This window comes from Trachemys scripta, chromosome 6 (assembly GCF_013100865.1).
Source record: "Trachemys scripta elegans isolate TJP31775 chromosome 6, CAS_Tse_1.0, whole genome shotgun sequence".
Lineage (NCBI taxonomy): Eukaryota > Metazoa > Chordata > Testudines > Emydidae > Trachemys > Trachemys scripta.
This window is the reverse complement of record NC_048303.1, coordinates 19,148,654-19,292,832: the sequence shown is the minus strand read 5'-3', so window position 1 is coordinate 19,292,832 and position 144,179 is coordinate 19,148,654. Positions and strand designations below refer to the sequence as shown.

Sequence of the window (144,179 nt, the reverse complement as noted above, 5' to 3'; positions counted from 1 at the left end):
TTTGCAAAAAAAAAAAAAAAAAATGCATAATTAGTGCCAAAACCAGATAAAACAGATACACTGAGTTTTGTTCAATTCAAGTACCTACAGTTTTAAAATAGTTTATATCCTGGTGGGGAAAAATGAAATGAAAGGTGTTCCCATGTAACCATATGAATTTTAGCTGACACTTGGAAAAGAGCATGCATCATCATCAGCAATAAATACTATTCCTATTATGCAACATGGATTTGTGTTTGCAAGCAGAATTCTGCTACAGATGTTTATCGTCAAATATAGAACCTCTGCATTCAGAAATTATGTAAACTATTAAAAGAAATCATAGCACAGTGATTTGTGAGGCATTTTACTCCACCATGCAAGCTATTCATTACCCTATCAAATTTGAGAAACACAATATACCTATATATAAAACTATATAAAATATATTCTGGCTAAACATTTAACATGCCACTTTCATTATATCACAATTCACTTCCAAATACTTTATGTAATCTACTGCAGTCAGAAATAAAAAGGTTCCTTTATATTTGTCACTCTTTGATATAGACACCCTGCCTATCAACAGCCACCATACAACTTACCCAATCCAAAAATTCTCAAGGCTTTTAAGACTGTCTACTTTATTCTGCTGAACACAAAGAAAAAAAACTCATTTCACACTAGAATAAAATACATTTTCAATATTTTTCCTCCATATTTTTCTTGACTGTAGATTTATAAAACCAGCTTACAGCCAGGACTGGTTAGCTTTGTGAAAATCATACTGGATAAGATTCGAGAGTTGCTGATTTCCTGTTTTAGGAAGTAACAGTTCTAGCAAAAGAATCCCCAAGGCAAAATATTTAGTGTTCCAGTGTGTAAGCTCTAACAGCCTTTGTTCTTCCCTTTGCTATAATCATTACTGCTTTCTTCTTTCCCTCTCCCTCTCTCTGAAGCCTCCAGCTTTCAGTATAAGATGCAAATGCCAGCTCAAATCTAAGTACACATTTATTTTTTAGATGACAAAAAAAACCTGTCCATTATCCATTGCTGGGAAGCTTTGGTTAAAAGTAGTCATCCCTTAGCAGCTGATGTACTGCCCATTCCTATTCTTATTTCATAACTGCTCAATATTATAATTATGTCACTAATAATCCACTGGAACGCCATCAAAGCTCTAAAATATATCCTTCCACTTGGCTGCAAAATCCTCTTGGTGTAATACAGTTTAAGAAACACAATCAACTTGGTATGTTTTATATATATTATACACCTATACATAAAACATATATAAAATACCAGTATTACATTAAAGTCGTTAGTTCAGAAATAATAAGTAGGCTACCTAGATTTGGCCATGCAATCAATATTTATCAATAATTAGATGGAAAATTCTAAATGTGTAATGCTGTACTGCAATGCAGAATAGTTCACTGCCATGTGGTCCACAATTTACGATTGTCACTCAGAGGCCTATTCTGTATGACTGAATAGTGAAAAAATCCTCCTCTATGAGATATATAAATGAAGATACTGTATTTAGCCTGGGTATCAGTAAGTCTTTACAAACAACAGCTTTAATCCCATTAAATTTGGATGAGGTTAATGGTATTTCTTCTCCTACATTTAAACCATTGTTTCTTCACCAATGTGTCAAGTGTGCAATCAGGAGTCAGATTTAGTTTTTGTATACATGTAGCTTCATACTGTTGTTATAGTCATACTCAAAATGCCATATCTCACCTTGTGAACCTTGACCTTTGAAAGATTTTTTAGCCAATGCTCAGTTATTGTCAGAGATGCTTTACCTCTGCAAATATGAAAGGGTTAAAGGCAGCCCCAATCAATAGGCCTACAAGAAAGAAAAAAAAAAAAAAAAAGAGTATGCCTTACAGCATCTTTGCAATGCTTTTATGCACAATTCTACAACAATACTGTTTCCTTTGGCCTTTAAGAAAGACACAGCACCCCCCTTCACATCTTATAACGAAGAAAACCGTAAGACAACACCCTGTAAATAAAACAGCATGCAAAGCAGCATTCTTCAGTCACAAGCATAACTACAATTACAAATCATTCAATCCATTTTTATTTAGTTTAACCAGTGTCCCACCCTTGCAAAGCAAAAATATTTTAATAAGGGTCATAAATCTCAGCTCTTGCCCATTCTTTAAACATAAAAAGGAATGAAAAGCTAAAGTAATCTCAGTTACTGCAAATATGTAAATTTATATACAGAATCCTTTATGACTACATTAGCCACATACCAGTGCTGTGTGTCTAAAGTGTGCATTCACATACTGTTTTGGGATGGTATCTTTCTGCAAGCTCCTCTGCTTTTGGCTGCCATGAAGGGAGGAAGCTATCCCACTGTAGTAGCTCAGTGACTGCATTGTGTTCAGGAGCTGATCTGCCTCAAACCAGTTTCAGCCGGTTCTGGTCACCCTACATAAAAAGCTATGGCAACCCTCGCTGAGTTGCCAACAAGTCCCTGAAAATCGCAGGGGCTCTTTTCTTCTTTGGGTGTGGGGGTGATTTCAATTATGTCCCCCTATTTCAATTATATCCCCACTGCATACAAACATCCTTACACCCCAACTCCACCCCACAAACATTCCCTTCCTCTCCTCCCCCACTTACCTCCCACAACCTGGCTGAAAGCTGTGAGCTGTGTGTCTGTAGCTAACAAAGAGACTGCAATAAAAATCCTCATAGGATCTCTCTTGCTGCACAAGGCAGACTCGGCCACAGCAGTGGGGTGACTGCTAACCAAGGTCTTCTCTGTCTCCACTCCCTACAGTCAGGGTGGCTGCCGATTAACGTCATAACTGCCCCCTCATGCCAGCAGCTCTGGGGTGGCAGCTAACCAAGGTCTTCTCCTTCCCATCCTCCTACCTCTTCACAGTATTTGGGGCAACACGAACAAGTGTTTTCTCCCTCTACACATCATTTTTCTCCCCACCCCACAATCCACTTCCAGAAGAAATCACTTCTTTGTCCCCTCCCCACGCCCAACAGCATTGTGGTGGCTTCTTTTGTCTCTCAACCCTCTTTAGGGCAGGGCCGGCTTTAGGCCAATTCCACCAATTCCCCCGAATCGGGCCCCGCGCCTAAGAGGGCCCCGTACCCAGTGGCAGGGCCACCCAGAGTGGGGGACAAGTGGCAGAGAATCCCTTCCTTGGCTAGAGGCGCCTTTTTAATTTTTATTCACCCGGCGGCGCTCCGGGTCTTTGGCGGCAGGTCCTTCAGTGCCGCCGAAGACCCGGAGCGAGTGAAGGACTCGCTGCCAAAGACTAGGAGTGCGGCCTGGTGAGTACAAGCCCCATGTGTGTGTGGGTTGTTTTTTTTTGTCATCCATCCCGGGGCCCCGTCGAAACTGTTCGAATTGGGCCCCGCACTTCCTAAAGCTGGCTCTGCTTTAGGGCACAGGTGGAAAAGAATGGTTAACCAAGGTCTGATCTTCCCCCACACCTTCACAAAGCACAGGGGGCAGGGAGCGGGTGCTGCTAACCGAAGTCTTCTCATCTCCCACAACCCCCATCCCCAAATGTGACTCCGTCCTGATCAAGGTCCACTCAACTCCCCAAAGGTCTGGAATGGCTCCTCATCAAGGCCTTTTCTGCACCTACCCCTCTCAGCACTGGGATAGTTCCTAACCAAGTGCCCCTCTTTCTCCTCCATCCTCCAATCCAGGGCCTGGCTTCCTCAATACACACTTGAGGGTGGCTCCAAATCAAGATCTTCTATGCCCCCATTGCTGTCCTGTCCACCATCAATCTTTTCTGTGCCCTTTCCCATGCCCTCAGTGAGGTGGCACCTCAACATGATTTTCTCTGCACCACCCCAACCAATCCCCCCATTGGTATAACTTATCATCGGTTTCTTCCCTCCAACACTTCCTCTTAAAGAAGCAGCTCCTGACAAAAGTCTTGTCTCTCTCTGATCCTCACCCCATTTTCTCCCCACACAGAAGTGGTTCATAGCCACAGTCTTCTCTACATCCCTCACACTCATCTCCTCCCCACTCTGGAGTGGCTCCTAATCACAGTCTTTTCTGGTTCACTCACTCCCCATGCCTTCCCCTCTCTGGGGCAGATCAAAACCACAATCTTCTCTGCATCCCTCGCCCCCATCTCCTCAATACACTGGGGCAGCTCCTAACCTCGGTCTTCTCCACACCTGTCATCCTCATCCCTTGCCTGCACTGGGGGGCTCCTAACCACAGTCAGTCTCCTCCACACCCTTCATTCCCATCCCCACCCCTCACTGGGGGGCTCCTAACCACAGTCAGTCTCCTCCACACCCTTCACCCCCATCCCCACCCCTCACTCGGGGGCTCCTAACCACGGTCTCCTCCACACCCTTCACCCCCATCCCCACCCCTCACTGGGGGGGCTCCTAATCACGGTCTCCTCCACACCCTTCACTCCCCCTCACTGGGGGGGCTCCTAATCATGATCCCTTCTGCATCCCTGACACCCATCTTCTCCCCACAATGGCAGACTCCCAACCAGTCTCCTCCGCACTCCTGGCCCCCATCCCCCTCCTAACTAGAATCCCTACATGCTCTCCAGCACCAAACTAAAGCCCCTTCCTGTTCAGAGGGGAGGGGAGGCCTGGGTGGGGGCTGGAGGCCGCAGGGGCCTTGCCCGGAGGAGAGGGTGCTCCCCTGGGAGGCCGAGGTGCCTACGCCCTAACCCCTCCCGCGGCTGGAGGCAGGGGAGCCGCTAACCACCCCCCGCCGTGCTGGACTTTGCAGCCGTCAAGGCTTGGCAGCTGTACCGCTCCGGTGACCTCGGCCCTGCGCGCTGGCGCTGGCTGCCGCCCCATTCCGGAGGATCCCCCCAGTGGAAGACAGGGACACCCTTTCCCCTTCCACCCGGCGGCCCCGCGCGGCTTGGGAGCCCCCTGGGCGGCGGCGGCTGCTGCAGGAGCGGCGGCGGCGAGAGCCGGGCCCGGGGAGAGAGCCGCGGCTGCCGCACTCCAGGCCGCTCTGCCACAGCCCAGCGGGGCCTAGCGCGCGTGGGAGCAGCAGCCAGGCCCTGGGGAGAAAGCGAACCCGCTGCATGCACACGCCGCACCCCCATGCAAACAGACCTGCTGCTGCCCTGCAGGGCCAGCGACCCGCACCCGGGGGGCTGCTCCTGCAAGGGGGGCCTCGGGCAGACAGGGCTCAGGGCTCTCTCACTGCCACTGCAGCCTGCAGAGAGGCCTGGTTAAAAGATGGTTGAACATAATGGCAGAGAGAGAGAGACACTCTGGCTGGGACTGGAGGAAAAGGGGGGGGGGGGGGGGGTGCCTCTGTGGCTTGTCGAGAGAGGGGAGAGATCGCCCGTGTGATCCGATTTTAAGCTTGTCCCTTGCTGGGAAAGAGGTTAGGGGCTTTTAGAGGTGTGTTTGGAGTATTTCCTTTGACAATCAGGGACTCCTTAGGGGACAGAGGAGCGACAGGGAGAGGGCGAAGGAGTTAAAAGCCAACCCTACATGTCTAAACCGCAGACAAGGGGAGCTCAAGTGCACTGCTGGCTTAACGGGGGATCTGCCATTTAGGGTTTAAAAAACAAAAAACTTGTTCTTTAGGAACCAGATTGAGCAGGCCCTGGGAAAGAGTTTATATATATAGGTTGCCAGCTGGGATTCATGGTTTTAGTTTTTCCAAAGTGAAGACTGAAAATGGTGTTGGCTAAAATGTCAGTTACACAAACATTAATTTTAAAAATAAATTAGCAGTGAGACAAGCTAATTTTTTTCTTAATGATCACAGAGGTTGTTACAGCTAGAAACTGAGAACTTGACATTTGAAATTCAGAGCAGAAAAATCCCACTGACTTCAATAGGAAATGGAGGGGGAGCAATGTTTCCTCCTTTCACAATCTTTTCTGTTTTATTCCTTCTTTACCTATGAGACTGGAGGCTTTTTAACAGAGTGTTCCGGTAGTTGTTACAGCACAGGAATCAGATCTGGGTTTTGTTTTCACCTCTGCCACTGACTTGCTATGACCACAAACAAAGCAAAAACTTCTTTGTACCAGTTTCATCACCACCTGTAAAATGGGGACAATATTTCCTTTCCTCACAGGGCCACTGTACAGCTTTGTGAAGCTATTTGACGTCCTTGGACGGAAGATGCTATAGAAGAATATAAATTATTATTTATTGTAAAGTGGAAGAAAGGAGTTATTTTTTTCTGACTCCTGCAGTAATCAATTTACAACCTAAACATGAGATTTGATTAGACTTATTTTGGCATGCATGGGGAGGTTGAAATTCCATATTTTAAAATAAAATGTTATCTTTTTTATCAGTATCACTGTAGATTAATACACCAGGAGGAATTTAAAATATCTGCACATGCTTTTTAATATTATTGCCGATCATTTGCATTTCACCTACTGTGGACACTGGACAATGAAAACAGTTTCACTTTTGATTCTTGGCAGTTTCACTTTCTGCCTCACAGGAGAATGTTTAAATCCAACCTTAAGGGTTGGCTCATAGAAGCTGGTGCTTACAATCTTCAATAGAGTTTTGAATCTTAGCTGTTATAAACCCCTTGGCTTTTTGACTTTTTTTTTTTTTTTTAACAAAACATAATTTTGTCCTATATTGACTTCAGTGTCCCCTAACTACAAATATTATTGATCATAAAATTATCCAGCCTCTTTAAAAACATTACTCTATAGTATGACTGATCTCTTGTGGCATGAGTTCTATGAGCTGACTACAGGCTGCGTGTAGAAATAGCCTTTTGTTCATTGTAAAGCTGCCTGCCATTAATTTCATTGTTTGACCCTTTTTCTCTGATAATGGGACAGCATATTGTACAAGTGTACAGTATTAGTCTTTGAAACTTTATATATGAATGACCAATTATAGCATCATAATAATAGCATTGACAAGTTTCAGAGTAACAGCCGTGTTAGTCTGTATCCGCAAAAAGAAGAACAGGAGTACTTGTGGCACCTTAGAGACTAACAAATTTATTAGAGCATAAGCTTTCGTGGACTACAGCATCCGAAGAAGTGGGCTGTAGTCCACGAAAGCTTATGCTCTAATAAATTTGTTAGTCTCTAAGGTGCCACAAATAATAGCATTGTTACATTTAAAATAGGTGTTACTATTTTACTCTATATACTTTGGCATGAACTTCTGGTATTTTTTGCAAGTATATAGAAATTTGTCATAGGCACACTTGATAATCATGAATGCTACACAAAAAGAACAGGAGTACTTGTGGCACCTTAGAGACTAACTGTTCTTTTTGCCGATACAGACTAACACAGCTGCTACTTTGAAACCTGTCATTATGCAAGGCACTGCAGTTAGCCGTATAGAGTGGAAATCCATCAACGCCATGAATGCTACAGTAACATTCCACATAAGACTGCTGAAAACAGCATAGATGCAATAAGCACTACCAAATTATCATTAAGGTACCATCTTAGGGAAGGATGCTTTTATTAGAAGATTTGTTTTAAAAGTTCTTCAGATTCATTCACTTGGGACAGATTATCCACTCACATGTATGGGTTTGCAGGATCAAGACCTTAACTTGCTTATAATCTTAATCAAAATAATAAATGATTAGCGCAATAAATTAATTACAGGCACAATATTGATCCAGTGTAAGTTTGGCACATTTTAGAGTAAGTATTTGAATGAATTTGGCAAACAGTAATATGAATAAACTAAGGCTGTCGATTAATCGCAGTTAATTCACGCGATTAACTCAAAAAAATTAATCACAATTTAAAAAATTAATCGTGATCAATTGCACTGTTAAATAATAGAATACCAACTGAAATTTATTAAATATTTTGGATGTTTTTCTACATTTTCAAATGTATTGATTTCTATTACAACACAAAATACAAAGTGTACAGTGCTCACTTTACATTATTATTTTTATTACAAATATTTGCACTGTAAAAATGATAAAATAGTATTTTTCAATTCACCTCATACAAGTACTGTCCTGAAATCTCTTTATCGTGAAAATGTAACGTACAAATATAGATTTTTTTTGTTACATAACTGCACGCAAAAACAAAACAATGCAAAACTTTAGAGCAGGGGTAGGCAACCTTTGGCACGCGTGCCAAAGGCGGCACGCGAGCTGATTTTCAGTGGCACTCATGCTACCCAGGTCCTGGCCACCAGTCTGGGGGGCTCTGCATTTTAATTTAGTTTTAAATGAAGCTTCTTAAACATTTTAAAAACCTTATTTACTTTACATACAACAATAGTTTAGTTATATATTATAGACTTATAGAAAGAGACCTTCTAAAAATGTTAAAATGTATTACTGGCACGCGAAACCTTAAATTAGAGTGAATAAATGAAGACTCGGCACACCACTTCTGAAAGGTTGCCGACCCCTGCTTTAGAGCCTACAAGTCCACTTAGTCCTACTTCTTGTTCAGCCAATCACTAAAACAAACAGGTTTGTTTACATTTACGGGAGATACTGCTGCCTACTTCTTATTTACAATGTCACCTGAAAGTGAGAACAGGCGTTCACTTTGCACTTTTGTAGCCAGCGTTGCAAGCTATTTACGTGGCAGATGTGCCAACATTCGTATGCCCCTTCATGCTTCAGCCATCATTCCAGAGGACATCCTTCCATGCTGATGATGCTCGATAAAAAAATAATGCATTAATTAAATTTGTGACTGAATTGTATATTTCCTGTTCTATTTTACCCGCTTTCTGCCATATATTTCATGTTATAGCAGTCTCGGATGATGATCCAACACATGTTCGTTTTAAGAACACTTTCACTGCAGGTTTGACAAAACACAAAGAAGGTACCAATGTGCGATTTCTAAAAATAGCTACAGCACTCGATCCAAGGTTGAAGAATCTGAAGTGCTGTCCAAAATCTGAGACGGACGAGGTGTGGAACATGCTCTCAAAAGTCTTAAAAGAGCAGTACTCAGATCTGGAAACTGCAGAATCCGAACCACCAAAAAACAAAATCAACCTTTTGCTGGTGGCATCTGACTCAGATAATGAAAATGAACATGTGTCTGCTTTGGATCGTTATCGAGCAGAACCCATCATCAGCATGGATGCATGTTCTCTGGAATAGTGGATGAAGCATGAAGGGACATATGAATTTTTAGCACATCTGGCACGTAAATATCTTGCAACACCAGCTATAACAGTACCATGAGAATCAGGGCCGGCTCCAGGGTTTTGTCCGCCCCAAGTAGCCAAAAAAAAAAAAAAAAAAAGCTGCGATCGCGATCTGTGGCGGCAATTTGGCGGGAGGTCCTTCGCTCCGAGTGGGAGTGAGGGACCGTCCGCCGAATTGCCGCCAAATACCTGGATGTGCCGCCCCTCTCCGGAGCGGCCGCCCCAAGCACCTGCTTCCCAGGCTGGTGCCTGGAGTCGGCCCTGATGAGAATGCCTGTTCTCACTTTCATGTGACATTGTAAACAAGAAGCAGGTGACATTATCTCCTGCAAATTGTGACCAGACGTGTTTGTCTGTGCGATTGGCTGAAGTAGGACTGAGTGGACTTGTAGGCTCTAAAGTTTTACATTGTTTTGTTTTTGAATGCAGTTATTTTTTTGGACATAATTCTACATTTGTAAGTTCAACTTTCATAATAAAGAGATTGCACTACAGTACTTGTTTTAGGTGAATTGAAAAATACTATTACTTTCGTTTTTTTTACAGTGCAAATATTTGTAATAATAAATATAAAGTGAGCACTGTACACTTTGTATTCTGTGTTGTAATTGAAATCAATATATTTGAAAATGTAGAAAACATCAACAAATATTTAAATAAATGGTATTCTATTATTGTTTAGCAGCACAATTAATTGCACGATTAATCACGATTAATTTTTTAAATCCCACGATTAATTTTGTTAATCACTTGACAGCCCTAGAATAAATTAGTTCATGTTCTAAGGGACTTGTTTTAATATTTAATCTAAGGACCCCATCTTTCATTTAGCTCTGCACAGGAGTCTGCCTGTACTGAACCAGTTTCAGAATCAGGCCCTAACGTTTATGACATTTTATTATCTTCCTGATAAGTAAAATGTTTTTTCCCTGATGGTTTTAACATTAAATCAAAATGAAAACTAGTTTCTCTTTTCTTTTACTGGATCCCATATGCTGCTTGTATCCTAAGATAAGCAAGGTGACAGCTGCTAACAGTAGTCCTAGAAATATTAATATTTAAAATGTTCTGTTCAAATATGTTCCACAGTTTATACACAGGTAAAGCATTCCTGAGCATCCTGTCTTTCAGGCTGCTTTACTTTTCTCCTTCCACTCTGATGTCCTTGACATCTTTGGGAAAGGAAAACTCTGGATACGTCTACACTGCAAAAAAAAAAAACCTACAGCCAGGCTCAGAGCCTGGGTCAACTGACTGGGTTAATGCTACAGGGCTAAAAATAGCAGTGTAGACATTCCCGCTTGGGCTTGAGCCTGGGCTTTGAAACCTGGTAACGGGTGAGTCTCAGAGCCCAGGGTCCATCCCTAGTGGGAATGTCTACACTGCTGTTTTTAGCCCTGTGGTGCAAGCTCAAATCAGTTGACCAAGGCTCAGACTTGTTGCCATGGGGGGTTGTAGTGTAGACGTGCCCAATATTATTTTAAAGCATACATATTTAACAATAAGAGAATTTACAGTAGCATTTATGAACTGAGCCAGGCTGACAGTACCCAGAACAAGAATGTAACTGGCAACAGCAATGCAAACTTCTCCACAGCCAGTATACTGTTGTTCTAATTTGAAAGGCCCTAGTAGGATTTCTAGTGGTTTTGACCCTGTCTCCACTGAAGAAGTTACACCGATAGTAACCCCTCAATCGATTTAAAGAGCACCTTGTGTCCATACATAGAGGTGCTTCAACTGATTGTTGGGGAGGCAGCAATTGATGTCACCCCCAGATTATTATAGAGGCAAGAACTGGCGTAGATTGTACTGGTGCAGATTCTGTTGAACCATAAAATATCCAGCTGAACAGTAATAAAATCTGTCTCTTAGTGACCGAGGAGCCTAAATCCCACTTTCAAAAATGACTTGGGCACTTGAGGTCAGATTTTCAAAAGTATTTAGGTGCCTAAATATGCAGATAAGCACCTAGCAGGAATTTCAAAAGCTCTGGAGCAGGGTAGATCCCTAACTCTCATGGGCACTTTTGAAAATATCACTAGGTAAATAATACAGTTACAGAACTGCATGAATAGCAGCTCATTTCAGCAAGTGGCACAACATTATTCCTCACCTGTAATTTGGCCTTCTTGTATGTACCCAATTCATGGAGAGTTGCAGGCTACATGTGAGACCATGTCTACATGACAGACATCATCGTGCTGTAGTTATGCCACTGTAACACCATAGTGTGGAAGTTTCCTACAGCAATGGAAGGGTTTTTTCTGTCACTGGCGGAACTCCACCCTCCCTGAGCGACAGTAACTAGATCAACAGACGCATTCTTCCATTGACCTAGCTGCATTTACACCAGGGGTTAGGTATTTTAGCTACGACCTTCAGGGATGTGGATTTTTCACACCCCCGAACGCCATAGTTATGTCAACCTATCTTTTAGTGTAAACCAGGCCTGAGTCAGAACCACGTCTCTCTTTGTTGGTGACATCAAGTCACCAAGCGGTTAGAGTCGCTGGAGCCATTGTTGGTCTCTTCAGAACCAGTGATTTTGGTTTTAGGACTGGTCATAGCATGGAAACTACACTGACTGTGTTGGTTGACAACCGCTTCCTGGTAATTAACTATCTGTCAGCTTCCTTCATTACCGTTGAGGTACAGTTAACTCACCTGTGGACAGTAGCAAAGATAGGCAGAGTTGCTTGAGTTTCTTTATTCCTTTTTTTCTGAAAGATCTCTGAACTTAGTACTGGGCAATTGCTTGTCTGCCCTGATGCTTCCCTCATTCAAGGTTCCATTCTGTCACCTCTCCTGGTTCAGTGTGTATATTGAGCCATTAGAAAGCATAGGCTTTGGCTTCTCTGCTAAAGAAGGTGAGCTTTTTACCTCACATTCATGAGCTATCCCAAAGTAAAAACACAGTGAAGACAAGGTACTTTAGTTTGACTACAAAGTAAACGAGGTGAGGTAAACCCCAGCCTGAGGTATAGGGCTGACTTAAGCGAGTGTACCTCGTAATAAACCTAAAGTGCCTTGTCTTGCTATAGTCTTATCTTGGCATAGCTCACATGTGTGAGTTACCCTGAGGTTAAATACACACCATTTTAGCAGTATAAACATGACCTTAGTGGGAAAGTGTGGTCTCATTGTAGTGTCTTCAGTTTGCAGATGACACCCAGCCTTACATGTTCATCATTTCTGATGGGCCAGTTACTGACAAAAGGTATCAGCAACAGGCTCAGCACCATTTAAGGGCTGCATACAGTTTAAATGTAAGTGTAGATGAGGACAAACTACAGTTAAAACCAACACCGAGAATATCTGAACCACAGTTTTCTGAAATGATGATAAATGGGTTTGCAGTTAACCTGTGCATTGCTGAACCTGTTGTTGAAACCTATGGTCAGCAACAGGTACTTCTGCTAGTAGAAGATTTGGCTTTTGACAAGGCCTTCCCTGGTAATAGCTGCTTCCCAATAAATAAATAAATAAAAATTACAACACACACTCCTGAATATAGCCATTAGGGCACACTCATTGCTTCATTAATTTGTTGTCTGGTACTTAAATACCATGGTGATCAAACTATATATCAAACTATATGTAGATTAGATAGATAGTTGAGAAATACTTTCTATCCCTCAGAGGATCCTTCTTCAAGTTACCTTGATATAGCAATGGTGAGTAGCTGGAAGTGCGGCACTGCCTAAGGATCACTGCCTGTAGCTATAGGACTTAAACGCCCAAGACTGTTACAAGCAAACTCCAGAAACATTTGGGGTTTTTTTTTGTTCCCTTAAAGGCTGGTGGCTAAAAAGACATCAGTACTCCTTTGTTATACCCATCCGCAGAAGAATCGCTAGCTCCACAATATCAAAAGTAACCTGAAAACTGTCCTATTGAGAAATGAGAAACCCAAACAATTTTCAAGTATTATAGTCTGGAAAGAGCAAAACAAGGAAAAGCCCTGAGCAAGAGGGCTCTGGAGAAGTTTTTTGAATCACTTGTGGAAGATATTCTGAGTTCAAGTACAGTACAAACAGGTAAGATATGACCGTGCTTAATAATGTTTCTGTTCTAGTTGCTAAAAAGAATGAGCAAACTAACCATTACACTGAGCAACTATGCTTTGTTAATGAAGAATGGAGAACTAAAAAAGCTTTACAAGGAATCCTAAGCAATAACAACTCTGCTTTTCATAGTATACTTGTGACAAATATGGCAAATTTCTACAGTATCCTTGAAAAACCTGATTGAATTAAGTTTAAGTATCTTTGGAGTCCATTGTATTAAATGCATAATTTATGTATTATTGTGAGCCAGGCCTCTCCGGGGTGGGAGGGGAGGAGGGAAGGTGTGAAGTGAACCCTGGAAAGTGTTATGAACTTCAGAAGACAATGTTAAACAATGTGCCAGACAACTTGACAAATGGACTTTTGAGACAAACAGGGTTAAGTGATTTTCCTGGGAATCTCTAGGGAATGGGGAAGACAAATTCCCCATCTCCAGTTATGCAAAACCCCAGCCTTTTGAAGCTACATCCTGAGGAGAGGACCACTGCCTGCTGATTACCTGTTCCTGGAATCTGAACATCAAAGGCTCAAGCTGTATAAAAGAAAGACTAACCTATGGGGGTGCCAGTTCTGATCTAAGGCTGTTATGAACTTGTAACCACAAGAAATATCCTTTGTAGGGTTTGAAGGACTGACTACTTCAGATCCCTTGTTGGAGTCAGGGAGTGATCTCTGGGTAGCTTATTAGTATGCATGTAGGTTCTTTTATTGTTTTTATGATGCTCTCTGTAATTCTTTCACCTTAAATATAAATGTTCTTGCTTGCAAAGGACTGTGTGGTAATGTAACTGTTGGCAATTACAGCAAAGCATAGACCCTGGCCTGTTAAGGCAATCTGGCTTGACGGGGACATCATGTGTAGGCAGGGAACTGTGCAGCCTGGAAAAAAAACCCAGTCGGGAAAAAGAGAGAGATGTGGATTTCCATCCAAGAGAGGTGACAGCTGAGGAGCCAGGAGCCTCAAGTGGTGATGCCCTCCAGGGACCACATAGGGGGAATACAGGTGCAGTTGCCCTGATCTGTGATAATACTTACCAGAGATATTAGCATACTATTATGCTGGAAGATGTTAATGACTGGCATCAAGCAAGTCTTTTGTTCATAGACAATCACAGTATGGTTAAAGCCAACAAATGTGGTAAGCACCCTTCTTTCAGGCTAAGTGGAAGGAAAAATTAAGCTACTTTATGTAATGAGTTATCTGCAAATAAGAGAAGCCACTGCCCAAGACAAAGGACTGCATGACAATGCCTGATCAGAGGCTATAAGGTGGGCTGAGAGGTTTTCTGGTTGAAACACAGGAGTTGGGAGATTGTTTGGCAAGCTGTGTAAGAGAGGCAGAAAGCCAGCAGATGACAAGAGAATCAGTCATGATTGTGGCCCTGACAGGGAGCAGAGAGACTAAGCTATTTGGGCACAGAATGTGCTAGAAAGGCAGGCATGGGAAATTCTGAGCAATTTGCCTGCTGTTTGTTTCTACCGCACTTAGGGAAACAGGTCTTTGTGTACATTCTTTGTAAATAAACAAGGTTGCACAAAAGAATTATACCTGACTCATCTCATCAGTTTCTCCTCCTAGCAGAAACAAAGCTGTAAGGCCCCAGATACTGGCTAACCACTTGGGCCAAAGGGACAACAATACTATGATTGGATGAATGACATCATACAATCAATACATAACTGGATTAATGGCATCATCTCTCCTGGAGGAGTCACTAACATAAAGATGAAAGCAGCTTCTATTTCAGGGTACCCACCCAGACAGACTCAAAAGGCCATGAGGGTGAATGCAAAACAAAATCCAGTGGGTATGTTTTTCTAATTCAGTTTAATATGGCCCCAATTTGCCAACCATGCCACAGTATTTAGAGATACTAGGCTACACTGACCACAGAGCCCACACTGGCAGATAGTCTAACTTGGCTAATTTAGCAGATCACCTCTGTCATCTCTCTGACTGAAATTAAGGCTGCCATATCTTGGCAGAGCTGTCATGGGGAGGCTGCAGTTGAAAGGCCCCCAGCAGAGGGTTTTGTGTGGGAGGCCATGCTCCCTGCCACTCCAGCAGAAGGCTACATATTGGGAAACACCCTGTCACCCCAGAAGAGGATAATGTGCATGAGACCTCCTGCCACTTCTCAGCATCCCAAACCCAACAGGAGATTTTGTGGAGGGGGCTTCAGCTAGCACTCCATCAGAGAGTATTGCTAGAGAGGTGTCTCCCTCTCTCAGACACTTGCATGCCAGGAGGAGGGCTCTGGCAGTAGGCCTGAAGCCTGTTAATTCCTGGACTGGCCCCTAGCCTACATGAAGGCTGGAGCAGTAGGCAGGGAGAAGGGAAAGTCACAGCTCTCCTGAAGACCAGTGGCAGTGGGTCAGACCTATCACTACCCTATAGTGGGCTCCTGTATGAATGGGCCTTGCTACCACCACCCCAAGAAGGGAGCAAGGCCACAGTGTGTAGGGAGGGCATTTTAAACCCTAGTGATGGTCTTTCAAAATCCAGACAAAGAGAAACACCTTTGCTCTGACAAGGGAAGAGCACTGAAGATCTTTAAAGACTCTAAAGTCTCACCAAAGGAGAGAGTAAAAGAAAGGACAGGCATTTCTCACTGGGGAAGATGTATAATTTGAAACAAATGCTATTTTTCAATCTCAGGAGTTTGGAAGTGCCAGATTTACACTGAGTCACTCCAGCAGCACCAACTGGATTGCCAGAGTATTACACTTGGTAGAATCATAGAATCATAGAATATCAGGGTTGGAAGGGACCTCAGGAGGTCATCTAGTCCAACCCCCTGCTCAAAGCAAGATCAATCCCCAACTAAATCATCCCAGCCAGGGCTTTGTCAAGCCTGACCTTAAAAACCTCTATGGAAGGAGATTCCACCACCTCCCTAGGTAACCCATTCCAGTGCTTCACCACCCTCCTAGTGAAAAAGTTTTTCCTAATATCCAACCTAAACCTCCCCAACTGCAACTTGAGTGCGTTACTCCTTGTTCTGTCATCTGCAACCACTGAGAACAGTCTAGATCCATCTTCTTTGGAACCCCCTTTCAGGTAGTTGAAAGCAGCTATCAAATCCCCCTCATTCTTCTCTTCTGCAGACTAAACAATCCCAGTTCCCTCAGCCTCTCCTCATAAGTCATGTGCTCCAGCTGCCTAATCATTTTTGTTGCCCTCCGCTGGACTCTTTCCAATTTTTCCACATCCTTCTTGTGGTGTGGGGCCCAAAACTGGACACAGTACTCCAGATGAGGCCTCACCAATGTCGAATAGAGGGGAATGATCACGTCCCTCGATTGGCTGACAATGCCCCTACTCATACAGCCCAAAATGCCGTTAGCCTTCTTGGCAACAAGGGCACACTGTCGACTCATATACAGCTTCTCATCCACTGTAACCCCTAGGTCTTTTTCTGCAGAACTGCTTCCTAGCCATTCGGTCAATAGTGTGTAGCAGTGCACGGGATTCTTCCGTCCTAAGTGAAGGACTCTGCACTTGTTTTTGTTGAACCTCATCAGATTTCTTTTGTCCCAATCCTCTAATTTGTCTAGGTCCTTCTGTATGCTATCCCTATCCTCCAGCGTATCTACCACTCCTCCCACTTTAGTGTCATCTGCAAACTTGCTGAGAGTGCAGTCCACGCCATCCTCCAGATCATTAATGAAGACATTGAACTAAACTGGCCCCAGGACCGACCCTTGGGGCACTCTGCTTGATACTGGCTGCCAACTAGACATGGAGCCATTGATCACTACCCGTTGAGCCCGACGATCTAGCCAGCTTTCTATCCACCTTATAGTCCATTCATCCAGCCCATACTTCTTTAACTTGCTGGCAAGAATACTGTGGGAGACCATATCAAAAGCTTTGCTAAAGTCAAGGAATAACACATCCACTGCTTTCCCCTCATCCACAGAGCCAGTTATCTCATCATAGAAGGCAATTAGGTTAATCAGGCATGACTTGCCCTTGGTGAATCCATGCTGACTGTTCCTGATCACTTTCCTTTCCTCTAAGTGCCTCAGAATTGATTCCTTGAGGACCTGCTCCATGATTTTTCCAGGGACTGAGGTGAGGCTGACTGGCCTGTAGTTCCCCGGATCCTCCTCCTTCCCTTTTTTAAAGATGGGCACATTAGCCTTTTTTCTAGTCATCCGGAACCTCCCCCGATCACCATGAGTTTTCAAAGATAATGGCTAATGGCTCTGAAATCACATCCGCCAACTCCTTTAGCACCCTCCGATGCAGCGCATCCGGCCCCATGGACTTATGCTCATCCAGCTTTTCTGAATAGTCCTGAACCACTTCTTTCTCCACAGAGGGCTGGTCACCTCCTCCCCATGCTGTGCTGCCCAGTGCAGCAGTCTGGGAGCTGACCTTATTCGTGAAGACAGAGGCAAAAAAAGCATCGAGTACATTAGCTTTTTCCACATTCTCTGTCACTAGGTTGCCTCCCTCATTCAGTAAGGGGCCCACACTTTCCTTGACCTTCTTCTTGTTGCTAACATACCTGAAGAAACCCTTCTTGTTACTCTTAACATCTCTTGCTAGCTGCAACTCCAAGTGTGATTTGGCCTTCCTGATTTCACTCCTGCATGCCTGAGCAATATTTTTATACTCCTCCCTGGTCATTTGCCCATTCTTCCACTTCTTGTAAGGTTCTTTTTTGTGTTTAAGATCAGCAAGGATTTCACTGTTAAGCCAAGCTGGTTGCCTGCCATATTTACTATTCTTTCCATATATCGGGATGGTTTGTTCCTGCAGCCTCAATAAGGATTCTTTAAAATACAGCCAGCTATCCTGGACTCCTTTCCCGCTCATGTTATTCTCCCAGGGCATCCTGATCATCAGTTCCCTAATGTCTTCAGAGAGATCTTTTAAATAAAAGTGTTTGATTTAATGTTGTCTCTATGGCTGGCTGGCTTCAGTGTACGGACCTATGCTCTGGTGATAGATCTGATGGCAATCAGATCTCCAGCACAGAATAGCCTTTTACATTTTCTGGGCTCCTGCTGTGGGTCAGAGGCAAGGATTTTACTGGGAGCAGGTAGTAGCACTGTTTTCTGCCTATTAGAGGCAGTGAGCCCACCGAGGTAAATCACTCAAACAACTGCACATATCCTTCTGCTATTTTGTGGCCTTTGGCATATTTCTGAGCTCAGTGGGAGGCCATACCCTGGAGTGTGCATAACTACAAGTCCCCACAAGGCCATTTATGGAGTCCCTCTGACTAGAGCTAAGCAAGAATTTTGCAACAAATTGTTTTTTGTCAAAAAAATAAAAAAATAAAAAAATAAAGCCAAATCATTGAAATTGAAAGTGTTCACAAAACAGAGTCAGGTTCAATGAATTTCCCGAGCTGAAAAAATGTCAGGGAAAAAAAAAGTTTCAAAACATTTCATTTAGACATTTTCAAAATAAAAACTACTAGTTTTCTATTTCAAAACAACTTTTTGTTTAGAAATTTACAGTGATTATGCTGAAAAAAAGTTAAAGAAAAAAGGTCAAAATCTAAACTAAATAAATTGAAATTATCAAAATGAAATGTTTTGATTGCCTGAAATGAAAAAAAAAATGTTTTTTCTGTGTGTAAATATTTCGAAGATTTCAACTTTTTGTTCTGAACAAGGCTCTTGAACTCCTGAAATTATTCTCTATTTCCCACCCAGCCCTACTTCTGACCATAAACACATTTAGATAGTTTAGGTGATAATAATGGTATATAGATCAGCACTGTGTGTCTGATATTAAAGTCATGCTGATGATGCTGTTCTACTGGAAATGTACCATAGCTTTACCTATGTCAGCAGGAAGATGCCATTTGCTTAATCCCAGACATTTCTGGACATGGAAAGAAGAGGGATGAAGTTTGTGATTTATCTACACTTAAATAGGAATTTAATCTGACTTGGAATATAACATTCAGATTTTATTACAACATTACAGGTATTATAAAGGATTGTAGGATGGCTGGACCAGCCACCTGATAGGAGCATCACAGAGATGTCTGTGTTTTATCTATCTTCTTTCCTGCAATTATATGGCCCCTTTTACCCTTTAGGCCCATAGTACCTGCACACAACACAATCTTTAATGTATTTACCCTCAACACCCCTGTGAAGCAGGAAATTACTATTTTCCCTATTTTACAGATTCGGAACTGAGGCTGAGGAGAGACTAAAAGCTTGTCTTCACTCAGTGCAGTGCTGACGTGAATTATCTACACTCAGGTTAACCTAGCTTGAGTGAGAAATGACAAACCACAAAACAACACTGGAGTGGCACAGAGTGATTGGATTAGCAGCACATAGTAGCAGTCCCCACTACATTAGCTCAAGCATCTGCAGTACTCCAGCTTCAACCCCCATTCCCTACCAGGCCAGTAGATTTTTCTGTGTGCACGGGAGTCAGGTTAGGGGCAACACCCGAGTTATACCTTGAGCTAACAATTGGTGACGACAAACTCTAAGTTATTTGCCCAGCATCAAACAGGGAGTCTATGGCAGAGCAGGAAATCAAACCCTGATCTCCCAAATCCCAGGCTACTGCCCTATGCACTAGTTCATCCTTCCTCTAGTAGTATCATATGCAGATTACATGGCTCTAACCACAAAGTGCAGAGCTAATGGATCTTCTCATGGGCTCTGTAGTTCCTTCTGCTTACTAAGGCCTGCAAATGCTGTGTCACAAGCACCTCATTCAAACCTCTCCATGGGTATTAGGCATGCACATGATTAATGTCTAATATAACCTTGTCAGCCTGGGAAATTGAAAAATGCCTTTTTTGTTCCCGTAATGTGCCATATGTATGTTTTTGCTTCACTTAATATTTATTCAAAGGCACTTGGATTATTGCTAAATTATTCATCTTACAATATCTGATTAGACTGTGGCTCACACTGCTTAATGACTGAGCCATTAGCCTTTTGCAGATGGTGCCATCATCAGCTATTTGAATGCTACATGTTCACCTGCATTTACACAGCCGTGTAGAAAGAAGGCTGGAGTTGAACTTTGTATACAGGATTAACTGATTATTTACTTCAATGTCAACTGAGACATCATGTCATCTATCTACTGGTGGCTGACTCACTGTCAAGCCTCCACTGCATTGTATGTGTGGTGATTCTCCTGGCCACAAACACTAGGAGAAAAATTTCTCTGAATCCCTCTTCTCTACTAGTCTGAACTTCTTTTCCTTTCAAAGGCAGAATTCCACAATTTGGACTATATTGATGGCACTTGTCTTCAGTTTTATACAGTACCCAATACCTCTTCACTGAAATATTCAATCATTTTGTGTGGTAGAACATTTGCAATACTGTTCTTCAAAGCATCTGTTATTTCACTTCAAGCAAAAAAATAGGTCAAAAGTGCTAATTATTATGGTTCCTTGCAAGTATCATACAAAACCTTTCATCCCAAAGGACCTAAAGTGGCTCACTAAAATTTGGGCTCTTTTGTGGCTTTCAAAGCCATAGTTTCAAAGCTGCATGATGGGGACAGAAGAGGCCCCACATCAGGCGCAGATTCCATCTGCATTTTAGCTGCTGCTGCAGTGCTAAGGCAGGCAAAATGCCTCCAGGATCATTCTTGGAATGGCTCCTAGAGTGCTTCTTTGGAAGTGCAGTGTGTGCTTCGCCACAGATACATGGTTTATTCTGAAAGCCAATGGCTCCCTCGCCCCTTCCTGCAGCTTTTGGAGAAGCTAATATCACTGGCAGAGCTATGACTCCCCTTCCTGTCAGCTCAAGTTCAAGGCCTGCAATTGGACCTGGCACTTGTCCAAGTACCCACATGTTGGGGCTGGAGTCATTGTACTGTCCCTGCATAAGGCCATGTTCCTTCATGTATAGCTATCACTTCACTCACAACTGAAAAAGGGCAGCCACCTTTGCAATGTAATTTGGTGTGTTTGGTAGCATTGCACACTAATGGAATAACTTTTTTAGGTGCTGAGCACCTGTGGCTTCCGTAGATTTCAGTGGGAATTATGGGGGCTGAGCATTTTTGAAAATCAGGCCTCCAGGATAGGGAGTGAAAAATGTTCATATCTGCCAACCCGCAGGGTCTGTAGGATTTGTCAGGTCTGCCTCCATAATCTGAGGATTTTCAGAGCTGTAGCTATGGGATATGGAAATGGGTCTTATTAAAACAGGCTGCAAAGAAGACACCATTTGAGCTCATATAACATGCTGTTGTCCAGAGTCACTCAGGGTACATTATGTATATTATTTTCCTGATTAGAAAAAATCCATTTCTTTTATGCCAATATTTCTGTATGTATATCTACGGGCAAAGAAAAACCTTAGGGACAGGTGTGCAGGAACAGTCAAGATGCAAACCTCAGGCTTTTCAGTTGCCCACTGTAGGCAGGTGTGGCAATGCTGCAATTAATTGAAACTGCAGGTGTAGTTTAGATTGAACAACTATTATCATCCTAATTGTATTTGGCCAGGAAACCAGAGTTAAACTCTTCCCGTTCTTGCAAAACAGTCCATGGAATCTTCAGTGCTACACCTGATCAGGACATCTCATCCGAAAAACAAATTCCAGCAGTCCCTCTACCAGTCAACATGAAAACGTGAAGTGCCAGAGTCAATTCTATAGTTGCCTTAAAGCTAATTTGGCAATAATCAGACCAGTGTGCTGTAACAAAAGCGTCAAATTAATCTATTGCATCTTGGAAGCCAGCCTGCTGTAATGCTGCTTATTGCAACAAAGTGATGAACACTTCCTCTGAGGCAGAGCAGGAAATGGAACAAGAGTACAGCATGGCCTGGTGTCAAAGTAAAATTAATCCTAGAAATGAAACCAAGCAAACCAAAATCCTCTGGCCATGTAGAGAGCTGCCCTTAATCAGAATGAATAACATTTTTGCTAGGAGACTCTTTCAAGCAAATGTGCAGCAAACTGGAGATTCATCAAATTTAGGGCTGGCCCCTGGCTTTTAAGACCTGCATAGGAAGCAGCGCAGAGCTATTAGGATGTTGCAGATTGTTCTCTCCTGCATGCCAGACCTGCTCCCTTCGCTTCTGTGAGTGAGTGGAAAAAAGAAGGCTGAAGATTGAAGCCATGACCCCATTTTCTTCCCGACATTTATTGGAGTCTAGCTTCTCCCAGCAAGCAGTGGCCAATGAGCAATGGTGCAGAGGGTCTTCACACACTCTAGTCCTCAGTGTGCACTACCAACATACAGCTCCGGATAACATGAGCCACCAACAGACACAAGGACTACACTTGTATTTCCCAAGTGCTTTTTATGGAACAAGTTTCAACAGTTAGAAAATAATCCAATTAGGAACTGGCAAACAAGCAAAATGGACCAACAATTTGGTCTAATTGCACCTGCCTTATCTTTTGAGTAAAAAATGGTGCAATTAGTTCTCAAATCCAAGTTCCCCATCATCCCCCCAACCTACTGATCAGTATGGAATGTATGATGGCCTGAATCCTGGGGACGTGGACAGAGTGGGCACTGATTTTTTATGCTGGGCTCAGTACTTTATTAGTTTCTTACCCTGGGAAAAAGGGCAGAGATGGAAGAGAAGGCCTTATAATAGGTGTAGAGCTGAGTTAATAATTGATTGGGGGCGGGGATAGGGGGCTGTGATGCTGTATACAAACCCCACACTTGGCCCGAAGTGGTTACAAGGCAATATTGAGCAACTAGGTGACCAGCTGTCCCAATTTTATAAGGACAGTCCCAATATTTGGGGCTTTGTCTTATATAGGTGCCTATTACCCTTCAACCCCATCCCGATTTTTCACACTTGCTGTTTGGTCACCCTAGCTGAATCCAGGTAGCCCTGCCTAGCAGACTCCAGCTGGAGGCATGGGTTAAAAGGACCTCAGAAGCACAAGCAAAAGGTGGTGGACAGGCTGCAGGAGAGAGGAATTCTTCTCCAGGAAGCCAGACAGAAGGTGGACCCTGAGAGGGGAACTACAGACTTGATAAGGTTCTCAGGCAGAGCCTTCTCCAACCACCACTTCAGGAACCAGCAGATCTTGCAGGGCCCTGCTCATTTAGACTTTGTGAAGCTATTGACTGTTTGGACTATAGGGTCAATGCCCCAGATTGAAGGAGCACATAGATAGGAAGTAGCCCAAGACAGCAGACTTAGACTCACTGCACAGAGGACCTTGCTAGTGTTACTTCCCACAAGGCCCTGGGTTTGCCACCCAGTGGAGAGGGAAGGCTGGGGTCCACCTACCACAGCCTACGTAAGGGCAAAGACCCAGATGGAGGGGGAGGATGTCCAAACACTCCCAACCTGAGGTCAGGAACCAGGTACTGCTACCTCCGCCCTGACAGAGAAACAAGGGTTTGGAGGTCTGGTACACTAACCACTGGGGCCTGGGCGGAGTGGGGGTCGAGCACCACTTGGGAAGTTGGCACCTCTGCTGCCTGGCACAGAAATTGTCAGGATAAGATGACAACCTTGATATACAGAGGTCATATAGGTTACAGAGAGCCTTGTCAGTATGGGAGCATTGAGTATAGCCAAGACTAACATGTGCTTACCCTGCAGAAAGAAAGCTAAATTTATAATCTTGAAGTAAAGGTTATCTAGGTTTCCCTTAAAGCCTGGGAAAGGCCCAACTCATTCATTCTCAACATCCATTTCGATAGGTTATGCAAGAGTGACATTACTTTAACCTCCTTTCTATTGTGTTTGCCTCAGGAAACACTTTCCTCACAGATGAAGTTGCCATTAGCAGTTGAGGCTGTCTGCAGTTTAAGGCTGAATTTTATGTTCTTTCTACATTGAAGTGGATTTGAAAAAACAGGGGCATTGATTTACAGCCAGAACTTCTGAGCGATCAGAAACTTTCTTTAACCAGCATTATCTAGTGTATGCTGCTAGAGGAAGGTCACCTGATTCATCGCCACCAAAGGTTATAAAGGATGAGTCATATAAGCTAAATGGGATTTATGTAGAAATACATGAGATCTGTAGTTGAGGATTTCCTTTTCTGATGCTAAAAAGACACTGCCTGTTCCTCTATTGAACCAAAACCTAATTACATAGTTTGGCTAAATACCAGCTAAAAAGCGGTAGGAATCATGTGATAACCATCTACAAGCATCTGATAAACACCAAGAAAGGGTGGAAATTGTTTAAGGTGGCATAGGAGGGGGATGCAGTTAGAAATAAAATGAATAATAGTAAGGAAAGGAAAATGTAATCTGAATGTCAGGAAATACTTCCTGGCAGTGAGATCTATTAGGATGCAGAATTGCCTTCTGAGGGAAGTAGTAGACACCCTTGCACTTGTAACAGTTTAATCTAGATGGAAAAAAGCACTGGGGAATCAAAATGCTGCAGGGTACAGTCCTTCTCTGGGAGGGGTCAGGAGAGGGAAAGGGAAGGATTAGATCAGAAGTTCTCAACTTGAAGTGTGTGGACCACAACTGGTCCACAGAAAGTTTGCTGGTCAAATGTTGCTGGCTGTCCTCGTTTTGTCAAAATCCATAAATATTACTTTTCCATGGAAGCGTAACCCATGCTAACACCATATGGCTCTCTGTCACCAACTAGACCACATATAAAGGTTTAGAAGTCTGCTACTGCTTCTGAACCAATGCGACCTGGGGTGGAGTTCTGTGCTGCACCACTTGGAGACACAGCACAGAACTAACAGCCCAAGAGGAAGGGGAGATGGGTTAAGCCACCTTTGCATTCTATAGATCCTAACATAATTTAGAAAGTCCTGGGACCATTGTGTCACCTGTCTACTGGTGGCTGACTCACTGTCAAGCCTCCATCACTTTGTATATGTGATGATTCTTCTAGCAACAAACATTAGGAGATGCATTTCTCTGAATCCTCTTCTCTGTTAGTCTGAACTTCTTTTTCTCTCAGAAGCTAGAATTCCATAGTTTGGATAAGTGAAGTGCAAAGTATATTGACGGCACTTGTGTTCTGTTCTGCATAGTACCTGAAACCTTGAAATATGTAATCTTTTTGTGTGGTAGAACATATGCAATACTGATCTTCAAAGCATCCATTATGTCACGTAAAGCAATGGAAATAAATCCAAAGTGCTAATAATTATGATCCCTTACACGTATCATACAAAGCCTTTTACCCCAGAGGATCTCAAGGGCCTTATAAAATTTGGACTCTACTGTAGCTTTCAAAGCCATAGCTTAGCTGCATTATGGGGACAGAAGAGGCTGCACATCAGACACAGATTCGATCTGCATTTTGGCTGCTGCTGCAGTGCTGAGGCAGGCAAAATGCCTCCAGGATCATGCTTGGAATGGCTCGTAGGCTGCCCCTTTGGATGTGCAGTGTGTGCTTCCCCACAAAGACACAGTTTATTCTGAAAGCCAGTGCCAAAGGAGGGAGCCTCCCTCACCCCTTCCTGCAGCTTTTGGAGAGCCTGGTGTCACTAGCAGAGCTATGACTCCCCGTCTCCCTTTCAACTCAAGCTCAAAAACTGGGCCTGTGCCACTCATTCAGGTGCCCAGGTGTTGGGGATAGAGTCATTGCCCTGCCTAGTACATGCTGCGGCACCACCTCTGAAACACACCTCTAGACAGTGGTGAGCTGGAGCTGGTTCGCACCGGTTCGCAAGAACCGCTTGTTAAATTTAGAAGCCGGTGTAGAACCGGTTGTTAAAGGGGCCAGCACGTGGGCAAACTCCGGTCCACGGGCCACATCCGGCCAGCGGGACCATCCTGTCCAGCCCGCCTGAGCTCCCAGCTGGGGAGGCTCCCCCGGCCCTTCCCCCACTTCCGCCCCCCCCTTGCAGAGCTCCAACGCGCTGCGCCGCCGGCGCCAACGCTCTGGGAAGCTCTGCACTCCTGCCACTTTGAGCAGCATGGTAAGGGGGCCGGGGCTGGGAGGAGGAGTTGGATAAGGGGCAGGGAGCAGTTGGAGGGGGCGGAGGTTCTGGGATGGTGGTCAGGGGATGGAGAATGGGGGTGGGTGGGTAGGCATGGGAGTGCCGGGGGTCTGTCGGGGTGATGGTGGATGGGGTCGGGGCAGTCGGGGGACAGGGAGCTGGGCGAGTTGGGTAGGGGGTAGGGTCCTGGGGATCAGTTAGGGTGGGGGGGTCTCGGGAGGAGGTGGTCAGGGGACAAGGAGCGTGGGGGTTGATGGGTTGCGGGTTCTGAGGAGGCAGTCGGGGGCAGGAAGTGGGTTGGGGTCAGATGGGTGGGGGGAGACAGGCACATGGGGCTTGTACTCACCGTGGGGTTCCCTACCGGGTCTTCGGCTGCACTTCGGCAGCGGGGCGGGAGTGGGGCTTCACTCGCTCCGGGTGAAGGACCCACTGCCGAAATGCTGTCGAAAACCCGGAGCGAGTGAAGCCCCACCCCCGCCCCGCTGCTGAAGTGCCGCCGAGGAGCCGGTAGGGAACCGGTCATTAGGATTTTGGGAGCTCATCACTACCGATGCCCCTAATATAGGACTTGGGGAAGGGGGGCTTGGAAGACACCTTATGGCTGTGTTTGTCTGTTCCTGTGCCAGGACTATCCTCCATAAGCTAGATCTGGGGCTTTTAGCACCCTCTTAAGCCACCCTGGCTCTTTCATCCAGAATAAAGGGGCCAGAGCAGGCGTGAGACTCTCACCCCTGCCTCTTTAGCTCAAACAATAGAGGCACAGGTCTTTAGGTTCAGAGGAGCCAGGTAGAGCTGGTTTAAACACCACACCAGGAAATTTGTTCCTGAAACTTTTAGTGCAACTTTTGTCCCTTTTTCTATGAAAAGTTTTCAAAAATTTTCAAAGAGCGCTAGTGCCTGGTTCAGTGATGACACCTTCCAGGGATGTCACTACACAAGCAGTTGCTCCAGTTGCCACAAAAGTGTTACGATGAGATAATGAGTGTGAGATGAAGTGGTCCATAGACACTCTCTAAAATGTATCTAAGATTTTTACATAGTGCCTATAACCACTGAATCTAAGCATGTGGTCCACACTACAGAAAAGTTAGAGAACTCCTGAGCTAAGAGACATAATAGATCTTTCCCAAAAAGTTCTATGATTCAGCCAAATAAAGGTAGCAATAACTGTCATAAGCTAACATGTTAAATTTATATATTACTCAATGTACATTGATTTAAAACAAGATTAATCTACAATATTTTAAATACTTATAAATTCATCTTTATGTAAATCAGCTGAAAAACTTGAAAGCTTTGATATTGCAAGCACCAAGTTTTTCCTAACGATTTTTTTTTAAAACAAATGTAATTTTTAAAATGGGTTAAAAGACATCTAAATTGTTTCAACAATGTTGTAATAACTAATGAGTGCTCCATCTAACCCATCGCATGCTTTACTGGGCGTAAAACATGATCTCCCTCTCTCCCTAGCAAAGGCTAATACTAGTATTTCAGAAAATCAATTTACATTTCTTCTTTTTAAAAAAATCCAAACACTGCCATCATCATGGGTGTTTCTTTTCTTGATCTTTTCGGAATTTAAAACTGACTTCTGAAGTGATTTCAGGATTTGCATTCACTGCCTGCTGTGGAGTTTTTATCTCGTCCTCTGAAGCCTCTGGTGTTGATCACCATTGGAGACATGACACTGGAGTAGCTTATCTATGTGTCTCACCCAGTCAGCAATTTCTATATTCCTTCCAAAACACATTCAAAGTGGGAGTTTCAAAAGTGCTTAAGGGAGTTTGATGCCCAACATCCACTGAACATAAATGGGAGCTGGGCACCTAATTTTACATGCTTTTGAAAATCTCACCGTAAATTCTTTGGATAAGAATTCCCTTCCTTCCCAACACCTGAGGCTGTCATTCAGCTACCTACACAGCGTGGCTATTTAGTAGAGGAAAGCAAAGGAAGTCTCATTGAATTTATGTATTACTGAGCCTCTATCTTAAAGACAAATTTTCAACTGGCTTCTGTAAATGGCCCATCAAATTCAACTGCATCTACTCTCCTCCTCAATAAGCCCATCTCATTACTGAGCATTGGTTTTTAACTCCCTCTGCCTGTTCCCCTCTCAGATATTTATTTCAATACCGTTATTGGTTAGCCCTACCATTGCTGCTTTTGATACAAGCCTTCCCTTGTCTGGAAAGGAGTTTAAAGTGAGCTACTGTGACTAAAAGCTCAATCGTGTTCTAAGCGATGTCAGTAACTTTGCCAATATTGGCATGTTGGGAAGGAAGGGAATCACTCTGTACCAAAAATGTGCCTAAATTTTCCAATCCCATATGAATACATATGAAGAAAATGTATACTGGTCATTTCCACCTTCTACTCTCTCTTTATGCCATCACTGTAGTCAGGTCTGTTCTACATACACAATGCAATAGATTGGATTCCCCAGTTTGCCACGTTCACTTTAGGCTGCTTATGTCACACAATGAAAGCCTAAAGCAGCTGAAGATTTGCATTTGAGAATTCCTTGTATGTAGTGGGACTTTCCATGGGTGTGAGGTGGCTACTCCACCTCTTACACCAGCTACTCCGTCTCTTGCACTGGTACCTCTTCTCTCCCAGTCAGCATGAGAGGAGGGAGAAGGTGTGTCAGGGATGGGGGGAATAAACCAGAAAGGGCAGGGAATGTGAGTAAGAGGGCATGATGGGACCCAGTGGAGAATCAAGCCTAGAACAATTTAAAATTTCCAGAGACAACATTTCTTACAGTTCTTTTAGTGCTTTATCAGCCAGTGTTAGAACTCTGTGGCTTTTTGTCTTCACTGACACAAAGGTGTTGGGGTTTTTTTTACAAGGAGATAACAAATATGGGCTAGTTACCTTGCTATAAAATCCTAGTGGAGACAAGGTACTGTTAGCATTTACCATGAGGTAGGTAGGCAAGGTCAGCACTATACACCCCACCCTTGATTGATCTCACTAGTTTACCTCACAGTAAAACTACCGTGCCTTACCTCCACTGTTTTTTTACAAAGGGATAGCTAATGTGCATTAGTTATCCTGTGGTAAAAGCACATCGTTATTGTCAGTGAAGACAAAATTTGTAGCTGAAGGTCTGCTGTGTTAGTGATTAGATTGTGTATAATGTCAGGCTGCCTTGGGGAAACTATTGGCATACTGTGGAGATTGGTTCTTTCAGCACATGTACACACTTCATGTTGGTAGCTAGTCCCCTGTTCCTCAAACAGGTCTCTTGTCACCTTGCCCCTTTCTACTCCCAAGAACCTCTGTATCAGAAGCTCTTTCCCCTTCTCAACCATTGCTTCCTGACTACCCAACCTCCTCAATAGACTTCACTGCTCAGTTACCTGGTTTTCATTGGATCCTAAAAAATCCCACTACTTTCCCTCTTGCTCCTGATTTTTCACTTGCAGGACCCCCTACAATTTTATTACCTGGCTGAGGCAACAAGGGAACAGACAGGCAAATGCCACCATCTCTCTCTGTTTCTCCACACTATTAAGCACAAATTAGCCCTCCAAGAGTTTGATTCCATTAGAAAATGTTGAAGCCATAGATGCTGGAGTTACTGCCGCACCCCCTGGCTTGAAGTGGTCTCCATCATATACAGAGTTTACAGTTTGGTTCAATGCCTCTCAGCACCCCCACTATCCAAATTGTTCCAGCACCCTTGATTGAAGCCTCAATTTTTGAGTGGATTTGAAATCCCCACCAATACTCCTCTACAGCTCATAATGTTGGACTATTGGAGAACTTCAATTTCTACCCACATAGGTGTAGGAAAAGAAAAATATCAGTTATCCAAAATTGCTTTATACAGTTTTATAGGAACACCTCGCCCCTGTATCTCTACAGAAGAACAGTGACACCTAGTGGCCAGTTACGCTCATTGTACATGTGATGATTTTCTTAAAAATAGTACTGGATGGTGATAGAAAAAATCCGAAGTTTCTAATAATCATGAAGGGTCAAATGCTGTGCTCCTGACTGATTCAGGTTGCATTTCATAGGAAGTTTTACTTGACTTAGTCTTGGGTAAGGATTTCAGGATATGGCATCTAAAGAACGTAGTCACTGGCACAAAACCTGTAAAATTAGAACGTCTAAGCATTAGCTGTGTGTGCGCACGCACATACTTTGAGGAGTGTTGGAGATACAGTTTCTCACAGACAAAACTCACACTGACATCAAAGGCGCAGGTCTGAAGTGTCCCCCCCTCCAGCTGTGATCTAATTGCCTTTGAAAATGTTACTTCAGAATTTCTTCCTGGTGAAGAGTCCCTCTTACCCTTTTTGAACTTCCTGTTTTCCTTTAATAAATTTGTACATAGTGTACCCACACTGATAGGAAAGAAGTCTGAAGAGGAAACAATACACTCCCAGGTGACAGTGTGCTACTGTATGTAAAAACAAACAAAAGAAAGTGTTGGGGTGGCTTTCCAACATCACACAGCAGGTCAGAGGCAGAGCAGAAATACAATATCTCCTAGATTCTAGTCCCGTAGCTTATCCATTAGAACACACTGTCCTTCTGAAAAGACAGATCTTTGCAGTCCACCTCATCTCTGCATATCATTTGCTACCAGAAATACAGCAGCTAAACTCAGGAGATACAGAATACAATAAAAGGTCCTACACTATAGTTTTACTTTGCTGTGTGTTTTTATTCTGTTTGTTTTTGTTAATGTCAGATTACATTTTTTGGATTAAAAATAAAGGCAAGAAAATGTGATTTACTAAAATCATGTAAAACCTGTAAAGTTCAAAAGCTTGCACTTCCCACCTACAGAAGTTGGTCCAATAAAATATATTACCTCACCCACTTGGTCTCTCTAAATTCATATTAATCAGTTTTCTTTGAATATATAAATATATAATATAAAATGAACTGTCAAATTCACCCCTAAAGGTCAAATTGCTTATTGACATGTAACATTTAAGGATTCATAGTAAAGTCGTATAAAAAAAATCTGGAAGGAGCTGTGCAGAACTGGCACGGTGTAATGGGAGAGCGATTACCTTGTTGTTTGGTACAGACAGCATTTGTTTGCCAACGTTTAAAAATGTCAATTAAATTTAAAAAGCATGAATCCAAGTTTAGAAACTTTATATTTATTTATTTAAAAAAACCCTTATTTTTAGCATTTTTGTCCATTAAACATAGGTGAATTATTGAATTAGTGAGTTATTCAGCTATAACAATATGATAAAATGCAGAGGACTGATCTAAATCCTATTTAGCTTATCATACCTGCAGAAACACATTTAAATGCCATAATATAAGCTTTTGCTGGCAGAAAAATTGGATTGACCCCTTATAAAATCAACTTCCTCTAACACCTTTCAAAACAGGCAATAAAAATTATGAGAAAGACACAGAATACAAGAAAGAGCTTGGTTTCAGATAATGCAAATTTTACAGCCCCTCTTATCTCACCTGTGTGCAAGCAATAATGTCTGTAACAAAAGAATTGTGTGTCTTTATAATTGCCCTGTGCCACATTTCTGATCACCATATTTTTATGGTGCTTCTTGCTACAACTGCTTAATATTACTTTAGCACTTTAAATGGTCTTACATAATTAACACAAAAATTGCTGTGTTGTATTGAAATTCTAATGACGCTTTTCATATATGATAAAGAAGACTCTTATCCAAAGTCTAGACATCTTCAGATGTAGTAGGCTGATGGAGTTTGATAAGAAATATATTAACATAGATTAAAATAAATTAGCCCTTTTATCTAAGTGGCTTTGTTTAGTCTGGGAATAAATTGTGAGGGTATGAAAACATATCTTCTTACTGAGCCACCATCTGCTAATGTGAGGAATAACTCATTGATGCCTCAGTATCATTTAGATAAAAATACTATTGACAAATATTCTTAATATATCTTTGTATAAGTACTGGAATCAAATGATCATCAAGAAGATAGTAAGTGTTTAAAACATTTGCATCTAACAGTTTTTAAAATAAAACACATTTTAACTATCACTAGTTGAAAAATAGCAATTATTTTTCACAGGAAATTTTGAAAAAAATTGCTTTCAAAATTTCCCATGAAGAATAATTGCTCTTTTTCAACCAGTGCCAATTTAAAAAATTGTTTCAAAAATTTTCACCAAAAATTGTTTTTTGAAAACCAAAAAAAAAAAAAAAAGTTTGGTTTTTGGTTTAGAAATTTGTGTTTTCAGTTTGAAAACAAATTTTTCTACCGAAACCCACCCCCCCTCCACAAATGTTTCATTTTCAGTTTGTTTGGTTTTTTTAATTAAAAAAGAATCTGGACCAAATAAAAAAATTGGTTTTAGTTGAAAAGCCATTTTTTGCTCCCCAATAAAACGTTTTAATGAAAAAGTTTCAACCAGATCTGTTTATCGCCTATAAGTTATATATGTTTGTTTGCATAATTTATAAAAAAAACATTTAATTATTCAATTATCAGCCGATTAAAATGATAGGTGAATAATCTCAATTTTCTAGTTTTGTAAAATCCACTAGAAGTTCCTGAAAATATGGCAGACACCATTGTTTCACACCAAAAATTGGGGCCAAGACTGGGGTGAAATCCTAGCTCCATTAAAATCAATGGCAAAACTCCCATTGACTTCAGTGGGGACAGGATTTCACACTGGGTCTTCTCCTATGTCTGTAGCATAATGGTCACAGCTCAGTAAATAATAATTTCACTGTAATTGGTCAGGCTTGTGAGGCCCCTACACTCGTCATCTTGATGGCATTTCTCTGGTTGGATGTAACATGATACATTTGGAACACTGCATCGGTCAATTCCAAAATTTCAGGGAATCTTCTAGGCCTCAATGGGCAAAACCCTGCTGATTTTTGTGAACGTTAGAAAAACCAAAAGGGGGAAAGGGACCTCTGGCATCCAGTTCGCAAAGCCAGCAGCTTCAACCATCTCTGTAATTCGCTATAGAGCAAAGAAATGGTTGACAGCAGAAATCAGCACATTCCATGTAAGAATAGTCTTCATTTTAGCTCTGTCCATGTCCCTCTTGAGCTTAAAATTTCAGCACCCTGAAAAAGAAAGAATGGCGGGAGAGCAGAATCGGAAGACTTGAAGGGAAGGGAGGAATGGAGGACATATAGAATGGAGGGAGAATGTGAGACCCTGGTAGGAAGGGGAATGGGGAAGCCCTGGCATGGGAGAGGGAATAGGGAATGCCCAGAACCTCTGGCATGAGGGATAGAGTGGGGGTATTGCAGTAAGTCCCTGAGATAAAGGGGGGGGGGGGGGGTGACACCCGGGGGGGGGGGTGGTATAGAGGAATGCACATAGAGCCCCTGATGTGTGTAGTAAGCTTGGCCTACAGAAGCAATGAAGCGAGCAACACCCAACTGACAGGTAGATTCCAGAAGGGATCACACTACCCAAATTCCATCCCAATCCCAGGACACTTGAAAGTTTCCATGGACTGCCTTGGCCTTGTACATGCTCCCAGGTGACACTCCAGGACTTCATTCCTAGTTAAAGACTACCTACATCTACCCTCCTAACAATGAGACTTGCAAGAAAAATGTCAGGTAGTTGAGGATGCGTTTGATATGGCATAATGGGTCATTCAGAAGCTGCATGTTAGTGTAAGAACTTGGTGTGTCAACAGTGCAAGGAAAACACACCTGTAAGCAGGAGAATAAAGTTCCAGGAAAAGACTAATGGCAGTAAAGGTACAACATAGGCAGTGAGACGTGACAGGAAGACCTGCAACAGAACCAGGACTAACTGAGTAGTTCAAAAGACATAACTTTGCAGATGGTAACCTGGGGCCCAATTTGTCAAACACTCACTCTCACATATAATCCTTACTCACACAAGTGGCTCCATTGAAGTCAATGGGGCTACTCACATGAGTAAGGCCTGCTCATGAGTGAGGATTTGCAGGCACAAGCCCTGCATCAGAGTTCTCACACGGATGCAGGATGACTCCAGCAGAGGAAGGATAATCACGTCAGATGGATGTGGATGCAGGAGCTACCATTTCAATTGTATCAGATGTAGCACGTGCTATAGCAAGCTCATTCGACATCCTCTGCAGGCATCTTAAATTATGCTTCAGGCATTGCTGGGGAAACTAGAGACCATGCTGGGGGACTATGGAAGTTATGGTGGAGCTCCAGAGACAAACAGCTAGGCTGCCCCTATCCTTGTTAGCATGGAGGATCTTCAAGCCTTGGCCCACTAAAAATGTTTAGGGCTAACATGGCCACAAACTACAAACTGAGGGTAAAGCAGCTCGAATTCTAACTCTTCTTTTCTAAATTTCACCCCATTACTCCTAGTTCCACTACCCCGAATAGCGTAATCTTCACTCTTGAGGGTTACACCTTCAAATATTTGTTGTGTTACGTCACTGATACTCCTCCATTTTATCTCTATGTGGGTACACTTGCAAATGGTTAAAAAGCAGGAAAGATAAATTGTTCAATGGAAAACCAGGCTAGAATGTAGATTGTGTCAGCTAATGTCAGTTTGGTTTCAGTCCCCATAATGATAAATGTGCCTTTTAATTATTGAAAGCCGTGGACAGATTCACTAACCCTGGTAGTGACAGGTTCTTGCATTCTGCTATTCGTCTGGACATGAGTAAGAGTGCTTGCTATATGTTAGATCTGTATCCACTGGAATAGTGGGTTTAAAAGTCAATGTTTTAATCTGTGAATTTAAATGGCATGTCCCTGTGCAAATGATCAAGTTCATTAAAAAGTGTTTGCACAACATTTATATTATGAGAAGAAACAAACAATACAAGAAATGATACAGGGCACATTAAAAAGCAGTGAAGATGAATCAATAGCCAGAGACTGCAACCATGGATTCCATATTCTATGGTAGTCATCGAGTGATGATACATACAGCAAATGAAGAGGGCTGTCATTGAATGGAACTAATTGCTGTTTATTTCCTGTGAGCATGGGCTGATAAATCTCCAGCCCGGTGGAAAATAACAAAGTGAGTGTCATATCCCATGCAAAAGTGAGCTGTCCCTGGGGCAATGACCCAGGGAAGTTAAACGAACACAAATCACATTTCCAGGGATTAACCGGGTGATATTTATCAAACACTGCAGGGCACACACTTGCCATTCAGATTCAAAATGCATTTTCCCCCAGTCTCAGAAGTCAGCCTTGTTGCTTTCCACACTAACTATGGTGCAAGAGAAGAGCATTTTAGTTTTTAAAGAAGAGATTGTGGCCGGAAAAATAAACGGTGCAAGTTGCGTGGAATTAGAGCTGGTCAGGAATTTTTCCAACAGAAAATGCCAAGTGGCCAAAACTGAAAGAGTGAGGGAGAGACCCACACCCAGAATAACCTGGTGGATGTGGAAAGCAACAGAGGGTCCTGTGGCACCTTTGAGACTAACAGAAGTACTGGGAGCATAAGCTTTCGTGGGTAAGAACCTCACTTCTTCAGATGCAAGAATGTGCATGTGGTGTGGGAGATGCCTGATTTGGAGTAAGAACTTGAACCTGGGTCTCCCCACAGCCCAAGTGACTGTCCTAACCAGGAGGCTCTTGGCTATTCTAGGGTGGAAATGGGGGTCTCTCTCAGGGTATGTCTATGCAGCCCTTGGAAATGAGCCTCCCAGCCCAAGTCAACAGCTGGGGCTAGTGGGGCTTGCACTAACACTCTAAAATGAGCTGCGTAGACAGTGCTCTGACATTACAGCTTGGGCTGGGACTCAAGCTTTGAAGTCCCAGACTTTAGAGCCCAAGTAGAATGTCAAGGCACTGCCTACACAGCTATGCTTAGAGCACTAGCGAGCCCTGCTAGCCTGGGTCTGTCGACACTGGCTGGAAGGCTCGCTGCCATGGGCTGTACGGACATACCCCCCGTCTCTAATGTTGTCACTGTTCCACTTGTGTGAGTATTAAATATTCAGTGGGTGAGAGAGAGCAACTGACTTCATGGCCCAGAGCTTATGGTATTCACCTAGGATGTGGGAAATACAGGTACGTGAACCTGGCTCTCTTACATCCCAGGTGAGTGCCTAACCACCAGGCTATGTTTGGCCGGGGTGAAAGAGGGGAGTCTCTCTTTCAAAATTTTCACAGGAGGGAAAACCCATTTCCTACCCAGCTCTCTCTATAATAAATAAAAAATAGGTGCGTGTCTTCCAAGGAGAACTTTCCAAGGCTGTTGTCACTGATATTCTATAAAGAGCACTAGGGGAAACTAGTCTAAATATTTAGGTGGTTGTTTTGTTTTTAACCTGAAAGCAGTAGGAAGGCTGTGCCTTGGAAGTGAATACCTTGTTATCTACCTAAGGTACTTATAATTCCCCCCATCACCCTTGTATCTGAGCATCTCACAATCTTAATATATCTGTCTTCACAACACCCCTGGACGGTAGGGCAGTGCTATGATCCCCGTTATACAGACAAGGAACTGAGGCATAGAGAGACTAAGTGATTTGCCCAAAGTCACACAGGAAGTCTGTGGTTTAGCAAGGAATAGAACCGAGGTCTCTCAAGCGATGCCACTACACAGCCCCAGAAAAAGGCAGTCAACTTTCAATGGGAGATTGGTGGAGGAAGGTCTGCTTAAAATCTGAATAAGGACTTCAAGATTTGGGTCACAAAACATAAGGTCATCAGGCCACTGACCTTGTCCCTGTAGGTTTGGAAAGTGCTATGCACAGTTATGGTGCTATATCAATAAAATGATAACGTCACATGGGAAGGGGTAAAGGTGCTCCGGCATTTCAAAGGTTACTGAGTTCCTGTTCATCACATGGCTGATCTCAAGAGTTGTTAGAAAAGAAAAAGGAAAGGAGGTTACCTTAGGGGAAGGGCTCTCCTTGCAGCTGGCTGAAGCGGAAAGGCCTCAGATGGGTCTTACTCCATAGTTCAAGTTGATTTGTAGTGATTGGGAGCTTTGTTTTTGGAAATAAAACAAGCCCTGAAGAAAGGGATGGGGAGTGACCCAGAGTGGGAACTTTTAATTTTCCTGTAAACTGGCTTACAGTCAGGATAACAGCACCACTAAAATCCAGATAGAAGAAAACTGGTGCACAGCACACTACTCTGGTGGAGTGGCGGGTAGGGAATGAATGGGGACTATGACCAAGGACACAGGACAAAAGACCTATTAGAAAAGTGCCATGAGATCGTTAAGACCACACACAGCAGAGAACCTCAGTCATTCACACAGTAAATGGCTTGGAACTTAGTTTTGTATTGGACTTGAGAGAGAAGAGGATTTGGGATGACCCTGAAGTGAGTGGTGAGATGTTAGGTATTTCAGACCTGAGGCTTAGACCATTAAGCTACCGCTCTCCAGCTGGGGGAAATCTATGGTTCAAAGGGAAAAACAAGATTCACTGCATTAAACAAACAGTCCAAGCCAAAATCTATCAAGGTTTCTTTCATTTAAAAATATAAATTGAATATATATTAGACTCTCACCCCACACCATGCTCTCGGGATCAAGCTGCACTGATCCTTTGTTTCAGAGTCTAAACACATCATTAGTTTTCTAAAAAGCTATCCCTCCACCCACCCCCCCGCCCACCTCAGGAATTGACTTTTTATGCAATACATACACTCGCACACACACACTTCACTGCTTCCCCTTCATAGCAGCTGGATTCTGTTCTGTCACATAATCCTGTGCACTGGCATAGCTGCCTCCCATGTGAGTCAACCACCCCTTCACCCTTAGATGGAAGGAACAGAGGGCCTGTTGGGAGCAAGAAGGGGCATGATAGAGCAAAGTGTCATTATGCCTGATCCTCCATGGGTGTAAATGCCACCAGTGGTGGAAGTTCGAACAGGCCCCTGCCTACTGCTGTAACTTCTCCCAAGGCCTGGTGTCTGAGGATCAATAAGCTGCCCACTGGCTCTCTGGGGTCACCACTCTCCACTCCATCCATCCGAGCACAGCACAGATATAGTAGACAATTGGGGCTTATGAGTTTAGAGCAATCTCCTTTCTCAGGAATCCTCTTAGTTAACAATAATCATCTTCTTCAACACATTTCAGATGGAAGCTGCTTAATATTTGACACTAACTACAGTTGTAACACTAAATTGCAATCAGCCAAGTGGCAGGCAAAAATATAACACTTGTATGATAGCTGTGGTTTTTAGAGGACATACAGACTTTACAGAGACACACTCAAAGAGGTTCTCAGCCCAGCTAAACAAATTATATGAATGCACTGCCCTCTTGTGAGCAACTAGGAAATACAATTCAACAATTACGTTTTGTGGAGCATCTTCCGTACACGCTGTATGCAAAAATAGTCTGCAGCATTAAATAAAGTACTGGATATTTGCTTGACTTTCCCTCTTCAAGGCCCAGCTGGCCCTGAAGATTCTGGAACACCAGTCTTCCCTCAGGTATGTGGGGTGACAAAATATATCAAATACTTTAAAGAAGTTACAAGTTTAAAATTCTAAGTTTTAGCAAAAAGTTTTGAAAGAAAAAAAGATTCTCTTTAATACTCAAAGTGGATTTTATAGCCTTGTCTACAACAGTCCTTTCATAACGAGGCATGGATCAAACACTGATTGAGGACATGCAGCAACTCAGTGGCAGAGCCAAGAAATAGAACCCAAATCTTCTGTCTCCCAGTCCTGTGCTCTAAACATTAGACCACACTGTCTACATGGGTTGTTATTTTGTTTCTTTGGTTTTGAGAAAAGGAAATTCATTCTTCTAACCACTAAAACTGGTTGCACCAGTGAATATCTAAAGCTAGGTTCCTTAGTCTATATTCAGATACCTGATCTGATTTTCAAATGTTCTTTGACTTGAATGGGAGCTTGTATACTCAGTTCTTTTGAAAAATCAGACCACTTATTTAGGAGCCTAACTTTAGGCATCCAGCTTTTAAAATCTTATCTCAAATCTTCCCTCAGCAGCCCTGCATGAGAAAAATAGCATATATGGGAATACAGACCTTATATAAACTTTTAATTTTTTTTCTTAAGTGGCTTTAATTTTAAGAGTAACTTTTCTCTATCAAGGTGAAGATTACCAAGAATAAGCTGTTTGATTTACAGCCCGGTTTCAAATTAGAAAGATTATTGTAAATTGTCTTGTTTGTGAAAATAACACTCGTCATAAATTATCCAAATGATTTTTAATGCTGCTGATTGATGAGTGTTGAGTGACTAGTTGTTGAAAAGAACCATAGCAATCAGCTATTTTTATAGGATTTGTGTGTGAAACTCTCCAGAAACTGGTGACATAATGTCATCTCACAAACTTTACACCCAGATAGGACCATGACAGCTTCCTCAGAAATGGTCTCTGGCACTGGATTTATTTAGTTAGTTAGTTATTATGAGGGGAGGGATAAGAGGTAGGGTTGCCATCCCTCCAGGATTGTCCTGGAGTCTCCAGGAATTAAAGATTAATCTTTAATTAAAGATTATGTCGTGATGAAACCTCCAGGAACACATTCAACCAAACTTGGCAATCCTAGTAGGAGGGGAGGGTCACAAATTTCGTCTCTGTGATATTCACGGCACATATTTTAAAAATTGCAGGCTTAAGGGGGACTTTTCCAAGTTAATGCGAGCTAAGGATGATCCCATTCAAACCTGACTGGACCAAGTTGCAGGGCTGCACGCTAGGCCTCACACCTCATTTGTTTGAAGACCTCACCTTGTGGGTAAACCAGTTACCTGAGGGAAGAATGATGTTCCAGAATCTCCAAGGCCAGGTGGGCCTTGAGGAGGGAAAGTCAAGACATCAAAAAACAGGCTACACCTACCTTTGACCGGTCTCTCTGTACCTGAAGGAGGCCCACTAGTGAGAAGAGCTGTGCCAGCAGATCATCATCTGTCTTCGTGACTATGATCCCTGCTCCTGCTCTACAAGTTCAGAAGACTGAGAGCTGAAGAGTTTGAAAGCCCCACCCCATCATTCTTAAGTATCTTGTTTTCCCTTTTTTTGTCTTTTGTTTTCATTAGCTGAGAGATGTCCCAGCCTTTTTATATTCTTTAACTTTAGGGTGTGAAATTGTGGCTGTGTCTATCCATGTGTGTCGGAGCACCCATAAAGTCCACACAGGGAAGGTGTCAGAAAGAAAGTTCCCCACTTTTAACTAGCCCCAAACATTGCCTCATCAAGATAGTCATTAAAGCATGTTCGGTGTCCTATGTTTAAAATTCACAAAAGTTGTCAGACTTCTGCTTATTAAATGCATTTTGTTGAAGTCTGGATTTGAACATCTCTGTTCTGGGAGGAGGGGAGAGGGTTACCTACCAGAAAAGAATTGAAAACTAAAGAGGAAGCTTATTATTGGCTCTGAGGGTATGATTCAGACATTAGACAATAATTTGGCTTCAGTATTTTAATCACTTCCATTTTATAGGCTTGATTGCCTTACTAAAATTCTTTAATAGGGATTTATAGCCCAACGGACAACCACTTCCTTAGATCCCTTCTTTTAAATTCTAAGGATTGTTTGTTTGTTTTTAAATTAATCTGAAGATGTAACTAATTTGATTATTTAATTCCAATCCAGTGCTGAAACAAACTTGCTGATTTATTGATTTGATTCTGATTTGATAGTTGTATTGCTTTATTCTTAGTTTAGTTTAATATTATTAATAGTAGCTTAGCTTTCGTGATGTGTTTTTCTTGATTTTATCTTTGCTTGTGTAATAGTTTCAATAGAATTTATAAAACGGATAGTGAAGCACATTTCTTTCAATAATTAATGGTGGGTGAGGGACCTTTGAGAACCTCTGTGGATCTCAGAGGGTCAACCTAGAAGCCTGGTCTTCTCCCACTGATTAGCCTTTGGTTGTCATGCCTTTAACTATCAAAGAAAGAAGAAAACTCATGAACTGCAGGGATTTTGAAGTAATTCTTATTCATCTGTCAAGGAAGAGTCAGGCGCAAACCAGTGTTTCATTTATATGCCACTGAATTGGTCCCAAAGTATATGTAAATTTATGTGGAAATTAGACAACCCTCAGCTCTGGCAAGTTGCCAACTCAGCCTGTGGTGTCAAAATGCATGTGCTGCTGGAGTGAATATCCACCTACTGTGCTTTTTAGACAGCTTTGAATACTGCTGTTTTCTTGCCATTGTTTTTCAGGAGGTAGAGCACCTAGCTGTGTGCTCACACCGATGTAACTATTGAGTTCTATGGGGTAGGTGAAGGCAGACTTACTATCACTTTTGTCATTTTCCCAGTTTCCATTCAGAGATTTTCTATCAGTACCTCCCCCTCCCCCTTGGAAGCTTGAAATCATCAGTGATGTCAATAGTCCAGTCTAGGTCATAGCCCAACTCTGCAAAGTATCAAGCGCCTCTTGTGAGATGCTGAATGCCCTCATCAACCAGCGCTGACATTTTCATAGGGACACCTTACAGGATCAGGCCCTTTGTTAGTAAAACTGCTTCTGTTTAGCCACTAGAGGGAGCATGAATGCACAAACCTGTTTTAGTCTCTGTCCTACACACACAAACCAAAAGTGGCTATTATTTTACGAAAAGAACAGGAGTACTTGTGGCACCTTAGAGACTAACAAATTTATTAAAGCATAAGCTTTCATGGGCTACAACCCACTTCTTCGGATGCACATAGAGTGAAAACACTCTATATGCATCCAAAGAAGTGGGTTGTAGCCCACGAAAGCTTATGCTCTAATAAATTTGTTAGTCTCTAAGGTGCCACAAGTACTCCTGTTCTTTTTGAGGATGCAGACTAACACGGCTGCTACCCTGAAACCTGTTATTATTTTACAGGGTGTTTACAGATTTTTCCAAGGTTATACAGGAAATCGGTTAGAAATAAGAGCCGAATTCAGGCCACTTGACTCCCAGCTCTATGTTTTAACTGCATGGTTATTCTTTTCCTAGTCTTGGCCTGGGTGTTTAAATTCTCAAATTTAATATTGGACTTAATAGAGCTCTTTTGCTGAAGATCTGCTTCAAACAATGAGGCTAGAAAAGCCTAGCTTTTAATGTATAATCTTGATATTGGAATAATTGGGCAAATCACAATGGGAGGCAGTGTTGTGCCAAAATTATGCTTTGGTGGCTTGCAACACACTGAGGTGGAATAGCAAAATCTAAAGTCAATATGTATCTAAATTTGCTGTGTATAATATCTACACTATTTGCATCTAATTTCCTTTTAATTTGCATATATGCATATAAAACATGCAGCTTTCATTGACATTAAAAGCAATAGCAGTAGGTGAAAATTAGGTTTTTTTTAGACGGCAAATGCCAAAGGAAAGGATGGGCTGTTAAATTATACATTAGACAATATGGAACAAAACAAATCCTTTATAGGGAGTTTTTAGTGCTCGTGAAGTGTGTCAGATTGGCAGAAGGAAAAGAAGATGCTCCGTTTAAACTCTCTGCAGATTAGAAAGCAGCATGAGTTCCCCCATGCTGATTTGCCCTGAACTCTGACCTGGATGGACCTGATCTCCACTTCCATTCAATTCTTTTCTCTTTTCTGGAGTGCCAATTGTGAATTCTGTGATGTAGAAGTATCAGAGGGGTAGCCGTGTTAGTCTGGTTCTGTAAAAAGCGACAAAGAGTCCTGTGCCACCTTATAGACTAACAGATGTATTGGAGCACAAGCTTTTGTGGTCACCCATGAACGTTTATGCTCCAATACTTATGTGATGTAGAAGCCACTCAACTGAAGAGAGATCACTGACGTTTCAAACAACCCACCATTAGAGCTGTTAGATAATAACTTCTGATGGCTAACAACATGAACTAGAGGCCAAAAGCTCTGTGTATATGCACCAGTGCCAGTCCTCAGAAAATGTAGAGGATTCAGGTATGGTAGTTCTCATGTTCTTTCTATTCCTTACAGTGCAGTATGCTCACAAGCCCCCATCAGCATCAATGCCTCATTATGCATTAGGCTGTACAGACCCTCAGGAAGACATGATCCTTGCCCTAAAGCGTTTACAGCCTAGATAGCTTAGTGCACTAGGACAGTGTATGTTTTACCCAAGTTGCTATATTACCTACGCACCTTTGTATGTCAGATTGATAGAATCATTACATGTGTTTTTCTTCAGCAATCACAGGCTGCCTCTCTGTAGCTTGGGGAGCCAGTACTTTTTTGGGAAGCTGCCAACTTGTTCTCCAGAATCTTAGCATTCGTTGGGGAGGAGGGCAAATGTTAAGTACTAGGTTCTCCACCATGCCCAAGCTGGAGCACAAGGGGACTGCAAGGAGCTAGTTGTGGCTCACCGATCCTGCATTGGCTGGACCAGCGGTAAGTCAGAGCAGTCATTGGAAGAGGCACTGTGGAGATCCCCTACGCCAGACATAGGGGAAATGCAGCTGGTGCAGGAAGCAAATGGTGAGTCCTCCACTGGTTTTACTCCAGCTGAGAGTTTCCTCCACAAGGAGAATTCTCTGCTGGCCACAATACTACTTAGCACTGTCTGTACTATGCAAGCGCCTGTAGCAGACTGGAAAATCCAGCCCTAAGCCTTTAGTCTATAGAGTTGCAAACAAACTTGCTCTGTGTGTAACTGATGTAGAAACAACTTGTAGCGTCATCTCATTAGGGTCCCAGTAAAGGCCAATAACAGTAATTTAAACTGCAACATTGTTAACTATTTCAGTGCTGACTGAAGCACAAGAAACAAGAGGAAGGATCATATTATGAAGATCTGCCTAATTTACTGAGCACTGTATCTCACTTGGTGCCACAAGTGGGTGGAGCTTGTGTTATGAATAGAGCCCTTGTGAGAGCACCACAACCTCCTGCCCTCCCACCCTCCAAACTGTCCAATGGAGGCAGCAAGTCAGAGAGGAATAGACCTCCTGGAGGCCATCTAAACTCACTATGGGATAATCAAGCTTAAAGAGCCCAGCCAAGCCAGGGAAGCAGTAAAGGCTCACCATGAGGGAGCAGAGCCCCAGTTGACTACTGGAGCCTAGGGTGCATATCTAAGTCCAACTGAGTGGAAGCCAATCCCAAAGAGCCCAACAGAATAGGTCTGATCCTATTTTTGATATCTGCATAATCTTCTGAGTGTCCAATCCAGTGCCATTCATGTGGGCAGAGCTTTGATAAGCACCACTGGGTTTTCTTAAGTCCGCTCCATGGCCATCGGCTTTATGCTTGGAATTTATCAGGGTTTTATATGCTGAGCTCTCTCTCCATCCCATCCCATCCATTTCCATTACTTCTGGAGCACTACAGAGATGTAGATTCCTCGCCCTCTCTCTCTTATACATTGGAGGATATAAATCCCTCTATTGCAATGGATTATTTTGAGTATTCTTAGTGAATTTTAATAAACATTTCAATTGCATTTAAAAAAAAATACCTATGTTGACCTCATCATTGAGCTACCTTGTAACAGGGTGTACGAGGCCCTTTGTGGCCCCCTGCTGGAGGCCCCACAGTCAAACTACATTCTGCTTCAGGAAAGGAGCAGTAAAGATGAGTCCTCCAGGCCTGCCTAGAGAGGCTGCACAGAAGAGCCCAGTAGGCTCAGATAAAAGGAGCTGCAGGGCTATAATAGGTCAGTTTCTGTCGGGGACCAGAGGAGTGAGGAATGGTGTGCCTGTCTGGCCAAAGGGACTTGAGAGACAACACAAGATTGGTTCTGGCTGCATTTGCTGAAGCTGGGAGATAGAGAGTACCTGAGAACTTTAACCCTAAGGTAAGGGATGAAGATATAAGGGCAAGGTGGGAAGAAGCCCAGAGAATTCGTAGCAATGAATTTGAGTGAGTGGTACATGGCTGCTGGGTATAGGGTTCCTGGGTTGGAACCTGGAGAAGCAGACAGGCCTGGGTCTCCTCCTCGGCAAAGTGGTGTAAAACTCAAGATGGGGACAAGGCTAGTTTGGAGGCCTAAGCCAAGGGCTGAATTTAAAGGCCCAGAGCTGGAGATGTAGATCCTGGTGGGGGCGGGCAGACAGTTTTGTAGGACTCTTTGCTATCCCAGAAGGAGTTCTTTTTGGTTGAGTAACCTGGCTGGAGGGCTGAATCACTGAAGGCCTGCCAAGCAAGGCTGACAACTTAAAGGGGGCTCCAGGAGCTGGAAGAGGCCTGCAGAACTGCATGCAGCAGCAAGAGGTGCTCAAGAGGTGACTATCACCTGTAACTTACCTGAACACGCAAGAAGCAACTGCTCATCAAATAAAGGGCAAACAGCATATATAATTATATGAATTAGTCAACAAATTTAATCGAGGAGAGGGGGAATATTAATACCTCATGTTATTAAGGATTTAAGTTCCCTTCCATTATCATCCACTGAGGAAAGAAAATGGACTGCCAACATCTCTGTTACATAGAGAACAAAGGGATTAATTTAATCTACAGCAGATCCCTTGGAGGTAAGAAACTATTGGCCTCCTGGCAGTTCAGAAATGAAGCACACTAAGAACAAACACAGAAGTGATGGATGTTAAAGGACGTATTCATTGCAAACATAGGATTGTAGCCAGGATATAAAAGGTTAAAATGTCCTGCCCGTGTAATTGAATACCATGTTGTTGACATCCTCCAGCAGTTGTGATCCTGGATCAAGACTAGTTAGCTGGCAGTTGTTCCTGTTGAGTTTGAAATATAATTTTAAACACAGTGTTAACCTCAGACCATGACACATCCTTTGAGAGAACAAGTTGCTGGGCACATACACTCTGCACATTACTGCTGCATGCTTTTCCTCTTACTAATTTTTGTCAACCTCATGAATGCATCACATCTTAATTTTTTTAAATGCTTACAGGTGGCTCATTTACATTCACTTCTAAATGAACTCACACGCTTCCAAAGATCCTAAGCAATAGCATATAATATTGTAATAAATGTGGGACTACCTAGAACTTCATCCTTGGCTTACTGCTGCACACCAGGGAACACACAGCAGCAGTGAGGCTGGAACTTACGTCCTCCTGTTCTAAGAACACAGGCCCTTACGACAAGCTAAAGGAGAATCTCCCATTAGCAGTGTGGGGACTATAAGGTTAGCAGTGCCGATTCCATCCATACACACTGCCTAGCTCATTCCAATATAGGAAGTTCAGCAACACATTTTCAGAAGAAATCTTGGGATGGTTTTTAGTTGACACTCCAACATATATATTTGATGCAACTTCAAATGCTGGAATGTCAGGGCAAGCAATAGCTCAGAGAGCAGCAAATTTGAAAGATCTTTTTAGATTTGCACTCCTGGAAGTTCTGACAACTCTCTATCCTCTACCATTCACTGGCAAAGCCAATGTCACACTCATTAGGACAGCACAGTGTCCTTGAAAATAAGAGGCCAACATTGCTATCTCTTGGGCTTTCTCTTGTAAAGCAGAGGAAGAATGTGCTTTAACAACAGCAAGTGTAGCATATACAACAATTTGCTCTTAGACCAATAGGGGCACTATAACACAACTCAACTTAAAGGTTTCCCATTCCTCAGCGTGCACTGGAGCACTCACTGTATTTTGGTTGAGACTCACTGAATACATGATGGGTGTCTTATGATAGGTTATATTCTTCCTCTTACCCCACCCTATATGCTGTAATAACTAAGATCCCATCTGCACTTAGGATTCTACGGCAGCAATCACGCAGTATGTCTGGACATAATTATGCTGAAACTAACACCATCCTGAGGGATACATTTACCTCGCTGTCACCCCACAATATTTCAGACAGTCCTATCTTGGGGCGTAGAGGGGGATCAAGTTGTGTTTTAATCATGTTCCCAAATCATGCTATAGACTTGCTAAAAGCCAATGCTAATGATTCAGAAACATGGTTACCATGTGGTTCGCACCTGTTTACACCATCAGACCAGACTGTGTTAACACGTCAGAGCACCACCATGTCGTAACCAGGACACAGTGGTGAAGGCAGTCCTTTGAGTACAGCAGAGAGGTTTCTCTCTAATGTACAATAGGAGCCCTATAATTTATTTTTGTGTTACAAAAGTCTCTTTCCCCTGCCCCCACCCCCTTAATCAACAACTACTGCTATGATTACAACTCAGTGGATCAGTCACCTGCTGTACTCTACCTGCTGGCACAGACAAATGGCTTGGCATGAAGCACTGCTATTTTCTAATCAAAATGATCCCATTATTTCCACTCAGACCAAGTCTGATAATCAAAGAGCTCTTTTGAGCAAAATGTTTTCTTTGTAGATGCAGTGTTGAAGCAGAGCATACAATGGTCCTCCATATATCTCACAGATGGGTATAAAGCAAAATCCACCAGGCTCGGAGGGTCAGCAAGGCCATATTTAATAGGCTATCGTGTACTGTTGAAGGGGCTGTAATTAACAGTCCTTATAAAACAGATTTAGCACTTGCTGATAATCTCAAAGACTCTCCAGATAGTACCGAACTAAGCCCTGTGAGGTAGATATTGTGGGTATTTCTCACATTTTACAGAGAGGAAAACAAAGCATGAAAAATGAAGATCAACATTTTCCCAAGTGGCCTCTGATTTTGGGTGCCTTGATGTCTTGGTGCCAACTTTAGAGGGCTGATTTTCAGAGGTGCGAAGAACTCACAGCTGCCACTGACTTCAGCTGGAAATAGAGGTGGTTCGGCACTTCTGAAAATCCAGCCCTGGATGTCTCAAGTTGATCATCCAAAAACTGTGGCCACTTTTGAAGATTTTGCCCTAAGTGACTTGCCCAAAGTCACTCATTAACTCAATAACAAAGTTCCTGGCTCCAACTCCCATGATGTTTCTCCTAGACATTGGTGTGCCTCTAATAAGCAGATGCTTCTATTCCCTTGGAAACATAACACATTGTATAAGAACATAAGCCAAACGACAACTAGCATTATCACCGTTACAAATGGTGCAAATACGGAATTTGAGAGTTCCTTAATTGACGAGGGAGTCTATGCTCCAGACAGATCATGTTGAATTTTTATTAAGGAACTGTTGCTAAAATAACAAGATTATCGGAATCTGCCAGACACTCTGCGTGTCATCAGGAACCCATAATTTTGTCTTCATTTCTTCTGCCATAATTGTAGTGGGCCTGGGCATTGAAGTTACTGGGTCCAGACTCGTTCCTGATGCATCACAACTGAAGTCAGGAGTTTTCCAACAGAGATTAATCTGGATCATTGAGAGGAACCTGGACAGTACCTTCCAACACTTAGCTCATGTAAAGGCACAGTCACTTGAGTGAGGCTAAAAAATTACCCATGCTGAGATGCGGCCAAATTCTGCACCCAATTTCACTTAGTGACACTCTGGGTAACTCAATGGGGCTGCATGAAGTTCAAGTCCATGCAGAATATGTTCCAGAAACAGAAACATTAATGTTTGAAAATGAAGCACTAAAAAGTACTACAGAATACTTAAACTGCTCTTGCAATCAGGGTTGGCCCTAGACCAAATGGCACCCCAGGCAAGACGTGTCTTTGGCGCCCCCCTACCCCATTTGTTAAGCTTTTGAATATTTTATTTTTAATTGCATTTGTAGCCCATTTCACGACTTTGATGCACGATTTATCCCTATCATACAGGATGATAAATTTACATACTAGGATCTGTACATCTGTATTTATTCATGCCATATATAAGCAGATAAAAATAGTTTTTTCTAAGATTATAGAAAAGTTTTAATTTTTAAGAATAACAAATGTATTAACATCAAGAAATTGAACTGTGCACCAGCATTGGGTGGACTAGAATTAAATAGCATTACAGTAGGTGACAGCCTTAGAATGTTAAGCCTAGTCCTTTAGTTCAACAGATCACTTTTCTCGCCTTTGCCTTCCCGCATTGAAGCATCAAAGAGATCCAAAGACTGGCCAATGGCATTTTCAATTGATAAAATGAATCCATATACAGAATACCTGAAACATTTTACTTCAAACATTCTATTTTTCCTCTTGTCGCTAACAACAAAAACAGCACCTTGCGCCCACCAAGCCTGGCACCTCAGGCAGTCGCCATGGGTTGCATGCCCCTAAATCTGGTCCCGCTTGCAATGTGGGTTCTGCCATGCAGCACAGCCATATATATTGTTCCATTTTAATAAAACAGTAATACATAATCTAAGAACATTATTTATTATGTCAGGGGAAAGGAAGAATGTCTGTTGAAACTCAATCAACACTATTGGATGTTCCCTGCACCCAGTTAAATACAGACAGACCACATACCTGGAATAAGTGCAGAATTCCTTGGATAACTCAATGAAACCAAGTAGAAGCGCATAGTGCTTAAGAGACTCTTCCTTCCTCTGGCAGGCTTCCCTCCCCTTTGGGCTCAGAAGCAGACACTATATCTCCGGGCAATCTTGAAAGACGCCATAACTTCAGATCAGGGCCGGCTCCAGGCACCAGCCAAGCAAGCTCGTGCTTGGGGCGGCAGATTCTAAAGGGCGGCATTCCGTCCAATCCTAGGGCGGCACAGACGCCTTTTTTTTTTTTTTTGGGTTTGCCGCTCTGGCTGCCTTGTAGGGGGCGGCGGCGCAGAAAAGGGGAGCACCCTGCTTGCTCCGTCTGCCCCAGCCGGTGCCAGGTCTGCAGCAAGCCTGGCAGCCCACGTCCTTCCCTCCCCGCCAACCTTCAATTCACCTGCAGGTGGGAGCAGCGCGGAGCCCTCCCGGCAGGTGGCGCAGTGGGAGGGGCCGAGTGGCGAGCGCCCTGGCTGAAGGAAGCCCTGGCAGCCCCCCTTCTCTCTCTTACCCCCACTCCCTCCCCTCCCCTAGCTGGGGCGCGCACTCCGCTGCCCGGGGCACGTCTGCAGCACAGGGAGTCCTGCTAGCAGGAGTGCAGCCGCCGCCCATCCAGAGGCTCGCCAGCGCGGTCAGGGGAGGCAGCCATGAGCCACCAAGGAAGTAGCACTGCAGTTTTGCACCCTGGGGTTTTTGTTTTGTTTTTTGTTTTGCTTTGCCGTTCCGGACACCCTGCAGGGTTGTTGTGGTTTTTTTTTGTTTTTTTTGTTTTTTTTTTTTTGGCTTGGGGCGGCAAAAAAGCCAGACCCGGCCCTGCTTCAGATATCACTTTCATTGGTTAACAAGGGACCTGGTCCCAGTATGCCTGGTGTTACATTTTACACACTCAAATAGCAGCCATATAGTTTCAGTCTAAACAAATTATTTTAGACTAAGGGAAAACAACAAAAGAGAAATTCAAAGTCTCATGAGGGAGTCCTTTACGCACATCTCCTCTGTATGAGACTGCATCCAAATCGCACACAAAGTGGGAACTGACTTGCAGACAGCAGCCTCGTGGAGATTAAAAGGTGCAGTGCACAGAAAAGCAACTATATCATAGTGACATGGTTACACACACCACCCCCCAAACAGGAATTAGGATTCTGGGAAATATAGCTGGGCAAGATGTGCTCAACACCATGAGATACTGGGCCTAATTCACTTCTGTTACCCCATTTTATGCTGGGGTAACTCCATTGAAGTAGTGCAGTCCTTCCACATATTGAACTATTTGTTGTTTCAAGAATAATACTCTAGTGAAACATTAGCAAACCCCAGGGGTGAATGCAGAGAATATGCAGTTCATCAAAACTCAGCTAAGGAAACAGTACAAAGAAGTTAGGTTCAAACACCAATATAATCATCAAATATAGATAAGGAAAAAAGCAGAAGAAGATTGTATCATTCAGATGCCTCATCTTGAACTCAGCTGGAGTTAAATGTCTTGAAGATAATTTTTTTTTAAATTGTTCTTTATTTTTAAAGTAATTATTTTCCTTCAGCCTATTCTGCCTGATGATCTTGCTTTGTACCTTAGGGCTTGTTTGAACTTGAAATACTGCAGTTGTGCCAGCGTAGCTCTCAGATGGAGACACTACCTATGCCAACGGGAGGGGTTTCTCTTGTCGATATAGTTAATCCACCTCCCTGAGAAACGATAGCTAGTTTGATGGAAGAATTTTTCTGTCAACCTAGTGCTGTCTACCCGGGGACTTAGGTTGCCATAACTACATTGCTCAGGAGTGTGGATTTTTCACACTCCAGAGCAACATAGCTGGTCCGATCTAATTTTACAGTGTAGACCAGCCCTTAGAAAGTCTGCTTTACAATTTGCAAATACATTCCCTATAGAAATTTCTCCATGGAGATGTTCAGTTTTGCATCTCTAAGGCACAGTCTATCTAGGTATCTTAGGTACTTATATGGTTCCTGTCACCCTAGTACTTGAGTGCCTCACAATCTTTAATAGTATCAGAGGGGTAGCCGTGTTAGTCTGAATCTGTAAAAAGCAACAGAGACTGTTAGTCTCAAAGGTGCCACAGGACCCTCTGTTAATCTTTAATAATTAAATAATTAAACTCACAGCCACCCTTTGAGATGGGTAAATGCTATTATCCCCATTTTACAGATAGGGAGCCCAGGCACAGAGAGATGAAGTGACTTGACTAAGGGCTGGTCTACACTAGAAAGTTAGATTGACTTACCTATGTCACTCAGGGGTGTGACAAATTCACACCCTTGAGAGCTGCAGTTATGCCCCAGTGCTAGGTCAATGGAAGAATGCTAGCTACTGCCTCTGAGGGGTGGATTTATTACAGTGATGGAAGAACCCCTTCCAGCTGCACTGCAGTGCTGCAGCTGTGTCACTGTAGCATTTCCAGTGTAGACATACCCCAAGATCACAAAGGAAGCCTGTGGCAGAGCAGGAATTGGGAGACCCAGGTTCAATACGTACTAGCCACTGGATCATCCTTACCACTGCCATTATCACCATGCAGCCTTCCGTGCTACTGAGCAGCAGAGATTGACACCTGGAAAATAAACTACTTAGCACGCACACAACTTGTGGCAGTGATGGTAATCTTTTTCACAGCACTTCGGCTTGCTGGTTAGGGTGTGCAGCTACAGTGGACGACTCAGAATGAAGCCCTGCAAATAGAAAATCTGATAATGAAATAATGCTAATACTTTGGACTTGTGTAGACTGCAAAGTGTTATATAACTGTGGCTTAATATTACACAGATACATTATATTACGTGTGAAAATAGTAACCTTTTGTTTACAACCGAACAGACAACGAAGACATGTCTACATGGGAACACTCTGGAAAGTTACGATGAACTAACTAAAGGTGTGAGGTTAATGCGCATCATTTGACGCGCATTAAACCTCCACGTAGGTGTTTTCGTTCAGAAGTAAAGAGGCCTTAGTTCAATCCTTCCTCAGAAGGGATTTAGTGCACTTTAACTTCAACTTTAGTTGTTATTGTTGTGTGTATTACCATAGCACCAAGGAGCCCTAGTCACAGACCAAGACCCCATTGTGCTAGGCTGTGTACAAACACATAACAAAAAGAGGGCCCCCGCCCCAAAGAGCCGACAATCTAAGTATAAGACGAGACAGACAACGGATACCGACAGACCAATGGGGAAGTACAAGCAAACAATGAGACAATACTGGTTAGCATGTCCAGCCGTGATCCTGGCACAACAGCAGCCTAGCAACCGTCAAGTGTTTTGTAGGCAGAACAGAAAAGAAAAGTCTTGAGGAGTTGTCTGGAGGAAGATAACAAGGTAGCTTTGCAGTTGTTGATGGGGAGCTCTTCCAAAGCTTGAGGGCCAGCATGGGAGAAACCACAAAAGTTCTGTGGTGCTGGCAGACCAGCTTCCAGCTCATGCCATGATCCCCATGTCTCAACTGAACACTGACAAATACATAACTGGACTCAGTATGGTTAACCGGGGTTAGTATTGTTAAAATAGGCATTAGAATTATATGAAAGTTGAATATGACTATACTGAATGCTTGTGAGTTGCTGCATGCATTAATCTCACTTATACTATCTGTATCCCATATTGAAAGATAGTATTTGATTGGTTGTATTGTGAGCCTCTGTGTCTATGTATGTCACCAGACAGGAGAAAGTGACAGATGATCTTCAACAGAAGATATTAGACCCTGCCCAAAAGAAAAGATCCATTGATACCAGGTGGATTTTTGTGGGATATTGCAACTGGAATTTCCTTATGTACAATCAACAAGAGGACAAAAGACTTTTGTTGCTGTGCTCTCCTCCCTGTGAAGATGAATCATGCAAATGGACTCCTTCCACCAACTGAGCTTGCAGGTCAGAGCACATAACAGGCGGGGAATAAAACCCCTAACAATAAGGAACTGATTATGTTGCTTGGACCCTGGGGAGCAAGGTGTTTCTAGGCATGAGCAAGAGATCCCTGGCTGCTTAGCACGGGTTAACCCTAAAGGACAAATAGAGCTTGCTGATATAGACACTTCTATTTTCATTTGAAACTTAAGATACACAAATGAGTAACAACATTTACCAGCTTTAACCTTGTAAATAACTGTTTCCTTTTCCTATTTAATAAATTACATAGTTCATTGTAGGATTGGCTACAAGGATTGGCTTTGGTGTGAGATCTAAAGTGCAATTGGCCTGGGGTAAGTGATTGGCCCTTTGGGACTGGAAGTAACTTGAATATTGCTGTGATTCTTGGTGTAAGGGACCAGCTATCACAAAGCTATGCTCACCTGTGTGGTGAGATAAATTGGAGTACCCAAAGGGACTGTCTGTGATTCCATGTTAAGGTTGTTGTAGTACCTGAGGAGTTCACACTTGATAACTGGTTGGTGAAATCTAAATATAGAACTCACAAGCAATTTGGGGTTTGTGCCCAGGTTCCTAACAGTCTGCTCTGAGGTTGGTATTCGTGCTCTTGACTCACTGCAGGCAATGTTACAGGTGTTTATTTGAAAATTTAACAGGAGAGTTACAGGCCAATCTGAGGAACTTGATATTTCAGTACTGAATAAGAGATAAGTAGAGTGGGGGATAGGCTGTGAGGGGCCTTGAAAGTGAAGACAAATAGCTTACATGTGATGTGATAGAGAAGAGGGAAGTCCTTGGAGAGATACAAAGAGGGTGACATAGTTAAAGAGACAGGCTAGCAAAATGATCTTTGCAGAAGCATTCTAAATGGATAGGAGTGGGGCACAAATGCATTTTTCAGGGCCAGAGAGAAGGATGTTGCAGTAATTGAGATGGGAGATGAGATCATGGAGGAGTGTCTTAGTTGTGTGTATGGATGAGAAAGGCCATATCTTAGAAATGATTATGTGAAACCATCTGCAAGACAGAAGAAGAAAGGTTTGGAGCAGAGAGATAGATTTGTGAAGAATCCAAATAGAACATAAAAATGGCCATACTGGGTCAGAACAATGGTCCATCTGGTCCAATATCCTGTCTTCTGACAGTGGCCGCCAGTACCAGATGCTTCAGAGGGAACGAACAGAACAGAGCAATTATCAAGTGATTCATCCCTTGTTGTCCAATCCCAGCATCTGGCAATCAGAGGCTTAGGGACGTCCAGAGCCTGGGCTTGCATCCCTGACCACCTTGGATAATATCCATAGAGAGACCGACAGATGGCTGTTAAATTTGTGTTTATGAATGAGATTATCTAGAGCTAATTTATAGAGGGAGAAGTGAAGGGAACTAAGGACAGTGCTCTATAGAACCCTCACAGAAAGCTGCTGGGCCGGGGGAGTGGAAAATGGGGAGGATCCTCTGAAGGAAACGCTGAAGGATCAGTTAGGGGGGCAGGAGGAGAACTAGAAGAGGCCAGAGACCTGGAAGCCAATGGAGGATAAGATTAAGTGCATAGCTGATGGTGTCAAAGGTGGCTGCTAGCTGAAGGAGGATGAGAATGGAACACTGGTTCTGAGATTTGTCTAGGAAAGGTTATTAGAGACTTTGCTGAGAATGGTTTCAGTGCAAAGCAAGGGGCAGAAGTTGTATTGGAGAGGGTCTAAAATTAACTGGAGGAGAGGCACACTAGACAGCTTTCAATGAGCTTAGAGATGAAAGGGACAAAACATATGGGATGGTAGTTGAAGAGGCAGGTAGGGTCGAGGGTGGGTTTTGTGAGGTGGGAGTGACTGAAGCATGCTTGTACTGTGTTGGGGGAAAAGCTAGAGAAAAGCAGAGGTGCGAGTAAGCCAGTCCAGTCCGGCATACCGGCAAGAGCCGGTACACAGCCGACCATACCAGCAGGGGACAGCTTCCCCAGGCCAGAAATTTAAAAGGGCCCTGGGCTCCGGCAGTGATTTAAAGGGCCCAGGGCTCCCGGCCGCTGCTACTGCAGCTAGAGCCCCGGGGTAGTGGCAGTGATTTAAAGGCCCCAGAAATGTAAAGGTCCCGCCCCTTCCGCCTGAGGCCCCACCCCTTCTGCCTGAGCCACACACACACACGCCCCCCCATACACACACACACACCGGACCCTGGCCCTGTGCACCAGTAAGTCCCTTAAGTTACTTTCCCCCCTGGCAATAAGGTGCTTAGGTGAGCATAGCTTATACCTGTTCCCCAAGCAAAATAAGCTGTACCAGAGAAAGACTTATGCTGCTATAACTGCATCCACATCAGGGCTTTTGGCAGTATAGAAACGTCTCCAAAAAAATCACCCCCTAACCAACATAACTAAGCTGGCAAATGTTTCTGGCCTCAAAGTTAATGTAGGTTCTGCTTGGCTAGAGTAAAGTCCACTGTAATTCAGGATCTTGAAGGAAGGGACAAGGATGAGGGCAATCTTGTATAAGGGGTGTCACTTCTCATCAGGGATCAGTTTAGAGCTTACAGGTAACTCCACCTGGCTTTGCATTTCATGCATGTCTTTCCCACCTACATTTACGTTTTGGCCCATTTCCCAGAATCAAGTACAAAATCAGTCCATTCGAGAGTGGACTGACTCAGCAAAATCCGTTTATTTGAACAACGAGCATTTTTACCAGCTGAGGATCTCCCCCTCAGTGCAGTGGGTGCAGCTCTGTTATAATTCTGCATAACAATAAGAAAATACTAATGATAATTTGCTCTATTACAGCATCTTTTGTCTGAGCATCTCAGGCACTTCACACAACCCTGTGGGGGAAAGAAAGATTTACAGATACTCGTGGGAGAGGGAGTAAGTAACTTGTCCCTGGGAATGAAATCAGTGCCATAGCTGGGGACAGAACCCAGAATCCTGACACCCACTGTACCAGAAATGATCACTGGATCATAACATGCCTCTTCTTCCACAAACCACATGCAGTTCAGATACAATGGGGACTTTCACAGTGAAGTCAAAAGGAGTTTTGACACTGGATCTCAAAACTATATCACTATTGTTGGTGCTTCATTAATACACATATTAAATAGTAATAGTATATTTAGAGTAGTTAAATACTTAGTGTCTGGAAGCACATTTTATAAGGCAGCTCAATATCATGTGGTATGTACAGTATAGTAAATTAAATACTGGATTAGTGACTTGTCATACTGGTTTCAATTGATGAGAAAAATCGCAAAGTTGCCAACACAATGATTAAAATTATTTCTAAGTAAGATTAGAGGAGGAAGTCATAGTCATTTCCTCCCGTGTTGTAACTCCTCCGAGTGACAAAAATATGTGTGGAGAATGGTTGCTGTGGTAACACAAACCTCACAGTAATTGCCGTCTCTTGTGTTGGGTGTGCATGGAAACAGAAGTGAGGGGAAAGGGTTGTGGGTTTTTTTAATGGCTTTTAAAATAAACCTGGTACGGATAAACTGCAACAGTGATACAATATAAATAAAAGCCATTTAATACATCTAATGTAGAAACATGCTCGCTGAATCCATAGTCAACTGCACTTAAACTAAAATAGCTAGTAAATTAAGTAAAAAACAGAACACCACAAATAAACAAACAAACCTATCACCATTAAAAACATAAGAACGGCCATACTGGGTCAGACCAAAGGTCCATCTAGCCCAGTATCCTGTCTTCCGACGGTGGCCAGTGCCGGGTGCCCTAGAAGGAATGAACAGAACAGGTAATCATTGGTGATCCATCCTCTGTCTCCCATTCTCAGCCTCTAGCAAACAGAGGTTAGGGACACCATCCCTACCCATCCTGGCTAATAGCCATTGATGGAGCTATCCTCCATGAATTTATCTTTTTTGAACCCTGTTATAGTCTTGGCCTTCACAAAGAATTCCACAGGTTGACTCTGCATTCTGTGAAGAAATACTTCCTTTTGTTTGTTTTAAACCTGCTGTCTGTTAATTTCATTTGGTGACCCTTCGTTCTTGTGTTATAAGGAGTAAATAACACTTCCTTATTTACTTTCTCCACACCAGTCATGATTTTATAAACCTCAATTATATCTCCCCCCGCTTAGTTGTCTCTTTTCCAAGCTGAATAGTCCAAGTCTTCTTAATCTCTCCTTATACAGAAGCTGTTCCATACCCGTAATCATTTTTGTTGCCCTTTTCTGAACCTTTTTCAAGTCCAATATATCTTTTTCGAGATGGGGCAGCCACATCTGCACGCAGTACTCAAGATGTGGGTGTACCATAGATTTATATAGATGCAATATGATATTTTCTGTCTTATTATCTTTCCCTTACTTAATGATGCCCAACATTCAGTTTGCTTGTTTGTTTGTTTTTTACTGCCCCTGCACATTGAGTGCAGAACTATCCACAATGACTCCAAGAGCTCTTTCTTGAGTGGTAACAGCTAATTCAGAACCCATCATTTTATATGTATAGTTGGGATTATGTTTTCCAATGTGCATTACTTTGCATTTATCAACATTGAATTTCATCTGCCATTTTGTTGCCCAGTCATCCAGTTTTGAGAGATCCTTTTGTAGTTCTTTGCAGTCTGCCTGGGACTTAACTATCGTGAGTAGTTTTGTAGCATCTGCAAATTTTGCCACCTCACTATTTACCCCTTTTCCCAGATCATTTATGAATATGTTGAATAGGACTGATCCCAGTACAAACCCCTGGGGGACACCATTATTTACCTCTCTCCATTCTGAAAACTGACCATTTATTCCTACCCTTTGTTTCCTATCTTTTAACCAGTTACCAGTCCATGAGAGGACCTTCCCTCTTATCCGATGACAGCTTACTTTGCTTAAGAGCCTTTGGTGAGGGACCTTGTCAAAGGCTTTCTGAAAATCTAAGTACACTATATCCACTGGATCCCCCTTGTTCACATGCTTTTTTGACAGGGGCGGCAGATTTCTATAATTTTTGGTGGTGTCCAGAATGGGTTTAAGTCCCCCACCGCCTCGTAAGCCAATAAATATTTTTAAAATACTGTAAAAATGGTTTCAAAACAGTAAGCGTTTAAGTTTCCCTATATTGCACAATAGCACTATCGTAAGACATTTATTTAATTAAGAATATTAACTTTATTAATACTTTGAATACGGACACAACAAAGCATTCTTGGATCAATAACCCTCAAAAGCAAATACTTTCTAAAATTAAAACAAATATAGCCCCTTCTTTTGTGATGTTCTTCGGGAGGCAGCAAACACTTTCCGTTGTTGTTCAGTTCTTGAAATGAAGTCATCCAGGAGACTTGCAATGTCCAATTTAGAGGTTGAGTTATTATGAGTGTGCAGAAATGCCAAGTGATTTAGACATTTTTGGCCCATTGTTGTGCAGGCAACTGAATGCTCACTTTATGGTGCAGGTTGTAGTCAGAATTGTATAGAATAATTTCAGGAGAATTGTAACTTCTGACAATGTCACTCAAGCCTTCATTTTGTTTCAGAAATTGCTTCACTTCGCTCACTGAATTAAGCTGGCAATTTCTCAATCTGCAAATATCACAACATTTTTAAATGAAGAGAGCCTCTCCATGTTAATGTCACCATGGAATACTTCACTTATTGGGACAATGTCCTGTTTTGAGCCATTTGCTGCATCAGTTATATGCTTCTCCAATTTTGCTGCGAATGTAAAGCTTTCTGTTGAAAACCTCTGTTCAATGGCAACTTTGCAAGCATCAATGATCCCGACATATATTTGACAAAAATACTCTTCGGGGGTCACTGAAGGTGTGAGGAAGGCTTCCATGGTCGAGCCATCTCGATGGCTTGCATTTTCTCGGGAGTGTAAGATAATCTAAATAAAGATTTCTTGCCTTCTCTACTGTTGTTTCCCAGAAGTGATTGTATGACGAGTCTGTGTGCATCCCGCTCAACACCTCTTGCAACAGGCCAACTTTCTCCATAACGCTTCTCAATGACATGTTTGGGTTTGAATTTTTGCATTAGCTTCTTCTACAGGCCCCCATGGCTTTCACAAGAGCCGTTAGTGTAAAGTACGTTTAAAAAGATTGAAGTTGCTTCGAGAATCCACTACATTTTGAGCCAAATTCATCAGAAGAGTACCTAAATTCATCTAGGCAGTTCATCAGGGCCTCGGAGTTGTGGCACAATGATTAAATGCTACTGATCCTTAGTGTCCATCTTGTTGGGCACAATGTTGTAAAGAAGGCTCCCCTTCATTCTGAAACTCTCTGAATGCCGCCACACGCTTTGGTGACTCCCTGAAGGCACTGATGAGATCTTTCACCATTGAAAACATATCACGACATTCTAGAATATTATGCAAGGCATCCTGTGTGGCAAGGTTAAGGGAACTTGCAGCACAGTCCACAAATTCCGCTCTGGGCTCTTGATCCTCCACTCTGGCTAGGACCCCAGTACATTTGCCGGACACATTACTGGCTCCGTTGGAACACTGCCCCCAGCAATCAGAAAAAGGCAAACCGCATCTGAGAAGCGTGTCTTCCACAATTTTGAAAAGAGAAGCAGCAGCTATTGCGTCAGTTTGGTAAAACCTAATAAACTCCTCATAAATCTCCCAGTCTTCACTAGAGAAGAACCTTAAAGAAAAACTTACTTGTTCTTTTGACAAATCAGTAGTCTCATCCATTACAATGGTGGAAAACTTTGAAGCCTTTATCTTTTGCGCAATTGGTCTTAATGCCATCATTTCAATTATTTCATTAATAACCTCATGTGACAGCCACTTGTATTTTGTGCAACTAAGACACTGCCTCAGTTCCTCTGAATGCGTACTGCATAGCAACAAGAGCTGCTTCAAATTTGAATCACTCATTATGTCCATGTAATGCTATTCCTTGTTGAGCTAGGTACTGAACACTGATAAAAGTTTTATGCAGTGCATTCCTAGCTGATTGTGATTCTTTTCTGTAACTGGCCAACATTAGTGCAGAACCATGTACCTGTGATTGCAGAGTAGCATACGTCATTACCGCTTCCTTGTGACAGGAGGATTTTTCATGTGATGTAAAAGCATGCAATGCGTGTCTCCAATCTTGAAATAAACGTTGGTTCGGCCTTCATAGAAAATATTAAGATCTTCTTTTCAGAACAGTTTTTGCAGACTGAGCAAAAAGCTCTGTCTAATTCGCTATTGTACTCCAACCACATAAATCTTGATAGCCAAGATTGCTGAAAACTCCTTTTCTTATCTTGTAGATTTGCCACATCCTTCTTTTCTATAACTTTCAGTTTGAAAGCTGGGTGTTGAACTCAGGCCATCACTTGATGAATTACCCTTTTCTTCCTTTTTCTCTGGGTAACTTGATTAAGAATTTATCCATTGTTGATTATTACTGGTCCTACAAATCAAGAATTTGTTGCTGGGATAAAATGAATCTGCAATGCGCCGGTGCTACAAGATTACAAGGGAGTAAAAGTGGAAAGTCAGAAGCAACGCTCACCTGCTTCAATGCATTTTATTTTGTTGTACCCTTATACAACCAATTATATACTTTAAAGGGTGTAAAATAATCAAGTATTGTGCTAAACACGGTCATACCCCAAACTGACCACTGAATTTAAGTTGCGTGTCTTTTCCCCTCAGGCGAGGACTCTGGGGGGCTGGGGTTGAAGGGTTCACAATGCAGGAGGGGGCTCAGGGCTGGGGCTGAGGGTTGGGGTGCAGGGGGGTGAGGGCTCTGGGGTGGGGCACGGCTGGGGAGGAGTTTGGGGTGCAGACAGGCTGCCCCAGGGCTAGGGCCAAAGAAGACGACTCCCCCAACCCTCTCCCCACTGGCAGCAGCAAGCTCCAGGGGAGGGGTCGCCCTCTTCCCCCCTGACAGCACACTCACCCTGCACCACCATCACTGCATGTGCTCCTAGAGCCCCTCTCAGATCCAGGAAGCCCCCTTGCCTCCCCTATGGTGGGTGCCGGGGTGTGGGGGGGGAGGCTGCCATCACATGTGCATCTCCTCCCCTGCTGCTGCCCCTCAATGTAGCCTCATTGGGGGTGGGGGGTGGGTCTGCCCCTTGCCAGCGTGGCGCAGGAGTGGTGACTGTGGGGGCGGCGGCACAGAGTGTCATGACACTCACCCAAGCCCCAGCTGCTCAGGTCCAGGAAGCCCCCTCGCATCCCCTGTGGTGGGTGGTGCCGCAGGGGAAGGGGCTGCCCTCACACGTGGCCCTGCTGCAGCCTGCTGCCCCTCACCATAGCCTCACGGGAGATGGGGCTGCCCCTTGCCCATCGTGGGGCAGGATGGAGGGGAGGGGCAGAAATGGACACGGATCACAGGGTTGGAAACTCACCCAAGCCCCAGCAGCTTCTCAGGCGAGGTCCAGACTCTGTCTCCTGGAAGCTCCCTCAGCATCGCCTCCCAGTGGGTACCAGGGGAGAGGAGGGGTACCAATCATGTGTGCACTTCCTCCCCTCCTCAAGTGCAGCAGTCGCCTCAGCCTGCCGCTGGCACCGCTCTTGTGTTGTAGCCTTAAGCAGCTGTGGCCGGCGGCGGCGAGGGAGCACAGCGCAGAGTGGCAGGCTGCCGTCCGCCTGCTTCCGACAGGGATGTTCCAGGGCCTAGGGGAGGTGTGCAGCGGTGGCAGTCAGGGGCCGCTCTGAGAGAGGGGTGTGGGGGCAGCAGGCAGGGCCGGGGGAGAGATCCGGCTCCGAACACTGGTGGAGCCAGGTCCCCGGGCCCTGAATATTCTTGGAGTCCGGGCACTGCAGGCCTATACAACTCGCCACCCCTGCTTGTTGACCCCCTCAAAGAATTCTAGCAGATTGGTGAGACAATTTCCCTTTATAAAACAAGTTGACTCTTCCTCAACAAATGATATTCATCCATGTGTCTGACAATTTTGTTCTTTACTATAGTTTCAACCAGTTTGCCTGGTACTGAAGTCAGGCTTACTGGGCTGTAATTGCTGGGTTCACCTCTGGAGCCCTTTTTAAAAATTGACATCACATTAGCTATCCTCCAGTCATCTGGTACAGAAGCTGATTTAAATGATAGGTTACACACTACAGTTAGTAGTTCTGCAGTTTCACATTTGAGTTCCTTCAGAACTCTTGGGTGAATACCATCTTTCCTGGTGACTTATTGCTGTTTAGTTTATCAATTTGTTCCAAAATCTCCTTTAACGATACCTCAATCTGGTACATCTTCATAATGTATTCTAGGAATTGGAAAGATTTTACTTTGTACTATTTAAAACTGGGTTTACACTGAAAGACAATATGCCCATAGTGTTCAGTAATTAACGATAATATAAAAGTAGTTCTGATGCTTAATGCAGGGAAATTGTTACAACAGTTAATTGGCTGCCACAAGATGAACAAAAACAGCATCAGCAATACAGTGGAACTTGGCTCAAGCAACCACTGAGGGATTGCTTAATGGAGACAGCCTACTGAAAGGTAAGACAAAATTGTGCTCGTGTCTGAGGCTATTTTGGGGCAGTCTCTAAAGGAAGGCAGCTGATTAATAGCAGTGTCACTTGCAGAATTACACATTGAGTAAACATGAAACGTACATGCAGCTGAACCACTTTTTGCAGAGATTCAGATGGATCTCAAGTTAAGTAGGAAGAACACTTGGATTGCGTGGTAACACCTGGGTGCTCCAGGAAATAGTATCAATGATTCAGAAGGTGGTACTCTGCCCTCTGACTCAGTGCAGTACCAATGCCCCATGCTGCTGGAAATGTCATCTTTTGAATGAGACATAAAATGGATAACTGATCACCTGAGGCCATTAAAAACTAACAAGGTCAATGAGCTACACAGGCTTAATTGAGGACAGAATTTGTCCCAATATATGTTGCTATTTTCTGTATTCCAGTAACTCCAATATTAATTCATACTCAATGGCTCTGTGGCTGTGTCCTACACTCCAGCTTTTATAGGTAAATGTAGTGCCCGAGACTGAAAATCTTATATAAGAAGCTTCCTGGTCTGAATTAGGCCAAAGGCGAGATTAAAGCAGTTCCTTAATCTGTCCCTGCAACAAGACTCAACTTGTTTTGAGTTCCAATCAAACATTCTGGACATTCAATGGATTTGCAGTGTGACAATTGTTTTGACATCTCTACTGCACATGTTAAATGCTTAAAAGCATGGTAGGAGAGATTTGTTAATGGCAGAAAGAATCCTTCCTGTTAAATCTTCCTATAGTACAGGGGTGGGCAAATTACAGCCCGTGGGCTGGATTCGGCCCCTCAGGGCTTTGGATCCGGCCCGCGGAATTGCCCCCCGTGGCACCGCGAGCTGGTGCTGCTCTCGGCCCCTGGGAGGGGGGCAGAAGGCTCCATGTGCATTGCCCTTGCCTCCAGGCACCTCCCCCCGCAGCTCCCATTGGCTGGGAATGGGGAACTGCGGCCAATGAGAGCTTCGGGGGAGGTACCTGGTGGCACAGCAAGGGCAGCACACGCAGAGCCCTCCGCCCTTCCCCAGGGGCCAGAGCACTTCCTGGAGTGGCAGGGGGCCGGGGACAGGGCAGGCTCCCTGCCTACCCTGACCCCAGTGAACACTGTTGCCACACTGGAACCACTTTAGGTAAGTGGTGCCGGAGCTTCAACCCCTCCTGCACCTCACCCACCAACCCCCTTCCCTGATCCCCCTCGTATGCCCTACACCCCTCCTCTGCCTCAATCCCGTGCCCCGAGCCCCTTCCTGCACACCACAGTCCCTCCCACACCCCAAACCCCAGCCCTGCATACAATTTCCTCACCCAGATGTGACCCTCGGCCCAAAAAGTTTGCCCACCCCTGCTATAGTACCATAACCTTTGAAACCTCCATAGAGTGGCATCTAAGAGTGGCATCTAAGGTTATGGTACTATACATCCCCTACCCCTGCCCCAGAACACATGTCTCAATTAGAGAAACAGAGAGCATTAAGCAGAGTAACAGAGAAAGCGGTGTATATAGGACTAGCTGACTGGTTAATTCATTGCTTGTGCTCTAAGTTATAGGCCCCATTGGCAATTTCTTTCCTGTATTAAGATATACAGGAGGAGAACATTTACCTATAAAAGCAGAGGCAGAACTAAGCACCAGCACTGCCATCAGACAGGAACATGGCCATCATCATGAGCAAAGGCTGAGGCTAAATTGCACCCTATCCCTACCCTCCAGCATATCTACCTCTCCCCCCAGCTTAGTGTCATTCACAAACTTGCTGAGGGTGCAATTCATCCCATCATTCAGATCGTTAATGAAGATGTTGAACAAAACCGGCCCCAGGACCGACCCCTGGGGCACTCTGCTTGATACTGACTGCCAGTCCTTTGTTCAGAGCTTCAGTTTGTAGCAAAGTTCCTCCAGAGGTAAGAAGCAGGACTGAAGACAAAATGGAGGTGTTTCCAGAGCCTTTTATAGCTTTTGCCATTTGGATGGGATTCCATTGTTCTTATTGTGGAAAGTTACAGCAACAAGATGGAGTTTGGAGTCATATGGTCAAGTCCCATGTCCGTGCATTTCACGTAGTTACAGCAGGAAATTCCATCAAGTGTAGATGGGCGTCTCCCATGGTCCATTGTCAGGTAAATGTTTTTTTGATGGGTCACTCAATTTGAATAGTCCTTCCAAAATGTGCTAGCTAGCTATCTTGTGGGCGGGACCCCATGAGCAAACACTTGAAATCCAGGTATAGAGCCAATACTTATATAACGTCCAATACAAAAATATATATGCAGAGAGCATAATCATAACCAGCAAATCATACCCTTTTCATAGACACCTCACTTGACAACCTTTGTACAAGATTTCCTGCAAATATAGAATAGGGATTATAACCATGCTCTATATAGTCATATTTTAATCAGATATCACACCCTGTTGCATGATCATTTCTCTAGGCCATGCCACTTAAAACACACAGTGAAATCTTGGCCGAATTGAAATCAATGGGAGGTTTGCCAATGGTGTCAATAGGGCCACGATTTTGCCTGTAGTCTCAGTCCACTCCAGCGTGGGAGAGCTGGAGAAGAAATTCACACACGGGAACTGCCTTTCCTCACCAGTGTGTCCAAGCAGCACCAGAGCAGTTTTCCTTCTTTACAGACTACTTTTAGTTTGTGTTTAACGTTTCCACCATCTCGTTACGTAACATTCTACAGTCACATTGCACCACTGCATTAATGTAAGAAACTCGTTTGTTCCTTAGCTGATTATCCTAAACAGAAAACATCACTTTTTTTAAAAAAAAGTTTGCCTTCATTCTGCATATAAAATACAAACTTACAGAAATCCTAGTAGGTGGGTTTCAGTCTTAAGTTTAAAAAAAAAAATTCTACTGCTGGTAATTTAGTGTCATTAAAGGACACACACAGCATGTTTCACTCAGGCAAAATGCTAAATTAAGTCATCAGGAGTTTTGCCTGAGGAACAAGTGCTGAACAGAGTCCTTGAATTATTATTATTATTACTATTATTATTATTATTACTCATGTAATAAATGGTAATATACACTAGATCTGGTCGGAGGTTTCCTAATGAAACATTTTTCCTTTAGATAATGCCCATTCGAAGTCCCAAACATTCTGTGGGAACAATTTGAATTCAATTAACCTTCTGATGAATTCCTGGCAGGTTTCCATTGAGCTCACCCACCTGTTCACTGCCCTCCCCAACCCCCATAGCGCAGCCCTTCTGGTGGGGAAGCTTGGGAGGCGTCCAGGGTGCTTGGGATAGCAGATTTCATTTCAGAAACAACAAAAATCATCCCCCCTGCAGGAGCATTTCAGTATTTTCAAAACAAAATATTGCAGAATTTCACTTCTGAAATATCACTTCCCCCCCCCCGAGGTTTTTACTCTTTGTCCTGATTTAGGACAAAATGCTTTCCAAAACATCACAGGATTTTTTTTAAAAACAGAAGTGAAATACAGTTTCCCAGCCAGCTCTAATATACAGCTTTTACTCACCACATTTCCATGATGTAGTTAAGTGTCAGAAAATGAGGCATTTCCTGTGGAGAATTTAGACTTTTTGTTGAAAACCTGAAAAACAATCTTTCAGGTTTTTTGAATGAAAAAAATCAAATTTCCATGGAAAGCTGACATTTTCCTCCAATATTTTCATTGAGTCAAAATTCCAGGTTTCTGTTCACCTCCCGTAGTTACTACCCTTCTTTTACAGATGTGAAACTGAAGCTCAGGGAAGTTAACTCACCTGTCCGAAGTCATATAATGCCCAGGCAGAGCTGGGAATAGAACCCAGAACTTTACTACTAGTTCTACCAGCGACGGGTTGGACCACCTTCTGGGGTACCACTGAGCCCGCCCATTTCACCAGTCTGAGCTCCTTCACCCGGTCCTGCTGTGCCAGGCACGCACACACACAGGTAGGGACACATCCAGCTGTAGAATCTCACAGTCTGCAATCAGCTGTGTCAAAAGACTCAGCTCAGGGATTGCTCATCACTCAAGTGCACACACCCTCTGGAGTGTAAACCCAAAATTATATTGTCTTGCACTGTATAGAGATCTATACAGCGGAAGTTCATGAAATTCGCTCCCTCCCTCAATGTGGAGGAAAATATGCACAGCCTTTTGCCCCCTCCCCCAGTTATGAATTGCACAAACTGGGTTTTAGAATAAAGAAAAAAGTTTATTAACTACAAAAGGTAGATTTAAAGTGATTATAAGGGATAGCAAACAGAACAGAGCAGATCACTGAGCAACTAAATAAAACACACAAACTAAGCTTATTACACTAAATTAACTGGTTAATATTAGCAAATTCTCACCTGAAAAGTTGTTTTATACAGGTTGCAGAATTTCTTGAAAGTAAACTGCACTGCTTGCAGCTGAAATCTCCAAAGTATTGCTTTTACAGGCTAGATCTTTCTCACTTGGGTTCAGCCCCTGCCCTCCCCCAGCTTAGTTCCTTGTTTCTCCAGGTGTTTTCAGCAGTCTTGGGCAGGGAGCCAGTGGAGAAGAACCAAGATTAACTCACTCCCCAGCCTTAAATAGGATTGGCATATGGTGGGAATCCTTTGTTTCCCAGTTTGCCCCGCACTCCCTCTTAACGGAAAAACATGAAGTCCAAGATGGGTGTAGTACCAGGTGACATGATCACCTGACCCTGCAATGTCAAAAGCAGCAACTCAGGAAACTTCTCAGGAAGGAGGAAGATTAGTATCTTCAAAGTCTTACTGTCCTTCCTAATGGCCCATCCAGACTGATTGCATACTGTCTGGTGGGTGTTTCCCCATGTGTACACACAGTTGTAATTGTTACATAGTCAATAACATCACACTACCTTTTAACCCCTAACTGGTACACCCTCTAAAGTGGAAGTAGCAAATACAAAATTCACATAAGGTATAACAAGGTTCAACATTTAAAGCTAGACAAAGTCAGACTGGAAAAAGGTGTAAATTTTTAAACAGTGAGGGTAATTAACTATTGAAATAATTTATCAAAGGTTATAGTAGATACTCCATCATGAACAAATTTAAAATCACGACCTTCCACTCCCCATCTTCCACTTGTGGCTGCTTGCCCAGGGTCAGTTCCACTTCACTCAGCTAGATCTGCCTCTGGAAACCCTTCCTGTTCAATGAACTAGCATACCCTGTAAATGTGTGTGCACGAGCGTGCGCACACGCACACACAAGAGTCTTGTCTGGCTCCCGCCAATTTCGTAAGTCTTATTAAATAATAATTTTAACTTCTTTAGCACCTTTTATTGAAATATCTCAAAAAGCTTTACATGTATCAATCAATTAAGCCTGGACACCCCTAAAAAGTGGTCAAGAACTATCTATTCTATTTGTAGCTGGGGAAACTGAGATACAAAGATGATAAACTCTAAGTGTGCAAACAGGGCCTCCAGTTTTGGGTGTCCAACTTGAGATACCTACAGGGGCCAGATTTTCAGGAAGTACTGATCACATACAACTCCAGCTGAAGCTAAGGGGAATTTCATTCAGATACTCAGGCTCAACCTGTCTCTAAAGTTGGTCAAAACCAGGCATCCAAAAACACTTGCTAATTTTGCAGAATTGGCCATGCAATGAGCTGTGCCATGCAGGAATAGAACTCTTCTTATTTCTGTGACAGTCACCAGAAGATATAGGTGCCATTCTTGACTTTAAGTTCTCTTTTTTAGTCACTATTTCTATGATTTGCACTGTCTTTAACTGAAGTTTGAAAGGAAGAGAAAAGGGACACAAGCTACTGTATAAAACTTTTTGTGAATTACATTTTATTGCAACAGTAGAAAAAATTAAAAATTGTAATATGAACAATAAAACTATGACAAACTTTTAGATAAGTATCCTATTGTACTACATTGTATCTCAAGCTATAATTTTCATGTAAAAATCAGTTTGTACAATAATAAATGCACAGGTATATTTCAAAAATCAGAAAACGTTTCACTATTTTATACTCTTCCAGAGAAGACTAAAAGCTACAGTCTATTTGCATTTATGTTAAGTTGTTTGTCATTTAGTAAATAAATAATACATTAACAGAGGTAACTGACACTAGGGAATAGCCATCTTTCAACACAGATGAATTTAGATTTTCATTAAACACCTACATACAATAATGCTATTAACCATTTCCAAGTGGGATTAGAGACATTCATTATTTCCATCACTATGTAGAATTACCATATGTAGAGTCTACTCAATATTCCAGCGAAAATATCAGATAACAGAATTTGTTTTATAATAGGACCATAGAATTACAAGACTAACTCCTCCCCTCTAAACTATATCTTTGTTCAATGACCACCTATCTGAAGAGCTTGGATGTGTTCCACCTAAACCTGTGCAGCATTTTAAATGGAATCTTTAATGTAGCTCAGGGATCAGCAACCTTTCAGAAGTGGTGTGCCGAGTCTTCATTTATTCACTCTAATTTAAGGTTTTGCGTGCCAGTAATACATTTTCAAGTTTTTAGAAGGTCTCTTTCTATAAGTCTATAATATATAACTAAACTATTGTTGTATGTAAGTAAATAAGGTTTTCAAGATGTTTAAGAAGCTTCATTTATAATTAAATTAAAATGCAGAGCCCCCTGGACCAGTGGCCAGGACCCGGGCAGTGTGAGTGCCACTGAAAATCAGCTTGTGTGCCGTCAGCTATTTAGCCTCATATCTCTACTCCAAAACAACAAATGGGGTAACGCTTATTTTAAAAATGTAAACCTAGTGGTAGTCCTGGAGAGGAAACGGTCATCTCTTCAGAAGTCAGTTAGCAACAAAGCTGTAACACTTTGGAAGAGCTTCCAAATATTTGATCCCAAAGGTGCAAGAAGGAGTTTCTCACCACTCTAACAATCTGTAGTGAGGCATCCAGCATGATTCTGTAGCTTCATTCCACCTCAGTGATTTGTGGTATAGTGTCCTTAATAATTGGCGAGATTACTTTATTTGCCCATTCTTGAAAACATTTTCCCCCTTCCTGCCACCAATGCTTTTGTCTTTCCTGCATTGAGCTTGAGCCCACTGCTCTTCAGTCATCTGTTGATTTCTTCCAAGCACTGGACATCAAGGTTCCACAGAAGGATGTTGATAAATTGGAGAGGGCTCACAAAAGAACATGAGAATGATTAAAGCATTACAAAACAAGCCTTACAGTGATAGACTCAAGGAGCTCCATCTGTTTAGTTGAACAAAAAGAAGGTTAAGGGATGACTTCATCACAGTCTATAAGTATCTACCTGGGGAACAGATATTTGATAATGGGCTCTTCAGCCTAGTAGTCATAACAAGATCTAACATTTGGAAGTTAAAGCTAGACAAATTCAGACTGGAAATAAGGTGCAAAAATTTAAACAGTGAGGGCAATTAACCACTGAAACAATTGATCAAAGGTTAAGGTAGATTCTCCATCACGGACAAATTTAAGATAAAAAATGGATTATTTTTTTAAGACATATTCCAGTTCAAAGAGGAATTATTTTGGGGACATTCTATGTCCTGTATTATAAAGAAGGTCAGACTAGATCACAATGGTACCTACTACTCTTGGAATCTATGAATGGTATGACATGCTCTGCTTGCACACAAACATTTTGGTCCTGACATAAGGGCAGGGGTCTGGACTCTATGACCTCTCGAGGTCCCTTCCAGTCCTAGAAACTATCACTTTTAAATAAATTGGAAGTTCCCATTTTTTAAATCAAAGGAAAATTAGAATGTTAAACTCAACTGATGGTGCAGGTTAGAACAGGAAAGTCTAAAAATCTATTTATCATTTAGTGATTACTATGCTATTTTAATTACATTGATAAAGTATACGTATGGCTTAGTTTCATTAATGTGGACATTCTGTTTACTGCTTTCCCTCTCCCTCTCTTCTCCTCTAACTGCTATTTTTTCCATTTTGTTTTTGCACAGGAAAACAGATCCCTTTGTAAACTAAAAATCAAGATTAGAAACAGGTCAATTATGCATGCCTTTTAAGACGGATGTGTCATTATAGAAACATGTCAGCAACAGCTGAGGAGATCAAGGATTCAGTATTCCTAGAGAGCCTGTGATACAAGAACAAGGCCTCTGCTGTGCATCTCCTCCCCACCACAAACATGCAACTTCATCTCAATGCTACATGCTTGATGCTCTGTTCTTTTGCTGGCTGGCACAGTTGCAGCCAATAACAGGGTGCCTGCTGGTTAGTTCCTGTGGGGCTCCCATGTACCCAGTTCAAGCTTCTCTCCACCCCATCTCTCCTGCCACCAGCTCCCCATGATTACCCCACACCCATTTTCACTGCTGAAAAAAATTCAGGAGTGAAGAATTAGTTTATATTCCATTCTTGTCTCTTTGGATCTGAGAAGTTTCCAAGGAGAGACTATACTAATCCATACCCAACCCACAATTCCCAGTACTGCCTTCTCTCAAAACAAGAACACACCACAGAGAATGTACAATCAGTGCTGGAGTGCCTTAGCCCAGGATTGATGCTCCTGTACATTCTGCAGAGATGATAGCTACTGCTTTTTAGATAATCTGAGGCTGTTGGAGAAGCTGAATCCCAGGTCAACAGTGTCATCAGTTGTCTCTACTGGTATATTATTCTTTCTTATGTGGGATGAGCAAGTCCATACTTCTTGTCTTGAAGTTCGCACATTCAAAGTCGCATTGCAATGGCATGCTTCTGGCTGCCTGAAATGGTCTGAATGAGCAGAGTTTGGATGGTGAACACCTGGGTAGGAATTTGGTTGACAGTGATTAGGAGAGAGGTAGTATTCAGCTGCCACAGGAGTGGATGCTTGAGTATGGAAAGGTCTGTTAGACATGCAACAATTTTCCTCAAATCCATGATGAATGCCTAATTTAGCAATAAGAGGCTTCCCAACATTAACCTCCTTCCTTTCATCCAGGGAATCATCTATTCCTGGATATTCATAATGCAGACAAACTGTGAAGATCAAGTGCTCCTGTGAATGACAGACAATAAAATTACTTCTTCCCTCAAAAACACGGTAAAACAAAATGTTTACAAAGTGATTATTTGTCTGAGGGAGCAGTGAACACATTTAAAGTACAATAACAAATAGACCTATAATAGCATAATTGCTGAAGTGCCATAAGCCTGGCAGTTAAATGTATACCACACACATAGGGCCAAATTCTGCACTGATTTATACTCAGTACACTCTCACTAGAATCAATGAGGCTGCAAAAGATGTAAACTCACTGCAAAATTTTGCACACTTACTTCATACTGTGTTTAAATATAGCTAAGCTTAACACCCAGAGACCTCTGGTCCCCAGATCTTTCCCCCTCAACCATGTGTCAGAGCACTAGCTGTTTCTTTAACAGAAAAGACTTTCCCTTGTCACTCTATGGGTGAAATTCTGTTAATGAAACAACTACAAAAGCACTGGGAGGAGTTCTGCAGGTATAGTCATGGGATGATTTCTCTCTTCCCCTCCAAATTTCATTTGAATTTTAGGTAACCAAATTCAGCAACATCTTTCCACTACAAGGTGCCACTTGCACCTTGCTTGAATGAATATGGGGTTTTGGGGTAACACTAACTCATGGGTGATCCTGATTTATAAACCTGCTGGCAGCAGGATAAGAAGGCACTCATCAGTATGGCACTCGTCATCCCACCCACCTCCACAAACACTCCAAGTTTTTGCAATTTCTAGAAGTGTTCGTGCTACCCTCTGGCATAATGTGTTGGAAAGCAAATACAGTAGATCATATACAACAGAGATGCTAAAGTCCTGAAAATCCTATAGTCCACTTCTGATCCTTTAACAGCAACATTTTAACTATGCAAAGTGAGAGTGCTTTAAAACACGATGGGTTCAAGGGCACAGGCTGGATTGTAAAGAGATTTATAACATTTCCACTTTTTACTAATGACCTCAACTTATGGCTCTGCTTTAAGGCACCATGCTTAGTGAGCAAATAGACATGGAAACATGATATGTACAAGGTGCTGTGATTCCTCCAGAGAAGTCAATCAATCTTTTCAACCTACAAGGCACATTTTCCAGAGCCGTGTTTAAAAGGGACTTGTGGAATAATATGATTTCATATCCTCTGGCTCTCTCTTTGGAACATATTTTCAGTCTGCCAGCTACAGAGCCAAGTCACTGAAGTGTGCTCTTAGCCATTCTCTCTCTAAGCAGCTAGAATAAATGTTTAAATGAATGAGTATGCTTTGGGCAATTACTGAAAATATTCAGTATTCATGATATCAATTACATGTAGAATCCAGCTCTTTTACTGGAGTTGTGAAGCAACATGATTAACCTGTACTGTATAAACAAATGGGCGAGACAAAAAATAACATTAACCACCTTTAGTTTCTGCAGTGAACTTAGTCTAGTGTAGAGACAGTGTTTGGGAAGATCCTTTGATACTAAATAGCTGCCAGTTTCCTCAGGAGTCCCTTTATTTGCCTCTTTAGGATCTATATCCAAGTCCTGTTGCAAAAAAAAAAAAAAAAGGTGAGAATTAAATTGTAGGTATAAAAAACTAGTAGAACAATGTGAAAAGGAAAATAAAAAGGAACATTTGTATTTTATGTGAAGTAGCTTAAGATTTGAGTTCAATTTACAACTTATTTCGACATAATTTATTAAAATAGTGTTTTCCTTTTCTTAACAAAAAAATTCCTAATACAAGATTCAACTAATATTAGAGAGAGTCACCTAGGTCGCCTAATTCATCATTAGTCACATGTAGGACTGGTTGTTTGTGTTTTATCACTTGCCTTCCTAAAACGCAACTCAAGGAGGATTCCTTCCCCATTTCTTACAACTTAAAAAAAAAAAAAATGTGCAAGTTTCATTCCCCCCCCCGCCTTTTCATCTGGACTGCTGCCTATTACTACAGCTAATAGTATAAAAAAAAAGAGAGCTTTCCTCTTCTAGATTTGAGTATACTAAGGTAGCATTAGAACAATTGATTAGTTTCTCTTAAATGTGTCATTTTCAGAGTACAATTGTTCTAAAGCTGCTATACAATTAGTACATTTTGATAAATTCAAATTAAAACACTATTTCTTCCAAGATACCCAGGTGCCCCTCTCAGGGAAGTAATAATATTGACATAATGAAATAAACAAGTCAAAACAAAAAAGGTGGAACCCAATAAGATACACACTAAACTTTATTACTTAGAATCTTGGCTTTCAACTGCATCCCACTCCCTCACTTTCTTCTGTACTTTGCCTGTTAAAGCCCTCATCGGTCTTTGGATCTATACAGGCAGACGCCCAATGCCCATGCAGAGCCATTGATCTCCATGGGGCTCCGATCATGCACTTCTTATTGCAGGATCAAGGCCTTAGAGTGTAAGCTATTTAGGGGCAAGAAACTTGTCTTCATACTTTTGTAATACCAGGTGGTCTGAACACTTCACAATATAGTATATGGTGGTACTATAGTAATAGCACTGTAGGAGAGAAAGACACTTATTTAATATGTTAATTCACAAATACATAATTCTCTTTACAATCAGTATTTAGACAGCACCAAAAGCATGCTAGGCACTTTAAAGGAATAAGAAAACAAGGCTCCTTCCCTAGGGAGTTTAGAATTTAAGGTTCTAATCCTGCAATTCACTGCTCTCTAGCTATGATGACTTCAGTGGGGATCCATGAGGGTAGTAGTGCACCTGTATGTGGTGACTCATAGGAGCGTGGCCTAAGTGACGGATCCTTTCAATAGGAACTGAAGGCATTTAGCACCTTGCAGGATCAGGCCTAATTTAGATCTAACAAGTAACAGAAATCAGGATGTGAAGGGAAGGGGAAGAAGAGAGTTTCAACAAAATCATAGGATTTGTTTTATATATGCATCCTCTGCTTGGTTCAGAATTCAAATTTGAATTTTTTCCCCCCAAAGCTGTAGTCTGGCACAAGCAGATAACCACTAACTTAAATACAGAGCAATCATGAAACTCAAATAGGAAACACTTACAAGTGGGAAGTCTGTAACATATGCTTTGCAAACTAGTATTTCAGGAGGCTTCTTTACTATCCTTGTGTAGATGATCAGGACGTTGGAAAACTCGGCTGCGAACCCCAGCTGAATCTGAACACCGCACTTAAAGTCAAGATACATACTTTCTGGAAGTTCTGCAAATAAATATTTTGGATAAACCGATTTAAAATATTCTAATGAAAGCCTAACATGCTTCTGCCATTGTTTCAGCGATCTAAAAGGACGTTCTCCTCCCTTCCTATTACTATCATTAAACTGGTATTAGCATCCTTAGCACACAGGAAGGGGAATAAACTTTTTTATTTATATATCAGTTAAAAAAAACTATTTCAGTTACGGTTGTTTATGTCAGTACGGGGGGTGGGGGGAGGGAGGGGGAGAGAAGAGAGAGAAAAAAAAAGCCTGTTTAGAGCAGGCCTAAGTCTTTGGTGGCCCACAAGGCTTTGTGGATATTTTCCTATGCATGGAACAAGGCCAAAAGGAAAAAATGAAGTGGATTGACTAGGAATCTGCACAGTGACTATGAAAAAACCTGAAACCCCTGGTTCTGATAGCAGAACCAGTACGTTTCTCTATCCTGTGCAGTAATTAAAAAAAAAAAGGCCCAAGGATGAAATCCCTAAACCACAGATATCTAAGGGAGAAAATTGTAAAAACACAAATAGGAGTTAGGTGCTCAAATAAAACTGGACACCTATCCAATCTATAAACTCGTAAAAGTGGCAAAGGGATTAGAGAGGAAACAAAAGCTTATCAGACTACTAATCTTCTGCTCAAATACATTATAGACAATTCAATACCACATTCAAACCTATCAGGAAAAAAATAAGACTAGTCTTGCTTTAAAAAAAAAAAAAAAAAAAAAGAAGTCAGGGATAATGTTCCTTGGGCACATTTCTACTCAGTATATTATAGCCAGTGAAAAAAGCAACAGTAAGGAGTAGACACTATGCCCACATATATTTTCAATTGAATTATTTATGCATATCAAGTGAGATAAAGAATTAATAATGAAATTAACATCTTGAAAGGGTGATCTTTTGGAAGAGAGCGTTTACTGTACCGTGAGCTTTGGCCCACTGTAAGTTCCGTGCCAGGGACTCTGCAGATGATCCTGTTTGCTGAATGGGATCAGTTAATGCTCTTTTCTCAGATAAACTGCTGCGAATCTCCAAAGCCTGCTTGCCTTTGGTAAGGTGACACTTACCCATATCTAAAGATAAGATGCAAATAGTTTTGTAGGAATCAAAGCTCCTGAAATTATAATTAAAGCAGCTACATCATTGGTGTTATGGTTGTGCCCGCATTTCTATGATGACCTCACTTTCAGGGAGGTTTAGTGATTGGCTATTCAAATTCACTCAAAGGAATGCATGCAAGATGTCTGAAGAAAACAATTTTTTCGGTGTCTATTTTCAACATGCCTCCACATTTAAAAAAAAAAAAATTCAGTATGACCCTGATTCAGCAGGGTACTGAAGAACATGACTAACATTAAGCTTGTTCAGTCACATTCTTCAGTACTTTGCTGAATGCAGGCCTATACATTTAAATGAAACAACTCTAAGGCTGCTTTTTTTCCCTCTAGCTGTTTTTGGTGTGCATAAGATTAAGACCAATAGCTAAAGAGTGATTTGAATTCAAATCAAGGTTTACAAATCGTGAATTCATATAGGTGGACTATTCAAGTTTGGGATTAAACATTATATACACTATTGAACAGTGGTCAATGTATTTTCCTTTGGAATGTAACATTTGCCATACCTGATCAGTACATCAATACATCTAGTCCAATGTGTGGTTTCTGGCAATAATTAATAGCTCTATCATGTTATCTGATCCTATCCTTCCCAGGGTCATGACCCATACATAACCTGGACTTTAACATCCTCAAGGAGAAAAGATGTGCCTCATTCTCTTCTCACTTACATGGGTGTGAACCCATTAACTTCAGTATAGTCATTTTAAAATTCCAACCAGCGTGAGAGGAGAAACAGACCCTGTATCTTCATTCTGTGCACTGTATTCTCCATTGCAGCTATATAAGTGTTAAAGTAGTAATAATAATAAAATTTCTGATGTCAGGGAAAGACACTATGATAGCGCCTAGTCAGTTGTGAAATGCTGTACATTAAGAAAAGATTCCTACGTATTCCCTCACACACACACAATCAGCTGAAATCTTGAAGTTTGTGATCATTTTTAGTTTTAATAGCTAAAACTCTTGTTTGTCTTGAATAGTAGTCAAGATTTTCTTATAATAGTCCTGTGTATGTACAAAGCTTCTCATGAAACTTAATAAAAATATTAAAACAATGACCTCTCATTCCATATTTTCATATCTAGTTAAACAGAAGATAAGCCAGGTGGGGAAAAATGCAAGAGAGGCAAGGAAGTAGCAACTAAAAAGTAACTATCATCTATAGATCCACACTCTAGTGGCATGGGCAAGTCATACCTCAATTGGTGGTGGCAAAATTGTTAATCATGCAGCACAAGTGCACTGCATGTGTTTACGCTCCAACTAGTCACACAATCATCATCATTTCCTTTTTCTCCCGATTGCGCCGGCATGTTAAAACTGAATTGTTTTAACTTTTGTTACACATTTTCTACAGTCTGTCTTGTCAACAGCAAACCAATTTGGTTGCATATTTAATATCTGGTTTGGACATTTCTGATTTAGGAATCCTTGTCAGATATGCACACTGAGCCAAATTCTGTCTTCACTTACAACCCTGTAGCCTCACTGAGTGGAATTGACAGAAGAATGTGGCCCATTATACAGATTTTAAGTCTCCAGCTGGTGGGAGACCTGGACAATATTTTTATTGAAAAGCCAGTGGACTTATGCACAGATGTCCGTTTTTTGTTTTTGTACATATAATTGATCATGTAAATGCTCTTGTCTACCTTTCTATGCTTTGAAAGAATGCTCACTCTCAACCAAGACATTCTCTTCAGCACTCTTCACTCAGGCAATACTCCCATCAACACCACAGGGAGTTTTGCCTGAGTGACAAGTGATGAATAGGGTCCTGCATTGTAGTCTAGTCAGTAAATAATGGTTATGCCAACAGATGTGGTATTAATACTGTATGACACACATAGAATTCAACCCTAACTAGTCTGTCTCCAGACAAGTCAATTGGGCTAGCAGTCACATCCAGAGACCACATGACAAAGGAGAGTGATTTTCGTGACCATATAATCGTCTGTAAACTCTGAGGAGAGTTGCATACTCACAAAAACTTCGAATAAGCAGTATGAACCATATTCTAGTGGCTCATCAATAGTAGGGCTATTATGGTAAGGGATGCTTCTGAAATGCTTCAAAGATAAACAAATATATATCCTAATTCTGTCTCACTTGAAATAGTAAGTGAAAATGAAAGCACTTTTTTAAACCCTAGCCATGTTCAGAAATATTAGATATTAAACATGCTTTTTCCTTCATGCACTTGAAGATTTTCCTGTAAGGAAAGCCTTAAACATGCTTCAATACCGAGCTTTTGAAGCAACAAATGAAATACAAATTCCATCACACAACAAAGTACATTTGAACGTATAGCACCCTGCATCCCACAGGAGCAAAAATCAGTTTACAGACAGGGGTTTTTATTAAGATGTTTCAGTTTTTACACAAGAGGTAGCTGCATTTGATAGTGGGTTTACACAGTGCAGAAATAAGAATTTAGAGAAGGAAGTGAAGAACACTTAGTGTAGAAGAGGAGTTTTAGATTAAAAAAAAAAGATTTTTTTGGTAAACTGAATGCTATGGGAAGTTAAAATGTAGGTTGCTTTCACCTTCTGCAACTTCATCAAGTAACACAGTAATCTTCTTGTCCTCCAACATGCGTTCCTTCAAGAACTTCATGAAAATCCCATTGGCTAACCCAGAGTGCTGAATTTCAAAAGCTTCTGCTCCTTGGCATCTTTAAAGTATAATAAATAATAAATACAAGAGCAAAAAAAGAGATCGACAGTGATAAATTAGTAATATTTTACAAGACATGTATGAATGTGAAAAGAATGCTGCATGAAATAAGGAACTGCTGTATGAAGACTAAATTGTATTTAGAACCTAGTTAATTTGGTCTTCACAGAAATGCAATATACATTTACAAACAATTCATTTGTGAAGAGTTCATATTTACTACCAAATCACAGGAATGAGGCAAGATCAGCCTAAAGTATTATTGCTCCTTGAACAAATTATCTTGGAGGACAGTCCCAAAGCAGAGTCTGAAAAATGTGCCGGTACAAATTCCATTAATACCTCCTAGTTTGGTAAAACTCTTGACCACTTACCAGCTGAATGCTTTTGTATTTGCCATATTAAATCCACAATAATTGGATGCTATCCTGAAACTGTTAATCTAAACTTTATACAACCACTTCAAAATACTGGAATTACAGAATTAACTTTGATCTTTGCAACCCCAGGAAAAAGAATTTGTAACCATTCTAAGTGCTGTAGCTCAGATAACGAAACCCATTTATTGTTATTGTAAAACACATACACACATATAAATAAATTTAAAATGTGTTCTGACACTCAGTAAAAAAAGTTAAACTGCACTTCTCTGTCCCCTCAGACACTGAACTTGTAGTCTTTGTGTAAGATGGCAGTGATATGGGTAAAGCCATCAATTCCTTTGGGTTTCTGTTGTTCTTTCATGTCCTGGGACCAACATGGCTACGCTAAGACATGATATGTCATAGTTCAGGGCAACTGCATCTGTATTCCCCCTCTATAGTCCAGCAAGGGCCCTCATAGAATCATAGAATATCAGGGTTGGAAGGGACCTCAGGAGGTCATCTAGTCCAACCCCCTGGTCAAAGCAGGACCAATTCCCAACTAAATCATCCCAGCCAGGGCTTTGTCAAGCCGGGCCTTAAAAACCTCCAAGGAAGGTTCCCCTGGCTGTCACCTCTCTTGGGTAGAGATATGCATCTCAATTCCTCCTGACCAGGCTATTTCCAGGTTGCATAGCTCTCGGATTATACTGAGAATTCCCCAAAAAAGTCAGATTGCCTAAGCATATCTGCTTTGTCTTTCTCCTCAGAGATGGTGAACAGTGCAATTGCCACAGTTATTAGTTACCACACAGCACTTCCTATGCAAGCCTATTTTATTCTTAGGTATAATCTTTAGAGAAAACATTCAATACAGTAAAAGAACCCACATGCATGCTAATAAGGTTACTGGATCTCACACAAGATGGGCTCTGAAAGGTGAGTCCTTGAAGCCCCCTACACCTTCCCAAAGGGTCTCTTTTGTGGTTACAAGTTCATAACAGCCTTAGCTCAAAACTAGCACCCTCATGAAAAGTTTATTCCATCCCTCATATCGTTCAGGGGGTCTTTGAGCTGGAGTTTTCAGGAACAGAAACTTTAGACAGTGGGTTTTTCTCCCTAGGGAGTGGCTCCAAAAGGTCTCCCTATACTTCCTAGAAAATCCACTTCTCATGTGTTGTCCCCAACAGTTCTCTGAAGTTCCTAGCATTTAAATTGGTCACGTCCCTAATATAATGACTCCACAAATATTAAACCTAATTCAATAAAATTCATATTCAGGATACTGTAGGAAATTGCCATCTGTCACAAATAAACATATTTCAATCATTATGGGCATATGGAATAACATTTTTTATTTCTCCATAGTTTTTAATATCAAACTAATGTTTATTAAAAATGAGCAGGAGCATCCCTGAAGTTGACTATTAAAATAATTGCAGGTGAGTCATTCAGCAAGTTAGGGAGATGAGCTGTAGCATCTACGGCTTTTGAGGGCAGTAGCTCACATTTGAATGGGGAACAGCAAATAAGCCTATTAAAATATACATTTGATATGTCTACACTCAGGCTATGTCTACACTTAAAACGCTACAGCTGCACCTGAGCTGCTATAGCACTTCAGTGTAGATCCACACTACAGCAACAGGAGGGGTTCTCCCATTTCTGTAGTTAATCCACCTCCCCAAGAGACAATAGCTAAGTTGACAGAAGCATCGGTCCTTTGATCTAGCAACATCTAACCGTGGGTTAGGTCGGCTTAACAACAGTCACTCAGGGGTGTGGATTTTTCATACCCCTGAGCGATTCACTTGGGTCAATCTAACTGTTTAGTGTAGACCTGGCTATAGCCAGTACATCTCTAAAATATCAAGACAGAATTAAGGGCAATTTTAATAATTCATATAAATAGACCAGGGATAGGAACATATATTAGAGATGAATTACTGGTGCTCTTACACTACTAAATGGACTATTTTTTAAAAAAAGTCAATTAAATGACCACAGTGGTCCCTTCTGGCCTTGAAATCAGGTGGGGCTGGAGGAAGTTTCCTTACGTTGCATATCCAAAAACGATGTTAGCGGTAACCTTCAGGGCATCCAAGATTAGAATGGTATCATCATACTCATTTCTATAATAAATGGAAACGAAAGTATAGAATGTGACTCTGACAATCCAATCATGCAAGTGTTACAGTGTACATCATAGAAAACAGATAATTTTTCTCTCTTTAATTAGGAATGAATCCACTGATGGTAAACAAAAATTAGCTGCATCAACATTTTCATGAAAACAATAGTTAAACTAAGATTATGCATTGACTAGATGAGAGCACCTCATACTAACAGCTGTTGAATTTGGCCATGGTCCTAGCAAGAAGTCTTTGAAACCACTGGAAACTGTCAGTCATTTTAGGCTAATGAAAACTGGATGGTTTTTCCTTTCAAAATGGAACATCAGCAAGGTTGAGATGTGAAAATCTGCCATATTTCTTAGACATTTTTGTTTTGGCCATTGGAATGTGACGTTTGAGTTATTAATATTACATTAGCAATGAAGTTCACAGGCTCTGGAAACACTGTAGCATTCATGAGGAATAATCTCTCTGGTAATAAGTCACCAGGACTAGATGATATTCACTCAAGAGTTCTGACAGCACTCAAATGTGAAATTGCAGATCTACTAACCGTGGTATGTAACCAGATGACTGGAGGATAGCTAAGTAACACCAATTTTTGAAAAAGGCTCCAGAGGTGATCCTGGCAGTTACAGGCCAGTAAACCTAACTTCAATACCAGGCAAATTGGTTGAAATATAGTAAAGAACAGAATTATCAAACAGACAGATGAATCCAATATGTTGGGGAAGAATCAACACAGCCTTTGTAAAGGGAAATCATGCCTCACCAATCTATTAGAATTCTTTGAGGGTGTCAAAAAATATGTGGACAAGAGTGATCCAGTGGCTGTGGTGTAGGACTTTTTCTGAAAGCCTTTGACAAGGTTCCTCATCAAAGGCTCTTAAGCTAACTATGCAGTCATGGGATAAAAGGTAACTTGTTTTCTATCTTTTAACCCACGGTGGGAATAAATAGGTCAGTTTTCACAATGGAGAAAGGTAAATGGCTGGATCCCCCAAGGATCCATACTGGGACTAGTGCTGTTCACCATATTCATAAATGATCTGGAAAAAGAGGGTAAATAGTGAGGTGGAAAAGTTTGCAGGGGATACAAAGTTACTCAAGACAGTTAAATCCAAAGCAAACTTAGCCACCTCACTGTTTCACAGAACTGGGTTACTGGGCCGCAAAGAGGCAGATGAAATTCAATGTTGATAAACAGTAATGCATATTGGAAAACATAATCCCAACTATATACATGAAATGATGTGGAGAAAGTCAACTAAGATTCTTTAAAATTAAAATAAATCTGCTAAACCTTTCAATTTTTTTAAACTTTTAAATGCGGCCCGATATAACAAGAATTCGGATATAACGCGGTAAAGCAGTGCTCCAGGAGGGGCAGGGCAGGGCTGCGCACTCTGGCGGATCAAAGCAAGTTCGATATAACGTGGTTTCACCTATAACGCAGTAAGATTTTTTGTCTCCCAAGGACAGCGTTATATCGGGGTAGAGGTGTATATTTTTCAGGAGGCAGGAGAAAGCATCATCCAGTATCACCAGCATAAAAGGAGTCAACAAAAATCTATTTGTCTTCAAAAATGTCTGAAATGAAGGACTTTGCATCAGTTCCATATTATCAAAGGTTTCTACATATTAACTGAAGTGGCTCAACACAAAATCTTCCAGCCACAGCAGTCTGCTGCATCATAAATCTCTGCTGACTTAAAACTCTTATCAGTTTTATCTAGCTAGTTTGATGCTTTAGTACATTTCTCTTTAACCTGTTGAGTGGATAGGTTGTATTTGTATGCAAAAATACATAATAAGCTGAATTACCACCTTCATGTTTTCACATGGGGCCTGATCCAAACCGCAATTAAGTCAACTGAAAGATTCCAAATGACTTCAATAGGCTTTGGAGCAGTCTCTAAGATCTCTCAGAAGCTAGAAATTCTCTCCAACCTCCATCCACCTAATTACTTACAAAAACATTTATAGCATGAAGTTCCACGTGTGGTTCTAGCTTCCTCCCTATTCCCTGGAGGCAGCTGATTATTTGGTTTTAGTTTGTTTTTTTGTTTGGCTGGGTTTTGTTTGTTTTTTGTTTTTTTAAGTATGCTCCCCACTTCTCCAATAGTAATTTGCTATTGCTGTGTGAAAGCTAAAGAAAATAGGAGTTTCACACTTTGTGTCTGAAAGTAATGAGATCTGTAGTCACTCTAGCCTTCTTCACCCTCCCACGAAAAGGAAACTGATTAATCCACAGTTACAATTTACAGTAAGCATTTCAGGACTAGAAATCCTACCTTTTTCTACACATATCCAGTAAAAACACATTGAGCCCAGTCTCTTTTTCCTGCATCAGTTTGAGTATATTCTGCACGCACAAACAGTTTGCAGACCGATAGGGATTTGGGGCATCAATCGGAACCATGAAACTGTTCCCATAGTTTTCATAGCCATGGCCAGCATAATATAATAAACCTGAAAGGAAAAAGCAGAAATGATTATATGGTATACGCACACATTGAAAAGCCATCACTGACTGCACTGGGGCCAGAATTTTACCCATTACATCTACAGTATGCGTTTGGGAGAAATTAAACATTTTTGCTAATCCAGGTAGAGTTTTCAATTAATATTATCAATGATTGGGCAGAAAGCCAAAATAAAAATAGGCAATTATCAACCTACTATGTGCAAACATAACATGAAGAGTTTGGGTAAGTAAAATTGTTTTAACACAAGACAGTAGGTACTTATGAAATAACATTGCTTTAGATTAACAATGTACTAGGGAAATATGATCTAGATGAAATTACTATAAGGTGGATGTACATCTGGTTTAAAAACAATACTCGAAGAGTATAGTAGAACCTCATTAGTACAAACTCCTAGGGAATGAAGGTTGTTCTTAACTCTGAAACGTTCGTAACTGAACAAAACATTATGGTTGTTCTTTCAAAAGTTTACAACAGAACATTGGCTTAATACAGCTTTGAAACTTCACTGCAGAAGAAAAAATGGTGTTTTTAACCATCTTAAATTTAAATGAAACAAGCACAGAAACAGTTTCTTTACCTTATCAAGTCATCTTTAAAAAAAACAAAAAAACAACAACAACAACAAAAAACAACAACCACTTTCCCACTTTTTTTTTTTTAGTAGTTTATGTTTAACACAGCACTGTACTATACAGTATTTGTGGGGTTTTTCTTGTTTTTGTTTTGGCCTCTGCTGTCTGATTGTGTACTTCCAGTTCCAAATGAGGCCTGTGGTTGATTGGTCAGTTTTTAACTGAGGTTCTACTGTACTTATCAATGTCAAACTGGGAGGATATATCTAGTGGGGTACCAGAGGGGGTCAGTCCTGTTTCAGATACTATTCAATATTTTCATTAATGATTTAGGCAATAGAGTGGAGAATATATTTAGAAAATATGCAGACACCAAACTGGGAGGGGTCATAAGAATTTTGGAGGACAGAAGTAGAATTCAAAATGATCTTGACAAATTAGAGAACTGCTCTGAAATCAACAAAATGAAATTCAATAAAGACAAGTGTAAATTACTACAAGTAGAAAGGAAAAAAAAATCAAATACACAACTACAAAATGGGGAATAACTAGCTAGGTCACAGTAATGGTGAAAAAGATCTGGGGGTTGGGGTTGTAGTGATTCACAAATTGTGAGTGGTGAACAATATATGATTCAGCTGTGAAAAAGCTTCATATTAACAGATGTGTCATACATAAGATCTGGGAGGTAATTGTCCCACTCCACTAGGCACTGGTGCCTCAGTTGGAGTACTGCATCCAATTCTGTGTGCCACACTTTAGGAAAATGTGGACAAACTGAATTGAGTCTAGAGAAGAGCAACAGAAATGGCAAAAGGTTTAGAAAACCTGATCTATGCGAAAAAGTTAAAAAACGGAGCATGTTAAGTCTTGAGAAAAAACAACTAATTGGGGACCTGATAGCCTTCAAATGTGTCAAGGGCTTATTTAAAGAAGACTGTGATCTATTATTCTCCACGTCCATGAAAGATTGGAGGAGAAGTACTCGGCTTAATATGCAGCAAGGGAGATTTAGGTTAGATATTAGGAAAAACTTTCTAACTATAAGGTTAGTTAAGGTCTGGAATAGGTTTCCAGAGGCGGCTATGGAATTACCTTTATTCGAGGTTTTTGAGAACAGGTTGGACAAATATCTGTCAGGGATAATTTAGGTTTACTTGGTCCAGCTTCAGCGCAGAGGGCTGGATTTGATGACTTCTATGATTCTGTCATTCTACTGACTAGTGTAAACAAGATGCCCTTGAAGTCTGAATATAACCATTTGTAAAAATCCATTTAGCAACTACAATTACGGACTGTTGTGAGAGTATAGTGCATAAGTTCTCAAAACTTCATTGCACCATGACCTCCTTCTGACAACAAAAATTACTACATGACCCCAGGAGAGGGACCGAAGCCTGAGCCCACCCGAGCCTCATCACCCCGAGGGCAGGGGAGTGTTGGGATGGTGGAAGAGGGTATCAAAGCTGAAGCTTAAGGGGTGCAGCCCCAAGCAGGGATCCTTTAACTGAGCCCTGCCACCCAGAGCTGAAGCCCTCAGGCTTCAGCTTAGGCCCCAGGCAGTGGGGCTCAGACTTCAGCCCCAGACCCCAGCAAGTCTAACAGCAGCCCTGGTGACCCCATTAAAACAGGGTCATGACATACTTTGGGGTCCCGACCCACAGTTTGAGAACCACTGATCTATACAAAGGGTTAAATTGTGCATAGGTGAGTGAGCAGCTGTACTAACTTGTATAATCAGCTCCTGCATATGCACACCTGCATATCTGTGAGTAAGTTCAGATTTCATATTACACTGAAAGGGATAATACCGAATTATATAGCTAAAAGTTACAAACATATTTAACGTTAAAGGGATACTGTCAACTTAAAAAGACACATTTGTCTGAAAACTTTCCCCCACTACTATCATGAGTAACCAAAATTACTCTAACTAAACGATTAGAGAAGACGTATTTCTATTTTTCCAGCTTGCTTACTCTTTGCATTTGGCATCACTTTGTGTATTGTCATTTTCATTGTTTCCACCATATAGCCAGCTTCTCCATTTGTATTTTTTAAATGCAGCAAGGAGAGAGAAATATTTTGAAGTTTTTTTCTAAACAATTGTTACATCATAAAAATTGGCAGGACACAGGATTAGGTATCTATTATTAAACTATTTTAACTCTTTTTAAAACAGATCTTGTCTCTAAGTTTGTTTACAGGTTCAGAATCCATGACTGGTGGGTGGGTGGGTGTGTGTCTCTCTCTCTCCTGGATAATTAACAAAAAAACCTTTTTTTCAAGTTAAAGTCTTACTAGACTGGTTAGGGTAACACCTTAAAATAATTTTTGAATCAAACCTGTAATAAATATGCACTTATAGTACTTTAAGTCTTCAAAATATTCTATAAACATTTAAGAGAAAATTTTACTACACAGTTAAGTATTTTCTTACTGCAAAAGGTTAACTTTAGTCCACACCTTAGATTTAGCCTATTATGAATACAAATACTTGATATCTTGCCTTGATAAGACAACCAGTTAAATCAAATTTGCAATAAAACTATCTAATCTAATATCAAAGACAAAAATTATGACAGTGAATATGATTTCTGCCTCTTGTAAATTGTTATGGTATATTAATTCTTTATATAACTCACAGGCTTATATAATGTCGGAATTTCCCCATTGCCTCTTCCTGGTATTTCCTTAACTTCTCTATTGCAGGATCTGGTTTTAAAAAGAACTTTAGTCAGCAGTACACTCTAGTTGCCAAGCCAGATCCTGAGTTGCTGAAAGTTATTATCAGTCAATTGAAGAGTTATGACAATATATGCCAGCTATGGATCTTCCTCAAAGCCCCTATGACTGGGGCTCTATACAAATAAAATAAATGAATGGAATTATGAAGCACCCAGCACCATAAGATTTTCACATTCCGAGTGCTCAAATAGCATAAGTACATTTAAAACACTGAAATCACTTATATCAAAGTCAGCTTTTATATTTAGATAGCTAGATGTACATTTTAGTTATTGTAATAAAAGAAAAGCAACTTCAACTCAACTACAGCCCTTTGTGTTTCAGAAATACCATGATATTGACCTGGCACTTCTAAGCTAAACCAACAATTTCAATTCTTTATAAGCTTCCAAATCATTAACAACTACAGAGAGACCTTGAAAGTTGCTATATGTAATGAGCACAGCTCACAACTCAATGGAAAACTGTAAACCTAGATTCAGAGAAAAGATAAGTGCACAGAAAGCAAATACAAGGCAAGTTAGAGCCTAAAAACTGTTTAAACGCCACTTGAATTGTGATGCCATTCAAACCTGGCAGAAGCTCAGAGACTCACAATAGCATCACTTGATTAAAAAGGTACAATTCTAAAGTGTTTACAGTTGATATAACATCTAGTTAAAACAATTTACAATATAAATTAAATTAAAAGTAAGACAACTATAAGATTCCTGTGGTTACAGCTGACTGGTGACTTTTGAGAAGTTAGAAAGCAACTTGTGTGCCAAGCATCTGCTTAATAGGCAATTTGGGCATGATCCTAAAGTACCTCATTCAAAGCATGCTGTATTCAAAGGGATCCTTTAAAATGCTTTGGATCTGACCCTAAATTAGTAAGACTATTTATTTATCCAGGTCTAAATATGCAATAATGATAGCGATCCACTCACCCCAAACCAGAAAACAACCACCGCTGAAGTACAAGTTAAAACAGCCCATGTGTCTAACGAACAGTCTCAGAGTCAAACCTCCTTAAAAAGAATGTTGCCCCAGACTTTTCTACCCTATTGTATCCATCTAGTACCACTGTTATAGTGGCCAAACCATTCCACAGCTTACACAACCCATGCCTGTAAGCAGAAGAAAACAGCTTTAGTAATGACCTTTGGTAGTCACCCAATAACACTAAGAGCATATCATATGTAACTGGGGATGGAAACAATACAGCATTTCATCCCTCAACTCTAAATAGCCTCCCAGGGTCAACACGTATTTTACTTCAATATTGAAAATACTACTACTGTCATACAGACACACTCCTCAGCCTAATCAACTTCCTAATCAGATACCAGTTCAGGATGCCTTCACATTTTACTTACCCCCATTCATTAGCCTATTGACTTCACTGGGACTGAAGCACATGCTTAGATGCTTTCCTGAATAGGGACGTTTTCCTGAATCATGGCCTTACATTGTTTACCCACCTGAACTCATAATTATTCTCCTTTGTCTAGCCAATGTTACCAGGGATTTAGAAGCACCTTCTCACAGTCAGCCCATTCCTACCCAAGACCAAATGGAAAGCTGAAAAAATTTCCTTGTAGAACAACTCATGGAAGTAGCTACTGTGCAATATAGGGCATGGCTACACTTGCAGATGTGGAGAGGTTTGAGTTAAACCAGCCTTCGTAGAGTGCAGTAGGGAAAGCGCTGTAGTCTGTCCACACTGACAGCTGACAGCACACTGGCATGGCCACATTAGCAGCTCTTACAACGGCCACAGAGAGCAGTGCATTGTGGTAGCTATCCCAGCATGCAAGTGGCTGCAATGTGCTTTTCAAATGGGGGTGGGGTGGGAGTGTGACAGGGAGTGTGTTGTGTATATGTGGGGGGAGAGAGAGTGGGTTTTTGGGGGGCTGAGAGCATGTCAGCATGCTGTCTTGTAAGTTCATACAGCAGCAGACCTCCCCCTTCAGAGCAGATAAGCAGCCGGCGGTCAAACGGAGATTTCAAAGGGCATATCCAAAACAATGACAAGAGTGGCCGCTTGACTTAAGGAGATTATGGGACGTTTCCGGAGGCTGATCAGAGTGCAGTAATGCAACACTTTGTTCACACTGATGCTGGGGCGCATCAACGTTATTCTACTCTCTGAGGTGGTGTACCAGGAGCGCTGTAGCCGTGGAGTCAGAGCGCTCTACATGCCTTGCCAATGTGGACGGGCAGTGAGCTAGTGCGCCTGTGGCTCCTTTAATTCGCTGTAACTCGCAAGTGTAGCCAAGCCCATAAAACACAATTCTTGGCACCTACTCATCTAGGTTCAATTCAATATAAAAGAATCTTTAATAGATTTTTCTGGACACCAGCTAGATTACAAGCATCAATCCCTACTTCACTTGCCTACTTCACATTCTCTGGTAACTGAAAAGTTATCACCTCCCCCCACCAAACCCACAAGAAATTCAGAGCCTGGCATGGAAGGTGGGAAGAGAAGATCCAGGAAGTTTTTGGAAAGTGTAGGGGACAATTTCCTGGTGCAAGTGCTGGAGGAACCAACTAGGGGCAGAGTCTTCTGGACCTGCTGCTCACAAACAGGGAAGAATTAGTAGGGGAAGCAAAAGTGGATGGGAACCTGGGAGGCAGTGACCATGAGGTGGTTGAGTTCAGGATCCTGATACAAGAAAGAAAGGAGAGCAGTAGAATACAGACCCTGGACTTCAGAAAAATGGACTCTGACTCCCTCAGGGAACTGATGGGCCGGATCCCCTGGGAGAATAACATGAGGGGCAAAGGAGTCCAGGAGAGCTGGCTGTATTTTAAAGAATCCTTATTGAGGTTGCAGGAAAAAACCATCCCGATGTGTAGAAAGAATATGACAGGCAACCACCTTGGCTTAACAGTGAAATCCTTGCTGATCTTAAACGCAAAAAAGAAGCTTACAAGTGGAAGATTGGACAAATGACCAGGGAGAAGTACAAAAATATAGCTCAGGCATGCAGGAGTGAAATCAGGAAGGCCAAATCACACTTGGAATTGCAGCTAGCAAGAGATGTTAAGAGTAACAAGAAGGGTTTCTTCAGGTATGTTAGCAACAAGAAGAAAGTCAAGGAAAGTGTGGGCCCCCTACTGAATGAAGGAGGCAACCTAGTGACAGAGGATGTGGAAAAAGCTAATGTACTCGATGCTTTTTTTGCCTCTGTCTTCACAAACAAGGTCAGCTCCCAGACTGCTGCACTGGGCAGCACAGTATGGGGAGAAGATGACCAGCCCTCTGTGGAGAAAGAAGTGGTTCAGGACTACTTAGAAAAACTGGACAAGCACAAGTTCATGGGGCATCCGAGGGTGCTAAAGGAGTTGGCGGATGTGATTGCAGAGCCATTGGCAATTATCTTTGAAAACTCATGGCGATTGGGGGAGGTCACGGATGACTGGAAAAAGGCTAATGTAGTGCCCATCTTTAAATAAGGGAAGGAGGAAGATCCGGGGAACTACAGCCCAGTCAGCCTCATCTCAGTCCCTGGAAAAATCATGGAGCAGCTCCTCAAGGAATCAATTCTGAAGCACTTAGAGGAAAGTGATCAGAAACAGTCAGCATGGATTCACCAAGGGCAAGTCATGCCTGACTAACCTAATTGCCTTCTATGATGAGATAACTGGCTCTGTGGATGAGGGGAAAGCAGTGGATGGGTTATTCCTGAGCTTTAGCAAAGCTTTTGATACGGTCTCCCACAGTATTCTTGCCAGCAAGTTAAAGAAGTATGGGCTGGATGAATGGACTATAAGGTGGATAAAAAGCTGGCTAGATCGTCGGGCTCAACAGGTAGTGATCAATGGCTCCATGTCTAGTTGGCAGCCGGTATCAAGCAGAGTGCCCCAACAGTCGGTTTTGTTCAAAATCTTCATTAATGATCTGGAGGATGGCGTGGACTGCACCCTCAGCAAGTTTGCAGATGACACTAAACTGGGAGGTGTGGTAGATATGCTGGAGGGTAGGGATAGGATACAGAGGGACCTAGACAAATTAGAGGATTGGGCCAAAAGAAACCTGATGAGGTTCAACAAGGACAAGTGCAGAGTCCTGCACTTAGGACAGAAGAATCCCATGCACTGCTACAGACTAGGGACCGAATGGCTAAGCAGCAGTTCTGCAGAAAAGGACCTAGGGGTTACAGTGGACGAGAAGCTGGATACAAGTCAACAGTGTGCCCTTGTTGCCAAGAAGGCTAATGGCATTTTGGGCTGTATAAGTAGGGGCACTGCCAGCAGATCGAGGGACATGATCGTTCCCCTCTATTCGACATTGGTGAGGCCTCATCTGGAGTACTGTGTCCAGTTTTGGGCCCCACACCACAAGAAGGATGTGGAAAAATTGGAAAGAGTCCAGCGGAGGGCAACAAAAATGATTAGGGAGCTGGAGCACATGACTTATGAGGAGAGGCTGAGGGAACTGGGATTGTTTAGTCTGCAGAAGAGAAGAATGAGGGGGGGTTTGATAGCTACTTTCAATTACCTAAAAGGGGGTTCCAAAGAGGATGGATCTAGACTGTTCTCAGTGGTACCAGATGACAGAACAAGGAGTAATGGTCTCAAGTTGCAGTGGGGGAGGTTTAGGTTGGATATTAGGGAAAACGTTTTCACTAGTAGGGTGGTGAAACACTGGAATGGGTTACCTCGGGAGGTGGTGGAATCTCCTTCCTTAGAGGTTTTTAAGATCATGCTTCACAAAGCCCTGTCCGGGATGATTTAGTTGGGAATTGGTCCTGCTTTGAGCAGGGGGTTGGACTAGATGATCTCCTGAGGTCCCTTCCAACCCTGATATTCTGTGATTCTAAGATACAGGAGGTTTCAGCCTTCATTAGCTTGAAGAGTAATGGACCACATCAGTCTTAGAGAGTATAAGACCACATCTGGCATTCAACCTTTGATCTTCCACTTGAATTAACACAGCAGAACTATGAAATGATCTCTGCTGCAACACACTAACGTAGGTATTTAAAAGATTTTTTTAAACTATGCAAATGAACATACTAGGGTGAATAATTCAGTTGTGGCTGTGCATGCATACATATCAAAACCACAACAGAATAACAGTTGCGTAGGTGTAATTTTAAGTAAAATTAATTCTCTTGTGATTGTTTTAAATATACAGAAGTATTTTACTCAAGAGTGGGATACAAATAAACTTATGTCTAAATTAATGCCTTCCTTGTTTTAGCTAGTTATATCATTCTGCAAATGCTCTCCCTGTATATGGCTGGTACCCTATTGCTAAACTATCTAGTTTAGTAACTGATCACCAATCATAGGCATTATCTACAAACTGGCTTCTAAGGCAGAACTTAAAACCACTTGATTGTGTTTGTTTGCTCAATAGACTTGGCCAGTTTATTTTGAATGGTCCTATTTTAACAAATCACTATTACTTATACGCTAGTTGAAATGCTGGAAATTGGATGCTTGACGTTGCTTTTACAATGAAGGTGAACACCTGGATACTTGTTGCAGCATCTGTGTCTCCAATTATATTCCTGCTTTAAGGATCACAGGGTCAATGTAAAAAGATTAGGGGCCAAATTCTGCTCTTATTTACATCAGAGTACATGAAGAGTATCTTCACTGATGTCAATGAAGTCAGAGAGAAAGAGATCAGAATGAGTCCCTAGGTTTATGAAGTTTCTTCACTTTGCTCCATTAGAGAGCTGGTATCAATTACCAGTCATGGTAGAAAGGTTTGAAATAACTGAAGAGTTAGCATTTAATTTGTACTACTTAGCCATAACCTGGATGCCATATGGTATTAAAACATATTTACCCAACTTTCAGCACGTAAATAATCCCAGTGAAGTCAGTGCTTACAACAGCCACTGATAAGACAGTATTAACATCTTGGTCCTTGGTATTTCTGGGCCAAATTTAGGCCCTATTCTGTTGAAAGGCAGTCAGCCATTTATTAATATTGTACAAATCATCATTAACATGGGCTTGTATTCTAACCCTGACACAGAACAAGACAGAGCTTTTTACGTAGATTAATCCTGCCAAGAACTGGAGCGATCAGTACTAAAGGAGAGGTGACAGGATCACAGATAGGTTTATTTTAAAATGGTAACTGGATTTCTTTCCTGTCATGGGATAAGTAACTGGGTTAAGGATATCTGATGAGCAGCCAGCAAAAGTATTTAAGATGCAATGGTCACAAACAGTTATTGTACTAACATCAGGATCAGAAGTGAAGTTCAGCACAGAAATCAACATTTTAAGTGATCTCCAGAGTTTTTACTAAGAAAACAACCAGATTACTTTCAATCTTTAAAATTTATGCTGTTACATCTCTCATCTCATTTATATATGATGAGCACAATAATTCTGCATTGCATTTAATATCAAATATATTGAGGAACTAAAGTACCGAGACCACCATCACCAATTTGTTTATCAGTTCTATTTTTAGGGAACAGTATTTGAAATGCCACATTCCTGGCAGCAAATACTAATTACACAATGTCATGGTAAATATCATGAATATCTGAAACAAGGTCTAAATGGGGGTAGCAGCTGTGCCTCTTATGTTTGGAGCTGTGCCCACTAACATGCAATAAATCACCAGCAATTTATACCCTGACAGCATATTTTATATTGCTTCTGAGACACTAATAGTCACTATCCAGAATGATCATTTAAATGATAAAGTAAAGTAATTTATGAAGGTTTAATGCTAAATTTTACTGGGAGAGGCCATGCTTGGCTTTCACAGATATCAGCTAGATGGAAAAACAAAGGTTAAACTATATAAATGCACTTTGCAAATGCTCTCACATGGAGCCAGTATGAACTACATCAAAGCCTCAGGTCACTTATTTTTTTAAATTCATGTTAAGGTAAACAGAGAACCTTAAACAGAAAAGGAGTCCATAGCTCCCCCAAACACACAACAAACAACGTAAGTATTTTACATGAGAGGCAAATGGAAGTCATACCATCAGAAAGTCTAGTGAACTTTACAGTCATAATAGATTTCCATATGATTGTGAGTCTTTGTTCTGATATATAAATGGTGAAAGATATTTTGAATGTCAGGTCAGCCAGTCCTACATGTATCAATCATCAGGTATCACATGAGTATAAAAGCCACACAAAGAAATAACTTCATGTGGGCCTGGCACCCATTTGAGTAAAATACCAGATTAAGCAATTTCGTGGCTGAATTTAGGTAGGGGTGGAATTCTAGAGCCATTTGTATAGGACACAAGTTTAGCATTCTAGCCTCTGTCCTAAATCCTTATTTTAAAAGTAATGTACACAAAAACAGCTTTTTAAAAAAACCAAATCTAGCTAGTCAGCAACAGACCTCTCTTCACACTCTGCATCAGATAATTCAGGGTGGCCTGCTCCCTAATAAAGCAGTAAAGTTTTGTCTGAATTGATCTATTCCACTTCCAAGATAGCAGAGACAGTGACTCAACTTCCCCCTTCAAGATGAGACTTAGGAAAGACAGATCCATTTTCCATGGCACACTCTCTTGAGAAAATTGTTGATACATTTTGCCAATATAGCTCAATCACAGTACTGTAAGGCAATGACTCAATGACTCACTTGTAAGGCAAGTTTTTAATGACAAAAAACTCCACCAGAAACTAGCATACAGTTAATTTGTGACTTAAATCATAAACCTGTCCAGGGTGAAAGGGGAAGTTTAAGCTCAATGTGACACCAGATGTGCAATATTCATCCTGTAAACTAGTTTGCACATCCATAAATCTGTCAATATCTAGGGGATATCATAATAAATTTAAACTTATTAAAGTTAGCCCTGTGTTGCAAAGTACACTTTTATCTCAATCCTGAAATAGCTTATAGTTGCCATTTTCTAACTTATTTCTCCCTGTTGTTAACCACATATTGAGCTCCTGACACAATATGTGAAGATATATGAAGGAGCAAATCCTGCAGTATTTATTCAGGGAGAGGTTCCAACAGAGGTGTTCACTAACAGTTCTGTTTGAGTTCTGCCAGAATTGGGACTGTGATGGGTTCGGTCACAGAGACCCCTTGGGACTGTCACCCGACGTGCTGAAATGACCTCTGAGCCCGTCTTCCCTGCCAGCTTGGGACTCCAGAATCCTGCCTTGTTGAGCAGACACTAGCCTGCTGAAACACAGACCCAGGTCTGCTCCACGCCCCCCAAAGCTGCAGACTTTAACCAAAAACTGTTCAACAGTTTACTTGCCTCCAGCACCCAGACGCTCAGCTCCCAATGGGATCCAAGCCCCAAATAAATCCGTTTTACTCTGAATAAGCTGATACAGGATAAACTCATAAATTGTCCGCCTCTACAACACTGATAGAGAGATATGCACAGCTGTTTGCTCCCCCAGGTATTAATCACTTACTCTGGGTTCATTAATAAACAGAAGTATAAAAAGTAGGATTTAAGTGGTTTCAAGTAACAGACAGAACAACGTAAGACACTAAAGCAAAATAAAGCAAAAAACACTCAAGTCTAAGCCTAAGAAACCGATTACAGATAAAATCTCACCCTCAGAGATGTTCCAATAAGCTTCTTTCACAGACTAGACTCCTTCCTAATCTGGGCCCAATCCTTTCCCCTCGTACAGTCTTTGTTAGTTCCAGCAGACATCTTAGGTGGAAAGCAGGGGTGTTCTCATGACTGGCAGTCCCATTTGTTCTGTCCCCCCCCCCCCCCCCTCCCTTGTATAGCTTTGGCACAAGGCAGGAATCTTTTGTCTCTCTGGATCCCCACCCCTCCTTCTAAATGGAAAACTACCAGATTTAAGATGGATTTCGTTACCTGGTGACATGGTAACATGTCACTGTAAGACCTCATTCTTCATTACCCACAGTTTGGCCCACATGTACACAGGAAGAAGACTTGCAGGTAAATAAACCATCCCCAACCAATTGTCCTAGTCAATGGAACCATCAAGATTCTAAACCTCCATTAATGGCCCACACTTTGCATAATTACAATAGGACCCCAGAGTTATACTTCATATTTCTAGCTTCAGATACAAGAATGATACATACATACAAATAGGAGGAATATATTCAGTAGGTTATAACCTTTGTTATTATACCTTACAAGAGACCTTTCATATAAAGATATGCTTATGAGTGTGAATATGATGTAACTGGAATATTTCCATAAAACATTGAGTGCAACGTCACAGGGACCTTCGGATTTAACACTATTTGATGAACCCTTGGCCACTTGACGTTGCAGACACGCAACAGCATCAGAAGTTCATAGCATTTCTTTCACTAGAGGTCCCAGCTTCTTTCTCTACTAAAGGTAGACTTATAAAGACAAACAAATTTAGTTAGAGTCTTTTTTGTTTCTTCACGATGTATACAGAAGGCCTAAAATAGTGGTGTTACCGTTTTTTAAAAGCTTTCTCAGCTTGTTTTTCAGTATTAGAAATTCAGGTTTGTCTACCCTTCTCCCCCATAGAGAATTACTGCAGAACTAGCAGGACAACATCACAAGTACCAAGGAAGTGAAAACCACCACAACTGGGGAGGGAGGGAAAATTTTTATCGTCTATTTGACCTAAAAACTTGACAAAGTTGGGAGGAAAAATCTTTGTTAAAGATTCAATACACTGCTCCATTTATAAAAATGTGGATAACATTTATTTTTTTCCCCAGTCTTAGTCTTGTTTATTTAGATTGCAAGGTCTTCAGGGCAGGGATTGTTTCTTAGTCTATGTATGTACAGCTCTGAGCTTAAACAGGGTTTCAAGTTGGGTTTAGGTTTCTAGACATTACTGTAATACAAATAAACTATTATTATTACTACCCATGTAATTTAAGGCTGAGAAAGCTTCCCCCCCCCCCCCCAGTTTCCTGGTTTTCCAGCAAGACCTCCAGCAAAAAAAGGAAAGACAGGACCTGACAGTCCCAAGGTAAACAAACAAGCAGAAAAGGAACTTATTTGTGTGTCTTGAAGAAGCAAGACAACTTTTTCCTCATTTGCACATCATCTTTAAGTTGTAGGAGTACAAAGTTAACAAAATATAGTGAGTGTAAAGTTGCAAATGCATGCAGCACAATGACTCAAAGGGCTCATTCGTGATTTTGTAACCAGTTAGTGGCAGATAACTAACTGGTTACAAGTAACATTGTTTCCTCACAGCTTCTTTTCTGCCATTGCAAGTAGGTTTGTGTATTTACATCTGCTACACTGCCTAACTGTATTGGTGCATTCTGGGAAACACTACACAGCGCTCACTCTTGCTTCGTGTTTTTTTCCCTAGATCACAAAAATTATGTATGTCCCACTCCGAAAACAAGCCACACAAATGCAGCAATCTTTAGCAAATAACAAACCTTTTTAATGTGAAAGTATGTAGCAGTATTTAGCAGAATACTATACATTTAGGTGTGGTTAAAAGAGGCTCAAAGATTTTATCTCTTCACTAATAAAAGCAACAATACCTTTTACTCAAAGCCACAGGATGTGCTGGCGGGTGTTTAACTCACTTCCTCCTTCCCCCCATATACATGCTATTTACAGTGAAGTCTGCTTTACAATCAAGTAGGACTTAGTGATCTGGCAGAGAGGTGTAAGTTAATGTCTGAGTATTCCGACTCGAAAATGTTTTACTAAATTAGTTGGGCATATCGTGACTTTCTTACCATACACTCCTTTGTCCAAAAGAAGTAAAAATTCATCCACTGCATTCCGCATCTCAGATTCAGTAAGATCCAGAAGAGAAACAACTTTGAAATCCAGCTGTCTCAGCAAGTTGGTTAATTCATAGACATCCACCATTGGAGCTTTCAGCTGAGGGTGATTCCAGTAGCTCATGTTTCCTATTAACAAAGCTACCTTGTCAATTGCTGCAAAGAAATGAAAACATTTTTATACACTGAGTCAATTTTTTTTTTTAAAAAGATGAGCTATTCTCAAATCTAAGTGCATGTACAATATTTAGTACATTAAAAAAGAAAAAAGTAAAAAAATTGGCTCTGTGCCAGCAAAGAACTCTCCTAGGTGCCTGGTTTAAAATTTCATTAATTTCCAATCACTTGCTCTGAAAAAGCCTGGGAAACCAAATAAGTCTTGCAGTGTGTCCTGAAGGTGAACAAATGCATCCAAAGCTTCTTAACTGGCTGTTCTGTCAATAAGTCAGTCACTACTGTACCTAGGATTCTCTGCCTGCCTCGAGATAGCATTTCTCTTGAAGTGCAAGAAAGTAGTTCACCCTCCATAACAGTATTGAAATGTATCTGAATCAGTATTATATTGCCTGTGCCAGTATGCAAATACTATACCCAAGTTTTCTATGCAACCTTATATTCATAGGCACGTAACTTTCCAAAACATTCCCATCATAAATCTTCCATGCTAGATCTTTCCCAAAATGTGAAATTTGGAGGTCTGAGCAAGAATTGCGATAGCGTTTTTAGAGCATTGGAGAGCCTCTAAGGCCTGGTTCTACACTAACCCCCCAATTCGAACTAAGGTACGCAACTTCAGCTATGTGAATAACGTAGCTGAAGTCGACGTACCTTAGTTTGAACTTACCGCGGTCTAGATGCGGCAGGCAGGCTCCCCCGTCGACTCCACGTACTCCTCACGCCGAGCAGGTTTACCAGAGTCGACGGGGACCACTTCTGGGTTCGATTTATCGCGTCCAGACAAGACGCGATAAATCGAACCCAGAAGTTCGATTGCCTGCTGCCGAACCAGCGCATAAGTATAGACAAGCCCTAAGTGAGAAGAGAACCCCTTCCTCCCCATTAATAAACTTGCTATATTGTTTAGACCAGAACTACATTAAAAATAGCTGAGGTTGAGAGTTTAATGTAGAAGTGGACAGTACTTATTGAAGACTGATGCCTTTATCTGATTATTCAATCAAAACTAATGTATTTTCCAAAAGTTTAAAGCATTTTTGTCCTGACCACGAACAGATTCTCTCATTAAGACCCAGATCTTGCACTGAGAATTGCATGACAAATTCCCTCTTCCGCTCCCCCAAATACACACCTGACGTCAACTGGACTCCCCCTGCATGCATGAAAAGTCACTTGCAGGATCAGACTCTAATTTCCATTACCTTAAAGGCCAATGATTCAGTGTGCATGCATGTGCAGCTTGGGAAAGTGCACACCTTCAAAACCGCTTTGGAAGCAACTATCTAGTTTTGTCTGCCTACTGCTTATTAACCTGTACCCTTTCACCTCCCCCAAAAAGATTTATAGCATCTTTATCATTAAAACTTTTTTTGCAGCTGAAAAGCCTCCAAGGCCTTGAATAAGCTTGACCTATTCTAAAGCCACAGACTTGCAGTCACTCAATCTGCCTAGCAGGATACCCTTGGAGCCTCCAAAAAAGAGAAAAGTATTCGTTTGGGTCCACATTTTACAACATTTGTTCAGCATAGCGATAAGACAAATTTAAAGTTTTCAGATGTGTGAATAAAAAACAACCAAGGCTCCGTGGATACCTGTTCAAGTGGCAGAAAAAATTTGCTTCAAAGTCTATTTACTGTTTGGGCTGTTCACAGTTTGAGTGAAAGAGATAAATGGGTCATTTATAGGAGGTGCTATAACTAGCTATGCTACAATATATGAAAGTCATTTTAGACTTAAAAAATTATACACTTTCAAGGCTTCAATAACCACCTATTTAGATGTTTTGTATAATGTTGTGTCAATGTTGTCCAAAAAAATGCAGTGTTGTCAGCATAAATAGGCTATTCTTACTTAACACTACAAATTAGGAGCTATAAATTAATAAAACAATTTGCATGCCATCAAGTGTAATTAAATTGCTTAAACATACACAAGTTCAATTTCCATTTGCTATTCTCATGGTAAGAGATTGAAAGGTACTGGTCTATTATGCCAGTAGAGTTCATGAGTATCTTGGATATGAACTCAGTGCTTTTTCTAGAAAGGGTTTAGTGCAAGGATGTTTGAATAAATCCATGTAAAGAGCTTCTAATTAAGGTCATGGAAGCACTAACTCTCAACTATGATTTTAATAGAAGAGGAGGTTGTACCTGGAATTTGTGTATTAGTTGCTAGTAAACTGGCTACCAGAATTAGATCCTATCATACACAATTTAATATCTGAAATCACACCACGTTAAACTTTGGTAGCAAGCTTACTGACGCTAGTCAGTGATCATTCAAAACTGTTGATAAAGATTTGAGAGAGACTGAAATTGCATGATTCAACACATAACTTCTGCCCAATAACTGACTGTGATACTGGGAGAGGTACTGGTAACAGGGAAAATCACAACATTTTTAATGAGGTACTGAGTTTCAACTTGTGCTGGATGTCAAGAGGTATCAGATCCATTTTATTTCTACCGTGTGGATTCTTCTGTATAAACACAACTGAATTGGCTCAGGCAAAAACAGCAATCAATCTCTCTCTGTAGTGACTTATCATGGCATGGAAGCCTGTCATTATGCACACAGCTTGAAGCTTGCTGTTTCAACAAAATGCTTTGACCTTTTATTGTTAAAGTCTATGTTTATTCTCTTTCACAAGGAAGGTTCTTAGCCAAAGAATCCAATTCCATTGGACGTTTTCAAGCTACCTCAAAGCCAAACCCCATAAAATGGACAATGGAGTAAGAAATTCCCCTTGTCTAAAAGAAACTGAGCATCAAAGTTGTTGCTTAACTTAGACATTAGGAATTCTAGGACTGTAACAAACATGGCACCAAAGGTGCTATGATGTGTCTATGCCTGTAAGCTATGAGGTTCTTTTAATTGTTTATTTATAGACTTTATGATTTCTGAGAATCAAATGCTCGAATCAGGTTGAACATAGGCATATATTTTGTATCTGCCATTCAGGACACATAACAATCAAAGATAGACTACTAAGGCAATCAGACTGTCAAAAATACGTAACTTAGAATGTTTGCAATGAAGAGGTAACATGGCCTTTTTTTGGCTGATCAGAGATTTCCAGCCCAAATGCAACGAACCTACACACAAGAGAGAGTACTGAATAAGGCCGAATGATATGGTTATATTTCACAAGAAGGTCAAGCAAGACAGATTTTACAAGAAGATGGAAGTTCAGATGTGCTAACAGAGTGGTTTCAAGTTAATAAAAAGACATGTCCCAATTAGATAGGCCCCTTGTAACGTGTAGAGACCCCCTTTCACCTTCTCTCTCCCCATCACTTATTTTTTCTTTGAAGAACAATCTCTACTTACAAGATTAAAATCACATAATAAAGGTAGGAAACATATTATATTATATCTTTAGTAGGGTTGCCAGGCATCTGTTTGCCGGTGCAGCGGGGGTCTCGGGCTAAGGCAGGCTACGCGTCTGCCTTAGCTCCGCACAGCTCCCAGAACAGGCTGCCAGGTCCTTATGGCCCCTGGGAGGCTCCCCAGACTGCCTCTGCCCCAGTGCTGGCTCCGCACCTCCCACTGGCCAGGAACCGCGACCAATGGGAGCTACAGGGGCATTGCCTGCAGGCGCGAGGGCAGCATGTGGCACCTCCCTGGCTGCCCATGTGCCTAGGGGCGGCAGGGATCTAGAGCCCACACCCCCATACCCCCACTGCACTCCAACCCCCTGCTCCAGCCCCAGCCCCACCCCCTCTCCCACACCCCAAACCCCTCATCCCCGGGCCCACCCCAGAGCCCGCACCCCCAGCCAGAGCCCTCATCCCCCTCCCACACCCCAGCCCCCTACCCCAGCCTGGTGAAAGCGAGTGAGGGTCAGGGAGAGTGAGCGACGGAGGGAGGAGGGATAGAGTGAGCAGGGGCAAAGCATTGGAGAAGGGCCAGGGGCCAGGTAGGGATGTTAGGTTTTGTGCAATTAGAAAGTTGGCAACCCTAACCTTTAATAAAGTATGGCAAAACTCATCTAATAAGTGTATTGAAACACTTACCACGACACTCAAACACTATGTGCATGCAGTCAGTGCACATATTTCCAGCAGAAGGCATTTGTTGCAGCCAAGGTGTTCATGTACTGACCAAAGAACACCTATTACTACTGTGCTGTTTATTTTTATTTAATTAAAAAAAACCTTGTTCCATCTTAATCTGAAGGCATAGGTGATCATGTAGCACAAAGGCAGGCATGATGGAATACAAGAGAGATTCATACAGTAAGCTATTTGGTGCTCAAAAACAGATTTATAACTCAGGTGTCCCATGCTAAGAAAAAAAAAATAGTGGAAGACAAAAGTTTTCACTTATCAGACAAACTACAACCACGTTTTGTGTGAAACAATTCTAATTCTACATCTGAGATTGTCAAACCATTCAAATACTTCACCAACATACATGTTGAGACCACAGACACAAGGAGCTAGAAATTATGAGAACTGAAAGGCAATTCAATACCAATTAATTTCAAATACTTAAAGTTTACTAACCAAAACACCAATAAACTGCAGAGATTTTTATGCCTCTCAATATAGCTTTTAAGTATATGGCAGACCTATTGCCCTAGCAATGGTAGAAAAAGGCCACAATAACTGATTTAGATTCAGATGCACATTTCTTGTTCAAGATATACATTATTTATCATGGATATGAAGCTACTCACCAGAAGGCCTGTCAGCTGATTGCTCTTGAAGGTCTATTTAAAAAAGAGGAAAAACCATGGATCATCAGTAGTTTCAAATGTAGTTGTGTACATTAGAGAAACAAGTGGTGCATTTGTTTAATTTAAGACAGCTCCCTATTGCAGCTAGTTCTTTTCTATAGCTTGGTGTGGTCTTTATTTCCTTTCTAACTTTGCAGCACAAGTTTTCATTCTTCATGCCTAGCAATATGAGTTATTTGCGGTTATCCTAATTTCCCATCCTACAGCACATTTGCTCTAGTAGGATATGCATGGTGGGGGGTTTTATACCCTGAATCTGAGATGGCAAGGAAATGTGGATTTTGATCTTACAAACTACGTTAGTATTTTCAATATAATCTGAAATACTGTACAGTATATCCTCTCTGATCAGATGTATTGCAGGGAATCAAACAGATCATGAGTTGGGCTATGTTCTATATTCAGCAAGGTTGAGAATTTGCGTTGCTAGAAATTCTTTAATTTTTATTTCACCACTCGCAGTGGCATGGAAGAGCTAACAACCACATTCAGTGCTGAACAACAGCTGGGTGAAATGCCTACCCCTTTTGTTAACATGCATATATCATGACAACCCTGTCAATAGATTCTCTTGGAACGTAAATTAACTCTTGGCAAAAGTAAACATGTCTTCTATGTCCAGCACAGGAATTACATGGCCTTTACGATGTGACCTTTTTGGGAACCCAGTGTCTGGGATAATCCCTAATGGAGTAATATTTGAATCTCCAACAAATGTGAATCAAATTAGATTAGTTTGATCTCCAATCTGATTGACACTATATCATCACAATCATTTTTATGTTTGGCAGCCAGAAACCTTAATTCAATAAGACTTCATTCTAGCAGCAGATAATCTGCTAAAAACAGTATCACGTTGAAACATCTCAAGCACAAAGATCACAAACAGAAAGCCAACCAAAAAATAAAAAGATTTATTTTTTACGATTAAGTGACTTGCCGTAGTTTTGCAACTATATAAACTGATTTGCTGGGTTATCTTCAAATTATACTAATTTATTTTAGTGCCCTTGACATGACAGTTAACATTTTCAATAGATATATGTGTAACGCTGGCAAACCAGATGCCTGTTTATGCCAAGGTCCCCTGCCTCACTTGGATACTAACATACATATAACGGGAATCAGTCTGGTTCACCTGTGTGTTAGTACTGATGAAATAGGTATTAGAGTTATAAAAATATGAGTAGTGTTTAGGTTTTATTGAATTCTTGTAAATTGCTGCATGCATTAATCTTACAATATGGGATACAGATGATGATATAAGTAAGATATTTGAGCATTTGCATTGTAAGCATCTGTAACTGTGCAAGTCATCAGACAGGAGACAAACATTAACTAGTGTGAAAAACTAGTCTCCAATAGGACATGTTATCTCCCACCTGACAAAGAAGGTCCACCAACACCATACGAATTATTGTGGAACATCAGAGGACAAAGGACTGTGGATTGCTCTGCTCCCCTTCTCGCCCCCTCCCCATTCCCCATGAAAAGAAGAGGTGCAAGTGAATTCCTTTCACCAGCTAAGTTTGCAACTCCAATCAGAAGGGGGGTGGGGAAGAATAAAAAAAGCCCTAATGGAGGAGAAACTCTCTCTTTGCTGCTCGGACTCTAGGGGTGCAAGATTTCTAGGCATAAGCAAGGCATCCCCAGCTGCTCAGTCTGGGTTAGCCCTAAGGGACACAATGATCTTGCTTATTATAAAAGCTTCTATTACCTTTTGAAACTTAAGATAGGAACCCATTTCGGTATTTATGTTTACCTGCTTTAAACTTGTAAATAACGCTTATTTCCTTTTACCAGTTAGTAAAGCTTTAGATAGTTCATTATAGGATTGGCTACAAGTGTTGTCTTTGGTGTGAGATCTAAAGTGCAACTGACCTGGATAAGTGACTTGTCCTTTGGGACTGGGAGTAACCTAAATATTATTGTGATACCTAATGTAAGGGACCATCTATCACAAAGGCAAGCTTACCTGGGTGGAAAGATAGATCAAAGTCCCCAAGAGCAGTGGTTCTCAAAGCCAGTCCACCGCTTGTTCAGGAAAAGCCCCTGGCAGGCGAGGCCAGTTTGTTTACTTGCCACGTCCGCAGGTTCGGCCGATTGTGGCTCCCACTGGCCGCAGTTCACTGCTCCAGGCCAAAGGGGGCTGCAGGAAGGGCGGCCAGCACATCCCTTGGCCTGTGCCACTTCCCGCAGCCCCCATTGGCCTGGAGCAGCGAACCGCGGCCAGTGACAGCCGCAATCGGCTGAACCTGCAGACGTGGCAGGTAAACAAACCGGCCCAGCCCGCCAGGGGCTTTCCCTGAACGAGTGGCGGACCGGCTTTGAGAACCACTGCCCAAGAGGACTGTCTGTGACTCCACGTTAAGGCTGTTGTTATGCTTGAGGAGTTTACGCTTGATACTTAAATTTTGCCAATTTAATTATAGATTAATTATAGAACTCACAACCAATTTGGGATTTGTGCCCTGCTTTTTATCAGTCTGCCCAGAGGTTGGTACTCACGCTCTTGAGTGACTGCCAGACAGCTTGACAGTGTGACTGAATCAAAACCCCAGATCTAATACACCTGGACTATGCAAATAAAACTTAAATTTTGCAGCTCTGATCTATTCAGTTTTTAATGTACATTTCAAATCTGAAATTAAAGCTGTTTATTTCAAAGCATGTGCTACTTACCAGGCTTTCCAAAACTACTAAACTCTTCTGTAGAGAAATACATAAAAAATAATGAAATTACAGTTTTGATAAACAAGAAGGAAAATAAACATTGGTCATAAAAGGGATTAACTATTGTATTCTGTATTAAACAGAAGCTGAAGGCTAGAAAAGAAAGCTCTAAAACCTGGACAAATTATTTAAAAAAAATTATATTATATCTGTATTTTTATAGTTTAGAATATTTATCCCTTCGCAAGCTTCCACCACACCACACACACCCAAAACAAAAAACTACTAGTTGATTTACATCAAAATATGAAATATGATTAGCTACAGTACTCAGATTTCCTTATAGTGTCTATATCAGGGAATAGACACAACAGACACACTAATGGGAAAAATATATAGAATATACTTCATCCAATTAGTCCACAGACATTCAAGCAGCTTTAATGACAAGTGAGAAAACAAATGGAATCACACATATGAAGATATATGTTTTTATGAACGTTCTAAAATGGCAACATACTAAACAAGAATGTATTTATTTTAAAAAAAAGAAATTAAAGACATTTCTGGGATGATTTTCAGAATTATCAAACATTCACAGGACTCTCTGATTTTTCATTTCAGGGATTTTAATGGGAGCTAAGGAAAAATTTATTTCAAGTGCCAGGAGACAAAAATCTTCTAGTCAGTTGGGTGAAACTCACACCAAAGCAGAGGGCCCACACAAGACCAATCTGACATGGAAAGTATTCTGTGTAAAGAGCTCAATACTGCAAGGCACCTACATGTTCCATTTACTTTTGGCACTTGGCCCCTCACAGAGGTTGAACTAGTTCATTGGGCCTCATACAAGCTCTGTATACTGGTGAAAAAATGCTTCATAATAGCTTAACATTGCGCTCTTCCCTGTTTCTTCCAATGTATCTTTTAATGTTAGGGCTGTCAAACGGTTAAAAAAGTCATCACAATTGCAGTTTTAATCGCAGTTAAACAACAACAACATACTAATTTAAATTCAGCATGGAAGTATGTCCTCTGGAATAGCGGGTCAAAGCATGAAGGGGCATACAAATGTTTCACATATCTGGCACGTAAATACCTTGCAACACCAGCTACAAAAGTGCCATGCGAATGCCTGTTCTCACTTTCAGGTGACACTGTAAATAAGAAGCAGGCAGCATTATCTCCCATAAATGTAAACAAACTTGTTTGTCTTAGCGATTGGCTGAACAAGAAGTAGGACTGAGTGGACTTGTAGGCTCTGAAGTTTTACATTGTTTTGTTTGAGTGCAGTTACGTAAAAAAAAATTCTACACTTGTAAGTTGCACATTCATGATAAAGAGATTGCACTACAGTATTTGTATGAGGTGAATTTAACAATACTATTTCTTTTGTTTTTTTAACAGTGCAAATACTTGTAATCAAAAACAAATATAAAGTGAACACTGCACACTTTGTATTCTGTGTTGTAATTGAAATCAATATATTGAAAATGCAGACAACATCCACAAATATTTAAATAAATGGTATTCTATTATTGTTTAATCGCTTGACAACCCTACTACAAATCTATCTTGCTGATTTGAGATGAATTAAGCATGGAATACTACAACTCAGGTGAGTTTAGAAAAATATTTGCCACATACAACATTCTTAGGTATGGCGTAGAGAAAAGGTGCTGCAAACATTTAGTCCAAAATATAATCAATAAATGCATCCTACATCTCTTTGTAGCCTTCTGTTAAATTGAGGTCACTCTAGATACAAAAGTATCTTCCACTGCCTCCAACCAAAAATATTTATAATAAATTTAAATTGATATTCTGTTGTTGTTTAACAGTATGATTAAAACTGATTAATTATGACTTTTTAAAATCTAGTTAATTTGTTGTGCAGTAATCGCTTGAGTTAACTGCGATTAACTGATATACATATTTTAAAAATTATGCTATGTAGTAACTAAGGCTATGCCTGGTTTGATTGGAAAAGGTTAAATAAAATCTCCCTAAAATCTCTAAGTAAATTTCCTTTTGTACAGAAGCATACCATACATAATGTATAGTTTAAATAGACAAGGTAGGAGATAGACATTATGGGCCTGATCCTTGGCTCTCAGAACATCCCCTCTGTACCATGGAGCAATGCAAAGAGGAAGTAAAGCTGCCCTAATAGAACAGCTGGGAGAAACCCCTTGTGTAGGTATAAAGCTGGGGTTGTGAGTTCAGTCCTTGAGGGGGCCACTTAGGGATCTGGGGCAAAATCAGTACTTGGTCCTGCTAGTGAAGGCAGGGGGCTGGACTCGATGACCTTTCAGGGTCCCTTCCAGTTCTAGGAGATGGGATATCTGGGATATAATTATTTCTTAATTTCTTTCTTTCTTTCTTTCTTTCTTTCTTTCTCAGCACCCTCATGTTTCATAAGAATCTGGTAAATTTTTCAAGTTTTGCACATGGCGACAGTGCAGAACCAAAATATTTTTGATGCACAGATGAAGAAAGTAGCCCATAATTTTGTTTAAAATGATAGCACCAGATGCAAAGGAGAAATGGGAAGCACATGCATAAGTATAAAATTATTTTGCAAATCAATATGCTACAGCCTTCAACTTCACATACTATTGTAGTGATAGATCCAGCAATCTTCATAATTCCCAGCATCCAGGATTATTTTTAAAGCCACCCACAACCAAAGATTTACTTTACCTTCAGTGCATTCCACTGCCATAGCTTTTCTTCCTTGTATTTTAAGAGAAAAATCTAGGTATAATTCATGCTCTCAATTTTGTCCACAAACTACATGAACTGAAAGACTTTTCACTATATACTAGCATGTTCAGAAACTTGATAAATTGCACAGAGATACTAGCAGAGGATCTCTAAGCACTTTAAAAATGTTAAGTTTCTAAAAATCCCTGTGTGCTGTGCAAACTGGAGTTACAGAAAGGTTAAGTGACTTGTCCATGGTCATGCACTGGGAGCTTCAAATAGGAATTCTAATGCCAAGTCATCAGGTTTTATTTACCAGCTTTTATTATGTGTCAAATTAACAGAACCATTACCTATCATGACTTCTATCTTCTTGCTTTCTTGATTGTCTTGGTCATTAAACACACGACACCAATAGGTCCCCTGATGTTCCATGTCCACATAAGACACCTATATAAGCATGAGAACCACACATCTTAAAATGTATGAAATGCATTTTCAGTTAAACCAATAAAAAGGAAAAAGTCAAAGATTAAGACTAAACTTCCTTCACACGATTTCAAATACAAAGGCCCTGATCCTGCAGCATAGGGATCTGTCTAAATAACTCCACTCAAAAAGAAAACAATGTAAAACTTCAGCGCCTACAAGTCCACTTAGTCCTACTTCTTGTTCAGCCAATCGCTACAAAAAGTGCCAGGCAAATACCTGTTCTCACTTTCTGGTGACATTGTAAATAAGAAGAGGGCAGCATTATCTCTTGTAAATGTAAACAAACTTGTTTGTCTGAGTGACTGACTGAACAAGAAGTAGGACTGAGTGGACTTGCAGGCTCTAAAATGTTGCATTTTCTTCTTTTTGAATGCAGTTATTTTTTGTACATAATTCTACATTTGTAAGTTCAACTTTCATGATAAAGAGATTGCACTACAGTACTTGTATTCGGTGAGTTGAAAAATACTATTTCTTTTGGTTTTTTTTAACAGTGCAAATACTTGTAATCAAAAACAAATATAAAGTGAGCACTGTACACTTTCTATTCTTTGTTGTAATTGAAATCAATATATTTGAAAATGCAGACAACATCCACGAATATTTAAATAAATGGTATTCTATTATTGTTTAATCGCTTGACAACCCTACTACAAATCTATCTTGCTGATTTGAGATGAATTAAGCATGGAATACTACAACTCAGGTGAGTTTAGAAAAATATTTGCCACATACAACATTCTTAGGTATGGCGTAGAGAAAAGGTGCTGCAAACATTTAGTCCAAAACATAATCAATAAATGCATCCTACATCTCTTTGTAGCCTTCTGTTAAATTGAGGTCACTCTAGCCTGGGATACAAAAGTATCTTCCATTGCCTCCAACCAATTAATACCACCAGAGACATGGTTCCCTTAATTAAACTTATTTTAGAACTCTGCACTCCAAAGGGACTCAAAACCACTACGGAAATACTAACAATGGGACACCAGAAAACTGAAAGTGTTCTTTATGCTATCTCACAGCTCAATGATTCTAATAATTTAGTCTCTGAGGCAAATAACTATGATAAAAGTGGTTAAATTAGTTTCAGAACTCAGCACTCCTCAATAACTTACCATATATACCTTTCTATTCCCATTTGTCAATGGAAATCCATTTCTGAACCACTGGTAATGAGGAACTGGGTTTCCAACAGCACCACACTCTAGAACCAATGTGTCCCCTACCATCAGGTTTTGTGATTGGGGCTGAATGCAGACATGTATCTTGTTTTCAGGCAAACCAACCAAGCTTCCTTAAATTTAAAAAACAAGAAAAAACAACAACACACATACAAAAAGAATTCATTGAGAAGCAAGCCCACGCTTTTTTACTGTTCTGTCTTAAATAGGGGGGGAGTCGGAGACAAAGAGATAGAGAATGATTAGTTTGCCTTTTACTTACTTCAATTTCAACATAAGGAGGTGTCTCTCCTAGTCTCTAAACCATGACAAACTATTATTATTAATAATGTTTATTACATTAGTGCCTAAGGACCTTAAAAATACAGTAAAAACAAACCATTAGCCTTTCTCCATACAAATCAGATCAGCAACAACCAGACTTGCCCCAACTCTGCTCCCACATCATCCTAAACACCTACAATAAAAATATTGCCCACCCCCCCTACCCTCAGCCTGTTCCAGACTTCTGCTCAAACAGAAGGGCTTTGCAGCATGCCCTAAACAATAGCAAATTCAGACTATTTTGGAATGGAGAAAGGAGGAAGAGCAAATTAGGGACCCTCACAACTGAGAGCAGCTGACTCTAATAAAACCAAGGACTGTAGTACCTCTAGTACAGCAGTATTGAACGGGAAGAAACTGCCTCTTTCAGGTAGGGAGGACTCAAGATATTTAGGGCTTGGTAAGTCAAAACCAAAATTCGGACATCCATCCAAAACTCAAAGGCAGCCAGTGAGGCTTCCAGAACACCAACATCATGTCCTCACAGCAAGATGCACCACTGAACCACTGTATTCTGTGTCAGTTTCTGTTTCCAAAGAGATGTAAAGTGTAATCCACGTACACTGCAGTAATCTAATCTTAAAGTGACAGTTGTGGGGATAACAATAGTTAGAGCAGCATCCTAGTGAAGGGGACAACATCTCTAGATTGGACTAAAATGAAAAGCCATCCTGGACACTACTCCTGTAAGATGTGTAACAGTAGATAGGGTTTGAATGAGACTTAACCTTTCAATCCTTCAGGCAACTTGAAAAATCTTTCTGGCTAACTATATTATATCCCAAATATATTACTCCAGCCTCAGCTGAAATGAGATCCCCTCATTTTCAACAATGAGTAAACATGGAAGGCATATTTGAAAATATTTTCTCTTTGAAAAAACATGGTTCAAAAAATTAATTCTTCATGTTTTACATTCCTAAATTTAGTCATCAGTAAGATAGTGGAAGGTGAACACACACAAGTAGGCTCACTTTCAAAGCCAATTTTAATACCTCGCTGTTCATCACACATAGGGCCAAATGCAGCAACCCTTTCATGAATAAAATTCCACTGGATTTTAGTGTGAGTTTTGCACAAAGGACTTGAAAGACTGGGCCCTTACACTATAGTAGGTTTACTGCTATTCTGTCTACACAGCACCAATGAAGACTGTTACCAGTCTATACACTATCCAATTTAAACCAACGTTTTAAAAAAATGACTTGTGATTTTGGGTCCCTTTATATTTGGTTGACAGGGTCTGATTTCCAGAATGTGCCAAGTCTCCACCCTTTGAAAACCAGGCCTCTTTAAGGCATTTAAAGTTGGAGGCATCCAAAATTGAGGCACCCAAAAATTACTAGTCAGTTTTTAAAATCTTGGCCCTTAGTGATTACATATTTTCCAGCTTCACTGTATTTCCCGTCTCACTCACTTTTTGATATACCCCTCATCTAAACAGTAGGCAAAACTACAATCTCACTACACAAACTGGTTAGCAACATTGCCAGAAAAATGAACATGTTGGAACAACCCTCAACACCATACGTCCAATTGCCTTTGCTAACAAAGAAAGAATGACATAAGCAAAAAGCAACAAAATCATTAGGTTACAATCCAGATGGGAAAAGAGGGGTAACATCACAGAGTTCCATTTAATACAATTGTGATCATGATCATACTAGAAAATGGTTGATATATCTCGGTCAGTTATCAATTCCTTCATAAGTGAGGCAGGAAAGTATTATTTTAGGTCCATATGTAACAAAATTGATTTATTCAATTTATGGGCCAGATTCTCACTTGGTGTATCACCACCAAAGTCAATAAAGCTGCATCACTTTACACCAGCTGAGGATCTGATCCATTATTCATAGCAGTCCAAACTGAACTCTCTCTCTCGCACGCTGTGTTAATAAATATATACATACATAGAGAAAAAAAAAGACAGAAAAGTTAAGATTACAAACAATAGATAGGGGGAGGGATAGCTCAGTGGTTTGAGCATTGGCCTGCTAAACCCAGGGTTCAGAGTTCAATCCTTGAGGGGGCCACTTAGGAATCTGGGGCAAAATCAGTACTTGGTCCTGCTAGTGAAGGCAAGGGGCTGGACTTGATGACCTTGCAAGGTCCCTTCCAGTTCTAGGAGATAGGATATCTCCATTAATTTAATTTAATTTATAACAGTCATTCTTTTCTCTAGGGACTAGCATGCATGGCTGGAGGATTGGAAAACCAATCCTCCTTTTATCCAGATTTTTCTTGGCAATTCATATTGGAAATAATACTGTTAAGGACCTGATTTCTGCAAGCTTCTAAGCACCCTTAGCTCCTGTTGAAGTCATTAGGAGGTTTAAGGCACTTAGTACATTGCAGATGCAGCTCTGCATCTCCCACAATTGGGATCAGTAGTATATGTTGCCAACATATCACTTTCTGTATGCTTTTATGTATATATTCTATCCACTGCAGCTAGACCTGATAAAAGATTCTTAGTGAAATCTTCTACCTAAATCTCACTCTGAGGCTATCCTGAGCATCTAAAATAAGCGTACCACCACTGAAATGTCTCCTACAAGTTCCTCGGTTTACCTGAGCACGTAACACTATATTTAATAGCGTTAGTTGACTATTCCCAATAATGTTATAAGCCCCAGTGCCATTTTGTGATTTATTATAGGACAGTAATCCAAACCACAGAATATTCAAGGCTGAATGCTCTTCTGTAGGAAGCTCCTCCAGTGTTATGAATTGAATGCTCATGATGTACTGCCACCACAACATGCAGGAATCAGCATCTTAACTCTGAAAATTTGACAGCTGCTGTTACTGAACCAGAATTACAACCGTTTGCTACAGAAACCAGCTGCAGTTCAGATTCTGACCCTTTTTGGTGCCCCCAAAGTATATTTTCAGTGCGGTGGAGTATATTATCCTTTAAGGGTATACTATGGTTGTCGTTATTTGCTGGTTTTGACTTTCAATGAAACAAGAGTAAGCATTACCAGCGTAAAATATTTTGACTACAGATAAACCAAACATAGGATTTTGGTTTTGCTTGTTAAAAAACACAAAAACAAAAAACTCTAATCCAGGACACAACTTGCCTGCTTGCCTACATTCTTGTGGTTCAGATAAAATGAAATCCAGATTCAAACAACTCTTTGATTATTTTTACAAGACCCCAAAACCTAGCTGACATGGTTTTGTATAACCAAAACCAAGTCTTCCTGTTTCACCTTCAATACTTATTTGACATAATATTTATATATTATATGCTTCTTAGCACAAAACTATAATCTGAAAGACATTTAAAACTGAAGAGAGGGATTTCAAAACTAAATGGTTAACACTGTGGCTACACAAGAAATGCATTCTGTAGATTTCACGATTAGAGGTTTAACTGTAAAGCAACAGAAGTTACACTTTTGAACTATTTACTTATACCCCCTTCACCTTCTCAATGTAGACTTGCCATTCAAGTTACAGGGAGCTCTGCACTCGTGCAGCAAAAATCAACCCAATAGTCGGTACGCTTCAAGGTAATCATTTTACCACTTCACCAGAATTGCCATATTACATTAGCATCAGCTTTTCATGAAAATTAAATTCCTTAGTGTCTCATAAAAATGTCCAGCAACCCTTTTCTAGTTGTTTAATTAAGGTGTACAAGCACAAACACAGCAAAGTTAACCCGGAAGAGAGCACAGTCAAGGCCCTTTGTGTATCAGTTATGTACCCACAGTGGAATTACAGAGGTAGCCCACTTCCTTTACACCAGATACAAAATTCAAAATGGTCCAAAACTCCTGCAGAGGGACCCACTACACAGCAGTAGCTACTAAGAATGGTGATTGTGAAGAGTTGCATTGCAGCCCCCCCATGACCTGCCCGCAGGGATGTGCATACATGAACTAAATTCCTCTCACCACCAGCTAACTTTGCTGCAGATGGCTGGTAGTGAAAATGTTAGGGGGTTACAATGAAACTGCAATATTGTCACCAAGTTTAGTGTGTCAATATCTCTTTAATTCAAATAGTCAAGTTTGACAGTGAATCTATTAACGGGCCGTTCTATAGTACTAGAAGTGCTTCATAAACACCCCTCCTCTTTGTTCTAACTCCTAGATAAAGTTTCTTCTTAAACAAAACTGTGTTCACAAATGTATTAATATAGAAACTGCTAAAATATTGAGATTAAATATATTTCTACTGTACATACAGAAGCAACTTCACTGTGAGGAATTCAAATATGCATGGGATGTCTGGTAACATTTAAAAAAACCACAACGATAGCAAGTTCAGACTTTCCCAGAAAGAATATATCATGAAGCTTTTGGCTCAGCTGTTGTGGTCACTCATGTCAATGTGTATAGATTAAAGGTCCAGAATATGCAGACACATGTTGGCATCTAACCCGTCAATCACTTGTGGATTAAGGGCTCATAACAATATGTATTGTATGCATTGACTCCCTTTGGTCTCCCTTTGTCCCATTCGACAATGTCTGAGCAACACAGCATGTACAGCACGGTTTATTTCAGGGATCCTACAACTAATATATGCTCGAGCCAGAGATAAGAGAGTTACAGACTAACTGGAAGCTTCAACTAATTTTCACATTTTTGGAGGAATTAAGTCAGAACCTCTAATTTCTTTCCTTAAGGTTATCTGCAAAGGAAAACAAAAATTGCCCTCTTTGACTAGCGATTGAGTACTCCATTGAAATCTCTTAAGGGCATCCCAGAGACAAGATTGAAAGAAAGGCTCAAGTCCGCTTCTTGGCTCTCTATGAGCTAAGATCAAGCGTAGTTTCTGTATTAGAAAGTTAGATCTCCTCTACTCTGATTTTCCAGGAAGCTGATGAAGCTCTAGAGAGTAAGCAAGATTATGGCTTCCTGGGTACAAAGGAGGAAGCGCTGGCTGAAAATTTACTGACAGAATTGTTTTCCATCAGAAAGTGTCAATTTGACAAAACAAACATTTCTGGGAACTGTGAAGGGGCACACTCGCTTTGGTGGAGAGGAGACTAACGAGCCTAGTTCAACCTTAACAAGGCACATCTGTAAGGCTTGCTCCGCATGTATTGGGGGGTGCAGGGGGAAAGAGCTTAAAAAGAGAAAACCTGCTGCAAGAAGGCTGCTATACCTCAGAGACTGCTGACCACAGACACAGATCAGCCGGGAGAGATACTTGCAGGCCTCAGCCACCCTTGAAACTGCATGGACCAGCTCTCAAGCAAGATGCTGGAGGTAGACCCTACTTAAAGACAGTAGACCAGCTGATAAGCCAAGCCCCAAAGGGCTGATCCCAGAAAGACTGCCTGACTAGAGAGACAAGCAAGCTTTGCTTTCTTTTCCTCTGATTTCCCTCTCTCATGCAAGGGAAAGAGAGAGAGACAGAGAGAGAGAAAAATGGACCTCTCTTTTTGTTTGGAGAACACCTCATGTGATACAAACAGGGGGAGAGCATTATAAATAACTTGGATCAGGATCTGGTCTGGACTCAGGGAATCCCCAACCTCCACAGAAATGTATTAACTTCCTGTGAAAATTTTGATGAAATTATCAAAACCTTTTTTTTTTTTAAACTTACTCTTTTGACCTAATATAAAACAAAAGATCAACATGTTTCCTTTGATACAGTGAAAATGAAATGTTTTTGTAATATTTAATTCCACAATAAATTCTAATATTGACTTTGTCCTGATTTGGGACAAAACCAAAGTTTAAAAACCTCAGAATTTCCTGCAGGACAGAAATTCCAGATTGAGGAGCTCTGAAAGGAGGTGACACTCGAACAATTGTGATAGGAAGGGATTTTTAGGCAAATTGTTTTTATTAACTCCTCATGCCTGACAAACAATCAGCTTAGAAAGCTCCCCCTATTGCTCTGAGAACTCCCGTAAAAAGAGAAGGTAGGACTACCTATTCCTGAAACACGATTAAAAAAAAAAAAAAAGCAAGCATTTTACCCCATAAAAGCCATACAGACCTTCAGGCCTTCTTTATATGCCAAAAGGAAAGAGATACAAAGTAGGGTTTCTCTTTTTCAGATTACCTTTGAAGACCAGAGTGACTATCACTGAGGGTTCTCCATTATACAGGTTGTGAGCAACCCCTACATGGAACCTCACAGCCAATCTCCCCTTTGTGTAGAAAAAAAAACAAAAAACAAAAAAAACAAAAAAAACCCACAACTCCATAACATTCAGGACCATTGTCAAGGGACTCTCAATGGCTGTGGAGGATGACTGGTTTCCTCTTATTCAGCATAAAAAGTAATAGAATGTGATCTCCCCATGCAAAGCTCGCTGTTGGGGAAGGAAATGAGCTTCTGTAAAGGTTGGCAGGCCTAACATCCAGCTTTCAACACTGGTCAACTTAAAAACCTATGCAGACACTTGTTAAGACTATTGCTAGTGTTACTGAACTGCAGAAACACACACCTATGTGAGGAAGTCACACTGACAATTTAATACTTTATATCAGCTTGCAGCAGTTTGTTGCTTCAGACACTGATTGCAGAATTCTGTCATAGAATCATAGACTTTAAGGTCAGAAGGGACCATTATGATCATCTAGTCCAACCTCCTGCATAACGCAGGCCACAGAATCTCACCCACTCACTCCTGAAACAAACCCTTAACCTATATCTGAGCCACTGAAGTCCTCAAATCATGGTTTAAAGACTTCAAGGTGCAGAGAATCCTCCAGCAAGTGACCCGTGCCCCACGCTGCAGAGGAAGGCAAAAAAACCCAGGGCCTCTGCCAATCTGCCCTGGGGGAAAATTCCTTCCCGACCCCAAATATGGAGATCAGCTAAACCCTAAACATGTGGGCAAGACTCACCAGACAAGACACCCAGGAAAGAATTCTCTGTAGTAACTCAGATCCCAGCCCATCTAACATCCCATCACAAGCCATTGGGCATATTTACCGCTAATAGTCAAAGATCAATTAATTGCTAAAATTAGGCTATCCCATCATACCATCCCCTCCATAAACTTATCAAGCTTAGTCTTGAAGCCAGATATGTCTTTTGCCTCCATTGCTCCCCTTGGCACACTGTTCCAGAACTTCACTCCTCTGATGGTTAGAGACCTTCTTCTAATTTCAAGTCTAAACTTCCTGATGGCCAGTTTATATCCATTTGTTCTTGTGTCCACATTGGTACTGAGCTTAAATAATTCCTCTCCCTCCCTGGTATTTATCCCTCTGACGTACACCTCTACCTCAATTTAACGCTGTCCTTGGGAGCCAAAAAAATCTTACCGCATTATATTGAACTTGCGTTGATCCACCGGAGTGCGCAGCCCTGCCCCCCCCCCCCCCCCCCGGAGCACTGCTTTACCGCGTTATATCCAAATTCGTGTTATATCGGGGTAGAGGTGTGTGTGTGTGTGTGCGCGCGTGTGTGTTATATAACACACACACACACACACACACGCACACACTGCCCTTTAATCATCAGAACTTGTGTTACTTAGGTGAAACACTTTGGGGGGAGGGGGGGTTTAGTTTCTCTCTGCAGTTTTACTAAATAGCCATGACCCAGTCCACTATGGGAGCCAATGTTACAATCAGCATGAATTAAGACTGTTAAAAAATAGCTGCACTTTTGGTGAGGAGGGAGAAGACAATTGTTCAGATAATATCAAATTGAGTAATTCTTTAAATTTCAGATGTTAAAAAGGTGTCTGTTTTAGCATTAATCCTTGCAACATTAGTGAAAGTTTGATCAGTGTTCCCTACATTCTTCTCTTGCCCGGAGTAACATTATAAGCAGAACACTACTGTAGTTCAAAAAGCCTATAGCAAAGCCTCACCTATGAGTTGCATAATACAGTAAAATAAGTTCTCTTTACAGATTGAAGATGGTTTACTTTTTTTTTTTTAATTTAGCACATTTCACCGCACATCAGTAGCTCAGTGAAATGCCAAAACTTCTAAGCAAGGCAGTTAACAAACAGTAAAAATGTTGCTATTAGTTGTTCATCTGTAACATTCATTACAAAAGTTCCGTGGATTACCCTACCAAAATAACCACCAAAACCACACAGCCTCTGAAACTGGGAGCAATGAATGGTGTTAGCACAATATGAAGTGGACTACAAATAAAAAATACTGTACACTCTCCCCAACTTTGGTACCAACTAAATGGATACAAGTGAGCAGATTTTAATCTTCACATCTTAATTTTCTCTTCCCCTTTATTCATTCCTTTCTTCCTGCATTCTCATTTTCCACATTAACATTACATACTTTATACATGATTTTCCTACTACAGGTAAACTTGAACCATATCTTTTACTTACCTGGATATCTATCATTAGATTATTTAACTGTTTAGTTGTAAACATACAAGAATTGTAGTCACATGGAAAACACTAACTCTGTCTATTTTATAAACTGAGTAAAATAAAAACACTGGAAGCAAAAAATATTTGTCTACATTAAGTCACTTTTTTTGACTTACCACTCCACACATATATAGTGGTTTATATTCTCTAAGCGCTGTGTGTTAGGACTAGTTCACAAGTTAATCTCCCTTTACACCCTCTCCAGAGCAGTAGAGAAATTGAGAGACTGTGCTGGGTCTATGTTTGGTGCAGCACATGGCTGCTGATGTGCCAGCACACTATGCTGAAGCCTGGCAGGCACATTGGGAGGGATGGAGTCAAGTTCTTCTCCCATTCCCACCTACTTGGAGGATTGGGGGAGGAGGACAACAATTCATAGCAAGCTTTGCAGAACCTCCCTCTCTTCCCCTCCCTCTCTTTATGCTGTGATATGGATAGCCAGCACAAAGCAGTGAGGCATAAAACACCCCCTTCACTAACTTGTGTAATCATGAATGCTGGACCATAATCTGGGCTTTAGCTAATTAAGTTGTTACAGCAACTCAAAGACACTTTCACAGCAGATTGAATTTGTCAGATGCATATTTACTTTAAGCCTACTGAATTATGATCTGGTTCATCTTTCCCACCCCCAGATCTGAACAGAGGGGACCCATTGTGAAAGGCATTTGCAACTCACCATAAGACACGCCCTGGAGATCACAAACGTCCAGTTGTGCCCACCGACTGAATACAAAGGAAGAATCGCTGTTCACTCGACAGATGTAAAACCCAGAATCACTTACACTCACTGGGTTAAAAATCAACTCTGGGGAATTCCCATGTGGAACCTGTGTTACATATGAGCCACAGAAAAACTTAACTGACTGGTGCTGGTTTGGAGTAAACATTAGAATATTTGTAACTAGCAAGGACAGTACTCCTGACTACTTAACGCCTATTTCAAACTGTCAAAAGAGACAAATCTTGTCCTCAGCCTTTAACATCTTAAAGACAAAATACTGATTCAAGGACAGACTGATGTTGCTGCTATTAAATAAAGAGACATTAGAAATTTTCTTAGAGTGCACATTGTTTCAGGAACTTCAATTCTGAATCTTTATCCTTCCACAAATAGCTGGATAGGATTCCCAAAGCATTATCCCATGTTATATCAGTATTGTCATAAGCAGACATATCCAACTCTGAACTGGAAACTGTTAAAACTCTTTTTTGGGAGTGCAGCAAAAGACTATACATGAAAATAAATGTACCTTTACCAGATAAGAATCAAAACTGTACAGTAAATATTGCCTTGATTATACACATTTCAGTAACATGGAGACAATCTCTATCTGGATCAAACTAATTTAACATGTTGCTTAAGGCCTAAAAGTGATCTAACATTACATCTTAAAAATGGACTTTAATATCATTGCTAATATAAGGGTTCATCAATAGGCATTCCTCTTACAGGAAGATATGCCTGGATAAAAGGAGGGGAGGTGTTGGAGAAAAGTTGTGTTCCTTTTTAACTGGGGAATGCTATTCAGGCTATAGGAATATGGGGCGGATGCAGGAATTTAAAATTTGACCGCTTTTGGAGGGGCATGTTAAGCACATGATGTTATGAGGAAAGACAGCACACCCTCACTATAACAAACCCCTGGGGATCCAAGCCATTTGACCATTATAGACAGAGTTCAGTATAGCAAAACAAAACAAAACAAAAAAAAGGTGTGTGGGGGGGTGCCACAGCAGGGACAGCAGAGCGCCTCCAGCAGGAGCTAATACCTCCTCCAGCCGCGGTGTCCTGGGGCCAGAGGAACTCCGCTCTGTGACCCCGCTGCAGTCCCAGGGCCAGAGGAACTCCGCTCTGTGACCCCGCTGATTATTGGAGGGTTGCCAATCTGGAAACTTTCACCATAAATGTTCTTAAAAATATCTTTGAGACAGTTGGAGGAGGAGGGAAGATGGACTCCAGTTTTTTGTAAGGATTTATATTCTGCAGACTGACTTTTATGCAATACCTCCATCGAGTCCTTGAGATTTCCTATATTTGGTTATTACCTCTTTTTCCTCTTTGAACCACTGATAATGCAGAAATGGATGTCCGGTTGCCCAACAACATAGCTTGACTGTTTGTCCAGATAATACTGACTTAGGGTCTGGCTGTACAACGATCTTTATACCTTAAAAAAAAAAAAAAAAGGGAGAAGTTAAGACATTGCAACAACAATGAATTTGCTTCCATTTGTCTTTTGTAAGTTAAACATTGTTGTACGATTAGAACTGCGCTGCAGTATTTTTGCAGTCTACCTACTGCAGGTACTTTACAATTGTCAATTGTTTATTTTAAATACAGTGATGAAGTTTAGTTGTAAGTGGTACATGGATGATTAAATCAGGTTTTTTTAATATTAAAAATTGTTACCTTATTTAACATTTTTACTGCCACAATTTTAACAAACTTGAGCTTGAGAGTCTGTTGCCAGAGAAAAGATTTAACTTTTTGTACATTAGGCAAGTTCTTTTAAAATATGTATTAAATATAAAGGAATTCACAAATTACACTTACACCCACTATTGGGACCCAATACACTGCCATAGTGGAATGTAGGGGACTCAGTATGAATGAGAACCAGGCCCTTTAAATGTGTTGTTATGTTCTTGATATGTTACTGTGATACCTCATCATCATCATCTATGGTTGAATTTATCAAACAAAAATTATTTTAGTCAAAAAGGGACATTTCTAAACTGAATTTTCATGAAGACCTTTTTTCCCCAAAATGGTTTTTGCATTTTTGACAAAAATTTTAAGTGTACATAAATGCATTCACCTGTTGGCTTTTTGGTGAAAGTGTGTGTGTGTGTGGAGGGCCTTTTTCCCCTATTTTGATTGATCAGTCTAGTCACATGCCGGGAATTTTTTCAAGATGAGGAAAGTAGACATGAAGGAAAGTCCAGTGCTTAGGGCATTAGCCTCAGATTTGGGAGACCAGCGTTCAGTTTCCTGCTGTACCACAGACTTACTGTGATCTTGGGCAAGTCACTCAGAGCTTGTCTGCATGGGGAAATTGACCAGAATAGTTAGTAAGGAATAAGCTTCCCATCTGGATACTCATTGTGGAAAACAATAACACTTTAAATTCACACTAACTTACCCTAAAATAGCTTCCCCATGTAGACAAGCCCTCAGTCTCTGTCCCTCAGTTTCCCATCTGTAAAAATGGGGATAATAGCACTTTCCTACCATAAAGGAGTATTGTGAATCACAGAATCATAGACATGTCAGGCTGGAAGGGACCTCGATAAATCACCAAATCCAGCCCCAGCACTGAGGCAGAACCAAGTAAACCTAGATCATCCTTGACAAGTGTTTGTCTAACCTGTTTTTAAGAAACCACCAATGATGGGTATTGTACAACCTCCCTTGGAAACCTATTCCAGAGCTTAATTAACCTTATAATTAGAAAGTTTTTCTTAATATTTAATCTAGATCTCCCTTCTGCTGATTACTTCTTGATCTATCTTCAGTGGATCTGAAAAACAATTGATCCCTCTGTTCTTTACAACAACCCTTAACATATTTGAAAACACATCAGGTTCCCACTCAGTCTTTTCTAAAGACTAAATATATCCATTATTTTAATCTTTCCTCATAGGTTAGGTTTTCTAACCTTTTTATCATTTCTGTTGCTCTCTGGACTCTCTCCAATTTGTCCACATCTTTCCTAAAAGTGTGGCAACCAGAATTGGTCACAGGACTCCAGCTGAGGCCTCACCAGTGCTGAGTAGAGCAGGACTATTACTTGCCATGTTTTACTTACACCACTTTTGTTAATACACCCCAAAATGATGTTAGCCTTTTCACAACTGCATCAAATTGTGATCCACTATAACCCCAGATCCTTTTCAGCAGTACTACCTAGCAGTTATTCCCCATTTTGTAGCTGTGCACTTGATTTGTCCTTCCTAAGTGAAATACTTTGCACTTGTGTTGATTTCAGACCAATTCTCCAATTTGTCAAGGTCATATTGAATTCTAATCCTGTTCTCCAAAGTGCTTGTGACCTCTCTCAACTTGGTGTCATCTGCAAATTTTATAAGCACACTCTCACTCTTCACTCCATTATCCAAGCCATTAATGAAAATGCTGAATAGTACCGGACCAAGGATGGACCCCTGCAGGATCCAAGTTTGACAGGAAACAGTTAATAACTACTCTTTAAGCATGGTCTTTCAACCAGTGGCACATTCTTCTATGAGGAGATAACTGGCTCTGTGGATGAGGGGAAAGCAGTGGATGTGTTATTCCTTGACTTTAGCAAAGCTTTTGATACTGTTTCCCACAGTATTCTTGCCGGCAAGTTAAAGAAGTATGGGCTGGACGAATGGACTATAAGGTGAATAGAAAGCTGGCTAGATCGTCGGGTTCAACGGGTAGTGATCAATGGCTCCATGTCTAGTTGGCAGCCGGTATCAAGCGGAGTGCCCCAAAGGTCGATTTTGTTCAATATCTTCATTAATGATCTGGAGGATGGCGTGGACTGCACTCTCAGCAAGTTTGCAGATGACACTGAACTGGGAGGAGTGGTAGATACGCTGGAGGGTAGGGATAAGATACAGAGGGACCTAGACAAATTAGTGGATTGGGCCAAAAGAAACCTGATGAGGTTCAACAAGGACAAGTGCAGAGTCCTGCACTTAGGACGGAAGAATCCCATGCACTGCTACAGACTAGGGACCGAATGCCTAGGAAGCAGTTCTGTAGAAAAGGACCTAGGTGTTACAGTGGAAGAGAAGCTGGATAGGAGTCGACAGTGTGCTCTTGTTGCCAAGAAGGCTAACGGCATTTTGGGCTGTAAAAGTAGGGGCATTGCCAGCAGATCTAGGGACATGATCGTTCCCCTCTATTCGACACTGGTGAGGCCTCATCTGGAGTACTGTGTCCAGTTTGGGGCCCCACACTACAAGAAGAATGTGGAAAAATTGGAAAGAGTCCAGTGGAGGGCAACAAAAATGATTAGTGGGCTGGAGCACATGACTTATGAGGAGAGGCTGAGGGAACTGGGATTGTTTAATCTGCAGAAGAGAAGAATGAGGGGGGATTTGATAGCTGCTTTCAACTACCTGAAAGGGGGTTCCAAAGAGGATGGATCTAGACTGTTCTCAGTGGTACCAGATGACAGAACAAGGAGTAATGGTCTCAAGTTGCAGTGGGGGAGGTTTAGGTTGGATATTAGGAAAAACTTTTTCACTAGTAGGGTGGTGAAGCACTGGAATGGGTTACCTCGGGAGGTGGTGGAACCTCCTTCCTTAGAGGTTTTTAAGGTCAGGCTTGGCAAAGCCCTGGCTGGGATGATTTAGTTGGGGATTGGTCCTGCTTTGAGCAGGGGATTGGACTAGATGACCTCCTGAGGTCCCTTCCAACCCTGATATTCTATGATCCACTTTATAGTAATTTCATCTAGACCACATTTTCCTAGTTTCCTTTTGAGGCTGTTACATGGGACTGTATCAAAAGCCTTACTAAAATCAAGATATAATCACATCTACTGCTTCCTCCCATCCAGTAAACCAGTAACCTGTCAAAAAAGGAACTGAGATTTGTTTGGTATGATTTGTTTTTTACAAATCTATGCTGGCTATTTCTTACAACTCTATTATCCTCTAGGTGATTACAAGGTAGACACATTAAAGGTTTGTGAGACACTCAGATACAGCGGTGATGGGAACCTTATAATTACTTAAGTAAATCATTTAATTTTCAAACATAAATTTTGAAAAAGAAGTCAATACTTCTACAGAAAAACTGGAACAAACTCAAGCATTAAAAAAAAAAAAAAAGTTCTGAATTTTCAAAAATTTCCAGAAATTTCTTTTAAATCAGCTCCAGTTGTCACTAACATTTTAATATGTAAGAAAACCAAATTCTGTGGAGATATTACAGTAACACTAGCAAGTTCTGAGAAAACTGATTCAGAATTTTTAGCATAATACAATTACCTCTTACTATAAGAATATTTAAGATACATAATTTTTGCACTACTTTGTAGGAGATTGCAAATGGGTTTTACTGCTTCATGAACTTCCTCTGAAAGATGAAATACAGAAGTCAAAGTGTGGTTTTACCATGAAAAGTGACTAAAACTGCTGTGTCATGATTTCTGTTTGTCATCTTTCACCGATTTCTACATAGGGTCAAATTTTTTACTTGTAAACTAAGTGTCAGTTCTGAATAAATTCAACCTCAACATTGAACAAATTCAGATTGACTTGCCTGCATTGTCATGGGAAGAGAACTTGAGGCAGCAAATACCTCTGCCTGAGTTTCAACCAGTATGACTCACTGAGGTTACAGAAGACTGGGCAGTACTATTGCACACAGTCTGCCAGTTGAGCCCTTGTCCTTCCTGAATAGGGAGCCAGTAAACCAAGGGGAGATTGGGAAGGAAGTTTCTTCTTTGGATTTGGTTTGTTGATTTTACCACAGAACGGGCAAATGAATGACACAGGGAAGGAAAATATTGTTTGGATTTTTGTTATCCCAAAAGGGGAAGGTTCATTTTTTTTTAGTTTAGCTGGGGGAAAACTGAGACAGCAGGCAGGTAAGCCATTGCTGGAGGCACACGTAGCAATATTCTATACATGTGAAGATGATGGATAAATTTGTCTATTTTCTTGGGCATCACCACCAGTAAGAAGATTCTTCCAGCAAAATTGTACCCTCAGTTATACCTGTGCAACTCCATAGTCTTCATTGCACAGGTGCATCACTTTCAAAGAGACTACCCTATAGCATGAATAGTTAACAGGTTATTCAGTTGATGTGTAGGTTCAGGAAAAATTTGCTTAGGGTGAAACTAAGCTTAGAAAGAAAAGTCTATAGCAACACCCATGATAATTAACAAAGACAGCTACTCAATTGTGACATTAAAATGATCCAGCCACCAATTTTAAAAAAAGAAACATACACAACATTCAAGTAAATTTGTGCAATCAATCTTGCTTGGATCATCAGATCAAACTGAGCGAATTACCAGTACATTTTGACCTAAAGTTCAGGGCCAATCCAAGTTTCTAGGAGTAAAAACCTGGATAATTATCAGGAGTTACAGAACCCAAACCCAGGAAAATTCTACTATTTATAAAAGCTGTTTGTTAGAATCAGTCTTAACATTTGCTTTGTCTTTATCAAAACCTTGGGGTCTGAATTATCAGGGTCACTCTAAGCCAGCAGATCTAGCCAAATAACCCTTAGTTAAATAAAATAGATGAGGTTACACCTTTTTGATGGATTGTACTGTCCTCATTCTAGAATGAACTACATATTGTCATAGGCTGGCCTATCAGCAGATCTGAGAGTGGGTCCTGGAAAGTCATACCAATTTGGGTGTCCTGCTGAGTCACCAACATAGGGATACATTCACTCTGGCTTCGTCTGACTCAGGTCCAACGCCACCACTGATAGGAAGTGATTTACAGCTATGAGATGCAACAGGGATCAGGTTGCTAAAGCTGTAACTGCTCTTCCCAGATTCCGAGAGCTTGTCTTTACTGCATACTTAACTAGAGTGTTGCCCCATTTTGACTTGTGTACATACCCAACATCCCTGCTTTAAGGCCTGGTCTACACTACAAAGTTTTGCCAGCACAGATGTGGGCTAGGAACATTGGGGGGTGAGGGACGGTGTGAGAGAAGGGGTGGGCGCGTAGCAGGGGACAACAACCCACACACTTCAGCCAGCTACACCAGCAAAACCCCAATGTAGATGCAACTATAGCTGTGTTGTCAGAAGCACTGTTCTGTCAGCAATGTCATTGGGGCAAAGGTATAGTTATGTCAGCAGATGAAGTTCTTCCAGCTTATGCCACATCTCTACTAGCAGGATCTGCCGGAACTGCTATGCTGGCACAGCCAAACCAGCAAGGGATCTGTAGTGTGGACCAGTGGTTCTCAACCTTTCCAGACTACTGTACCCCTTTCAGGAGTCTGATTTGTCTTGTGTACCCCAAGTTTCACCTCACTTAAAAAACTACTTGCTTACAAAAATCAGACATATAAAGTGTGTCAGCACACTATTGCTGAAAAATTGGTTACTTTCTCATTTTGTCTGTATGAAATTTTAGTTTGTACTGACTTCGCTAGTACTTTTTATGTAGCCTTTTGCAAAACTAGGCAGCTATCTAAATGAGTTGATGTACCCCCCTGGAAGACCTCTGTGTACTCCTTGTTGAGAACCACTGGTGTAGACAATGGCCTGAATGTGGTGGTGCATTTAACTTGAGTTGGCTCGCCCAAGAGGAGACACAGGCAAAAGCTCAAGTGAGCACAGCACCTCAGCTGCTCTCATGACCACTCTGAAGACTGGTTACAGGCTAGCAGCACTTGAGTGCCATTAGTCCTCCAGTGACTTCCCATGAGTCTCCCCCGCCGGCCCAGAAAGGACAGACATGTTCTCGCACATTATACTGCAGACCAATTCATAGTGCAGCTCAGATTACTACAGCGCTAAGATCCATTTGATATGTCCCCAGAAATCTTAGTGCCACCCACAAGTATGTGCAGTGCTAGTGTGGACACGGCAACTTAAGTATTATTTTGCAGAGCAGCCACTCTCACTCAAGCTAGGTTAACTCAAGAGCTGTAACTCTAACGTAGGTAACTTGAGTTATCTCTTTAGTGAAGACATACCCTGACTGAGACCAACGCAGGCCTGGCTGAGAACAGTATATCAGTATCACCTAGATGACATTGCTGCAAATGTCTAATGATGACTTTATTAAAATAAATTGTATTAAGGTTTTATGTGATAAAGGAAGCGGATGAACAGGAACAGTTGTCACCCTATCCAAAGAGTTCCCTTTAGTCATTTATCAAGTTGTCCAGGTGTGACATCTTTTGGGACAGGATAAGACAACTTTTCTTTATTGCTTATTTGTTTCAATACTAGGAATAGACTCTTGATCTTATCCACTACAAAAAAGGATCTCAGTCATCATCAGGGGAAATCCCAAAGGGACATGGCATTCTTGCAAACTGAGCACCACCCAAATTGATCTCTGGCAAAGCATTTAAAGTGGTGTGGTTGTATATTCAGTTGATGTCCATCACTGGCTATCTTCAAAAAGAACAGGAGTACTTGTGGCACCTTAGAGACTAACAAATTTATTAGAGCATAAGCTTTCATGGACTACAGCCCACTTCTTTGGATGGGCTGTAGTCCACGAAAGCTTATGCTCTAATAAATTTGTTAGTCTCTAAGGTGCCACAAGTACTCCTGTTCTTTTTGCGGATACAGACTAACACGGCTGCTATTCTGAAAACCGGCTATCTTGTCACACCAACTAAGCTTTTGACACCTACAATCATCACCTGTGTAGCAGCATTCCTTGACACACTCCTTGGAATTTGTTGATCTTCCATTCTAATATGTCCCTAACAAAAAAGCCAATGCTGATAGACGTGGTTGCTAGCTTTGGCTTGGAACATCCTCATTTCTAATCTTGTCCTACCACTCAATATAAAGCAGTGGACAAAGACATGAATCAAAAACATTAATCTGATGTTCTTCCAGCTTTCCTCATCACCCATATTTCATTGCCATAAAACAGAGTTGGTGTAACTGTGGTTCTACAGACCCACAGCTTTGCAGCAAGCTTGACATCACAATGTCTCAATAGAGGCCTCTGAAGGGCCGAAACACAGCAGCAACTGCTGCTGCTATACAAGCATCTATATTTTTCAAGCATCCTCCAGCACTATCTATGACACTGTGCCCAAATATCTGACAGCTGCCACCTGCTTGATGTTCTGTCCAGAAAGGTTAATATTGAGCTGGTTGTAATATGGAAGAGGCTGCCTGATAATGGCCAGGGACTTAGTTTTATCTGGATTAATAACCAAACCAATGCATGCTGCTTCTTGCCTGACCAGACTGGCCATAAACTGCAGCAATTTACCAAACTGAGCCAAAAAGACAAGGTCATTCATGATCTCAAAGCAAACTGGCATTCAGCTCACTTCCAACTGCCCCCTCAAAACCTATCCATCAATCTATCAACCCTAATATTGAACAATGATGACAAAACAAAGCCTTGCCACACTCCTATGGGGATAGGAAACCCAATTGACTTAAATGCAGCTTTCTGTTCCATTATAAAGCTCTTCTATCAATGAAGTTATCTTCCCAGGAACTCTTTTAGAATATCTACGCAGCAATAAAAAAATCTGTGGCACTAACGCTCAGAGGCCAGACTGTGGGGCTAAAATATACAACGCAGATGTCTGGGGTCAAGCTGGAATCCAGGCTCTGAGACCTGCCCCCTTCATGGGGTTTCAGAGTCCAGGCTCTAACTCAACCCTAAACATCTACAACACTGCAATTTTTAGCCCCGCAGCCTGAGCCAGCTGACCTAGGCCAGCCATGGCTATGCTGTGGGTCTTTTATTGCACTGTAAATGTACCTCAAGTCTAATCAGATCCCAAACAGATCTCCTGGACATTACAAACAGACCCAACTTCTTTGCATCCTGCTCAAAGGAGGCACAATATCAAAGGAAGTACTGGTCCTAGACCATAGGTAGGTCTAACTCCAACAAGCATATAGCTTACTAAATTGCCTGATTGTATCTTAAGTGCATATCCCTAACAAGATAGAGCACATTAAGATTTCAATTCTTGTCTGCACATGACTGCACATTTTGGGCGTACAGTAAGTAATCTAGAGAAAGGAATGTATGGACCATCTTAATTTCTTTAACATTCTCCTTCTCAGGTATACTCATTCCTTACACACACACATAATGAATTGTTTCCCTGGCTACTGTTATTGCAGAGCGTGACCAGATCATTGTTTATGTTCCCACAAGCATAACCTAGGGGATGAGATTTCTCCTTCCTTCCTTGTGCACCCAAAACAAAAGCAAAAACCCCCATGTTTTCACCTGTTCATTACTTTACACTTTCCTTTACTCCGACCAGGTCTACACTAGAAAGAGTTTGCTGCTATAGCTATACTGGCAAACCCTCCTAGTGTAGATGCAGCTTATACCATCAAAAATGTGGTTTTTGCCAATATAACTTTTACAGATTCAGTAAGGTATACTGGCAAAAGCACTTTATGTTGGTATAACTACACTTAGAATCATAGGGATAGAAGGGATTGCAAGAGTCATCTAGTCTAACCCCTTGCCAAAATGCAGGATTTATTGTGTCTACACCATCCAAGACATCCTTTTGAAAACCTCCAGTGAAGCAGCTTCCACAGCCTTCTGAGGCAGTCTGTTCCATTGTCTTACTGTTCTTACACTTAGGAAGTTTTTCCTGAGATTTTATCTAAATCTGCTATGCTGTAGTTTGAACCCATTGCCTCTTGTCCTGCCCCCTGTGGCAAAAGAGAACAACTTTTCTCCATCTTTTTTATGGCAGCCTTTCAAGTATCTGAAGACTACTATCATATCCCCCTTAATCTCCTCTTTTCCAAACTAGCCTTCAGCCTTTGCTCATATGCCTTGCATTTCATCCCTTTAATCATCTTTATCGCTGGCCTCTGGATCCTTCCCAGTTTCTCTACATCCTTTCTATATACTGGTGATCAACATTGGACACCGTACTCTAGCTGAGGCCTAACCAGCGCCGAGTAGAGTGGTACAGTACTATCACCTGCCATGACTTGCATGCTATGCGTCTATTAATGCAACCTAAAATTGCATTTGCTTATTTTGCAACAGTATTACATTGCTGACTCACATTGAGGTTGTGATCCACCACAACTTCCAGATCCTTCTCAACAGTGCTGCTGCCAAGCCAGTTTTCCCCCATTCTGTATTTGTGCATTTGGTTTTTCGTCCCTAAATGTAGCACTTTACATTTGTCTTTGTTGAATTTCATTTTGTTGTCTATAGCCCAGTTCTCCAATTTATCAAGATCCCTCTGAATTTTAGCTCTATCGTCCAAAGTATTGGCAAATCACCCCCCAGTTTTGTGTCATCTGCAAACTTGATCAGCATGCTCTCTATACCTACATCCAGATAACCAATAAAGGTGTTAAACAACACCAGGACCAAAATAGATCCCTGTGGAACCCCACTTGAGACCTCTCTCCAATCTGACGTCATTCCATTAATAGTTACTCTTTGTTTGTGGTTGTTTAACCAATTATGTATCCACTTAATGGTACTTCTGTCAAGCCCACATTTCTCCACTTACACTAGCGATTTTCCCAGTATAGAAATGTGGCCCTCTCTCCCCAAATCACTTCCGTACCAGACATTGCTATACTTGCAAAAGTCTTGAGTGTCGACCTGGCCTTAGTAGGTTTACGCAGATTCACGTTCATTTAGACTGTCACAAAATTTCATTATACCTTTGAATTCTTCACATTACCCTCCTTTTACACAAAGCAACACATTGCAGTTCTAATACTGATCTTGGCAAAAGCAATAATTCAATTGTAAAAACGTAGGCACAGTGAGGCCTTGGCTACACTTACCAGCTAGTTCGACGGCTGGAAATCGAAGTTCTGGGTTCGACTTATCGCGTCTAGTCTGGACGCGATAAGTCGAACCCGGAAGTGCTTGCCGTCGACTGCGGTACTCCAGCTCGGCGAGAGGAGTACCGCGGAGTCGACGGGGGAGCCTGCCTGCCGCGTGTGGACCAAGGTAAGTTCGAACTAAGGTACTTCGACTTCAGCTACGTTATTCACGTAGCTGAAGTTGCGTACCTTAGTTCGAATTGGGGGGGGTAGTGTAGACCAAGCCTGAGTCTAAAACACTGTTATTCCCACATAGCTGATTTAAGAAACAGAACAGGATAACTAATTAACTAGATTAATTTCTCTTAAAACAACAATTCCTATATGAATTCTACACAGATTTAAGGTTTCAAACTATAAAAGCTAATGTTAGGGGGTCCAATTTATATAACAAAACAGAATTTGGCCATGTGTTTTTGGAATACATTATAGGTAGTAATGAAAAACACATTTATTCTCATAAATGAGGGACAAGGAGTACAAAACTCACCTATGATTCTGACTATTGCTCTTGTATATACATTAACTTTTTCTGTTTGTGAAATCTCATTAGTTACTATCTAGAATTCAGAACAAGATATCATCAAAACACAGCAAAAGACTAGATTCAGCAAGATGACTGCTCAATTGTGGTCTCCCTCATAGATTTGCTATTTTAACACACAAGAATTCTGTTGAAATTTATCATTTGCATAGCATCTAGGAACCCAAATTAAGGATCAGCACCCCATTTTCATATAATCATAGAATATCAGGGTTGGAAGGGACCTCAGGAGGTCATCTAGTCCAATCCCCCCTGCTCAAAGCAGGACCAACCCCCGGACAGATTTTTGCCCCAGATCCCTAAATGCCCCCTCAAGGATTGAACTCACCACCCTGGGTTTAGCAGGCCAATGCTCAAACCACTGAGCTATCCCTCCCCCTTTTTTTTGTTAGCCTTGTTTTGTGTAATAAAGGACAGCTGCAAACAACGAGGGCTCCAACCTCAGTAATAAGTTTACTCAGGTTATGTCTACACTTCAGCTGCACAATTACAGCATGGCAGCCATGCTGCTGTAGTGCCATAGTTTAAATGCTTCCTACATCAACGGAAGGGGTTTTTCTAACAATGCAGTTAATCCACATCTCCGAAAGGCAATAGCTAGGTCAACAGAAGTCTTAGGCCATACCTATACTATGGGCACAGGCCCGCAGACAGCAATTCCGGGCCCCAGGGCCATCCTGGGGGGAAAGAGGGTGGAGGGCCTGGGGCGGAAGTGACGAATCCATCACTTCTGGGACTGCCTGTCACTTACAGGACAGACTGCACTGGCCAATCGCACCAGCCCACGGGGCCTCCCAAGCACAGGGCCTGGAGCGGTCGGACATGCCTAGGAGCCCTGCGGCTTGCTCAGGCGATTTAAAAGGGCCCAGAGGCTCCCGGCCGCCGCTACTGCGACAGCAGCGGTGGCCGGGGGCCCCTGGGCAATTGCCCCCCCGTAGGCAGACCTGTATGGGCACTATGCCTCTATAGCATAGATGCTTCCTACATCGACAGAAAGGGTTTTTCCATTGATATAGGTAATCCACCTTCCAATGCAGCAGTTTGGTTGAGTGAAGAATTTTTCCATTGACCTAGCCAGGTCTACAATGTGGGGCTTAACTCGGCTTAACTAAGGCACTCAGGAGTGTGAATTTTTCACACCCCTGAGCAACCCAGTTAGATTGATCCAAATTTTAAGTGTAGACCAGTGACAGTTCTGTTGATACACGAGAGAGAAAAGAATCCACTCTTCCAGACTTCTGTGTGGTCCTGGCTGCAGGGCTTACAGTAGTAAAAATAAAACAACAAACAAAAAAAACCTTACTTTTTAAATAACTAAGTAAGCAAACAATCTACCTTCCCTCCCAAATATACCTATTGTCTTCACAACAGACTCTTCTGTTCTGCCCACCTGTTCCTAACACTTTATCTATTCTGGATTCTTAAAGAGCATTGCTAGCTTTTACCTATAAATTCTTCTACCCACTATAGAACCCTTCACCCCAGTGAGTATCCAGCATAATGCATATAGATGGTGAATTTGAGAATGAAAATTAACCTGGAGGACTGAGATACTGAAGAGCCTCTGTGTGTTCCAGGGCCTGTAAGAATTCCATCAGTTCCACCACAGTGCAACCCCTTTCACCCAGTAGCCTCAGGAGACTCCAACTGGGGCTTCCTTCTGGCTCCAGTACTTTGAGAGAACATTGTTCCAACTCCAGAGAACTGCAAAAATTAAAATAAAACAAATATGTTAAGTTCATTAGTGATCAATTAAAAATGGAGAAAGAGAAACCTGATCTCTGTACTATACTCCTACCTAATTTTGCCCCCAATGAGATGGCCTTGTAAGGAAATATTGATAAAACTGAATATATGAAAGTAAATATTAATTTTTTCAGGGGAAATTACTGATAGGAATCTGGTGTTCATTACTACAAATACAAGATCTTCCTAATGTACACTTCTGACTCCCATTAAGCGGTGGATTTACATATATGAATCTAGCAGAGATTATTCCACTAATGTCAGGTATGTTCCCAGTTCTATATTATATTGTTTCCTGGAAGTATTTAAAGTATCTTACACATATGCAGCATCTCAGGTCAAAAGGATTTCTAAACACATGACAACTGTATACAAATCATACACCACCACTTTAATTAAGCTGCCTGAAATGAAGGTGAACTGCATGCCACACAAAGGATATTTGTGTGAATGGCAATTCTACCCAATACACTGGGTAGACTCCTACACTTGTAGGCAGGACTTCTCTTTTCACAATCTCTTCTGAAAAACCAAATACCTTTGCAAAAACCTTTCCATTTACAGTATGCCTCCTTCAGAAGCAATAAACAATGAGTCACCAATAGCAGGATTTAAACTATGGTTCCAGGAAGACACTATTTCAGATGTGATGTTTTCATCACTGATTTACTGCTCTAGTTTAAGAAAGATTAAATATTAGACACTTGCCTAGCGGGTCTTGCCCACATGCTCAGGATCTAACTGATCACCATATTTGGGTCAGAAGGAATTTTCCCCCAGGTCAGATTGGCAGAGACCATGGGGGGGGGGGGTGTCTGAGGGTTTGCCTTCCTCTGCAGCATGGGTCACTTGGAGGTTTAAACTAGTGCAAATGGTGAATGCTCTGTAACTAAGTTTTTAAACCATGATTTGAGGACTTTAGTCACTCAACCAGAGGTTAGGGGTCTATTTCAGGAGTGGATACGGTTCTGTGGCCTGCAATGTGCAGAAGGTCAGACTAGATGATCACGAAGATCCCTTCTGCTCTTAAACTCGATGAATCTACACTTCATTGCCTATCTGTAATTCCAGATGTAGAGATCCATGCATTAAAACTTCAGTCTTAAGCTTTCAGAGCCACTTCTAATCACAGAAGTGAGTATTCTAACCTTTTCTGGATAGTCTCAAAATGTGAAGAATTAGGAGAGGATCAAAGTTTTGGAAATACATGAAGTCATATTTCACCACAAGAAAGGTCTGTTTAGAACCCCTTTATTTAATTACCGTGTACTTGCTACAGAATAATTGATAAGGTTGTGATGGGAAAGGGTTTTTATACTCTTGGGGAAAAAAAGGACACTAATGTTATGTAAGATTCAATAAACTTCAACAGCAGAGGAGCGTGAAGACATCCTGGCAGGAAGAATACAAAGCAGACCAATTTGTACCAGTATATTTTTTCCCTTGCAACAGTTTTCATGTTTGTCTTCCTGTTGTCTCAGTAAGAACAGGAGATATACAACTTAAGACTGTAGGTTACATATTCTGCAAAGCAGTTACATCATTAAACTTCTTTGCCAAACTGCAAAGGGTGCCAGCCAAGAGAATAATTCATCTACCTTACAGAATAAGAACAGTGGGCATTTTAGCCACAAGCATGAAACCAATAAGACAGTGCATCCCATCACAACAGATCATCACCACATGTTGCATACAGCAAATCTGTTGCTCACGTGGTCCGCTTGCCCCAAGTGGCTTATGTCACTGTGTCAAGCCTTGCATGGATCCTTAATTTGTTCCCTGTAGCAGGTGCCCACCCCTGCACTCAGCTAGGAATCTACTGAGAATCTGCACCTGTCACTGCTAAAGCACCCCAAGTGTGCATGCCATGCACTCCTTGCCTGAGCATTCACCAGAGCATATTGTGGCTTCCTCACTACATGCTCCAAAGTCTCTTCCTTGAGGTGACATTGCCCCAGCAACAGCTCTCCCACTGCTTGTGCCAGGGCCCCCAGCCACACCCTCACCTGACAGTAAGTAATAGCAGAAAAGAAATGTGTTAGATTATCTTTTGTTTTAGCTTGTGAATTTCCCCTGTGCTAAGAGGGAGATTTATCCCTGTTTTTGTAAATTTAAGGTTTTGCCTAGAGGGGAAATCCCCTGTGTTCTTGAGTCTTTTGTTATTCTGTAAAGTACTTACCATCCTGATTTTACAGAGGTGATTCTTTTACCTTTTTTTTAACTAAAATTCTTCTTTTAAGAACCTGATTGATTTTTCATTGTTCTTAAGATCCAAGGGTTTGGGTCTGTGTTCACCTGTACCAATTGGTGAGGATATTATTCTCAAGCCTCCCCAGGAAAGGGGGTGTAGGGGCTTGGGGGGATATTTGGGGAAGGTAGGGCTCCAAGTGGCCCTCCCTGACTGTTTGTTTAAATCACTTATCAGGGGGTAGCCGTGTTAGTCTGTATCTACAAAAACAACCAGGAGTCTGGTGGCACCTTAAAGACTAACAGATTTATTTGGGCATAAGCTTTCGTGAGTTAAAACCTCACTTCTTCGGATGCAACAAGTGTTTAAATCACTTGGTGGTGGTGGCAGCGATGCTAAGACAAGGAAGCAAATTTGTGCCTTGGGGAAGTTTTAATCTAAGCTGGTAAAAATAAGCTTAGGGGGTCTTTCATGAGGGTCCCCACATCTGTACCCCAGAGCTCAGAGTGGGGAAGGAACCCTGACACACACTCTCACCTGACCCCTGTGGGCGCTCCCCTTCCTGTGCAGAGTCCTGCACTTAAGACGGAAGAATCCCATTCACCATTACAGACTAGGGACCGAATGGCTAGGAAGCAGTTCTGCAGAAAAGGACCTAGGAGTTACAGTGGACGAGAAGCTGGATACAAGTCAACAGTGTGCCCTTGTTGCCAAGAAGGCTAATGGCATTTTGGGCTGTATAAGTAGGGGCATTGCCAGCAGATCAAGGGACGTGATCGTTCCCCTCTATTCGACATTGGTGAGGCCTCATCTGAAGTACTGTGTCCAGTTTGGAGCCCCACACTACAAGAAGGATGTGGAAAAATTGGAAAGAGTCCAGCAGAGGTCAACAAAAATGATTAGGGGGCTGGAGCACATGACTTATGAGGAGAGGCTGAGAGAACTGGGATTGTTGAGTCTGCAGAAGAGAAGAATGAGGGGGGATTTGATAGCAGCCTTCAACTACCTGAAGGGGGGTTCCAAAGAGGATGGAGCTCGGCTGTTCTCAGTGGTACCAGATGACAGAACAAGGAGTAATGGTCTCAAGTTGCAGTGGGGGAGGTCTAGGTTGGATATTAGGAAAAACTTTTTCACTAGTAGGGTGGTGAAGCACTGGAATGGGTTACCTCGGGAGGTGGTGGAATCTCCTTCCTTAAAGGTTTTTAAGGTCAGGCTTGACAAAGCCCTGGCTGGGATGATTTAGTTGGGAATTGGTCCTGCTTTGAGCAGGGGGTTGCACTAGATGACCTCCTGAGGTCCCTTCCAACCCTGATATTCTATGACCTGCAGCCACAGCCTCACCTGACCCCCACCCCCTCCCTGTGCCCGGCTCCCCACCCCGCTCGTTTCACCTGAGCCTGCCCCATGTGCCTCTCCCCCGCCCGGCGCCAGACCCACTGTCCCGACTCGCCCGGGCTCCCCCGCGCCAGGCCCCCCACCGCTCCTGCCCCCGGGGCTGCCCTCACCTCAGCTTGACTCTGCCGTGGCTCCCGGCTCGCTGCGCCAAGTCTCTCCAGCCCCTGCCCGGAGCTGCGCGGTCCAGCACGCCACTGAGCCGCCGGAGCAGCGGCTCTCCGAGCCGGTTAATGGGCAGCGACCCCGGCGGGGCCGCGGGCGAGACCGACATAGTGGGGAGCAGAGACTCCTGCGAGCGGCCCCGGGAGCGCTTTGAAACCTCCCCCGCGCCTCACGCTCCGGGAACGGAGCGGAGGCGGCGCCTGCACCCGGAAGGAGCGAGCCGGGGATTCCCGCCCCAGCAACAACCCGCCGGGCGAGCAGGGAGCGGCTGGGTCTCCTCTGTCCCCGCCCGCAGCGACGCCCCCGTTCCCTGGGCCAGCCCCTCTCCTCACTTCAACCTGCCCGGGGTAAGCTCCTCTTTACTCTCTCCGTCCCACCCCCTTCGGCTCTGTGCCCCAGCCTAACCAGACTCCCACACACCTTGGCGCCCCCATGTCTGTGCCAGCCCTTCCCAATGCCGCCCCTATGAGAGTCTGATCCTACCATGGTTCTCCCTGGTGTCCCCCTTCATCTCACCTCAGCTTGACTGTGCTGTTCCTTCCACTCCCTATGCCAGCCCTGCCTCAGCACTTGCCCTCATCTCCCTTTCCCTGCATGACTACCTGGTCTCTGTGCCACCCCCCACACCCCCTGATGTGATCCTCACCCGGCTGTGCCTCCCACATATACTGGGCCAGCTCCCCACAGCCCCTCCCTCAGTCTAACCATGCCATGACTGCCCCACTCTTTCAACCTGTCCTGGCCTGTCCCTTACTAAAGCATCACCCTGCTATGGCTCCCTCACAGCCACTCGCCTCAGTTCAGCCAGATCCTAGAATGGCTCCCCACTCCCTGTACCAGTCCATTTCACCAGAGCCTGCCATGGGGCCTTGCTCACGGCTCCATATTCCAACCCCTCTCAGTACTACACAGGCCAGCAAGTTGCTAAATTGTTGTAGTAGCTAATTAGTAGTCAGAAACCCTCCCCCCCAGGTGGCGTATGGATCATTAGACTGATAGTTGGGAAGGCCTGGCATCCCTCAGGTCAAGCTCCAGGGAGAGCTTTGAAACTCCCATACTCTACCAACAGGGAACATCTGGGTGAAACATACATAAATATGTATTTGTAAGTTTTTTGATTCTAGAAACATTAGGCTGTAATTTCAATCTGAAAATGAAAACTTCAGCTGTTCTAACAAGTTAAAGGGAAGTAATGAAACCATCAAGGTTTTTGTTATGCTCATTAGGAAACAACAAAAGCCTAGAAGCAAATGTTGGGGGTGGGAGGCAGGCACAGATGCATCTATGTCCCCCTTCCTGCTCTGCTTAGGCTTAGTGCAAATAGAAGCAGCTACTGGCCCTGCCCTGTCATGATGAAGTTGACGGTACCTAGACATGGGGCAAGGCTTTGGTATGAAAAACAAAACAGAAAGGGGAGAGTCAACCTGGTCTTTAAAACAGGCAAAAATTAGCTTTATATTTCAGACAATAAACCATTTACACTACTTGGGCCTCACTTTTATGACAGGTGACTAGCAGTTAAACATGAGTTTAGCCACACTTTAAGTTGAATTCTGGATGCCAGGGGAGACCCACTGGCAGAGGCTGCCCAGAGGATGCGTATCAATATATATCAATGTTATATATGCCATCATGTGCCAACAATGCCCCTCTGCTATGTATATTGGCCAAACTGGACAGTCACTACGTAAAAGAATAAATGGACACAAGTCAGATATCAGGAATGGCAATATACAAAAATCTGTAGGAGAACACTTCAACCTCCCTGGCCACACAATAGCAGATATAAAGGTAGCCATCTTACAGCACAAAAACTTCAGGACCAGACTCCAAAGAGAAACTGCTGAGCTTCAGTTCATATGCAAATGTGACACCATCAGATCAGGATTAAACAGAGACTGTGAATGGCTTTCCAACTACAGAAGCAGTTTCTCCTCCCTTGGTGTTCACACCTCCAATGCTAGCAGAGGACCTTACCCTCCCTGATTGAACTAACCTCGTTATCTTCAGACTGATTCTTGCCTGCATATTTATACCTGCCTCTGGAAATTTCCATTACATGCATCTGACGAAGTGGGTATTCACCCATGAAAGCTTATGCTCCAATACATCTGTTAGTCTTAAAGGTGCCACAGGACTCTCTGTTGCTCGTATCAATACAGATTGCCTGTCATTTGTTTCAAATCACTTAAAAATAAATTCTCTGTATTTTACCATCTATTTCAATCAATCACCAAGTGTTCAAACTTGGGTGCCTAAAGTTAGTCACCTAAATAAGTAGCCTGATTTTCAAAGATCCCTAGCAGCACCTGAAGCTCCCATTGACTTTAATGGGTATTCAGCATCTATGAAAATCAGGCCACCTATGAGGTGCCTAAATGTGTAGTTAGATCACTAACTGTAGGCACCCAAATTGGATGATTTTAGCCAACGCCGTGTACTCTGATTCTTATTTGTTCACATTTTGTTTTCCTTGAAACACTACTAACCTGAAAGCAAGATAATTGAATTGTTAAATAGCAATACTTTATTCTTCAATATAACTTTCTATCTCAGGAGCGCAATGTGGTTTATAAGCCACATGGCACCTCTTTTTAAACCAATGTGATATGTTAAACTGAGGCAAAGACATGACAAGTGGCTTGACTTGCTGGTGACATGTAATGATCTACCGGTAAAGTCTGGAATAGAGCACAGGAGCCTTCCCAGTCATGTGCTGTAACCAAGAGAGACAGTTGAGTATACCCAGCACCTTTACTCCCCTGAAAACCAAGCCACTTTTACTTAGATGCCTAAATATATGTCTACAGAGATTCTCAAAGGCACAAATGGCAACTAAATGGCTAACTCCCAATTACTGTCAATGGGAGATAGGGCCCTAATTGCCATTTGTTCCTTTGAAAACTTCCCCTGAGGATGTCTAATTTCAGGCGCCAACACTGGAAATTTTTTGCATAAGGTGTCCTCAGTTAAAATTTTTCTTTTTAATTTCCAAGCTAACCCTATCATCTGGATATCCAAATGCCTCCATCTGTGTGTCTTGTACCGTGCCAAGATCATTGCAGACACTTAACCAATAAATAATTAAAACTGACCCTTTAAAACCCGCTTTGTTAACCTCCAGATTTATGTAAGATTGTGGGAATTTTTCCTGCATGTTGTTTTACTAAATATTGGCATTTCTCTCCTATTTGATGGTGTTTGTGTTCTCTTTAGCAATAGCATGTGCAGCAATGACTACTCTGAGAAAGGGTGAGCATTATAATAGAGCACCTTTCATAAGCAGGGGCAGTGTGTCCATTCCTGTGGCTGGCTGTTATAGGATGTATAATGCTAGCACTTTAGGTTTTTGTTGGTTTCAGTGCTTTATCACTTCCAGCTGTGCCCTTTGTTCCCCCAGTATTCTTCCCCTGCAAAAGAAGCTTAGCAGAACCTCCAGTTTTTAGAGCCCTTTTCCCCTCTTCTAGTAAAGACACCATGAGATGAAATCCTGACCCTATTAAAGTTAATGTAGCCTGGATTTCATCCATGATATTAAGGTACATTCATATGCAAATATCTACTTAGGAGGAGGAGGACTTCATTATACATTGTGGTTAATTACATTCTGTATGATTAATATTTGCAGTAGGTTACTTTCAAAGTTTTTATTGTGTTACCCCTTCAACTGAAAGTTATTTTTTCTAAATTGTCTATCTTCAGACACCATGCTGTAAAATATAGTTAATGAGGAGCAGCGTATGAAAGTCTTTACTACCTGACATCTCCTTGGTGGCCTTGAAGTGAGTTTGATATGTCTCAGTCCAGTTTCTATTGAGCAATGATTGACCTGATCACAAAAACAACTGCCCCAGTTGATGCTTATTGACACCCTTGATGGCAATTGTAAGTTCCAGTGAACATTCCCTTTAGACAATGCTTATGGAACAACCATGAGAGAGATTATCAGAGGTTCCAGCCTAGGTTTTACACAAAGATGAGGCATCCTGAGACAGAACTAGCTACATACTTAGCTACCTAACTTACCTAAGTGTCTGATTTAGGCCTTGTTTACACTACAGATGTCGACACTCAAAAATTGCTACAATAGGGTTACCATTTGTCCGGATTCTCCTGGACATGTCTGGCTTTTTAGGTTAAAAATAGATTTTGGGGAAGGGATGGATTTCACACTGCTCTCCTATGCTCTGATAACTGTCATGAAGACATCATGGATGGCAGTGCAGTTAAATCACAAAGTTCCTAACTGAAGAAGACTCCCAATTGCCTGATATGCTGTGTGACATGGATAGAAACAACTTTAGATTGCTTTTGGCATTCATGCAACAGTTGCAGGGATCGTCACACTGAATGGTGGGATCATATAGTCATGCACGTCTGGGATGGTGAGCAGTGGCTACAGAACTTTTGGATGCGGAAAGCCACCTTCCAAACTATGTGTGGAGCTCGCCCCAGCACTACGGCGCAAGGACACCAGAATGAGACATACCCTATCAGTAAAGAAGCGCGTGGCAATCGCTGTGTGGAAGCGGGCGACTCCAGACTGCTACCGGTCAGTCATGAATCAATTTGGAGTCGTGAACTCGACCATTGGGGTTGTGTTAATGCAAGTGTGCAGGGCAATTAATCACATCTTGCTACGAAGGACCGTGACTCTGGGAAATGCGCATGAAGTTGTGGATGGCTTTTGAGAAATGGGTTTCCCTAACAATAGAGGGGCAATAGATGGCACACATATTCCAATTTTGGCACCAGACCACCTTGCGACAGAGTACATCAATAGGAAGGTGTACTCCTCTATGGTGTTGCAGGCGCTTATGGAACACCATGGGTGTTTCACTGACATCAACGTGGGCTGGTCTGGGAAGGTGCATGACATAGGCATCTTCACGGACACTGGCCTGTACAGAAAGCTACAAGCGGGGAATTTCTTTCCAGACCAGAAGATTACAGTGAGGGATGTTAAAATGCCCACAGTGATCCTGGGAGACCCAGCGTATCCCTTATAGCCGTGGTTCATGAAACCTTACACGGAAAACCTGGACAGCAGTAAGGAGTGGTTCTACAACAGGCTGAGTAAATGCCAGATGACAGTGGAATGTGCCTTTGGCAGATTAAAGGAGTGCTGACAATGCCTTTATGGCATGTTAGACCTCAATGGGGATAATATTCCCAGGGTCATAGCCACATGTTGTACATTGAATAATCTTTGTGAAGCTAAGGGTAAAAGGTTTGCTCAGAGGTGGAGTGTTGAGGCAGACCACTTGGCTGCTGATTTTGAGTAACCAGATACTAAGGTAATCAGAGGGTCCTGGGAGGGGTGGGGGGCAATTCAAATCAGGGAGGCTTTGAGGTAATGCTTTGAAAATGAGAACTAATAATGCATATCTCTGATTGGTGTTGCAATGTTAAATTACATGTAGTTTTCCTAGGAAACAATGGTGACATTTGGGGCCTTACATTCCAGGAAGATAATGATTATTCTGTGTATGAATTGGTAGTGCCTGCTATCTTAATTTGTAGAAAACAAATAAAGATGAATTACTGTTCAAAAACTTTGCTTTTATTAAACAAGAAACAACACACAAACACACACACACACACAAAGGCGCTTGGTGGGAAATGAGGTACCAGGGAAGGGCAGACTTTCAGAGCTGTGTGTAGGTCCAGCAGTCATTTTGAAAGTTGTCCGAGGGGGTGGTCTGAAGGGGAAACGAAGAAGTCCCGGAAAGGACTGTGCGGGTGGAATTTGGGGGCAGGCATTTAAAAGAGTTCTGAATGTGCTGCAAGGGAGGGCGGGCACGCATCTGCTCAGTCTGTAGCATTATTAAGGACTTCAGCATCTGCGTTTGCTCCTCCATGACTTTAATCATCTTCTCAGTAGTGTCCTTTACAAACTCCTGATTTTCTTTTCCTGCCTTTCTACTTCCCTCCACTCCTTGAGTTCCCTTTTCTCTGCATTGGAGAAGTGCAGCACCTCCCGGAACATGTCTTCTTTGCTCCATCTAGGGCACTTTCTTATCTGGCAGCAATGCTCAGCCAGTGTGTGGGGGGTGTTCCTGGAGGCTACATCTGCTGAAGCACAAGGAACAATGCACAGAAACATGATTGTTAAGTTCACGCATAGCATTGAAACATTTCAGTAAAATACACCTCTGGTAACATAACAATCACTTTCTCATGGACCCTTGGCAAGCACACATCTCGGCCAACACCCAGAGCATGCTGAGTGTTGGATGGGGGGTGGGTGCTCTACATGGGGAAAAGAGCACTCTGCAAGAGTTGCGGTGCAACCGACTAGGGGAAAATTTCTAAAATTCTCCTGCACTGTTACAATGATCTCACAGGCGGATGTCATTGTAACAGATATCTCACTGCTGAGGGTAAGCAAGGAAGCAAGGGTACATCTACTACACACTTGTGCCTTCCACCCTGGTCCCTGTGCTGCTCACATGTGTGCTGCTTTGGTCCCTGCACAAGTCATTGCCGAATGTCGCAGGAAAGTTTCCTACATTGGGTGAGGGAACAAAGCAGCTCTGCCAAGGAATTTTTCGGCAGAGGATTGCCAAGTACTTCCAGGAAACTTTCCTAGAGATCTCTCAGGAGGATCTCGGTATGCATCAACACCCTGTTCCACCGTAATGATTAGCTCCATGGGCAAATGTCTAGCACACAGAAACACAGCCAGCCTTGTACATTTCTATATCCTGAACCCACTTCTGCACTACACAATCCACAGCCACTTACCAGATGTCTCCTCTCCTGCTTCTTGCTTGGCAGAGAGCAACTGCTGAGACTGGCTAGACACTTCCAGAGTGCTGAACAGTTCCTGGCTACCTGCCCCACCAGGAGCTCCACATTGTCGTCTAACTCCACCTCTTCATCAATGACTTCGTCCTCTGGGTAAGGTCCTCTTTCCACCATCTCCAGGCCCGCCTAAGTATCCACTGGGCTCTTGGCGGTGGAACTGGGACAGCCACAGAGGATAGCGTCCAGCTCCTTATAGAACCAGCAGGTCTTAGGTGCAGCACCAGAGCGACGGCTTGCCTTCCTCACCTTATGGTATGCCTGCCTTAGCTCCTTTATCTTCATTCTGCACTGCAGCATTTGTTGATGATAGCCCTTTTCGCACAAGCCTAGAGATCTGTCTGTAGGTATCAAAATTCCTATGGCTCAAGCACAGCTGAGACTGCACAGCCTCCTCTCTCCATATACTCATCAGATCCAGCAACTCCACACTGGTCCAAGTGGGACAGCGTTTGCTGCGATAACCTGTCATGGTCACCTGGAAAGATGCGATGAGACCTCTCCACGCTGAGGAATTTCAAAAATTCCCAGGCCTTCTAAGGGGGAGGGGCAGATGGTTATTTACCTAGCTGTAGGGAAGTGGAGTTCAAACTGCTGTCCAGAGTGGTCAAATTGGGCATTGTGGGTCACCTCCTGGAGGCCAGTTAGAGCAATAAATATCAAGGATGGTGTCTACACTAGCACTTTGTCGACAACAATTTTGCACAGAAAGTCCCA

At 41.8% G+C, this 144,179-nt stretch overlaps 2 protein-coding genes across 11 annotated transcripts in view; both read right to left on the bottom strand.

Moving 5' to 3' along the window:
* Positions 1 to 5,227, bottom strand: part of ZNF532 (zinc finger protein 532) — a 90,323-nt gene extending 85,096 nt beyond the window's left edge. For 3 of the 9 annotated variants that reach the window (XM_034773286.1, XM_034773294.1, XM_034773293.1), the window contains exon 1: positions 2,284 to 2,537. In XM_034773286.1, the coding sequence (XP_034629177.1) occupies positions 2,284 to 2,332 (49 nt within the window). In that variant the 5' untranslated portion in view covers positions 2,333 to 2,537. Of the gene's footprint in view, positions 1 to 1,725; positions 1,835 to 2,249; positions 2,538 to 2,622; positions 2,986 to 5,079 lie in introns of those variants that run through there. The other 6 variants (XM_034773288.1, XM_034773290.1, XM_034773287.1 and 3 more) reach the window with 6 other exon arrangements.
* A 64,795-nt stretch (positions 5,228 to 70,022) lies between these two features.
* Positions 70,023 to 136,851, bottom strand: MALT1 (MALT1 paracaspase). 2 transcript variants are annotated; one of them, XM_034774745.1, is made up of 17 exons: positions 136,604 to 136,851; positions 132,702 to 132,868; positions 120,149 to 120,270; positions 118,779 to 118,929; positions 109,366 to 109,544; positions 108,109 to 108,205; positions 107,753 to 107,785; positions 105,059 to 105,085; positions 102,317 to 102,349; positions 97,411 to 97,614; positions 83,257 to 83,434; positions 80,885 to 80,959; positions 78,336 to 78,463; positions 75,592 to 75,741; positions 74,505 to 74,662; positions 72,879 to 73,004; positions 70,023 to 71,497 (listed from the first exon to the last, which is right to left on the bottom strand). In XM_034774745.1, the coding sequence occupies exons 1-17, from the start codon at positions 136,762 to 136,764 to the stop codon at positions 71,048 to 71,050; spliced, it is 2,439 nt and encodes an 812-aa protein (XP_034630636.1). In that variant the 5' UTR covers positions 136,765 to 136,851; the 3' UTR covers positions 70,023 to 71,047. The 2 variants fall into 2 exon arrangements, with proteins under 2 accessions (XP_034630636.1, XP_034630637.1); XM_034774746.1 differs by lacking the exon at positions 107,753 to 107,785.
* Positions 136,852 to 144,179: the final 7,328 nt, after the last annotated feature.

Bases quoted from the DNA above. Each gene is read 5' to 3' on its own strand.
- MALT1 (XM_034774745.1), bottom strand. From the start codon at position 136,764: ATGTCGGTCTCGCCCGCGGCCCCGCCGGGGTCGCTGCCCATTAACCGG. The intron at 118,930-120,148 runs GTAATAACCAAA...TATGTAACACAG, and splicing joins GGTTCAAAGAGGAAAAAGAG to GTTCCACATGGGAATTCCCC. The intron at 78,464-80,884 runs GTAAGGAAACTT...TATACTTTAAAG, and splicing joins ATCGTTTTTGGATATGCAAC to ATGCCAAGGAGCAGAAGCTT.